Source organism: Miscanthus floridulus, chromosome 1 (assembly GCF_019320115.1).
Source record: "Miscanthus floridulus cultivar M001 chromosome 1, ASM1932011v1, whole genome shotgun sequence".
Classification (NCBI taxonomy): domain Eukaryota; kingdom Viridiplantae; phylum Streptophyta; class Magnoliopsida; order Poales; family Poaceae; genus Miscanthus; species Miscanthus floridulus.
In genome coordinates this window covers 146078010-146222188 of record NC_089580.1, presented here as the reverse complement: position 1 = coordinate 146222188, position 144179 = coordinate 146078010, and the positions used below count along the sequence as shown (strand labels likewise).

General features: G+C 44.9%; 4 protein-coding genes and 1 long non-coding RNA gene across 5 annotated transcripts; 2 read left to right on the top strand and 3 right to left on the bottom strand.

Moving 5' to 3' along the window:
- The first annotated feature begins 83585 nt into the window (after positions 1-83585).
- Positions 83586-89470, top strand: LOC136543259 (tubby-like F-box protein 6). Its single transcript, XM_066535756.1, has 7 exons — positions 83586-84084; positions 84246-84636; positions 86813-86900; positions 86979-87102; positions 87490-87669; positions 88030-88504; positions 89083-89470. The coding sequence occupies exons 2-6, from the start codon at positions 84298-84300 to the stop codon at positions 88496-88498; spliced, it is 1200 nt and encodes a 399-aa protein (XP_066391853.1). The 5' UTR covers positions 83586-84084; positions 84246-84297; the 3' UTR covers positions 88499-88504; positions 89083-89470.
- A 492-nt stretch (positions 89471-89962) lies between these two features.
- Positions 89963-92072, bottom strand: LOC136497082 (inactive beta-amylase 9-like). The gene is made up of 2 exons (XM_066492870.1): positions 91208-92072; positions 89963-91059 (listed from the first exon to the last, which is right to left on the bottom strand). The coding sequence occupies exons 1-2, from the start codon at positions 91943-91945 to the stop codon at positions 90187-90189; spliced, it is 1611 nt and encodes a 536-aa protein (XP_066348967.1). The 5' UTR covers positions 91946-92072; the 3' UTR covers positions 89963-90186.
- A 5685-nt stretch (positions 92073-97757) lies between these two features.
- On the bottom strand, positions 97758-111663 carry LOC136464828 (uncharacterized). Its single transcript, XM_066463776.1, has 4 exons — positions 111521-111663; positions 107672-107804; positions 101353-103465; positions 97758-97892 (listed from the first exon to the last, which is right to left on the bottom strand). The coding sequence occupies exons 1-3, from the start codon at positions 111661-111663 to the stop codon at positions 101402-101404; spliced, it is 2340 nt and encodes a 779-aa protein (XP_066319873.1). The 3' UTR covers positions 97758-97892; positions 101353-101401.
- A 6606-nt stretch (positions 111664-118269) lies between these two features.
- Positions 118270-118918, bottom strand: LOC136497078 (uncharacterized). The gene is made up of 3 exons (XR_010769198.1): positions 118663-118918; positions 118459-118541; positions 118270-118362 (listed from the first exon to the last, which is right to left on the bottom strand). It is a non-coding gene; the product is annotated as an uncharacterized lncRNA (long non-coding RNA).
- Positions 118919-135974: 17056 nt separating this feature from the next.
- LOC136464817 (uncharacterized) lies at positions 135975-138173 on the top strand. Its single transcript, XM_066463768.1, has 2 exons — positions 135975-136297; positions 138101-138173. The coding sequence occupies exons 1-2, from the start codon at positions 135975-135977 to the stop codon at positions 138171-138173; spliced, it is 396 nt and encodes a 131-aa protein (XP_066319865.1).
- Positions 138174-144179: the final 6006 nt, after the last annotated feature.

The following is a 144179-nucleotide window of genomic DNA, read 5'->3' as shown; positions in this document are numbered from 1 at the left end:
GGTCCTCCACCTCCGCGCTCTGTGCCGACAGAAGCTCGTTGGAGTCAGCGAGCAAGCCCTTCTGTCGCTGGAGCTGGTCCTAGACATCACTCTCCCATCGAAGGAATAATGACTTCCTGAGGGACCAGGTCTCGAGCTCCTAGATAGAGAATAGGGGTCATGCACTGCGAGAAAACTCAGAAAAAGACAACACCGCACGAGAAAAGAAGGCACGTACCTGGGCGACCCCGGGCAGATCGTTGACCACGATGGATAGCGCTGTCTGTAGCGACTGCTCTGCCAGCTAGCGGTATTGCTTGAAGGTGTCCCAATGCCCCCCTTGGCTGCATCCTCAAGGGTGAACAGAGGCTGCCCCTTAGGGTCGTCCTGGCTCCGCCACAAGACACGCGGGTGATCCCACCCGCTGGACTCAGGTTGCACCCACATGAGGGCCGAGCTTCCCTCACCAGAGGTTGGAGCAGGCTACTCCATGGTGCTGGCCACCTCAGCATCCGCCACCTCCTTCTCCTAGGAAGTATCATCGGAGGAGACCGAATGGATCTCCACTTCCTGGGCGCTCTCCTACGGCGGCGACGGGCCTTGGATCGGGGGCAGCATTGACGCTTGCCCCGCCCCCGCCTCCATTTCCTAGGCCGCTAGCTTTGCCATGCTCATGCCAGCCTCCACCGCCCCAGCCTCGGTGGTCCCGGGGGCTTCGACCTCTGCCACCGCGGCCTCGGTGGCCCTGGGCACCCTGGCCTCTGTCGCCTCAGCCTCAGAGGTCTAGGGGGCCTCGACCTCGGTGGCCTGGGTGACTGAAGGCGCCTCAGCTCTGGCCAACTCATGGGCCTTGGCCTCACGAGGCGTAGGCTCCTCCTCCTCCGCTTGCTCCATGGCTGCCTCGGCCGCCTCTCCTTGGGCACCCAGCTCCTTTAGGTCGGCCCTGGCCAAGGCCACGCCACGCTGCATGGCGGTTTGTGCCTCCGTCACCCATTGGGCGGTGGAGCCAGCGCTCACCTTGAGCGCCTTATGTGGCGCCAGGGCAGCAACTTCCACGTGATGCTTCCGGTTGGAGGTGCAGATTCACAAGGTTAGCATGTGGCCAAGGGATGAGCGGGAGGTACTGCAACTCCACCAATGAAACACTCACCTCGAGCGGGGATGCAACCACTTAGGCACGGCGACCCTCCTCTACAACGGTGGCGGTGGCGGTGGTGGCACGACCTCTATATCCGCTAGTGCCGGTCGGTCCTCGCCGGACTTCGGCGCCCCCTCGACCCTCTGCGGGGGTAGTTGCGTTGCCCCACTGCCGCCTGCTCCACCTCTGCCGTCAATACCATCGGGCTGACAGCGCGCTTCCCTAACACCCTTGCCTCGGGCGTGTCGGCCTCAGCCTCAGGGCGGGTGGTTGCTGGCCCTAAGGCATCCTCTCCTTCTCCTCCTGGAAGCACTGGGCTGCTCACCGATGCCTCGAGCGCTGTCTCCCCGATGTCAGGGAGATGGTCTAGGGGACCCCGCCCCATCTCGCTCTCATCATCTTCGCCCGTAGAGTCTGTCGACAGCGACGGCGATGGAGACACCTCCACCGAGAGACCCTCCTACCTCTGCTGCCGGTGGTGTTTCTCTAGCTCTTCGCGCTCGAGGATCTTCCTCTTACACTTTGCCCCCTCGGCATCCTTCTGCTTCTTCTACGTCTTGGTGTGTGCCCGGTTCACCGCTCGCCGCTTTGCGTCCTTGGGAACAGGTGGTGGGGAGGCTTGCACGTCCCTCATCCCCTGCGGAGATGGCGAACATGAATAAGGGATCAGAAAGCAGTGAGGAACAAGGAGGCCTCGGGGGCCACAGCAGCATGTGACTTACCCGATAAAGAATCTCCTAGTCAGAGAGAGCAGAGGCAGACATCTAGATGCCCTCGATGGGCGCATCACGAACGGGGTCAGACGACCGATCTTCAGCTGCCCCTCCACCGTCTCTCTCACCCGACAAAGAATCTCCTGGTCAGAGAGAGCAGAGGCAGACATCTAGATGCCCTCGATCAGCTCATCTGGTCTCATCTTGAATAGGCGCCGCCACCGAGCCATCAGTGGCAGCACCCGCTGGTGGTGGAAGGTAGCCACAACCACAGCCGCTGTAAGGCTATGGTTCCATAGCCTCTCTAGCCCATCTAGGAGCGGTTGCAGCTTGGGTTGGTCCTCCTTCGGGACATCATACCTCTACTTCTCTAGATAGCTCTCCACAATCCACCTGGTGTAGGGGGGAGTCCGCCATCGTCATTGCGGAGGTAGAACCAGCTGGTGTACCAGCGGCGATTGGTTGACGTGAGCTGGGCTAGGATGTAAAGGTGCTACCGGTCCTAGCGCACTTAGAGAGTGTAGCCGCCAGCCCTCACCGCCTTCCTTGTTCTCATCGTGCCTGTCGGCTTGGTGGTATGCCCCGCCCAGAAGAGGTGGAGCCATAGCTCCCAATGGGGGGCAATCCCTAGGTACCCTTCGTAGACGGCGATGAAGATGGCCGCCTATACGATGGAGTTGGGGTTAAAGTTGTGGAGCTCCACGCCATAGTAGTGCGGGAGCGCCCGCATGAACCGGTCTACCGGTAGGCCGAGACCGCGCTCATGAAAGGACACGAAGCTCACAACGTAGCCATCGCGTGGCCTCGGCTCCGGCTCACCCGACGGAGGAATCCACTCCGGCCTGTTGGGGTCGGTAACTGGATGGAGAAGGCCGTCGTCGATGAGCGACTAAAGCGTCTCCACGAATATGTCGGACTGACCCTAAGGATCTACCTCAATGACGACAGTGCCGGCTATGAGTGCGATGGAGAATGCGACTACGACGGTAAGACTCTCTCGCTCTCTTTCTTTCTCGCCCTTCTCCCTTCTTCTCCCCGGCGCTCTCTGTTCCTAGCAATGGCTTGAGGGCAGCAAAAGCAAAGGTAGGCAAGGTAAGGAGGAGAGGGTCGAGGCTCGTCACGTATTTATGCAGGAAGGGGGCAAAACGGGTGGGTGACGTAATCGGGGAAGTTTCCCTTAGATTTGGCACAGTTAATCCAGATCCGATTTTACCTCCCACGCGCCCACCTTTTCCTTATTAATTGTGGGAACAGTTATGTCCCATCTGCTGACAGAGCATCGTGTTCGACTGCAGCAGCGGCAGGCGCCATTCTGCCTCCCCAAGAAAATCGCCTCAAAAGGCGCACCTGCCGTTGTCAAGCCGATGGGGGGGGGGATATCCCCCACCCGATTCCTTTTAGATGAAGGAACTGGGCACCGAGCCCGTTATGGTCTAGGGGTTCAAAGGCTGGGCCCCCGAGGGTTTCGACAGCCGCCCTAGGGCAACAGAGTTAGGGACGACTATGGGCGAGCCCATACAGGGCCGAGGCCCAAGCAAGCAAAACGCTTGGGATGCCCTAAGTCGTGTCCGAGATCGGCAGAAAGGTCTCCGAATGGGATCCCACCGTAGAGAGGCACCGAGCCACCGGGGCCCATCGAATGGCCCCGGCACCCACTAGAGAAGCCCTTTGGTACTCTTGGAGTGCGTCTCTGAACCGCTAGCCGACCCCTATCGAATGGGGCACGGACCTCCACTCGGACTTACCTGATAACAGCTCACCGGAAGTGTCACCGCTCGCGCCCACCGAGGGTAGCCTGGCATATTCCACCCCTCCTTCCAAACAAAAAGTATGCCCGAGTGTCGCACAAAAAGCCAGGGGAACCCCTGACGGCACTTTCACTCCATGTAGAGGCTAGGGGGCTCTTCCTACAAACTTGTTGAGACCCAGCGACCCAGGCTCGCACGCGAGGGCTTGGCAAACAACCCCTCCTTCCAAACGAAAAGGATGCATGAGGGTCACACAAAAAGCCAGGGGAACCCCTGACGGCACTCTCGCTCCATGCAGAGGCTAGGGGGCTCTTCCTACAAACTTGCCAAGACCCAACGACCCAGGCTCACATGCGAGGGCTCGACAAACAACCCCTCTGTCCGAACGAAAAGGATGTGCGAGGGTCGCACAAAAAGCCAGGGGAACCCCTGATCGCCCTCTTGCTCCGTGCAGAGGCTCGGGGGCTCTTCCTGCAACCAGGTCAAAGACAAGCAACCCAAACTCGTAGGGAAAAATGCGATAAAGGGCACCGAGCCCGTTACGGTCCAGGGGTTCGAAGGCTGGGCCCCCGAGGGTTTCGATAGCCGCCCCAGGGCAACAGGGTCAGGGATGACTATGGGTGAGCCAGTACATGGCCGAGGCCTAAGCAAGCGACTGCTCGGGATGCCCTAAGTCGTGTCTGAGACTGGCAGGGAGGTCTCCGAATGGGATCCCACTATAGGGAGGCATCGAGCCACCGGGGCCCATCGAACGGCCCTAGCACCCACTAGAGACCCCACTGGTACTTTTGGAGTGCGTCTCTGGATCGCTAGCCGACCCCTATCGAACGGGGCATGGGCCTCCACTCGGACTTACCCGATAACAGCTCACCGGAGGTGTCACTGCTCACGCCCACCGAGGTAGCATGGCATCCTCCACCCCTCCTTCTGAACGAAAAGGATGCGTGAGGGCCGCACAAAAAAGACAGGGAAACTCCTGATCGACCTCTTGCTCCGCACAGAGGCTCGGGGGCTCTTCCTGCGACCAAGCCAAAGCTCAGCGACCCGAACTCGCACTCATGGGCTCGGCAAACACAATGTAACCCCTCGCACGACGTAAGAAAAGCCCATGGAGGAATAAATCCACTCCTCTAGGGCCTCGGGGGCTACACCCGATGGGTGCGCTCGCGCGCACCCACCAAGGCCTCTAGTATGAAACACCATCCCACCAGGAGCTGCCACGAGCCGAGTCCCATTAAAACCTCAAGGAGAGCACCCACGCTCTCCCTGAGGCTCAGGGGCTACTGTCGGGTACCATAAAACGGGGTCCCCTAAGCAAAAACCAAAAAAAACCGCTTAGACCCCGTTAAAATCAAAGCCAAGAGACAAACTATTGGCTAAACCCTGGCTTTGTCCGAGGCCACCGACTCTCTGCCTCGCTCAAGGCCTCGCACGAAAGGCCTCGGACGGCCTACCGAACCTCCACCTCACTCGAGGCCTCGCACAGAAGGCCTCGGACGCGGTATCAATTCTCCGTCTCGCTCGAGGCCGGCTCGGCAAACAACCCCGTCACCTCTGCCTCGACCAATCTCTCCGACAGAGCATCACGTCCAATTAATGCGACCAACCGCTCCCATAATATCAGCCGAACGATGGCTCGACACAGCAGAGTGGCCAACGCGACGTAGGTCACATCGATGCCATGTCGTCTGGCACAGGACGGGGCAGGGGTTATCGGCCGCTGTGCTCGGCACTGTACCCACGACTGGCACCCATACCGCACTATGCTGCCTAACCCCAACTGCTCCGAGGACAGCGCGACATGGGGAGTCAAGTCTGGGTCACTATAGCCTCAGAATCAGCGTGTAGGACCAACTACTCCCTCCACGCCTCAGCAATCTACTTCAGGGTCTCGGCAACTTCAGGATTCGCGCCCGCCGAGCCCCCCACGATGGCCCGGCCTCAGCACCAACTGAGCCTCGGCTCTTCACGCGGTCAACACACAGCGATCGGCACGTCGCCCGCCAGGCCCTACGTCAAGCTATCACTGGAACTCCCACGTCGCACGAGATCGGATGTGACTGGCGCGTTGCTTCAGCACTTCAAGGGCAGGACCACTCCATCGACCATGTCACCACAGTAATAGGCTACAGGGCTCGGACATGCCGCCTCTGTTCGCACGACGCCATGTAGCTAACACATGTATCACCCCTACCCCCTTCAACTATAAAAGGGAGGGACCGGGACCGTTTCTAGTGGGACACGAGCTGACGAGATAGGCGAACACGCATAGGACAGGGAGGAGAGACTGACTCTCTCGCACACACTCAGGCATAGACAAGTTCAAAAGATAGACGAACGTACGCTCGATGCTCTGTAATATGCACGCTTTCCCACTGCCTGAGATCAACATCTCAAGCAATTCACCCCGTTCCACGTAGAGACCTGGGACTAGCTCCCTCTCTCACCCTGCTTGTAACCCCCTACTACAAGCACTCGGTGCAAGGAATACAAGATCGATCTCTCAGACTGGACGTAGGGCACCCATTGCCCGAACCAGTATAAACCTTATGTCTCTTTGTATCACCATCCGGGATTAGGAACACGTAGTACAAATTTACTAGTTGGTTGAGGGCTTGCCGGTCCAAAACACCGACACTATTATATTGCTAGCAGTTTCTGGTATGAAAAATTGTTTAGGAAAGCGAAAACCAAAGAAAATAGAGATAGTGGATCATTGTTTACCTTTTGTGTAGAGTAATGAAAATGTTTTGAGCCAACCTAGAAAAAATGTTAATTGCTTGCTCTACACCATCTTTTCTAGACTGTAATCCTAGGTTGATTTAGATAAATCATAGTTATTAATAACTATGATACTGCTGCCTTTCCTAGGCTCTATCCCTTCTTGTTGTAGAAAATGTTCCTTACTAAGCTGTTGTTAAATCAATCCCTACCATTAATCGCTATATGTCTTTCTAAGGTGAATTTATAGACTACTATCTGTATTTTTTATATAATGACATGCCCATGTTTCCTACTATATTAGTTGCTCTAAAGTTTGGTCCTGTACCTATATTAGACCATTCAGATTGCACCTCAATAGGTGATACTTTGTAGTTACAGACATTTTTTTTATAAGCCTAAAGCAGTAATGAATGTCCTTATTCAGTGTTCTATCTGATTTCCTAAGGGTTGGAATTCTTAATTACCTGATCTAGACAGAGATCCATCTTGCAACATCAATCTACATGCCTGCAGGACTAGATGATCCAAACGAACCGCGACATTTGGTATATATTTTGCTAACTTGCTTTAGAGTTAGGTATTGGAAACTAAACAACAACCAGAAAATATTTTCCTTTTATTGCTTTCTGTATCAGGCAAATTTGTCCTTAGTTCCCTATTGAAGACTATTTTTAAATGACACATTTTTGTTTATTGTGTGTATATTCAGTCTGTTCCTTTCTCCATCCTAGGCACTGTGTCATATTTGCTTGCCCTTCTTGGCTTCTTAGCATGTTTGCCTCAACTAATGTGCATACCAATCTTTCCTGAAAGTCAACTTGGTTATTTCTTTGATGCCCTGAGGTCGATACCTATAGAACTGGTGATTCTTTTGTAGTTAGTAGTGTCAATTTGCTCTATTTTAGTGCTTCCATCATATTTGGATGTGATTATTTATAGGCTTACATAAATCTTATGGTACTGGGTTCGAGTCTTACCGCCTGTGACCGGAAGGTCCTGGGTTTGAGTCGCGGTCTCCTCGCATTGCACAGGCAAGGGTAAGGCTTGCCACTAACACCCTTCCCCAGACCCCGCACAGCGCGGGAGCTCTCTGCACTAGGTACGCCCTTTAAGTCTTATGGTACTAAAAAACAATATGGTGCTAATAACAGGTGCAGATTTTTCTATGCCTTCTGAATGGTTCCCTATGCTATTGCATTGCTCAATAAGATGTTGTAACTTCGCTGGAATTAACAGGTTGACAAATAAAAAAACAGGGACAAGAGTCTAACGGTACATTCATAAGTTTGTCTAAGGTATTTTGCTATTTTCTTGGTTGTAAGCTGTTCTTGATTAGTGCTATGTGCTATGGACAGTACGATCACAGGTTGTGAGCTCAAATTTGTTCAGGTCGATTTGTGCTATGGGTAGTACAATCATAGGTTTTGAGTTCGAGTTTGTTCATGCCGAATTATTCAGATATTTAGTTAAGATGATATATGTCATGATACATGGCATCTGTATGTTACTTTGCCAAATTCAGATATTTAGCAATGTAAGGTGACATGCTTAACCATATTACATGTGTACATATGGATAATTACCTTGTTATCTATGTATTCCTTCACAGCCAAAGGATATACTTTAGTCCTTGCTACAAAGAATGCTCCTTTCCCCATATGATTTGCTTGGAAAAAATCCCAATTCAGTTAGTTGCACACATTGTACACATTCGCTACATTCGGTTTCAGTCGACTTCCTTTGCTTTTCATACATTTTTTCTCAAATTTTATGGAAGATCAATGCTCTGTGCATGAGTAATGCTTGGCTACAGTTTTTCATCTTTGCTGTATGTGCTCCCAATTTGGATTGTTACAAAGGATGGTATTTCTCAGCGCATTCCATTGTGCCTAGCTACAAGAGATCAGATGATGCCATTTTGTTTCTTTCTGAAACCACTCTTATTCACTAAATTCCTGCTATTTTTTCATTGTAATGATTTATAGGTTCAGTTGGTCATTTTGTTCTTCTTTCAGTACCGCATCTGTAACTTTGATAGTTTGCTCTGTGTTGCATTCCAGCGGCTTTCTTCCTCTCAGTGCATTCATGCACTCATTTCCACAGGTTACCAAACAGGCTACTACGAAAATTCAGGTCAGTCATCGTTTCCACAAAACATTAGGACTGCTACATTATATCCACAGAAGTCTAACATGCTTCGACAATTACACATGAACATCCATTCATATACAAATTACAGAGGTAAGGCAACATCTTCAAAGGACCCTCCGACACAAACCTGAGACCCTAAAATAGGTAAATACATGGTGCCTCCTTAGTTTTCAGCTTAGTCGAGTTACCAAAGACAAACCTACTTTTCATGTAGAGGTCTTGTAATTATTAGTCTACAAGCTACTCATCCAAAGCTACCCAAAGAAAAACATTTACTAATTCTGAAATCAGTTAACGACAGCCACATTTTAATGACTTTGTTGGTCCAATTTATTCCATGAACATATTAAAAAATTTTCTACAGGTCTAATATATACCGTCCCCATGCATGTGCCAGGTTTTAGGAACTTCTTCATTTGCTATTGACATGCTGCTGTATATCTATCATCTATTGATTCAACCAAATTTTTTCCTCACACCAGGTGCTGCAACCGAACAAGACGTCCACGACATCATTTTGTGACCTCTGCGTGGACAGTTTTCACAAATTTTATCATGCTAAATGGTTCCCGTCAGTGTCTACTTTATTAGTCGGTGAAAAGTTTATTAACTTTGCCAGACCTTTCGCATGTAATATATACATGCTTCCAACTTATTAGGTTCCCGAAGGCAGCCAATCATATACGGCGTGAGAATTGTACATTAAAAAACCTGAGACATCGAGCTCCATATCGTCTCCTCCTAACTCCTCGACTCGCTCGAGGGCTTGAGGCACCGCGCTCGGTGGCGGCTGGCCGATCCAACGCCGCCTCCCCTCCCGACTCCTCCACTCGGTCGAGGGCTCGAGACACCGTGCTCGGCGGGGGCCGGCCGATCCAACACCGCCTCCCCTCGGTCGAGGAGTCGAGGCACCGCGCTCGGCGGCGGCCGACCAATCCAACGCCGATTCCTCGGAGGGGCGGGCGCATCAACAGCGGCTACGAACGGCAGCACCGACGACACGCGCGGCCACATCAACGCGGATCCACGGCGAGAGCTGATCCGAGGCGATGGTGAACAGATCCACTGCAAGTACATCGGTCCCTACTAACAATTATGGGCCCTAGTGTTATTTTAATTGGAAACATTATGTAATTTTTAGCAATAAGTCAAGGTCAAGAATTTTCAATGACAAGATGTTATGTTGAAGGAGATGGTTGATCTGTCAGACGATGTAAAGATCTTTGTTTCTGAAGTTTTTAAGGATGCCATGAACAGAGACATATTTCTAGGCTATGAAACAAGACTTCGTGGTTTATGGCTAACTAAAGAAGTGAATAAGCTTGGAACTTTATCAAATGCAAGTAAGTTTGCTTATTTTCAAATTCACATCATTGTTTGGTTGTAGTGCAATATATCTGAAAGTACTTATTTGATTCTATGCGAATTTAACAATGTATAGCTCTATGTTGCAGGTTAGCAGATACAAGAATGTGAAGACCTTGCAAAATTGAAGCATCTTTTGGTCATAGGAGAAGTATTATTGATGCACTACTATTCTCTGGTGTGTTAATTTGCTAGGACCATATTATAATCCGGACCTTCATTTTGATTTGAGGCAGCCATGTTTACTGTTCTATTTGTACTGCAAATGTAGTTTCTTGGATGATCTTGTTATGAGTTCAAGTGGTTATGGCATATTAGGTTACTAAAGGGCATATATTCATGCCTTTTGTTCTTGCGTTATAGTGGATTCTTGCATTGATCATCACTTGCCAAGTTGTGTTTATCGTTGGCAAGGTCTGAACTTGGCGGGATGCTATTTGGTCTGGAAGCAACATGTGCATGATGACTGATAATACCATTTCTGAACTTGAGGTTTTGTAAAGTTTGCTTGGTGTAACGCCAATATTTGGAATGGTATGCAGCGTTGACATGTTAACAGGCTGGCAAACGTGACTAGCCATGGTGCTTGTTGCCCGAAATGAAAACCGTGCACCCAAACACCATTTTACAAGTGTATAATTATCGCATGGGTTTCTTGTGCACAATAATTTACAGGTGTAATCATCTTACAAGTGTATACTTTTTCCAAACATCCAAACAGCAGCTAATTTTTGAAATACTGAGCACTTGACCTGATACGTATCCACCTTTGGGATACGGCCCAGCCCAACAAGGGCTCCTTATCTTCACGTCGCAACGCCTCGCTCGTACAGATAGGAATGAAAACAGTGGGGGATGGTTGGGAAAATGTCTTAACCATTCTTGCTTCTGTATTTTTTTTTGCCGGGAATGGAAACGGGAACGGGAAGGTCGGACGGGAAAACGAAACCGGTATTACGGGATATCGGGAACGGAATATTTCGAACGGAAACGTCTCGATTACGATCGGGAAGCGGTAACACAAAACGGGAACATCAATATATGTAACCACTTAAAACAATGAGCTCGATGCAACAATAGCAACCATATGCAACAGCAAGCTAACAGGCAAAAAAAAAGTTCACAGTTCACAGTAAGCCAACAGGCAACAGTTCAAATTAAAAAAAATAGTGCATGTAAACAGGCAAGCCAACAGGCAACAGCAAGCGGCCACAAGCCCACAACCAGTCAACCACAAGTCTCTAGCCAGCAGCCACAAGCCCACAACAGTAACACAAGTAGTTTTCAATTCACAAGTCCAAATTAAAAAAAAAACATGCCACAGCCACAAGTCTCCCACCGAGAGTCCACCCGCGTGTTCGGCTGGCCGTTTCTGGCTGGCGGGCTCCTCTTTTTTTCCAGCCGAAACAGTGTTTTTGCCCCACTATTTTTCTACGACATCGTCGTTCTACAACAAATAGGAGGCATCAATCTTAAGAGTTACAGTAGCAAACAATGTTCAAAATGACTTAAACTATACAGTAAAATGACCTCAATTTTTAACTTTGAAGCAAGGGCCTCAGTAACTTCAAGATCACCAATAATTGAACCAATCTTCTTATCTGAAAATCATAGTTAGCCAAGACACATATATCAGAAAACATGACGATGATAAAATTTTGTACAATAACTAAAACTGAGATGTTTTTTCTAACCTCTTCTTCCTGCAGCAACCCAATCTTTCATGCATATCAAAGCTTCAACCATTTCAGGATCAAGACGGCTACGGAAAGGATCAACAACACGTCCACCAGCGCTAAAAGCAGATTCAGAAGCGACGATTGAGACTTGTACAGCTAGCAAATCATGAGCTATCCAACATTTCCACCAAGGCTGATCATCTTCAACAGGCACAGGCTCATCACCCTCAATAGTGATGGCATTTGCTGTATCTGTTCCTTGCAGACCTTGCTGTCCAACATTTCCACCACCAGCAGCACCATTTCCACCACCATCAGCAGCACCATTTCCACCACTGCCTCTACCACTGCCGCCTACATCAGCTGCACCAGCACCGCTGCCACTACCACTGCTGCCTCCACTTGGCAAAGAAACCCCATCATCAGTTGTTGTTGCTGGACTAGATGCAAGAGTTGCACTAGACAGACACAGACCACTTGTTGACCTTGACATCTTAGATCCTGCCAAGACAAACACATGAATTAGTGTAATAACAAGGATGTATTAAATCTGTTCTATAATTGACTCAGCCACATTATATATCACAGTTCAGTTAGATACACCCACTCTTTCTATTTTATATAGGAATGAGCAACACCCATTGTATCTCAATTTTGAAGTCAAAACTCTGCTACTAACAAAGGAAATGCAAACAAGCAGACAAGCTCAAAGAAAATAATGTTGAAATCACCAGTTCAGCAGTAGCCACAAGCAAATGCATCCCAAGCAGAAGCAGGGGAACCTGACAGCGAGGCCAAAACTCGGAGCAGACTAACCTAATAGGCTAATACAACTCACTACACCAAGATATAAGAATCAAATATCCTCATAACAATCCAAGGAATAATCCTACTCCTACACACGCATTACGCATCGCAAACACATAATGAAACAGGATAATTTAGCAATACAAATAATAAGCAGCCACTTTCATGAATAATCTACCCTACCCTATAATACACCAGTTAGAATAAATCTACAACCACACAACAAATACCTGCTCCACAGTCATGACCTATGCTACATCCACATCTATGAATGCACCCAGAAAATATAACACCATCAAAACATATGCATCAGATTATCTCTTAACCATTCTCTCTCATTACTTATCCAAATCCGACGGCTCATATTTAGTGTGTCTGCCCTTCATCGCCCTCCCGCGGACCTCCCAGCGGTCGCGCGCCCCCCTCCGCCCCCGAAACCCCGCACCCGCGCCCAGGAGGCCACGACCACGATTCGATTCCTCTGCAAGTAGGTTGTATTTTTTTTTCCCAAAAAAAACAAATGAAACATCATTGGCTCCTCCCACAGCCAAATGTGATTCCAGTACTCGCACAGCCAAATGCGATTTTCAGTCGAGCGTGGGAGCTCAAAGACCATATTTGTTGTTGCGTTAGCTGAACTTAAATCCTACTGCGGATGGGAGGAGCCAATGATGTTTCATTTGTTTTTTCGGAGAAAAAATACAACCTACTTGTAGAGGAATCGAACCGTGGTCGTGGCCTCCTGGGCACGGGCGCGGGGTTTCGGGGGCGGAGGGGGGCGCGCGACCGCGTGGGAGGGCGATGGAGGGCAGACACACTAAATATGAGTTGTCGGATTTGGATGAGTAATGAGAGAGAATGGTTAAGAGATAATCTGGTGCATCCATTTTGATGGTGTTATATTTTCTGGTGCATTTATAGGTGTGGATGTAGCATAGGTCATGACTGTGGAGCAGGTATTTATTGTGTGGCTGTAGATTTATTCTAACTGGTGTATTATATGGTAGGGTAGACTAATATTTGATATCTCTTAAAATTTCAGCGCTCTGCAGTAAGTAAACGGAAAGAGAATGAGTAGATGAGTTGGTAGAATCACTGAAAGTTGTGCTAAAAAAAGAACCACAACAAGGATACATTTTTTTAAAGTAATACAAGCCATCTAGGAAATGAACCAAGTACTTGATATATTGTGTAATTGTAGCAAATAAGTATGTTGACACTTCTCTTTTCAGTTGTATTTTGAGCTTGAAGACAATGGTGGATTTAGCCTTGCTTTATAGGTATGCATGTGTGTAGCCAGCTTATCATTTTTGTTAATCCAAAAGAAAAAAAGAAGAAAATATGATGCCAAACATGTGAAAAGAAATATTTCTTACCAAGTTTAGATCTTGTCAATTGGCAAAAGAATTTCTTGTTGATTAGCAAACATATTTTCTTACAAATATTTTAGTTATTTGATTTGTCCGTAGCGTTAGCATGGGCATTTCTTTATATATCCACGTACGAGTGGCGTTGTGCGTGTCCACTACGATTGTTTAATGTGTTACCTAAATATCGTCGTAGCGTTAGCACGGGCAATATACTAGTACAGGATAATTTAGCAGTACAACTACCTGAGGTTGGAGTTGGAGTAGGAAGCGTGGTGCTATGCACCACCACGGGTAGCGGCGGCTCCAGGATGAGTCGTCACTTGGATCCTGACGAGCCAGCAGTAGAGGCGGCAGGACCCCCAATCGGCGGTGTCATTGGTCCGCCGAAGGTCAGGCCGGCGGCCGACAAGGGCCGGAGGAGGCTGCCTGGCGCGCACTTGGCGCCTGCAGAACTCTGGATGACGTTGGCTCCAGGGATCTACAGCGGTGCAGGCGTGCAGCCTATGGGAGAACCTGGGACTCTAGAGTCTGCAGCCTGCGCCCTACGGGAGTCCGGCCGGCAGGGGGCGACGACGGCTGGGCTCGCCTGGGGGCGACGACGCGGAGTCGCAGAAAGGCGGAGGCGGGCAGGCGGCGCCGCACGTGACGGGTGACAGGCGGATAGGGTTCAAGGGTTGGCCGCCGTTTCTGCCTTTTGGAACGGACGGGGGGGGGGGGGGGGGGGAGTAGCGCCAGGCCGCCAACGGACGGGAGTGGGCTAGGCTGCATCAATCAGTGATTCAGACATTCAGTGGGCCGGCGCGGGAATACAGGAATATCGTCAGGAATTTTCTTGCCCAAATACGGGAACCGTGAATACGGTCGGGAAAATCCCTTAACTGATTCCGTTCCCGTTCCTGCCTAAAATATGGTGTCGGTTTCCCGTTTCCTGTTTTTCCTGCAAAAACGGTATGCGATCGGTTAATGCGGTATACGGCGTCGGTCGGTACCGGAATTTCCCATCCTATTTTCATCCATACGTACAGACATAATATCGTAGCTCGCGCCGTTGCGCACACGCGCTGCCTCCTGCGCATGGGTTGCGCCCCACTCGCCGCCCGCCGGCGACGAGCCTCCACCCCCTCTGTGCCATCAATCAACTTCTCCTTCTCCTCTAAACTGTCGCGCCGGTGAGCACCCACCAGTTCGCCATAGCCACGACCAGCATCGCCGCCTCCTACGCAGGGCATGCGCCACCGCTCGCGGCTCATCGGACGCTGGCGACGAGCCTCCGCCCCCTCCATGCCATCATTCGACTTCTCCCCTTCTCCAAACTGCCGCACCGGGAGCACCCACCGGTTTGCCATGGCCGCAGCCAACTCCCTCGATGCAGGGGAGAGGGCGATTCAACGAATGATCAGTGACTACTCAAGTTATAGACTTTCAGAATTTTAATTTGCATTGTTATTTATTTATTAAAAAATAGTAAAACGTATCCATGTATCATGTTTTCTGGAAAATTGTCATATCAGCGTATCCGTATCTTCAAATACTGATACACGTATCCATATCCTTCTAGGAAATTGTTGTATTCGTATCCGTCCAATACTGATACGCATATCCGTATCCTTCCTGGAAATTATTGTATCAGTGATTTCATCATATTCTGTTAAAATTATGCATGGGCTAGCTGACATTCTAATAAACATCAAAGGTCTATTTAATTGTGTTACCTAATAAATAAACTTTAATACTTATAAGCCCACGAGTATAGGTAAAAGATACAACATCAATTAGTACGTAATATGTATATTGCTAAGTTGATGTTGAGGCAGAGGAGAACCCCTATTGAAAATGCGCACTATAATATAAGTAATGCATTGGGAGCCCTTATGTTTGAAAATCTCTACGATAGTCAACTATATGTTTTTCTTTCTCTCTCCATTGCGCCGTTGTCACGGATTTAAATATAAATTACAAATTAATTCGACATTTTCCTTATATTATAGTTTTAAATTTGTCCAGCGCTGGTGGCTCTCATGAATACTTGGTGCAGTAAAGATTTTTCTAAACTAAAAAAATCAGTCATGGATGATATATATTTGATGCATTCATGCAGCTCATTTATTTTCTACATGTTCGTCGAAAATGATATATCTAAATTTATTTAGAGTTCTGCAGTCCTGAAAGGAAAGAGAGAAAAGTATAATAATATGTCTTTTCTTTTCTTTGCCTGGCCACTGGGTGTTTTCGGCCTGTGTTTCTCTTTGAATCCGGCCGAGTCCATGTCCCGGTCGTCCTCAATTCCTCCTCCCTCCCCTTTTGCTCTGTGGGCCATTGCCCATTAGCACTGGCCGCAGCCGCGTGGGAACCCAGCGGCCCAGCCCAGCAGCAGGACGCCAGCGCTCTCCCTTTTCACTTGGTCCACTGTCGGCACGGGCCCAGTGGTCTGATCCCGCCACCCGTCTGGCCTATCATCATGACTTCATGAGCACACGCTTGCATGTCTGCAAGTAGCTCATGTCCTAACCAATGTGCCCCTTCTAAATTCTGATCCACAAGTGTCGAAAATGCAGCGGCAAAGGTGCATTATTATTTATGCTCATGATGCTCATGAAGTCATGAATCTTCTCCCTTTCTGCCCCGGTCAAATTGGTCATGATCTCCACCCTTTAAAAAAGACTGATTTAAGTTAAAAAAAACAAGGACCAATGGTTGTAGATAGGGATACAAAACCCGATAAAATTAAACCTATTAGCGGGTTCATGGATAAATCCGCTTATAACCTTAGTTATAGAAATAACCAAAGAACAGTGGAAGCCGAAATCTCCTACTACCTTTGTGATGATGCTCGAGCTCTTAAAGACCCTGCAGTTGGGTAACAGGATAACTTCTTAGTGCCATGATGCCACACCTTTCAAAGAGAGCAGAATTGACTTGAGCTAGGTGCCTGTTTAGTTTTCAAAATTTTGCAAAATTTTTTAAGATTTCCCGTCACATCGAATCTTTGGACGCATGCATGAAGCATTAAATATAAATAAAAAATAAAACTAATTACACAGTTTAGACGAAATTCACGAGACGAATCTTTTAAGCCTAATTAGACTATAATTGAACACTAATTGTCAAATAACAACGAAAGTGCTACAGTACCATTTTCCAAAAAAATTCGCCAACTAAACAAGGCCTAGATTCCTTGTGCCAGTATCTGTCTATGTAGGTTTAAGAGAGAGGATAAATTAGGTAACTTAAAATTCTACGTCTAACTATGACCTCTAATTCTACGTAGTCAAAACATATGCAAGAAAATAATCTATCTAAATGTGTAACTAAAGTTTTGCTAAGTGTGTTGCTATCTCTACCGTAAAAGAGTTATGCACCATATGTTCTAATCCTATCAACTAGCCTATCAACTAAGCTAGGAAAGTAAATCACATAACCAAGGTAGCAATATAAATGCGGAAGGTAAAGATGATGTAGAGATGCAAACTCCCATCGACGACTCCGATATTTTTACCGAGGTATTAGAAACACGTAAACTTCTCCCTAGTCCTCATTGGAGCCCCTCACAAGAAATCTCCCGCAAGGGCTAAGCTCTTGGTCGGGTAACTCCGTGGATAGCTCCGGGCCTTTATGCTAGAACCACATAATCCAATGTCTCCTAGGAGTACTTGTCTTCCATTAGACACTAAGTACTCAAGAAAGGACACTAAACTACGCAGTTCCATCGAGCACACCTCAATGGAGAACTCGAAAATCCACATTTTTCTATCAGGATCATAAATGAGAGAATAAAACTTACAACATTCTTAAGTTATTTCTTACATCACTTTATTACAGTACCAGAATATTACATCAATTGATTATAACAGCGGAATATAACAATGTTATCAGAGTTACAGAGGAAGCATGCTTAATTTAATGACATGGTGGCGCATTAACATAGTGGACATTTTTATACAAGAGATGCTAGCAGATTTTACATATTTTCTTATAAAAACATTTAGTGAGGATTATAAATAAACACTACGGTAGTAGCGTAAAAGGAATCCTCTCTGAGTCCACCAGGAGGTTTCTACACACAAGAGTCAGCTCTAAGTATTCTCTGATCACCTGCAACAGGGGAATAAAACCCTGAGTACTCGATTGTACTCAACAAGACTGACCCGACAGGAGGAAAATAAAAGACTTCAATGATATGCAAGGCTATCTGGCTTATGTGTTATTGCATCTACGGAAGCATTACTAAATGTGCGTCCTTATATTCAATTTTATTAGCAGTCATCGTTAGTTCATTAACTATCTATTCTATGTGAGCACCTATGCTACTTTCAAGCAGGTGGTAAGCAATCAGAACCATTTTATCATCTTTCGTATTCTAGTTCTTACTACGGTGCTAGACCATAGCTAAGTCAGTACCATCTCACAGAAACGACGATTCGTGAACCAATGTATCCCAGCTGGGTACCTCAAAACACATGACCCGTTTGTATCCTAGGCACAATCAAGACCAACCTATTCCACTCCTGTCACGGGGTCCAGGTCCCTGTCTAAACTTGGACTCCAAGCCCCCACACTTGGGACTCGGTCTCAGTATGGTGCATAGACCTCCACCTTTCCCCGTCTCCAATCAGTCGGTCCGGAAAGAGCCAGAACCCACGACAAGAGTGTAACGAGTCTTCCCACTTCCATAAGTAAGTATGTGCTCAGGGTAATAAGTCTATGACCTGACTACCATCCACAGCAACGGACGGTCCTCAATCGACACAGGCGGAACAAGTGCAATACGAGCCTCGCTCGAATGACTAACCAAGTCCAGATCCAAAGTACCATTCCGCCCGGTCTCCAATTATCATTCAACTCGCGAGTGACAGTAATATAATAACAACAATAATATCTTTTCTATCTCCCGCTAGTGACAGGTATTCACTCGACTTCTATCGGATCCTATAGCATAGCAATCTACACGATCCTAACATACTAGTAGGACTCATAGGATAAAGATATATATATATATATATATATATATATATATATATATATATATATATATATATATATATATATATGCAAGTGGTTTTCATTCAACTCCTTAAAACTTAATACACAAGCATAAGATAAAGTATAGAATAATAGGGGTTATGCACCGGGACTTGCCTAGGCAAGATATAACCAAAAGTTCGTATTCCATCATAGTGACACGATCATCAAGGCATCACCTTTTCTGCTACTTCAATCGACTCCATGATCCATCGTTGTTCCTATTATGATATACGTGGATACAACGCAGAGGCGCAATTAATCAATGGTAACCGCAACTCTTAAATATAGATTACGCTTCGCAAGCTAACGAGCCAGATTTAATGAGTAACGTACCGGTCTATGTTTCCACACCGTCGGGTAAGGCTTTGTCTCCGAAAAAATGTTCTAGTTTTAAAATCCCAAGGTGCTTTGGTATTTTATTGGTTAAAAATATATTTTCGAACTAGAGCTCAATTAGTTACCTTAGCAAACTAATTATTATAGAGCTACAAAAATTACAGTGAGCACATAATAATGTTAGGGATTTACTATAAAAGTTTTAGAGCCAACACTATCACCAATTCATCACAAAAATTCCTACAAGTGTATGTCTTACAATATTAAGCATCTTAAATTAATTAGATATCTCCTAGAAATATTACAAAATTATGTGAACAAAATATACTAGCAGATAGATCACAATTTTAGGAACCTAACAAAATTTGTTTCATAATTTTTGGACACCTACATGATTTTAGATTAATTACACAAAACTAGTTCTTAAATAAAAATACAAAACCATTTCCAATTCTTTACTAAAAAGATGAACCAAACTAGCCCAACGTGGCCCACACAGTGCGCGGCCCATGCGTGGAGGCGGCCCATGGCGGGGAGCCCGCGCGCGCTGGCGTTTTAGCGAAAATGCCCCCAAGCTTCCTATTATTCTCACAGACACTATTCCACCTATTTACTTAGTCAGCACTTATGCACGAAAGACCTCGAGAAAAGCTATCTTCGCATCGAGGAGGTCCCCGCGACCCCTGTGCTCGCCGGCGCGGCATGGACTGGTACGGCCCCGCTACATGGTGTCGACGAAATATGGTCGGTAGTCCACCGAGGGGGTGCCCATGGTGGTAGATTATCGGTAGACGGTGCATGTAATTAGGAACCAGATGGTGACACAAGGCGCAGAGACAGCGATTTAGATAGGTTCGGGCCGTTTGATCGACGTAATACCCTATGTCCTGTGTCTTTGGTGTATTGTATTGAGATGTATATAGATTAACCTGTCCTCTAGAGGACCCTTGTCTCTCCTTATATACTCCGAAGAGACAAGGTTATAAGTAAAGTATCCAATTTGGTACTATTACAATATCTAGTACAACTTGTAATCTTGATGTGCACGCCTTGATCTTACGGGCTGGGCCACCTCGGATGGTGCGGCCCATGTACCATCTTGTGGTACCCGGGGGTATATCCCCCACAGCTAGTCCTCGAGCGCCATGTATTCTGATGCGATACGCCATTTTAACCTTCTCCGAATAGTGAGGCTTGAGTTCTTGACATCTCCGACCACCGTTCTCGCCGGAGAAATAGGTTGTTCGAAGAATGTATGGTGCTCTTAAGAAGAAAGAAAAAGATTTCCATCCTGGGAAGTGTGCCCACTTGTATTTCTGAAAAGAAATATAAGTGCATCTTGAAGCGTAGCATCTTTGATCATCAGAGGAGTAGTGGTCAAAAAACAAGCACATTCACCGCAAGGTGAAGTGTGCCCACTTAGTCCCCGAGCCTGGTAGTAGGTGACGTAAGCACGTGGTGCCAGGGTCTAAAAAGAATTCCCAGTTAAGTTGAGAACCCAATCATCGTACAGGCGATACGAGATGCACCGGCAGGTGCATTGTACCGATGTAGTCCCCGAGCTTGCTGGAAGCGAGGTATGAGCCTTGTAGCAAGGTCTAAACGAGAAAGAATATCCCAACTGTATTCGAGTCGCCAGTCACCTATAGTTGAGACGCAAAGTCCCCGAGCTGTGGTCGGAGAGTGATCGAGGCAGTCCCCGAGCACAGGTCGAGGAGCGAGCGATGAAGTCCCCGAGCTATGGTCGGAGAGTGATCGAGGCAGTCCCCGAGCATAGGTCAAGAAGCGAGCGACAAAGTCCCCGAGCATAACTCGAAATTCCTACGATAGAAATATGTAGAATGGTAGTACATGATGTACAAAATAAATTATGGAAAAAAATCAGCGGTGAAGAAATAACACTCAACAGTCATTTGCAAATGAGCATGATGTGATAAAGCAGTTGGTGCTTTGTAAACATCAGTGTTAATATGAAGTTTGTATTTATACTTAATATAAACTGCCCGACCAGTTAGTATGTAGCTAAGTCTCCAGCCCTAGCTAGCCCGTTAACCATAACGCGGGGCGCGGAGCCCGTGCACGTGTAGGAAGAACAAAGCATCGCTAAGGAGCTACTGCCGACCACCCATAACGCAGAGGGCAGATGCTCGTGCACGTGTAGGGAGGAGCCGGAGATAGGGCCGTCTCTGGAGGCATCGAGCGTCAACATGACTGGTCGAGGATTTGCATTAAGTATAGCTGTATGTTATATTTAAGATGGTATACATGGACAAACGCTATTTGAAGAATAATCATGACCAGGACGTTGTGGAGAAACATTGTAATGAAAATTATATTAAATATAAATATTAGAAGTGTACTTATCTTTGGATAGAAATATGGTCGATGGCGATAAAGTTGTCCGATCCTCATACTTTTTGGCCTCTTGTGACGGTGGTCGCGGTTGTCATAGCGTCGTTCTTCGTGGCGATCATCATTGCGACATGGTCTGGTGGTCAGGGTGGTCGGAGCTCGGCGGAGCCGCTTAGGACGTGGTCTGGTGGTCGGAGCTCGACGGAGCCGCTCTAGACGTGGTCTGGTGGTCGAGGTGGTCAGAGCTCGGCGGAGCCGCTCGGGATGTGGTCGACGTGGTCTGGTGGTCGGAGCTCGGTGAAGCCACTTGAGACGTGGTCTGGTGGTCGAGGTGGTCGGAGCTCGGTGGAGCCGCTCGGGACGTGGTCGACGTGGTCTGGTGGTCGGAGCTCGTCGAAGCCGCTCGAGATGTGGTCGACGTGGTCCGTGGTCGACATGGTCGGAACTCAGCGGAGCCACTCAAGACGTGGTCGACGTGGTCCGTGGTCGATGTGGTCGGAGCTCGGTGGAGCCGCTCGAGACGTGGTCGACATGGTCTGTGGTCGACGTGAGCTCGGCGGAGCCGCTCGGGATGTGGTCGACGTGGTCCGTGGTCGGCTCGACATGGCTCGGCTCTGGCTGAGACCGCTCGCTGTTGGAGTCATCGTATTTGGCTCCATGATGATGGATACGTGCAAGTAGACCTCACATGTAGTTGCTTTGCTTCCTTCCGTGCAGATGTATATACATATATACATGCTACGTATCTTGTTAGCTTTGCATGGCTTGGGTAGATCACGTGTCCTTGCTACATGCAAAGCCAGAATTAACTAGAGCTTTTTAGATCTTGCATGCTATCGATGGTTGACTCTGATCCGGTGCATGGCTGCGATGCTTGGGCCCGTCGCGCGGCTAGAGCATGACTCTATAGATTGAACCCACGTCGGGCCTCCTTGATTGGTCAATGATAAGTGTCGTCGGTGCAGATCCATGATCGATCGTGCCTATTTGCTAGCCGCTCCTGCATGCAGCCGTGCGTTGTGATGCATGTCCATGCATGTTGATCTCATCTAGAGTTGGCTTCTTTTTTCTCACTTGTTCCTCCTTGGTCCCACTGATCTGGCTGATCCGTACAAGGTGACTACGAGACCTGGAGCTATGCCGCCGATGTATAGCAGCTTGTAGGATTACTGATCACTCTCGATGAGATCCGTACTGCCAATATGGGGCAACACCGAACGATGATGAACGCAATTAGATTCTTGAAATAATTGCACGTATATGTAGGTATCTAGATATGTATTATATCATAGGATATTATAGATTGAAGATTGACTTAGCTTTCGAGATGAAACTGCATGTGACAACATCGAGCAGCCTACATCCCACCGCTCCGTAGATCTAGATGCATACATGCTCGAATATTTCTTCGATTGCTCCAGTTTGCTCGTACGGCCGATTAGCATCTTTGATGGAAACATAGCTCCATGTTGCTTTATTGCTGGCTGCCGCTTTATCGTTGGAGTGTAGTAGATGCGAAATCAGATCCGTCTGTCGAGGGATGCCGCCGCTGGTCACCAGGTTGCCACGGATGAAGTTGGTGAAGAAAAATTCCATCTGGTTCGCCGGAGGATTAGCACGCACACCCCTAAAGGGGACCCCTACCTAGCGCGCCACTATCGACGAAATATGGTCGGTAGTCCACCGAGGGGGGTGCCCGTGGTGGTAGATTATCGGTAGACGGTGCATGTAATCAGGAACCAGATGGTGACACAAGGCGCAGAGACAGCAATTTAGACAGGTTTAGGCCGTCTGATTGACGTAATACCCTACGTCCTGTGTCTTTGGTGTATTGTATTGAGATGTATATAGATTAACCTGTCCTCTAGGGGACCCTTGTCTCTCCTTATATACTCCGAAGAGACAAGGTTACAAGTAAAGTATCCAATTTGGTACTATTACAATATCTAGTACAACTTATAATCTTGATGTGCACGCCTTGATCTTACGGGTCGGGCCACCTCAGATGGTGCGGCCCATGTACCATCTTGTAGTACCTGGGGGTATATCCCCCACACGCGGCGGTGAAGTACAAACTTTGTAGATGACAATGCAACTTTTGCTATAGAAAAATAATATGACTAGCTAGTATTTCTAATGGCTTAGAAATGGAACTTGAAATCAAATTCAGCTCAATACTTGGAAGAATTTCAAGTTTGAAAACAGTGTGACAATGCCATGTTGGTGAATTAATTTTGAAAAATTTAGCTAAAGGTCAGTGCTATGTTTTTGTTCCTTATGGTAGTTTGATGTACCCTCTTTTAGCATAGTGAATGCGGTTTAGCTCCAACTTCATTAGTTTAGTTTGTATCAATGCTTTAAAATTCGTGCACGACATAGCTCAGAATGTTTGGTGCCGTGCGCGCGGTCACTACGCAGTCACCTCGCACCGCGCACATGGCTGTGTCCCGCACGGCCACTCCATGCCGCCATGCTGGGTCGGTCAAGCCCGCCTAGGCTTGGCCAAGTGAAAGCTCTAGTTTGGTTTTGGTTAATTGATGAAACCCTAAGTGCTAACCTAGTTTATCAAAGTGAATATGAGATAGGTAGCACTACTCTAAGTGATGAAGCAATGGCGAAGATCATGACAATGGCGATGGCATGGTGATGATCAAATGCTTGAACTTGGAAAAGAAGAAAGAGAAAAACAAAAGGCTCAAGGCAAAGGTATAAATAGTAGGAGCCATTTTGTTTCGGTGATCAAGACACTTAGCGAGTGTGATCACATTTAGGTTAGATAGCCGTACTATTAAGAGGGGTGAAACTCGTATTGAAATGCGGTTATCAAAGTGCCACTAGATGCTTTAACTCATTGCATATGCATTTAGGATCTAGTGGAGTGCTAACACCCTTGAAAGTATTTGTGAAAATATGCTAACACATGTACACAAGTTGGTACACTTGGTGGTTGGCACATTTGAGCAAGGGTTAGAAACTTCACTGGCGGAGTGTTTGCTCGTAGAGTGCATACAGTCTAACGGTGCCACCGGTGCCCTATATAGAAAAGATAGGAGTTCGTAGAGTGACCGGATGCTAGTGGCGCAGTGACTGGACGCTGGGGTCCTGCATCCGGTCAGTAGCAGCAGTGAGCACGCGTCTCGGTCTTGTGACCGGACGCTGGTACGAAGAGTGACCGAACGCTGGCATGGTGCGTCCGGTCAGTGCTGACGTACGCTGACATGAGGCGCATAGAGGAAACGTTGAGTGACCGAACACCGGGTGAGTCCGGTCGAGCATGACCGGACTCGTCCGGTCGTAAAATTTCGCGTTTGGAACCTTACTAGAAACGACCGGACACTGGGGTCCTGCGTCCGGTCACTTTCTAACTGACGCGTCTGGTCATCACTTAACCGTTGGGATCGGGCGCTCAGTATTTGAAGAAATGGGACACGTGGCGTGCATCGCGCGACCGGACGCTGAGGTCCAGCGTCCGGTCAATCTGACTGGAGCGTCCGGTCGGCTCATGTTCAGTGCAGTGAGGAGCCCAACGGCTCTATTTCATGGGGGCTTCTATTTAAGTTCCATGGCCAGCTCAAGCTCACTCTCTTGGCCATTTGCATTGACATAGCAACCTTGTGAGCTTAGCCAAAGCCCTCCCACTCATCTCCATCATTGTTTCATCATCATTGTGAGATTGGGAGAGAATCCAAGCGCATTGCTTGAGTGATTGCATCTAGTGGCGCTTGGCATTCGTGTTTTGCTATGGGATTCACTTGTTACTCTTGGTGGTTGCCGCCACCTAGATGGCTTGGAGCAGTGAGGATCATTGAGCGGAGGTTGGTGATTGTCTCCGGCTTCGATCGTGGTGATTGTGAGGGGTCTTGTGCCTTGCCCGACAGAGAGCCGAAAGGTGTCATTGAGTACCTCACTTGTGGGTAGGTTCTTGCGGTGTCCAATTGTGTGGACGAGGTTCGTGCAACACCTCTTAGCCGCCGAACCACCAAGTGTTGGTCGACACAACGGGGACTAGCGTGCCGGCAAGCACATGAACCTCGGAAGAAAAATTGGTTGTCTCTTGCCCTTTGGTATTCTCCCGGTGATTGATTTAGTATTCATCTTGTGATTGGTTCACTCCTCTACACGGCGGTATAATCACCCTACTCACTCATTTATATTCTTGCAAACTAGGTGTGGCAAGCTCTTTAGTGTAATTAGAATTGAGAGCTTGCTTTGTTATTTTAAGTTCATCTAGTAGAGTCCTTTAGTGTAGCAAGATTGAAGGCTTAACAACCTTGGTGTCAAATTATGGCTCAAGTTGTGTTCAACCATGTGGGGGGCAAACCACCGTTCTTTGATGGCACATGCTATGATTATTGGAAGAGAAAGATGATGATGTATCTTGGTTCAATCAATGATCAAGTATGGGAGGTGACCGAGAATAACTATGCTATCATTGATCCTGATGACCCCACCAACCAAGACAAGACCAACAAGCAATGCAATACAATGGCTCTCAACACCATATACAATGCCATTGATTCCAAGGTGTTTGAGCAAATCAAGGATTGTGAAAGAGCAAATGAGGTATGGAGGAGATTGGAGGAAATATATGAGGGCACGCCAGTAGTGAAGTGTGCTAAGTTGTATATTCTCAAGGATAAGTTGACAAGCTTCAAGATGAAGGAAGATGGGAGCATTCTAGAAATGTTCCATCGGTTGCAAGTGATTGTAAATGACTTGAAGGCCTTAGGAGAGAAGATCAAGGATGGTGATGTCTCTCATCGGTTCTTGATGTGCTTACCTCTAAGATTTGAGATGTTGAGATTGCTTATCATAAGAGGAGGATTGAAGGAGATTACCCCTAACCAAGTACTAGGTGATGTCATGACCCAAGAGACATACCGTGTGGAAAGGGAGGGGGATGACAAAAAGGAAGAAGAAGAAAAGAAGAAGAGTATAGCATTCAAGGCTAGCTCATCATCATCCAAGAACAAGGGCAAGTCCAAGAAAGAATCAAGTGATGATGATGATCTTAGTGATATTGATGATGAAGCCATGGCCCTCTTTGTACGCAAGATGGGAAAATTCATGAAGAAGAAGGGCTATGGTGCAAGAAAGAGAAGAGATCACACCAAAAGCAAAGAATATGTGAGAAGATACTACAATTGCAAGAGTCCTGATCATGTTGTAGCAAATTGTCCCTACAATAGTGACAATGATGAGGATGAGAAGAAGAAGCATAAGAAGGATAAGAAAGAAAAGAAGGAGAAGAAGAAGAGAATGACCTTCCAAAAGAAGAAGAAGGGTGGAGGCTATGTGGTCACTTGGGATAGTGATGGCTCTTCGGATAGTGATGACTCTAGTGATGATGGCAAGAAATCTATCAAGAAAGCACTAGCAAGCATCGCCATCAACAATAAGCCCTCCATCTTCGACACTCCTTCGATATGCCTCATGGCAAAACCTACCAAGGTAAAATATGATGTGAGCGATGATGATGAATATGAAAGTGATGCTTGTAGGAGTGATGATGATGATGAGGAGTACTCCAAGGAGGAGCTCATGGACATGTGTGAGCAAGTGCATACTTGCTTTGAGATGAAGAGAAATGAGTGCAAGGAATTGAACAAGAAAGTCAAATTTCTTGAGCAATCCCTTGATGAGCTCAATGCCACTCATGAGAGGCTAATGGAAGCCCATGAGAAGCTTGGCAAAGCTCACTCTAAGCTTGAGAAAGCTCACTCTTCTCTCATCGAGCAAGTCAAAGAGGAAGCCAAAAAGGAGCAAGTGATTGTATCATGTGATGTGGGACTAACATGTGATCTTATTGATGAATCTTTTTATAAGCCCATTATAGTTGCTCCCACTAACACTTCTTGTAGCACTACTACTTCTACTTCACCTTTGAGTGATGGTCTCACTTGTGATGCCTCATTAATGGTGGAAAATGAGACCCTCGAGAAGGAGGTGAATGAGCTCACTCGTGCCTTAGGCAATGCCTATGGTGGAGATGTCTGCTTGCTAAAGTGCTTGGGTAGCCAAAGGTTTTCTCTCAACAAAGAGGGATTAGGCTATACTCCCAAGAAAGGCAAGGCTACCTTTGTCACTCACAAAGTTAACTTTGTGAAGGGCAATGGTCGGTTTTGCAATAGATGCAAGCAAGTTGGGCATGTAGAGCAATATTGCAAGATTAACAAGAACAAGCTACCTATTGTATCCTCAATTAAATTTAATTCTTGTTACATGCTTGTTAAGGGTGCCAATGCTGTGAAGGCTAAGTTCATTGGTACACCAATTGTGGGCTCAAAGAAGAAGGCTATTTGGGTACCAAAGACCTTGGTAACTAACCTTCAAGGACCCAAGCAAGTTTGGGTACCTAAAAAGAATTGATCTTCTTTTATAGGTCAATTATAAGGCCGGAGGAAGGCATTGGGTGCTTGATAGTGGGTGCACACAACACATGACCGGTGATTCAAGAATATTCAATTCAATCAATGAAAATAAGAGCTATGGGATTGCTAGTATTACATTTGGTGATAATGGCAAAGGCAAGGTCAAAGGGCTTGGTAAGATTGCAATATCCAATGACTTGAGCATCTCCAATGTGTTACTAATAGAGAGCTTGAACTTCAATCTATTATCGGTAGCTCAATTGTGGGATCTTGGTTTCAAGTGCATATTTGGTGTGGATGATGTAGAGATCATAAGTGTAGATGACTCTAACTTGATATTCAAAGGATTTAGATATGAGAATCTATACTTGGTTGATTTCAATGCTAGAGAAGCTCAATTGACAACATGTTTGATCACTAAGTCTAGCATAGGTTGGTTATTGCATAGAAGGCTTGGTCATATTGGAATGAAACAATTGAACAAGTTGATCAAGCATGACTTAGTTAGAGGCTTGAAAGATGTCACATTTGAGAAGGATAAGCTATGTAGTGCATGTCAAGCCAGAAAGCAAGTTGGTAACACACATCCTAAGAAGAGCATGATGAGCATATCTAAGGCATTTGAGTTGATGCACATGGACTTGTTTGGACCAACCACATACACTAGCATTGGTGGAAACAAATATGGATTTGTAATTGTGGATGATTTCACTAGATACACATGTGTGTTCTTTCTTGTTGACAAGAGTAATATGTTTGCAACATTCAAATCTTTTGTCAAGGGCATTTACAATGAGTTTGAAACTACTATCAAGAAAGTGAGAAGTGACAATGGAAGTGAGTTCAAAAACACAAGAATTGATGAGTTGTGTGATGAATTTGGAATTAGACATTAATTCTCAGCCAAGTACACTCCCCAATCAAATGGCTTAGTTGAAAGAAAGAATAGAACTTTGATTGACATGGCAAGATCAATGTTGAGTGAGTACAATATGAGTCATTCATTTTGGGCCAAAGCAATCAACACGGCTTGCTATTATAGCAACCAACTCTATTGTCACCCCATGATGGAGAAGACACCTTATGAGCTATTGAATGGAAGAAAGCCCAACATAGCATACTTTCGAGTTTTTAGTTGTAAATGCTACATATTGAAGAAATACACTAGATTGAGCAAGTTTGAAAAGAAATGTGATGAAGGCTTCTTGCTTGGTTACTCCACTACTAGCAAGGCATATAGAGTTTGGAATTTGGCTAGTGGTACTCTTGAGGAGGTTTATGATGTGGAGTTTGATGAAACAAATGGTTCCCAAGAGGAAGATGAGAATCTAGATGATGTAAGAGGCACTCAATTGGTCAATGCAATAAAGAACATGGACATTGGTGATATAAGGCCTAGAGAGGCGATTAATGTTGAAGATGACAAGAATCAAGTGCTCTCTAACTCAAATGTGCAAGCTAGTGGTTCTCATGATCAAGTTCAAGCAAGAACTAGTGATGACAAAGTGCAAGATCAATAACAAGTGGCTAGTTCATCATCTCAACCAAGTGAACAATCAAATGCTAGCAATCAAGTGCAAGTGCTTCAACCAACCAATGTTGCAAGAGATCATCCATTGGATACTATAATTGGTGATATTTCAAGAGGTGTGCAAACTAGATCAAGATTGGCCTCATTTTGTGAGCATTTCTCATTTGTGTCATCTATTGAACCTAAGAAGATAGACGGAGCTTTGAAGGATGTTGATTGGGTCAATGCTATGCATGAAGAACTAAACAACTTCACAAGAAACCAAGTATGAGAGTTAGTTGAGAGGCCTAAGGATCATAATGTGATAGGAACCAAGTGGGTCTTTCAGAACAAACAAGATCAAGATGGGATAGTAATAAGGAACAAAGCAAGATTAGTGGCTCAAGGATACACTCAAATTGAAGGTCTTGACTTTGGAGAAACATATGCCCTGGTTGCAAGATTGGAAGCAATTAGGATCTTGTTAGCCTATGCTTGTGCCCACAACATCAAGTTGTACCAAATAGATGTGAAGAGTGCATTTCTCAATGGGTACATCAATAAGCTTGTGTATGTTGAGCAACCTCTTGGTTTTGAAGATGAAAAGAAACCCAACCATGTTTACAAGTTGAGAAAGGCTTTGTGTGGATTAAAACAAGCACCTAGAGCATGGTATGAGAGATTGGGGGATTTCCTACTCTCTAAGGGATTCAAGATGGGAAAGGTTGACACCACTCTCTTCACCAAGAAGCTTGGAAATGACTTGTTTGTAATGCAAATCTATGTTGATGATATCATATTTGGATCAACAAATCTAGATTTTTGTGAGGAGTTTGGCAAGATGATGGCAAGTGAGTTTGAGATGTCCATGATTGGAGAGCTTAGTTACTTCCTTGGTCTTCAAATCAAGCAAATGAAGTATGGCACATTTGTGAGTCAAGGCAAGTATATCAAGAACATGCTAAAGAAGTTTGGAATAGATGATGCTAAAGCTATTAGTACATCAATGGGAACAAGTGGAAGCTTGGATAGTGATGCTAGTGGCAACATGGTAGATCAAAAGATGTATCGGTCTATGATTGGAAGCCTACTCTATGTGACCGCATCAAGGCTGGATGTGATGTTTAGTGTATGTATGTGTGCTATATTTCAAGCCTCACCAAGAGAAAGTCATTTGAAGGCAACAAAGAGAATATTGAGGTACTTGAAGCATACACAAAATGTTGGATTGTGGTATCACAAAGGAGCAAGATTTGAGTTGATTGGATATTTAGACTCTAATTATGCAGGATGCAAAGTTGAGAGAAAGAGCACATCAGGCACATGCCAACTTTTGGGAAGATCACTTGTGTCTTGGTCATCAAAGAAGCAAAATAGTGTAGCACTTTCAACCGCCGAAGCGGAGTACATTTCGGCCGATAGTTGTCGTGCTCAATTACTTTGGATGAAGGCTACTTTGAGTGATTTTGGAATCAAGTTCAAGCAAGTGCCATTGCTATGTGACAATGAAAGTGCCGTAAAACTCACCAACAACCCGGTTCAACATTCAAGAACAAAGCATATTGATGTCCGCCATCATTTCATAAGAGATCACCAACAAAAAGGGGACATTTGCATTGAGAGTGTGGGCACCGAAGATCAACTTGCCAATATCTTCACCAAGCCACTTGATGAAAAGAGGTTTTGCAAGTTAAGGAATGAATTGAACATACTTGACTTCTCAAATATGTGTTGATGCACCCCCACTTATATGGCATGCCTCTCCTTCGAGCAATCCAAGGTAAAAGTTGATTGGCATGGCATACATCCTTGCTAAGGACATGTTTAGTGCATCTAGACATATTTCACATTTGAATAGGCTCATTCATGAAAATCAAATGAATTTGATGCTTGTATGGTACCACTATTGCTTGTATGCTTGAAATGATCTAGTGGTAGCATATGACATGTTTGTAGACTTGTAAACCTAGTGTTTGATCTAGAAAATAAGCTATAAGTGTTTAACTCAACATGGTATAAGATAACCCTTATTTGGAGGTGTGAAGAAGCTTGTTCTTGGATCAAACCGAGTTAAATATCTTTTGCAAGTAATCTAGATTGAACTAAATTGGGAAAATTATCCTCATTTCACATGGTTTCACCCCAACCTATCTATAATTTGAGCTCACCTTTTGTGATAATTATTGACAAAGGGGGAGAGAAATTCACAAAGATAGTAAGATAGGAGAAGCAAACAAATAAAATGACATTGTAAGGGGAAAAATAAAAAATGCACACAAGTAGGGGGAGCAAGCTCATAAACTTATATGTTGCATTTTGATGTGCATTTCATATATTTGCTTGCATAGCACAAGTTCTAAATTTCAATATTCATGCTTGTGTGGTATATGCTAGTTATATGCTTGAATGGTGAAATGAAAAACTAGCATGCATAGGCTAAAGTAACTAGACTTATGTTCATTTTATGGAAACTAGACCCTTGCTTGTAATGTTGATCTCATGGGGTATTCGAGTTTTTGTGTATATATAGTTACTAATGGTGCTAAGGATGGTATGTTGGTGCACTCCGATTGGTATCACACTTCAAAGGTCTATCTCTTATACCTTAGCATCACACGGTAGAAATTGTCTCCTATATTTCCTATCTAAGCATATGTGCAAGCTACAATCCAAACTCTTAGCACATATATAGGGGGAGCAATTGCTACCATTTGGGATTCATGAAACTTGTCTATATCCTTTACACATGGTAAATATGCTTGGGAAAGCAACATGGATTCAATTAAATTTCAACTCATATCTTTGTGAAAGGGTTGTCATCAATTACCAAAAAGGGGGAGATTGAAAGCTCTAGTTTGGTTTTGGTTAATTGATGAAACCCTAAGTGCTAACCTAGTTTATCAAAGTGAATATGAGATAGGTAGCACTACTCCAAGTGATGAAGCAATGGCGAAGATCATGACGATGGTGATGGCATGGTGATGATCAAATGCTTGAACATGGAAAAGAAGAAAGAGAAAAATAAAAGGCTCAAGGCAAAGGTATAAATAGTAGGAGCCATTTTGTTTCGGTGATCAAGACACTTAGCGAGTGTGATCACATTTAGGTTAGATAGCCATACTATTAAGAGGGGTGAAACTAGTATTGAAATGCGGTTATCAAAGTGCCACTAGATGCTCTAACTCATTGCATATGCATTTAGGATCTAGTGGAGTGCTAACACCCGTGAAAGTATTTGTGAAAATATGCTAACACATGTGCACAAGGTGGTACACTTGGTGATTGGCACATTTGAGCAAGGGTTAGAAACTTCACCGGCGGAGTGTTCGCCCGTAGAGTGCAGATAGTCCAATGGTGCCACCGGCGCCCTATACAGAAAAGATAGGAGTTCATAGAGTGACCGGACACTGGTGGTGCAGTGACCAGATGCTAGGGTCCTATGTCCAGTCAGTAGCAGCAGTGAGCACGTGTCTCGGTCTTGTGACAGGACGCTGACGTGAAGAGTGACCGAACGCTGGCATGGTGCGTCCGGTCAGTGCTGACGTACGCTGACATGAGGCACATAGAGGAAACATTGAGAGACCAAACGCCGGGTGAGTCCTATCGAGCATGATTGGACTCGTCCGATCGTGAAATTTCATGTTTGGAACCTTACTAGAAATGACCGGACGCTGGGGTCCTGCGTTCGGTCACTTTCTAACTGACGCGTCCGGTCATCACATAACCGTTGGGATCAGATGCTCAGTATTTGAAGAAAGGGGACATGTGGCATGCATCGCACGACCAGACACTGAGGTCTAGCGTCCGGTCAATCTGACCGGAGCGTCTGGTCGGCCCATGTTCAGTGCAGCGAGGAGCCCAACGGCTCTATTTTGTGGGGGCTTCTATTTAAGTCCCATGGCCGGCTCAAGCTCACTCTCTTGGCCATTTGCATTGACATAGCAACCTTGTGAGCTTAGCCAAAGCCCTCCCACTCATCTCCATCATTGTTTCATCATCATTGTGAGATTGGGAGAGAATCTAAGCGCATTGCTTGAGTGATTGCATCTAGTGGCGCTTGGTATTCGTGTTTCGCTGTGGGATTCACTTGTTACTCTTGGTGGTTTGTAGATTTTTAAATAGGCTATTCACCCCCCTCTAGCCATATTAGGACCTTTCACCAAGGCCGACCGTAGCGAGCCGCTGGCCCCACACCCTGCTGCCTTTCCTCGTGCAATTTAGCTAAAGGTCAGTGCTATGTTTTTGTTCCTTATGGTAGTTTGATGTGCCCTATTTAGCATAGTGAAGGCGGTTTAGCTCCAACTTCATTAGTTTAGTTTGTATCAATGCTTTAAAATTCGTGCACGACACAACCTCAGAATGTTTGGCGCCGTGCGCGCCATCACCGCGTGGCCACCCCACGCCGCGCACATGGCCGTGTCCCATGCGGCCACCCCATGCCACCACGCTTGGTCGGTTGAGCTCGCCTAGGCTTGGCTGAGACCAACCGCAGTGAGCCGCTAGCCCCATGCCCTACTGCCCTGCCGCTGGTGCCGCCACAGCTACGCTGCGCTACCATTGCCTCATCGTTGCATCCACACCTCCCCTATGGCTCTGCACCACTATCCTCCCCACCAGTGGCCCTGCCACTACTACGTGCGCTTGGCGTATCCATGACATCGGCACATGGCCGTACCCATTGTCGTCTCGCCCATAAAGGCGCGGCAGCCGCTCATGCCATGTCGATCATGGACATGTGCACGCCTTTTCCGTAGCGTCTATGCGTGTGCATCCTAATCACGCCGCTCGCATCTCGCCAAGGCAAGGATGAGCCAAGAGCTGACTGCCTCTCTCTTTGCCACCACGACCGACCGACCCCACTCGCCCAATTCGACATGGTTAGATCACCTCAACTCAATTCAACTCGTCCCTGGCTTCTCCATTAAGCCACCTAACCCCTGACCCCCTGAGCCTTGAAGCGAGCACGACCAAGCTCTTATTTGGAGTTTTCCCTGCCGTCATGTTGATAAGGCCGAGCTCGGCCATTGCCATGGGCAGTCCTCCATCTGTCCACCCTGACCCAATCCAAGTGCATCGCTACCTTCACTTCCACCTCTACATCGCCATGCGCTCCATAGCCATACCTCTACTGCTACCTCGGCGCTGCTGACACTGTCGTGTTCACCGTGGTGTGCCACTGTGATGCTCGGTCACATGTGGTCGGCCTCGCTCGGGTAGTTCCCAGCCATACTGTCACCTCAGCTAGGTCCATGATGAGCCCCTGCTGCTCGCACACTAGCTGGTTAAGCTGGTAGTTGTCCTAGTTCACCAGAACAGTTGTGCCGCTACAGCCTTCGCTACTGAGCCCCGACACCCCTCACCGCCATGTAGTGTTGTTATCTAGGTCGGAGATGGCAATCGACCCATTAGATAGGCACGCGCAGTTCTTAGGTGGCCGGCGTAGTCACCCGGTGTCGCCGCTCATCGCACCGCTGTGCGCAGAGTTGTCGAGGGTGTGCGCGGGTGAATTAGGAAAAACTCAGGGGGTTAAATGAATTTGTCAGAGAGACATAGGAATAGTGTTATGGGTTTAGGTGTAATTTAGGATAAGCTTGAGGTCTCTTTTGTAAAAGTGGGTGGGCCATGCGGTTGAATCTGCCTTTTCTTTTTCTTAGGAATTAGTAATAGTTTTTCCATTTCAATTTCTGAGCTAGTTTTGTATAATTGATATAAATTAGTGTAGGTGTCAAAAAATTGCGAAATAAATTTTGTTAGGTTCCTAAAATTGTGATCTATCTAGTAGTATAGATAGATTATGCATATCTGTGTTGATACTAAGGGCTATTAAATCATTTGAAAGTGCTTAATATTATTAGGGTAATTATTGTAGAAATTTTTGTGGTAAATTGGTGATAGCTTTGATCCTAAAATTTTTATAGTAGCTTCATTGTATTATTATGTGCTTACTGTAATTTTTGTAGCCCTAATATAGCTTGTTTATTAGGGTAGCTACATATCCATTAATCCTTTAATATGAATAAGAGCATAACATTGATTTAGGAAGTTAAGCACTTGTTAGGGTGAGCTTGACACTTGATTTGATAGAGCTGATAGTTAGCTTAGTATCTTAGTCATTAGAGCTAGCTAAGTAGCTTAACATGTGTATTCTTATTTTAAGAGTTGTTGCCTAAATACTGAATTGTTGCATCATCATTATCGCATGCATATAGAGAACGAGTCGGTGGAGATCGTGACCACCGGCGATCATGAGTTCGAGGAGATCATCGAGGAGTATGAGTAGGAGATTCTTGTGCAGGAGGATATCCTAGAGTCACCACTGGCCGACGCAGTTGACACCGTGCCTGCCCAAGGCAAGCTCCGATGCATAACCTTTATTTTTGATCATCACTATATATATATGTGATGTGCATTTATGTTACAAGAATTTTATGGAAACCACATGCATAGATATATCTATCGTATGAGTCTTACTAGTGCAGGTTTGAGCAGCTGCTATGCTTAGGTTTTCGGTAGCGTGAATAACCTGCCGTTACTCACAATAGGTGATTATTACAATTACTCTCATGGTAAAAATGATGAAAGGAAAATGGAGACCGGGCAGGGATATGTTATGGGTATTGGTGAGTGTAATGAGTTGTGTCCCATGGCCATAGGGCTTAGCTTGGTTACACTATTTTCCCTGTTTGTGTCGATTGAGGACCGTCCGTTGCTGTGGATGGTGGTCAGATCACAGACTTATTATCCTGAGCACATACTTGCTTATGGGAGCGGGAAGGCTCATTATGCTCTTGTCATGGGTTCTAGCTCTTTTTGGACCGACTGATTGGAGATGGGGAAAGGTGGAGGTCCAAGTGTGGCAGAACTGGCTAATCTAATGCCTCCTAGGAGTGCTCGTCTTCTATTAGACACTAAGCACCCAAGGGAGAGCACCAAATTACGTGGTTCATCGAGCCCACCTCAGGGGAGAACCCAAAAATCCACATTTTTCCATCAGGATCACAAATGAGAGAATAAAGCTTACGTCATTCTTAACCATTTCTTACATCACTTTTAATACAATATCAGAGTATAATATTTATTATTATAACAGTGGAATGTAATCATATTATCAGCGATTATCAGAGTTATAAATAGTTTAATTGAACAACAGAATATAAACATGTGATCAGAATTACAGCAGAAATAAATATCTAATCATGACATGATGAAGTATTGATATATAAACTATGACAACAGATTATAAAACTTTCATTTATAAAAACATTTTGTGAGAGTTATAAATAACAACTATGATCGTAGCATAAAGGAATCCTCGATGAGCCCACCAGGAGGTATCCACACACAAGGGTTAGCTCTAGCATCCACCTGTCACCTGCAATAGGGGGAATAAAACCCTGAGTACTCAATTGTACTCAGCAAGACTTACCTGATAGGAGGAAAGAAAAGACTCCAAGGATATGCAAGGTTATCTGGCTTATGGGTTTATTGCATTTGCAGGAAGCATTACTAAGTGTGCGTCCTTATATTCGATATTTATTAATAGCCGCATTGGTTCATTAACTAACCATTCTATGTAAGCACCTATGCTACTTTCAAGCAGGTGGTAAGCAATCAAATTTCCTTTTTTCCATTCGATCTTTCATCTTTTAGTTCTTACTATGGTGCTAGGCACGAAACAAGCCGTACCGACTCAGCGGCGATTCGTGAATCAATGTCCCCAGCTGGGTACCCAAAAAACACACGCCCCGCTTGTACCCAAGGCACAAGCAGGACCAACCCATCACCCTCCCATCCTGGGGTCCTAGGTCCCCATCCAAACTAGGACTCCAAGCCCCTGTCCTTGAGTCCTGGACTCAGTGCGGTGCAAGGACCTCCTCCACCAAAATAAAACCCTGACAGTCGGTTCAGAAAAAGCCAGAACCTATGACAAGAGAGCAACAAGTCTTCCAAGCACCCATACACAAGTATGTGCTCAGGATAATAAATCTGTGACTTGCCTCGATGGCTTATGCAACGACCGGTCCTTAACCAACATAGATAGGGAAAGCAGTGTAACCAAGCCATGCCCCGCATCCACGGCGACACAACCTCTTACACCCACCAATACCCAAACCATATCCCTGCCCGGTCACCATTTTCCTTTCCACCATTTTTATATTTTCCAAGTGATAATAATCCAATAATATATTTCCTATCTCTCGCGAGTGACAGGCAATCACTCGACTTCTACCGATTCCTGTAGCATAGCAATCTACCTGATCTTGTCATACTAGTAAGACTCATAGGATATATATATATATGCAAGTGGGTTTCATTCAACTCCTTAAAACTTAATGCACAAATATAATTTAAACTGTAGAAAAGTAGGGGTTATGCACCGGGGCTTGCCTGGGTAAGTATATATTAAAAGTTAGTATCTGCATCTTCAGATCATCCACCATCAACTGGATAGAACACCCATTGCATCATCTCCTAGAGAGAATACCATTACACCATCTTTGGATTCCCAATCATCCTTCAATTGATCCATTGATCCATCATCGTACCTATATGATATGCATTGATGCAAATGCATAGATGTAAATAATCAACGACAGCCGAAATGCTTAGAAACCCGATCACACCTCACAAGCTAACGAGCTCGTTCTAACAACGTCCATACTTAGGCTACCTATCCATGTTGTCAAATCAGGCGTTACTTCCCAACCAAAGTTTTAGTTATATAACCCAAGTTGTTTCTTTATTCCATTTTATCAATTTAATCTTTATTCAAAATAGAACATCATTATCTATCTAGCAAACTAATTATCTTGGAGCTACAATAATTACAATGAGTACCTAATATTGCTAGGAACCTACTATAGAAATTTTAGATCCAACACTATTACCAATTTACTATGGAAATTCCTACAAGTTCTCCTTTTAATAATATTAACCATTTTAAAATAATTAGAGCAACCCTAAAGACATACCGAACCTATGCGAACAAAATACACTATTAGGTAGATCACGATTTTTGAAAATCAACAAACTGGTTTCATCATTTTTGGACACCTACAAAATTTTATATTGATTTTGCAAGTTTCAGCCATTTTAAACAAAAACTAGAAAAAGATAGGCACTTGGGCCGGCCTCGGCCAGCACATCCCACGTGGGTAGCCAAGAGGTCTAGACACCTGTAGCCTAGCCGGATAGGCAAGCGGCACACCAGCGCGCATGCGGGCAGCGGCCCACGGCCGGCTGCAGCCCACGCGGCCAAGGCCCAGAAGGGCGGGGAGCGCACGGCGGCCAATCCTGCCCAGTAATGCGGCAGCATGTCGGCCTAGACAGCGAGGAAGCCCAACACAGCGCAGCAGAGATACTTTTGCATTGCGGTCCCTGCATGTTTCTCAAATCAATCCGTAGTACATATGCACTATTCACCTAGGTCACGTATTTTGTAGTAAGGACCTTGTACAAAGTTTCTACTTGGATTCATACCCTTCTCACCTAATCTTCTTCATACCGAGGAGCAGAGGAGGTCCGACCGGTGGTCAATCCCGGCCAGGCAGGACACGACGACGGTGGAAAGCCCGTCAGCGAGCGGCATGGGAGACTGCGCGACCATGGCAGCAGGCGACGGCGGCACGCCAGCATGGTGCTCGCACGAGACCGCAGGAAGCAGTGGGGTTGGATTGGGGAAGGGGATGGCTTCCCTAGCCTCATGATGGCCACAGGAGGAGCAGTGCCAAAGCAGTGGGGGGCCCATGCGTGCTCGCTTGCACACGCGATGGACGAGCCATAGCAGCGCACCACGACTGCAGCGGGCACAGGAAGGGAAGCGGCTGGGGTGCCGGTGCATGAGGTGCTGTGGCTCAAGCATCAAGGAGCAGCAGGTTAGCACAAGGTTGGGGCATGCACGAGGTAGCAGGGAATCAGGAGGCGGGCACGGCCATGGCGCTGCGGTCCAGAGCATGGAGCAACTGGAGGCAAGGATGAGCAGGGCTGGGATCCAGCATGGCTAGAACCGAGGAGGGAGCGCAGACGACTATGGTGGAGGCACGGTACATGGCAGCTCCCAGCATAGACAGGAGCAGCAGCATGGCACGAAGGATGCTCCCGGCCTCCAGCGCCACAAGGAGGTAGTAGGGGAATGCACTCCGGAAGATGAGCAGCGTGCCATCTAGGACGGCCGCTACCGCCTGCTCCAACTGCCCCTCCAAGGAGCACTCCACGATGGGCTTGAACCTGCGAGACGCCACCATCTTGACTTGCTAGTAGTGCTCGATCTTGCTCACCACCAGACCTAGCCCCAGAGAAGGAGTGGGAGCAGAGGAGAGACTGCTGCTGTGAGCTAGCAGGGGAGAGTGGGGTGGGCAAGTAGAGCAGCGGCTTGGCGTCCTCAAGAACTAGAAGAAGCAGAGGGTAGGAGGTAGTAGCAGTAGCTTGGAGGTGTATCAGCCTGCACGACACTGTCATATCGGCGTACACGACAAGGATGAGCTGCGTTGCTTGCATGCGTGCTTTGCTCTGGTGGTAATGATTCTAAGCTGCTTGTCTGGTAGAGTAAAGAAAGGAGAGTAAAGACAAGCAGAGGTAGGCGGAGACAAGACCGAGGTCGTAGAAAAATAGAGGAAGGGGAGCAGCGCGAGGCTCGGTAGTAAGTCAAGCAAAGCAGGCAGAGATGATGCGACAAAGCGGGCAAAAGGATGGTGGCGCTTAGCGGGGACGTGGGCACGACAGAACCCATGCTCCAATTAAAAATTTTAGACATGACACAAACGATGGAGAGAAAGACAGGGACATAGGTAAACGAACGTGCTAGGGTGCAGAGCCACGACGAGAACGAGACAGTGAATAATTGCCATGCAACGAGTACGCTATACGCCAGGAAAAATAAATGAAGCTGCTATGCTCTCTCTCTCGTTAGTTCATGCTTATCAAAATAAACCCATGATTATATATATATATATATATATATATATATATATCATTCTATTTATTAATAGATTTTATTTTATTTATAAAAGTTGCTTTTCATGCTTAATCTAACAGAACAAACCATTCGCTAGCATCGCCGTTCGACATTCCTAAATATCTTTACACACTGAGTAATTTAACTTGGGCGTTTATTAGAGTCCACCAAACTAAGTCACACGGGATTCGCTTATCGCATCAAGTACATTTTAAATCAAAAATTCGAAGAAACTTGTTTCAAAAAATTTTACTTGACCTAAATCATGGTGCTAAACGAGCTCGTAACACCGGGGTGTTACACTAAGCACCATATTAAGACTGGGTCTCAAGTGTGGGGGCTTGGAGTCCAAGTTTGGACAGAGACCTAGACCCCGTGATAGGAGTGGAATGGGTTGGTCTTATTTGTGCCTAGGGTACAAATGGGGTGTGTGTTTTGGAGTACTTAGCTAGGATACATTGGTTCAATAATCGCCATTTCCTTGAGATGGTATGACTTGGCTATGGTCTAGCACTGTAGTAAGAACTAGAATATGAAAGATGGTAAATTGGTTCTAATTGCTCAACCCTTGCTTGAAAGTAGAACATGTGCTTACCTAGAATGGTTAGCTAATGAAGTAATCATGACTGCTAATTAAACTTGATCTTAAGGACATACTTCTAGTAATGCTTTTCACAAACAAAAAGAAAAATAGAAAACCCATATTGCCTATCATACCCCTTGGAGTCGGTAAACTATTCTCACTAGTCGGATAAGTCTTGCGAGTATATTATGTATTCTGGGTTTATTTTACCCTATTGTAGGTGCATCTTGCAGAGTAGCTCTTGTGTGGAGGATTCTTCTGGTGGGCATAGATGGATCCTTATATCATTTTCGCTAGATGTTTATTTTCATTACGCTGTTTATTTATCGCACTCTAAACACTAGTATTGTAATAAATAATTTCCAAGAACTCTTGTTGTATGAAATGGACTAAGTATTGTAAGCTTGTACTCATTATTGGATTCTAGAGGTAAAACGTGGATTGATTCGAGTTCTCCTGTGGGTGTGCTCGACAAAACTGTCCGATTAGCTAACTTTCAGGGTGCTTAGTGTCTAGTGGAAGACGAGTGCCTCTGAAAGTGTATTATTTCAGATGGTTTTGCCAAAGGTGGTATCAGAGCCAATAATGAGTATATGGGTTTAAGAACTCTTTTCAAAACCTAATATTTGACCAACAAAAGCTTTGCGAAAAGTAGGATGCGATAAATTACGTAAATAAGTATAAGCCCTAGTAATATGGTATATCTAGGATAGTGGCACTGGAACTTACGCTGCGTAAGAATCATTTAGCGTACAGGAAATGAGTGTGCGTTGTGCCAAAAATTATATGCGAATGCCGCTATATTCTAGCTTGAGCGAACGAATAGGTCGATCCATGCATCATGAAAAGAGAATCTTGCTTAAACTAGACTCCCCCACATGTATAATTTTGGGTAGTAAATTGATAGGATAATAAATAAAGAGAAATGTTTTAATTTTTAAGGAAAAGTTCTCACTTGTAACCATTTATTAGGCCTTGTCATCTCTCTAGCCGTTTGTTTCTAAGTATGGAGGCCTGGACCCTAACGGTGGGTTCCTATCTATTTATAAATGAACCTAAGGTCTGGTCATGGGAGCACCAATGCTGGGGCGAGCTGTGGTCTTGGTGAAGACCAGGGTGAAAATGGTCGTGGCGACGATCATGGCAATGCCAACGGGGAGAGCCATGAGGCCCCACTACTTGGTCCTCCTCTGCCACCACCACCGCCTCTGATGACCCATGCCGAGATGATGGCTGAGATGTTGGTTGCTCATCGTGAGTCAGCCCGTGCCCTAGAGATGTTGGCATAGGCTATTGGTGGCTTCACCAATGGAGGCCCCGGTGGCAATGGCGGGAACGGGGGTGGTGCCCACAGTCCCGAGAGGCCCTGTTCCTATCAAGACTTCTTGGGGACACACCTACCCATATTCACACCGACCGTGGAGCCTTTGGACGTAGAGCATTGGCTTCATATTCTAGAGCAGAAGTTTCAGCTACTCAATGTGATGGATGAGAAGAAGGTGCACTTTGCCACACAATAGCTTCTGGGGTCTGCTAGTGCTTGGTGGGACACTTTCAACGCCATGCAGCCTATGGACCACCATGTGACTTGGTGGTAGTTTACCACTGCTTTCTATCAGTACTATATTCTTGCTGGTTTGCTGAACAAGAAGTTGTCCGAGTTTCTAGAGCTGAAATAAGGAAACATGACTATGATGGAATATGTGAACAAGTTCAACCACCTTGCATAGTATGCTGGGACTCATGTGGATACTGATGAGAAGAAGATGGATCGTTTCAATCGCGGTCTCTCTTGCATCTTGCAAGAGAAGCTATATACAAAGGGCTATCAGACCTTTGGTGCTTTGATGAATGCTACCATTGCTATGGAGGGACTTTAGTGTGACTCTTAGGTTGAGTGGAAGTGTAAGAGGGTGATCACTGGGTCTTCTAGTCACTCACAGTTGCAGGAGGTACAGGTTGTGAGGAGGGTGTCCTATCACTCTTCGGGTGGATAGTCGTCTCGTCAGACTTAGCAGACTTACCAAGCACCTCCCACTCAGTGTCATGCACCTACACAACAGGTGCAGTAACCTCAGGGATAGTTGGTTCCACCTCGTTAGGGATAGGGGAACAAGTCAGGTGCTTGTTTCAAGTGTGGCAAGGAAGGCCACTATGCTTGTGAGTGCCTAAAAGCTCTAGTTTGGTTTTGGTTAATTGATGAAACCCTAAGTGCTAACCTAGTTTATCAAGATGATTATGAGATATGTAGCACGACTCCAAGTGATGAAGCAATGGTGAAGATCATGACAATGGTGATGGCATGGTGATGGTCAAATGCTTAAACTTGAAAAGAAGAAAGAGAACAATAAAAGGCTCAAGGCAAAGGTATAAAATGTAGGAGCCATTTTGTTTTAGTGATCAAGACACTTAGTGAGTGTGATCACATTTAGGATAGATAACCGTACTATTAAGAGGAGTGAAACTCGTATCGAAATGTGGTTATCAAAGTGCCACTAGATGCTCAAATCCATTGCATATGCATTTAGGATCTAGTGGAGTGCTAACACCCTTGAAAATGTTTGTGAAAATATGCTAACACATGTGCACAAGGTGATACACGTGGTGGTTGGCACATTTGAGCAAGGGTGAAGGAGATAGAGTCGAAAAGGAGTTAGTCACGCTGGTTACAGAGTGACCAGACGCGTCTGGTATGTGACCGGACACGTCCGGTATTTTGGCGGCAGACTCAGCGACCGGACACGTCTGGTTGCCACACCGAACACGTCCAGTGTGAATCAGAAAAGGCAGTAGACGGTAGACGAGCCGATCGGACGCTGGCAGCATCTAGTCCGGTACCACCGGACGCGTCCAGTCGGGCGTGGTTGCTTACTGTACTCCACCGAACGCTGCGGCTCAGTGTCCGGTCATTTGTGACTCTACGTCTGGTGTGAGCGTCCGGTTGTCAGCAGAAGGGGTAGCAATGGCTAAGTTTGATTTGAACTGGACACGTGGCAGTTTGGGGCTACCGGACACGTCCGGTATGCCGACCGGACGCGTCCAGTATTCATGACCGGAGCGTCCGGTGCAGTTTGACCAGAGCGTCCGATCGACGCGCAGTCAGCCCGTTTTTTGAGCCAACAGCTCTATTTGATGGGGGCTTTTATTTAAAGCCCCTTGGTCAGCTCAAGCCACATCTCTTGCACATTTTCATTGACATAGCAACCTTGTGAGCTTAGCCAAAGTCCTCCCACTCATCTCCATCATTGATTCATCATCTTTGTGAGATTGGGAGAGAATCCAAGTGCATTGCTTGAGTGATTGCATCTAGAGGCACTTGGTATTCGTGTTGCACTACGGATTTCGCTTGTTACTCTTGGTGGTGGCCACCACCTAGATGGCTTGGTGCAGCGGTGGAGGATCGACACGAGTTGGTGATTGTTCGTGGCCGTCTCCGGTGATTGTGAGGGGAGTTGTACCTTCCCCGGCGGAGTGCCAAAAGGTAACTCTAGTAAATTGCTCGTGTCTTTGAGTTACCTCACTTGTGGGTCGGTTCTTGCGGTGTCCTGTCATGTGGATGAGGTTTGTGAAACACCTCTTAGCCGCCGAACCACCAAGTGTTGGTCGACACAATGGGGACGTAGCGTGTTGGCAAGCACGTGAACCTCAGGAGAAAATCAATTGTCTCTTGTCTTTGGCATTCTCCCGGTGATTGACTATATATTCATCTTGTGATTGGTTCATCCCCTACACGGCGGTATAATCACTCTACTCACTTATTTACATTCTTGCAAACTAGTTGATACAAGCTCTTTAGTGTAATTAGAATTGAGAGCTTGCTTTATTATTTACATTCTTCTAGTTGAACTCTTTAGAGTAGCAAGTTTGTGTGCCTAAGTAATCATTGCAACTAGAATTATTGGATAGGTGGCTTGCAACCCTTGTAGAGCTAGAGCAAGTTTGCATTACGCTATTTGTCATACTAATCAAATTGCTCTAGTTGGTTTTTAGATTTTTAAATAGGCTATTCACCCCCCCCTCTAGCCATATTAGGACCTTTCAAGTGGTATCGGAGCCATGGTCACCATTTGATTGGAGGCTTAACAACCTCGGTGTCAAATTATGGCTCAAGTTGTGTTCAACCATGTGGGGGGCAAACCACCGTTCTTTGGTGGCACATGCTATGATTATTGGAAGAGAAAGATGAGGATGTATCTTGGTTCAATCAATGATCAAGTATGGAAAGTGACCGAGAATGACTATGCTATCATTGATCCCGATGATCCAACTAACCAAGATAAGATCAACAAGCAATGCAATACAATGGCTCTCAACACCATATACAATGCCATTGATTCTAAGGTGTTTGAGCAAATCAAGGATTGTGAAAGAGCAAATGAGGTGTGGAAAAGATTGGAGGAAACATATGAGGGCACACCGGCGGTGAAGAGTGCCAAGTTGTACATCCTCAAGGACAAGTTGACAAGTTTCAAGATGAAGGATGATGAGAGCATTCTAGAGATGTTCCATCGGCTACAAGTAATTATCAATGACTTGAAGGCTTTGGGAGAAAAGATCAAGGATGATGATGTATCCCATCGATTCTTGATGTGCTTACCTCCAAGATTTGAGATGTTGAGATTGCTCATCATAAGAGGAGGATTGAAGGATATTACCCCTAACCAAGTACTAGGTGATGTCATGACACAAGAGACATACCATGTGGAAAGGGAGGGGGATGACAAGGATGACAAGAAGGAAGAAGAAGACAAGAAGAAGAAAAGCATAGCATTCAAGGCTAGCTCATCACCATCAAAGAACAAGGGCAAGTCCAAGAAAGAATCAAGTGATGATGATGATCTTAGTGATATTGATGATGAAGCTATGGCTCTCTTTGTGCGCAAGATGGGAAAATTCATGAAGAAGGGCTATGGTGCAAGAAAGAGAAGAGATCACACCAAGAAGAAAGAGTATGTGAGAAGATGCTACAATTGCAAAAGCTCTGATCATGTAGTAGCAAATTGTCCATACAATAGTGATAATTATGAGGATGAGAAGAAGAAGCACAAGGAGGATAAGAAAGAAAAGAAGGAGAAGAAGGAGAAGAGAATGACCTTCCAAAAGAAGAAGAAGGGTGGAGGCTATGTGGTCACATGGGATAGTGATGGCTCTTCGGATTATGATAGCTCTAGTGATGATGACAAGAAATCTATCAAGAGAGCACTAGCAAGCATCGCCATCAACAACAAGCCCTCCATCTTCGACACTCCATCGACGTGCCTCATGGCAAAACCTACCAAGGTAAAATATGATATGAGTGATGATGATGAATGTGAAAGTGATGCTTGTAGGAGCGATGATGATGATGAGGAGTACTCCAAGGAGGAGCTCATGGACATGTGTGAGCAAGTGCATACTTGCTTTGAGATGAAGAGAAAGGAGTGCAAGGAATTGAACAAGAAAGTTAAATTTCTTGAGCAATCCCTTGATGAGCTCAATGCAACACATGAGAGGCTAATGGAAGCCCATGAGAAGCTTGGCAAAGCTCACTCTAAGCTTGAGAAGGCTCACTCCTCTCTCATTGAGCAAGTCAAAGTGGAGGAAGCCAAGAAGGAGTAAGTGATCATAACATGTGATGTGGGACTAACATGTGATCTTATTGATGAATCTTTTCATGAACCCATTATTGTTGCTCCTACTAACACTTCTTGTAGCACTACTACTTTCACTTCACCCTTGAGTGATGGTCTCACTTGTGAAACCTCACTAATGGTGGAAAATAAGACCCTCAAGAAGGAGGTGAATGAGCTCACTCGTGCCTTAGGCAATGCCTATGGTGGAGATGCCCGCTTGCTAAAGTGCTTGGGTAGCCAAAGATTTTCTCTCAACAAAGAGGGATTAGGCTATACCCCCAAGAAAGGCAAGGCGGCCTTTGTCACTCCCAAAGCTAGCTTTGTGAAGGGCAATGGTCGGTTTTGCAATAGATGCAAGCAAGTTGGGCATATAGAACAAAATTGCAAGACTAACAAGAACAAGCTACCTAATGTATCCTCAATCAAATTTGATTCTTGTTACATGCTTTATAAGGGTGCCAATGGTGTGAAGGCTAGGTTCATTGGTACACCAATTGTGGGCCCAAAGAAGAAGGCCATTTGGGTACCAAAGACCTTGGTGACTAACCTACAAGGACCCAAGCAAGTTTGGGTACCTAAAAAGAATTGATCTTCTTTTGTAGGTAAATTATAAAGCCAGGGGAAGGCATTGGGTGCTTGATAGTGGGTGCACACAACACATGACCGGTGATCCAAGAATGTTCAATTCAATCAATGAAAGCAAGAGCAATGGGATTGATAGTATCACATTTGGTGACAATGGCAAAGGCATGGTCAAAGGGCTTGGTAAGATTGCAATATCCAATGATTTGAGCATTTCCAATATGCTACTAGTAGAGAGCTTGAACTTCAACCTATTGTCGGTAGCTCAATTGTGTGATCTTGGTTTCAAGTGCATATTTGGTGTGGATGATGTAGAGATCATAAGTGTAGGTGGCTCTAACTTGATATTCAAAGGATTTAGATATGAGAATCTATATTTAGTTGATTTCAATGCTAGAGAAGCTCAATTGTCAACATGTTTGATCACTAAGTCTAGCATGGGTTGGTTATGGCATAGAAGGCTTGGTCATGTTGGAATGAAACAATTGAATAAGTTGATTAAGCATGACTTAGTTAGAGGCTTGAAAGATGTCACATTTGAAAATGATAAGCTATGTAGTGCATGTCAAGCCGGAAAACAAGTTGATAACACACATCCTAAGAAGAGCATGATGAGCACATCCAAGGCATTTTAGTTGATGCACATGGACTTGTTTGGACCAACCACATACACTAGCATTGGTGGAAACAAATATGGATTTGTGATTGTGGATGATTTCACTAGATACACATGGGTGTTCTTTCTTGGTGACAAGAGTGATGTGTTTGCAATATTCAAATCATTTGTCAAAGGCATTCACAATGAGTTTGAAACAACAATCAAGAAAGTTAGAAGTGACAATGGAAGTGAGTTCAAGAACACTAGAATTGATGAGTTATGTGATGATTTTGGAATTAGACATCAATTCTCGGCCAAGTATACTCCTCAATCAAATGGGCTAGTTGAAAGAAAGAATAGAACCTTGATTGATATGGCAAGATCAATGTTGAGTGAGTACAATGTGAGTCATTCATTTTGGGCCGAAGCAATCAACATGGCTTGCTATTATAGCAACCGACTCTATTGTCACCCCATGATGGAGAAGACACCCTATGAGCTTTTGAATGGAAGAAAGCCCAACATAGCATACTTTGAGGTTTTTGGTTGTAAATGCTATATATTGAAGAAAGGCACTAGATTGAGCAAGTTTGAAAAGAAATGTGATGAATGTTTCTTGCTTGGTTACTCCACTACTAGCAAGGCTTATAGAGTTTGGAATTTGGCTAGTGGTACTCTTGAGGAGGTTCATGATGTGGAGTTTGATGAAACAAATAGTTCTCAAGAGGAAGATGAGAATATAGATGATGTAAGAGGCACTCAATTGGTCAATGCAATGAAGAACATAGACATTGGTGAGTTAAGGCCTAGAGAGGTAATTGATATTGAAGATGACAAGAATCAAGTGCCCTCTAACTCAAATGTGCAAGCTAGTAGTTCTCATGATCAAATCCAAGCAAGCACTAGTAATGACAATATACAAGATCAACAAATGGCTAGTTCATCATCTCAACCAAGTGATCAATCAAATGCTAGCAATCAAGTGCAAGTGCTTCAACTAACCAATGTTGCAAGAGATCATCCATTGGATACTATCATTGGTGATATTTCAAGGGGAGTACAAACTAGATCAAGATTGGCATCATTTTGTGAGCACTTCTCATTTATGTCATCCATTGAGCCTAAGAAGATAGATGAAGCTTTGAATGATGTTGATTGGGTCAATGCTATGCATGAAGAGCTAAACAACTTCACAAGAAACCAAGTATGGGAGTTAGTTGAGAGGCCTAAGGGTCATAATGTGATTGGAACCAAGTGGGTCTTTCAGAACAAGCAAGATCAAGATGGGATAGTGATAAGGAACAAAGCAAGATTAGTAGCTCAAGGTTACACTCAAGTTGAAGGTTTTGACTTTGGAGAAATATATGCCCCAGTTGCAAGATTGGAAGCAATTAGGATCTTGCTAGCTTATGCTTGTGTCCACAATATCAAGTTGTATCAAATGGATGTGAAAAGTGCTTTTTTAATGGGTACATCAATGAGCTTGTGTATGTTGAGCAACCTCCTAGTTTTGAAGATGAGAAGAAACCCAACCATGTCTACAAGTTGAGAAAGGCTTTGTATGGATTGAAGCAAGCACCTAGAGCATGGTATGAGAGATTGAGGGATTTCCTACTCTCTAAGGGATTCAAGATGGGAAAGGTTGACACCACTCTCTTCACCAAGAAGCTTGGCAATGACTTGTTTGTAATGCAAATCTATGTTGATGATATCATCTTTGGATCAACAAATCAAGAATTTTGTAAGGAGTTTGGCAAGATGATGGCAAGTGAGTTTGAGATGTCTATGATTAGAGAGCTTAGTTACTTCCTTGGTCTTCAAATCAAGCAAATAAAGAATGGTACATTTGTGAGTCAAGGCAAGTATATCAAGGACATGCTCAAGAAGTTTGAAATGAATGAGAGTAAAGCTATTAGTACACCAATGGGGACAAGTGGAAGCTTGGATAGTGATGCTAGTGGCAACATGGTGGATCAAAAGATGTATCGGTCTATGATTGGAAGTCTACTCTATGTGACCGCATCAAGACCGGGTGTGATGTTTAGTGTATGCATGTGTGCTAGATGTCAAGTCTCACCAAGAGAAAGTCATTTGAAGGCAACTAAGAGAATATTGAGGTACTTGAAGTATACACAACATGTTGGATTATGGAATCCCAAAGGAGCAAGATTTGAGTTGATTGGATATTCGGACTCCGATTATGCAGGATGCAAAGTTGAGAGAAAGAGCACATCGGACACATGTCAACTATCGCATCAAACACTCCTTGAAGATGGAAGCGCAGACTGCCCTCCTCGCCGCCCACGACATCACCAAGTCTCCATCTGCGCCATCACCACCCGCGCCCAGCAATGCCTCTGCTGGCGGCGAACGCGGTAGTGGTGATCGCGGCGACCGACGCAAGAAGCGCAAGGCGGCGGACAACCGTCCATGCAATCCCTTGTTGGGCGGCCCATCCGCGACGCCACCACAGTGGGCCTCAAGCCCCTGGCAAGGTGTTGTCCAGGCCTGGCCTCTCAACTCCTGGCGCCCTGGCATCCTCGCTCCACGTCCCGGCATTCACCCTCCGCCGGCCATGGCTGCACTGGCCGCACCGCCTCCACAGCAAAGTGCCGATGCCATTCCGCCCAGCCTCTACACCACCCTCCATGGCATGTCTCTGAACAATCAGAATGGCGGCGGCAGCGACTGGTTCATGGACACGGGTGCCTCCTCCCACATGGCATCCCATCCTGGTATGCTCCATACCCATTCTGCTTCTCCGGTTCCTCGTCAGATCATTGTTGGCAACGGTGATCTCATGTCTTCCGTTCTTTACATGACCCCTCTTAACTAAGATTTTTTATTTATACCTGTTCTAGTTTTTTTCTGTTCTGGCTCGGTTATTCCATCTAGCCGAGCCTCTTGGTCATCAAAGAAGCAAAACAGTGTAGCACTTTCAACCGCCGAAGTGGAGTACATTTCGGCCGGTAGTTGTTGTGCTCAATTACTTTGGATGAAGGCTACCTTAAGTGACTTTGGAATCAAGTTCAAGCAAGTGCCATTGTTATGTGACAATGAAAGTGCCGTAAAGCTCACCAACAACCCAGTTCAACACTCAAGAACAAAGCATATTGATGTCCATCATCACTTCATAAGAGATCACCAACAAAAAGGGGACATTTGCATAGAGAGTGTGGGCACTGAAGATCAACTTGCCGACATATTCACCAAGCCACTTGATGAGAAGAGATTTTGCAAGCTAAGGAATGAATTGAACATACTTGACTTCTCAAATATGTGTTGATGCACCCTCATTATATGATATGCCTCTCCTTCGAGCAATCCAAGGTAAAAGTTGATTGGCATGGCATACATCCTTGCTAAGGACATGATTAGTGCATCTAGACATATTTCACATCTGAATAGGCTCATTCATGAAAATCAAATGAATTGGATGCTTGTATGGTACCACTATTGCTTGTATGTTTGAAATGATCTAGTGGTAGCATATGACACGATTGTGGGCTTGTAAACCTAGTGTTTGATTTAGAAAATGAGCTATAAGTGTTTAACTCAACATGGTACAAGATAACCCTTATTTGGAGGTGTGAAGAAGCTTGTCCTTGGATCAAACCGTGTCGACAGAATATCGTCGGCAGTCCATCGAGGGGTATCCCGCGATGGTAGATTGATCGGTAGAGGAGCGTGTAATCAAGAACAAAAAGGCAACAGAGACACACGAGTTATACAGGTTCAGGCCGTTAGTATGATGTAATACCTTACTCCTGTGGTCTATTGGTTTGTATTAGCTATCGTATGATTTGCCATGATTTTGTAGGGGTCCCTGCCCGCCTTATATAGTCCAGGGGGCAAGGTTACAAGTCGGTTAGATCTAAGAGATAACCAGAAAGTAATAACAGATTACAAGAAACACGGGATCGTACATATCCTATCAGATCACATAGCATCTTCCGGATATCCTCCCCATGCCTTGCGGGAGGCGCCGAGCAGAATCGTGCCCCGCAAGGCTCCTTCTCGTGGGCTAGACCGCCCCTGGAGGCATAGCCCATGTGGCCTGCCGTGGGTATCCGAGGTCATACCCCCTACAAACCGAGTTAAATATCTTTTGCAAGTAATCTAGATTAAACCAAATTGGGAAAATGATCCTCATTTCACATGGTTTCACCCCAACATATCTATAATTTGAGGCCACTTTTTGGGAAAATTGTTGACATTAATAATCCTACCCTATCGATACTTTAAGCCTTTGTGGTCATTGATGACAAACGGGGAGAAATAGTGTACAAAGATAGTGAAACAAAGGGGGAGAGATAATATATGGCAAAGGAAGGGGATCAATTAAAATTTTGAGCATACAAATAGGGGGAGCAAGCTCATAAACTTGTATAGTGCATTTGAATGTGCATTACATATGTTTGCTTGCATGGCATAAGGTTTAATTTCAAAATATCCATGCTTGTGTGGTGTACGTTAGTTGTAGGTTTGAATGTTGAAATGAAAAACTAGCATGCATAGGCTAAGTAACTAGACTTATGTTCATTCTATGGAAACTAGACCCTTGCATGTTCTAGTTCTTGTATATGTCTAGTTACTAATGGTGCTAAGGATGGTATATTGGTGCACTCCAATTGGTATCACGCTTCAAAGGTCCATCTCTTATACCTTAGCATCATTTGATAGAAATTGACACCTATATTTCCTATCTAATCATATGTGCAAAGCTTCAATCCAAACTCTTAGCACATATATAGGGGGAGCAATTGCTATCATATGGAGTTCATGAAACTTGCCCATATCCTTTACACATGGTAAATATGCTTGGGAAAGCAACATGGATTCAAATGTACTTTAATTTATATCTTTGTATAAGGGTTGTCATCAATTACCAAAAAGGGGGAGATTGAAAGCTCTAATTTAGTTTTGGTTAATTGATGAAACCCTAAGTGCTAACCTAGTTTATCAAGATGATTATGAGATAGGTAGCACTACTCCAAGTGATGAAGTAATGGCGAAGATCATGACAATGGTGATGGCATGGTGATGGTCAAATGCTTAAACTTGAAAAGAAGAAAGAGAAAAACAAAAGGCTCAAGGCAAAGGTATAAAATGTAGGAGCCATTTTGTTTTAGTGATCAAGACACTTAGTGAGTGTGATCACATTTAGGATAGATAACTGTACTATTAAGAGGAGTGAAACTCATATCGAAATGCGGTTATCAAAGTGCCACTAGATGCACAAATCCATTCCATATGCATTTAGGATCTAGTGGAGTGCTAACACCCTTGAAAATGTTTGTGAAAATATGCTAACACATGTGCACAAGGTGATACACTTGGTGGTTGGCACATTTGAGCAAGGGTGAAGGAGATAGAGTCGAAAAGGAGTTAGTCACGCTGGTTACAGAGTGACTGGACGCGTCCGGTATGTGACCGGACACGTCCGGTATTTTGGTGGCAGACTCAGCGACCGGACGCGTCCGGTCACCACACCGGACGCGTCCGGTGTGAATCAGAAAAGGCAGCAGACGGCAGAGCAGCCGATTGGATGCTGGCAGCATCCGGTCTGGTACCACCGGACATGTCCGGTCGGGCGCGGTTGCTTACTGTACTCCACCGGACGCTGCGGCTCAGTGTCCGGTCATTTGTGACTCTGCGTCCGGTGTGAGTGTCCGGTTGTCAGCCGAAGGGGCAGCAATGGCTAAGTTTGATTTGAACTGGACACGTGGCAGTCTAGGGCTACTGGACACATCCGGTATGCCGACCGAACGCGTCCGGTATTCACGACCGGAGCGTCTGGTGCGACATCCGGTGTAGTGTGACCGGAGCGTCCGATCGACGCGTAGTCAGCCCATTTTTTGAGCCAATGTCTCTATTTGATGGGGGCTTCTATTTAAAGCCCCTTGGCCGGCTCAAGCCACATCTCTTGCACATTTTCATTGACATAGCAACCTTGTGAGCTTAGCCAAAGTCCTCCCACTCATCTCCATCATTGATTCATCATCTTTGTGAGATTGGGAGAGAATCCAATTGCATTGCTTGAGTGATTGCATCTAGAGGCACTTGGTATTCGTGTTGCGCTGTGGATTTCGCTTGTTACTCTTGGTGGTTGCCACCACCTAGACGGCTTGGTGTAGCGGTGGAGGATCAGCACAAGTTGGTGATTGTTCGTGGCCGTCTCCGGTGATTGTGAGGGGAGTTGTACCTTCCTCGGTGGAGCGCTGAAAGGTAACTCTAGTAAATTGCTCGTGTCTTTGAGTTACCTCACTTGTGGGTCGGTTCTTGCGGTGTCCTATCGTGTGGATGAGGTTTGTGAAACACCTCTTAGCCGCCAAACCACCAAGTGTTGGTCGACACAACGGGGATGTAGTGTGTTGGCAAGCACGTGAACCTTGGGAGAAAATCAATTGTCTCTTGTCTTTGGCATTCTCCCGGTGATTGGCTATATTTTCATCTTTGATTGGTTCATCCCCTACACGGCGGTATAATCACTCTACTCACTTATTTACATTCTTGCAAACTAGTTGATACAAGCTCTTTAGTGTAATTAGAATTGAGAGCTTGCTTTATTATTTACATTCTTCTAGTTGAACTCTTTAGAGTAGCAAGTTTGTGTGCCTAAGTAATCATTGCAACTAGAATTGTTATATAGGTGGCTTGCAACCCTTGTAGAGCTAGAGCAAGTTTGCATTACGCTATTTGTCATACTAATCAAATTGCTCTAGTTGGTTTGTAGATTTTTAAATAGGCTATTCACCCCCCTCTAGCCATATTAGGACCTTTCAGTGCCCCCAGAACTAGCTTACTCAGTCTTCTTAGCCTTCAGCCAACTCTCGTTTGGTCAAGAGGACTATCATCAGGAAGAAGGTGCCCGTGAGCCACTCGGGACAGGTTAACTTCACTGAGGCTAAGGAGATCCCGCAGGGAGAGCGTGTGATGGCTGGTATGTTCACCATTAATTCCCACACAGCATATATATTATTTGATTCTGGTGCATCGCATTCATTCATGAGTATGGGGTTTGCACAAAGGCACAATATCTCTACTATGGCTATTCCTATTGCCTATAGAATTAGAACCCTGGGTGCATGGTTGTGCGTTAAAACTCAGACAGACATAGTGAGACTAGTGCTAGCCACTCACTCTTATCGTCTCTAGTTCATAGTGTTGCCTAGGCAAGGCATAGATGCAATTCTAGAAATGAACTGGTTGAGAAACTATGGGGTAGTCTTGAACCTTAGGCAAAGAATTGTTGAGTTGAAGCTTCCTTCTTCTGAAGATAGAATGTCTCTTCTTATGTCTTTAGTCCCCACCCTGCCAGATGTTGCTCATGCTGAAGCTTCTCTGGACCTTTCTTCTTTTCCTGTGGTCTGTGAGTTTCTAGATATCTTACCTGAGGACCTACCGGGGTTACCACCGGACCAGGATGTGGAGTTTGCCATTGAGTTAGAACCTAGTACTGCTCCTATTTCACGGCGTCCTTACCGCATGGCTCCAAAAAAATTGGCTGAGATAAAGAAATAATTAGAGGAATTATTGGAGAAGGGATCCATGCGTTCAAGTTCTTCACCATGGGGTTGTCCAGCTATTTTTGTGAAGAAGAAGGATGGCACTCTTCGGATGTGTGTGGATTATCACCCTCTCAACACGGTAACCATTAAGAACAAGTATCCTTTACCTCGTACTAATACTTTGTTTGATCAGTTGCCTGGTGCCAAAGTGTTTTCAAAGATTGATCTTCATTCTAGGTATGACCAAATTAAGATCCAGCCACAAGATATACCAAAGATAGCTTTCTCTACTAGGTATGGGCTCTATGAATACCTAGTCATGTATTTTGGTCTCACCAATGCTCCTGCATTCTTCATGTATCTTATGAATTCAGTCTTCATGCTGGAGTTAGACAAGTTTGTAGTGGTGTTCATTGATGACATATTGATATATTCTAAGAACAATGAAGAGCATGCACAACATCTTCGCATAGTCCTGACTCGATTGTGGGAACATAAGCTATATGCCAAATTTAGCAAGTGTGAGTTTTGGTTGGATCGAGTATAGTTCTTGGGACGTGTCCTAACACCTAAAGGCATCTCTGTGGATCCTGCCAAGGTGTAGGATGTGTTAAATTGGAAATCTCCAAAGTTAGTGCATCAGATTCGTTAGTTCCTTAGTCTTGCTAGTTATTATCGGCGCTTCATCCCTAAGTTTTCTAAAGTAGCCCAACCAATGACTAAGTTGCTCTAGAAGGATGTCAAGTTTGTATGGAGTCTGGCTTGTGAAGAAGCTTTCCAAGCCCTGAAGAAGTTTCTTACCTCTGCTCCTATTCTTGCCCAACTAGATATTGATAGGCCATTTGATGTGTATTGTGATGCCTCTAGGACTGAATTGGGATGTGTGCTTATGCAAGATGGACATGTGATCGCATCCATGATTTAGAGGTGGCTGCAGTGGTGCATGCTCTAAAAATTTAGAGACTTTACCTATTGGGAAATAAAGTGCATATCTACAGGGATCATAAGAGCCTCAAATACATTTTCACTCAATCCGAGTTGAATATGAGGCAACAGAGGTGGCTCGAGTTAATCAAGGATTATAATTTAGAAGTTCATTATCATCTAGGAAAAGCTAATGTGGTAGCTGATGCCTTAAGTCGGAAGTCGCATTAGGTTGATGAAGAATCTTTGTCCCTCGTCCATTCTAAAGTGTTAGCCCATATTATTCTAGTCTCGGATTTACTTGAGCAAATTATTATAGAGCAAAGGCAAGATGCTTCGGAAATCCCTCATATCAAGAAGCTAATCACCAAAGGGCGTGGCCCTCATTTCAGTATTGATGATCAAGGTGTGGTGAAGTTCAAGAACCGATTGGTGGTTCCCTCAAGTGATGAGCTTAGGAGAAAAATTTTGGATGAAGCTCACAACTCCAAATTATCCATTCATCCAGGAAGTAACAAGATGTATTATGATTTGTGTCACTTGTATTGGTGGCCAAATATGAAACATGATATTACCAAATATATCTCAGAATGTGACATTTGTGGAAGGATTAAGGCAGACCATATGCGTACGCCTAGATTTCTACAACCCTTGCCTATCCCTGTTTGGAAATGGGAGAATATTTCCATAGACTTTGTAGTGGGTTTGCCCGCATGGCAAAGGGGTATGACTCTATTTGGGTCATTGTGGATTGCCTTACCAAGTCCACTCATTTCCTCCTGGTGGATACAAGGTATTCAACTAAGAAATATGCCAAGTTGTATTTTGATTGGGTTGTGACCGTACATGGAGTTCCTCTTACCATTATTTCCAATAGAGGGTCAGTCTTTGTCTCTCATTTCTAGGAGCAACTCCAGAAATGTCTTGGTACTCGTCTCCTTAGAAGTTTGGCTTATCACCCACAAACTGATGGTCAGATAGAAAGGGTCAATCAAGTACTTGAAGACATGTTGAGAGCTTGTGCCATTTCTTATCTAGAAAAGTGGGACAAATGCTTGACTTTAGCTGAGTTTTCTTATAACAATAACTACCAAGAGAGCATTCAAATTGCACATTTCGAGGCTTTGTATGGCAAGAAATGTAGGACACCTCTTAACTGGGTGGAAGTGGGTGACGGTGGTTACTTTGGACCTGATTTTATCAAAGAAGCAAGAGAACAGGTCAGTGTTATTCAGAGTCATTTGAAAGCGGCTTAGAACCGTTAGAAAGCTTATACTGACAAAAGGAGAAGACCTTTGTAGTTCGAAGTTGGTGACCATGTGTACCAAAAGGTTTCCTCGATGAGAGGTGTGCATTGATTTGGAGTCCATGGAAAGTTAGCTCCTCGTTATGTTGGACCTTATAAAATTTTAGAGCGGTGTGGTTCTGTTGCTTATCGTCTCCAACTCCCGGATATTTTATTAGCAGTTCATAATGTTTTCCATGTCTCCCAGCTAAAAAGTGTTTGCGAGTTCCCAATGAAGTGGTGGAAATTGAAGGACTTCCTCTCCAACTTGATCTTTCTTACATTGAGCATCTCGTCAAAATCTTGGATGAAAAAGAAAGAGTGACTAGGAACAAAGTGGTGAAATTTTATAAAGTCTAGTGACAAAATCATTCGGAGGACGAAGCAACTTGGGAACAAGAGAGCTATATCCTAAAACATTATCCCCATCTCCTTTCTAGTTCACCAAGGTAATTATGTAAGTTGAAATTTATTTCTTATCTCTTTCCCACACTAGGCACACACATGAAATCTCGGGATGAGGTTTTGTTTTAGGGGGTAGAGTTATAACACCCTCGGTGTTACACCCTAAACAAACTACTAAACCCTGTCAAGAGCATCATGTTTATGTGATAATGAATGTGATAGAATGTGTAGATAAATTTCTTGTAACTTAAAATGACCAATAAAAATGTTAAATGAAAGTTGATTCAATAGCTCATGTATATCAAGTAGGGTTGAAAACCAATTTTTATTAAGCAAAAATACTATAGAACAAGTGTGTGATACTTAAATAAAGTTTAAAGTACAAACTTTGTAGATGACAATGCAACTTTTGCTATAGAAAAATAATATGACTAGCTAGTATTTCTAATGGATTGGAAATGGAACTTGAAATCAAATTCAGCTCAAGACTTGGAAGAATTTTAAGTTTGAAAACAGTGTGACAATGCCATGTTGGTGAATTAATTTCAAAAAATTTAGCTAAAGGTCAGTGCTATGTTTTTGTTCCTTATGGTAGTTTGATGTACCCTCTTTAGCATAGTGAAGGCGGTTTAGCTCCAACTTCATTAGTTTAGTTTGTATCAATGCTTTAAAATTCATGCACAACACAACCTCGGGATGTTTGGCGCTGTGCGCGTGGTCACCGTGCGGCCACCCCACGCTGTGCACATGGCCCCGTCCCGTGCGGCCACCCTGTGCCGCCACGCTAGGTCGTACGAGCCTGCCTAGGCTTGGGCGAGGCCGGCCTCAGCGAGCCGCTGGCCCCGTGCCTAGCTGCCCTACATTGCGCTGCCGCCATTGGTGCCGCCGTAGCCGCGCTATGCTACCGTCGCCTCACTGTTGCATCCGCACCTCCCTTATGGTTCTACACCATTGTTCGCCCTATCGGTGGCCCTACCACTGCCGCACGCTTGGCGTATCTGAGGCATCGGCACATGGCCGTACCCGCTGTCGTCTCACCCATAAAGGCACGACAACCACTCGTGCCGTGTTGATCATGGACGCACGCATGCATTGTCCGTAGCGCCTGTGCGTGTGCATCCTAATCGCTCTACTCGCGTACCACCAAGGCGAGGATGAGCCGAGCACTGATTGCCTCTCTCTCTGCCACCGCGATCGGCCTACCCCGCTCGCCCAATTCAGCATGGTTAGATCACCTCAACTCAATTTGACTCGTCCCTGGCTTTTCCATTAAGCCACCTAACCCTTGACCCAATTCGACTCATCCCTGGCTTTTCCAATTCGGCATGCCTTGAAGCGAGCACGACCAAGCTCCAATTTGGATTTTTCCCCGCCGCCGTGCCAATAAGGCCGAGCTCAGCCATTGCCGTGCGTAGTCCTCCATCTGTCCACCCTGACCCAATCCAAGTGCACCACTAGCTTCGCTTCCACCTCTACGTCACTCTGCGCTCCTTAGCTGTACTTCTACCTCTACCCCAGTGCTGCAGACACAGTCGTGTCCGCCATGGTGCATCGGCGTGCCACTCGGTCGCATGTGGCCAGCCTCGCTCGGGCAGTCCCCGGCCGTACCATCACCTCGTTTAGGTCCATGGTGAGCCCCTGCTGCTCACACGCTAGCTGGTTAAGCCGATAGCTGTCTTAGTTCACTGGAACCGTTGCGCCGCTGTCGTGAACGGTCGCGCTGAAGGGTCGAGATGGCGGACTAGAGGGGGGTGAATAGTCCTTTCTAAAAATTTAATTGTGCTTGCTAACCGACACAAATGCAGAATTAAAATAATCGGTCTAGCCAAGACTACACCCCTCTATCGAAGTTCACAAGTACCTTATAAAGATCCTAATTAGGCAACAAAGGTGCCAAGCTAGCTAGAGCTCACCTATCTAATTCTAGGAGCAAGGTCATACAAACCTATGCCACTAGTATTTTGCACACCGGGAGCTTCTACACAATTGTAGTAAGCAAAAGCACAAAGCTTCTAAGCTCACTAGCAATGCTCAATAACAAGGCAACCAACACCAAATTAGAGGGCGCAAATACTTAGCTACACAAACTAAGCAATGTGACTAACAAGGTTACACAAACCAAATTAGCCATGCAAGGGAGATACTTCTATGCTACATAAGCATGAAGGTAACTAGTGAGCTACACAAGCTAACTAATTACAAGAGCAACTACACAAGCACAATGTATATGAAAGTAATTATAAGCTTGTGTAAGGGGATTGCAAACCAACGGGAGGAACAATGTTGACATGGTGATTTTTCTCCTGAGGTTCACGTGCTTGCCAACATGCAACATCCCCGTTGAGACAAGCTCCAAGGTTGTCGCCAGTCCTCTTGCTAGTGGTGACCCTCAAGTCACACTCTCCCACATGGAGTGCTTACCACAAGCTCTAGCACTTGACCCGGCAAGACCACTTGTCCCCCTTCGCGACTTGCTTTACTAGAGTTGCTCTTCGCAGCTCCCGTGGGGCGAGCACAATGGCCCTCACAAAGCTCTTCTCTGGAGCACCGCACAAGCTTCTTGCGGGCTTCAATGGAGACCACCACCAAGCCATCTAGGAGGTGGCAACCTCCAAGAGTAACAAGCACCATCGGCTTGCAAAACGACCACCTAGTGCTACTCGATGCAACCTTATGATGCAATCACACTAGAATCGCTCACTCACTCGATCGGATGATCACTATCAAACTCAAGTGAGTTAGAGGGCTCCCAAGCACCACCATATAAGCCACCAAGGCTCTAGTGTGCTCAGCTCTGCTCCCCTCATGGCCAAAGGCCTACCAACACTTCTATTTATAGCCCCACAGGCTAAAATAGCCGTTACCCCTTCACTGGGTGTTTTTCGGGCTGACCGGACATGCCGATCGTATCAACCAGATGCACCCCGCCAGTGTTCGGTCACGCTATGCCATCCTCGTGTTGCTCTGCGTTCAATCGGAGCTGCCCGATCTCAATGATAACTTTGCGCGCCAACAGTTAAGTTGCGACCAGACGCAGCACGGCGAGGATGACCGGACGCTGCTATGCCTGAGTCCGGTCATTTCTAGAGAGCTCCCCAAGCCTTAGTTTTGTGACCGAACGCGTCCGCTCTAGCATGACTGGACGTAGACCAGCGTCCGATCAGCTCTGCACTCGTGTGCCAACTTCAGCGCCGCCTATGTCACCATACGTCACCCTGACCGGACACGGCCACTATGCGTCAGGTCACCTCTTCACCCAGCATCTGATCACTTGACCAAGACCACGCCTTCTTAGGAACACATGACCGGACTCGCCAGCCAGCGTTCGATCGCTGCGCTGTGTAGAGTCCGGTCACTTCCAGTGACCTATTTCACCTCCTTTTCTTCACCGAGTTGATCCACATCAACTCCAACTTCTTCTCCTTTGTAAATGTGCCAACACCACCAAGTGTACACCATCATGTGTATGTGTGTTAGCTTTTCACAAACATTTTTCAAAGGATTAGCCACTCAACTTGCCACGCCACTCGATCCTAGCAACGATGCAAAGTTAGATCACTCGAGTGGCACTAGATGACCGATATGCAAACAAATTTGCCCCTCTTAATAGTATGGCCATCTATCCTAAACCCAGTCATCAACTTCTCTACACACCTATGACCGGTGAAATGAAGTGCCCTAGGTTATACCTTTGCCTTGCGCATGCCATTCCATCTTCTCCAATGTCGATGCAACACATGCACCAATACGATCAACAATGATATGATCCACTTCATATCATCACATGATTATATTGGTTCATCGATCTTGACTTCACTTGCTTTTCATTGTTGCCTTCGTCCATCGACGCCAAGTCTTGCTCAAGCTTCACCGCCACGCGGTCCATCACTCGAAAGCCTCCAACTTGCCCTTCACGCTTGCAACCGGTCCATCAAACCAAGTCATGTCTTGATCTTCTCCACCTTGATCACATGAGTTAATGTCATGTCTCATGTGCAATGATCTCCTTCATCATCACATGTGTGAGCTTTGCAACATCTCCAAGCCATTTCCACCTCCATGGCATATGTTACTCACACACATGTACCTATGGACTAATCACCTGTGTATCTCACATAAACATAATTAGTCCACCTAGGGTTGTCACTCAATTACCAAAACCAAACAAGGACCTTTCACGCGCGCCGCTATAGCCTTCCCCAGTGAGCCCCACCACCCCTCACAGCCACTTAGCGTAGTCATCTAGGTCGGAGATGGCAATCGACTCGTTAGATAGGCTCATGTAGGTCCCAGGTGGCCGGCGTAGTCACCTGGTGCCGCCGCTCGCTGCACCGCCGTGCATAGAGTTGCCGAGGGTGTGCACGGGTGAATTAGGGAAAACTCAGGGGGTTAAATGAATTCGTCAGAGAGACATAGGAATAGTGTTATGGGTTTAGGTGTAATTTAGGATAAGCTCGTGGTCTCTTTTGCAAAAGCACCATCGCGCGTGGGCTTCCCCCATCGCGGGCCGTCTTGCGCGCGGGCGATGTCCATGTAGGCCACGCGGTTGAATCCGCTTTTTCTTTTTCTTAGGAATTAGTAATAGTTTTTCCATTTCAATTTCTGAGCTAGATTTGTATAATTGATAGAAATTCATGTAGGTGTCCAAAAATTACGAAACAAATTTTGTTAGGTTCCTAAAATTGTGATCTATCTAGTAGTATAGATAGATCATGCATATATGTGTTGATACTAAGGGCTATTAAATGATTTGAAAGTGCTTAATATTATTAGGGTAATTATTGTAGGAATTTTTGTGGTAAATTGGTGATAGCTTTGATCCTAAAATTTTATAGTAGCTTCATTGTATTGTTTTATGCTTACTGTAATTTTTGTTGCCCTAATATAGCTTGTTTATTAGGGTAGCTACATATCCATTAAACCTTTAATATGAATAAGAGCATAACATTGATTTAGGAAGTTAAACTCTTGTTAGGGTGAGCTTGACACTTGATTTGATAGAGCTGATAGTTAGCTTAGTGTCTTAGTCATTAGAGCTAGCTTAGTAGCTTAACATGTGTATTCTTATTTTAAGAGTTGTTGCCTAAATACTAAATTGTTGCATCATCATCATCGCATGCATATAGAGAGCAAGTCGGCGGAGATCATGACCACCGACGATCACAAGTTCGAGGAGATCATTGAGGACTATGAGGAGGAGATTCTCGTGTAGGAGGAGGTCCCAGAGATGCGATTGATTGACACGGTTGACACCGTGCCCGCCCAAGGCAAGCCCCGGTGCATAACCTTTATTTTTTATAATCACTATATGTATATATGTGATGTGCATTTATGTTACAGGAATTGTATAGAAACCACATGCATAGATATATCTGTCCTATGAGTCGTACTAGTGCAGGTTCGAGTAGCTGCTATGCTTAGGTTTTCGATAGCATGAGTAACCTGTCGTTACTCACAATAGGTGATTATTACAATTACTCATGATAAAAATGATGAAAGGAAAATGGAGACCGGGCAGGGATATGATATGGGTATTAGTGGGTGTAACGAGTTGTGTCCCATGGCCATGAGGCTTAGCTTGGTTACACTATTTTCCCTATTCATGTCAATTGAGGACCGTCCATTGTTGTGGATGGTAGTCAGGTCACAGACTTATTATCCTGAGCACATACTTGCTTATGGGAGCGGGAAGGCTCATTATGCTCTTGTCGTGGGTTTCGGCTCTTTCTAGACTAACTGATTGGAGACGGGGAAAGGTGGAGGTCTAAGCACCATATTGAGACTAGGTCTCAAGTGTGGGGGCTTAGAGTCCAAGTTTGGATGAGGACCTAGATCCCATGATAGGAGTGGAATGGGTTGGTCTTGTTTGTGCCTAGGGTACAAACAGGATGTGTGTTTCGGAGTACCTAGCTAGGATACATTGGTTCGTGAATCGTTGTTTCCATGACCCGGTATGACTTGGCTATGGTCTAGCATCGTAGTAAGAACTAGAATATGAAAGATGGTAAATTGGTTTTGATTGCTCAACCCTTGCTTGAAAGTAGAACATGTGCTTACCTAGAATGGTTAGCTAATGAAGTAATCATGACTATTAATTAAACTTGATCTTAAGGACGTACTTCTAGTAATGCTTTTCGCAAACAAAAAGAAAACAACAAACCCATATTGCCTATCATACCCCTTGGAGTCGATAAACTATTTCTACTAGTTGGGTAAGTCTTGCGAGTATATTGTGTACTTAGGGTTTATTTTACCCTGTTGCAGGTGCAGCTTGAGGAGTAGCTCTTGTGTGGAGGATTCTTCTGGTGGGCACAGATAGATCCTTGTATCGTTTCTGCTAGATGTTTATTTTCATTCCGCTGTTTAGTTATCGCACCCTGTTGTAATAAATAATTTCTAAGAACTCTTGTTATATGAAATAGACTAAGTATTGTAAGCTCGTACTTATTATTGGATTCTAGAGGTAAAACATGGATTGATTCGAGTTCTCCCGTGGGGTGTGCTCGATGGAAATGTCCGATTAGCTAACTTTCGGGGTGCTTAGTGTCTAGTGGAAGATGAGCGCCTCTGAAAGCTTGTTATTTCGGGCGGTTCTACCACACCGACGCTCCTCCATGGACTTGGTCCGACATCAAAATCCCTCTTGGGATGCTTCTAGAACCTGTCAGACTCTCCTCTTGTTGGTCTGATGCCTAGACAGGGCTAGGGTCCAACGCTCCTGTGGTGTTCTTTTCCTCGCACGTGAACAGTGTCGGCATCTAGTCTGATGCTTCCTCCTGCCACGATCCGAAGCCCCTTTGATGCCTTGGTAGGCTGAGGTTTTGCACCATCAGACTTACGTCCAATGGTCCAACGCTTGCTCTAGGCAGGGTCTGACGCCCCTGCACCTCTCTTCTTCGCTTCATTCCTTCGCCATCTTACATTTAGGCTCGGTTCCATCTTACGTCTTAGATCTTCTAGGTTGTCAACACCTCTCCTAATGTATTATTTTCAGTGTTGATCAAAGTCTTTCTGCTCTAGATAAATCCAAGTCAGCTATGCAACCTATTAGACTACAAAATAAACACTTGCAAAATATATTAGTCCAATTTGGTTGTGTTGATCATCAAACACCAAAATCCAAACTAAATGGGCCTAGGGGACATTTTCCATGTAATCTTCCCCTTTTTAGTGATTGATGACAACACAACCAAAGCAAGCAAATAATAATAGATGCAAAATTTAAAACTATCTAACTGCTAGGATGCAATGCAAAGGGCAAGGTTGTATGATGCTAAAAATACCACATGTGTTGACACCAAAATTTGGTTTGTTGCATAGGAACCCCATGATTCAGAAACTTACCAAAGAAAGTCGTGATGAGTGCAGAATTGACTGGACAAGACATTGATTAGAATTGGTTGTATTTCGATGACATCGTCATCTCAAGAAGGCTCCAGCAACAAAATGGCATTGACGGGAAATAGGAAGACACGTCGGACTCCGCAGAAGGGGAAGACTAGGGTCCAAGTTATCTTAATTTAGGAAATTCTATTTTCTTTTCCAAGTTTTATAATTAGTCTTGTTCGACCAGGACTCGTAGTGAAGCCTCGGGTATAGATATTGAACCCCGGATATTGTAATAGACATCTCTCATCGATCAACCAAACAAGTACCTTCACTATTCGGCTCATGCCACCCCTTAGGAGTAGGAGTAGGAGTAGAGTAAATTTCGATGAGTTCTTTGGGGAAGTAGGGCTACATCAGATGACCTGACCTCTGGCTTGTTTGTGAGTATCCGTCATGACTTATATTGTTACTTGTGAGGCTACAACAGATGACTGATCTCTTGCAAGTTGCGGTATAAGTTAGTTATCGATCTATATTGTTATTTGTAAGGCTGCAACAGACGATTGATCTCTTATAAATCATGGTATAAATTAGTTATCGATTCATATCAACCTTTACAAGGCTGCAATAGATGACTGATCTCTTGTAAACATTGGTATTGATCAAAGTTATTGATATTCTGTTAAATAGTTTACTGTTTAATATAATATTACCAATTGCCCGATCTAGATTGAGATTTATTGATATTATTATTTTGATATATCGTCTGCTGATTATTATCATAGTTGAATTCAATTCTTGATATTAGATCTTGTTTGATGACTAATCTATCTCGATCTTGATCATACATGGTGGGTGTTTGAAGTTGTGTTATATTAATCGATAGATTCATTGATCGCCAGTATCCGGTATGACTCCATTATCAATGCTGCATCAGCCAACTCGACCTGTTGATAACATGTCAAATTGGACATTGTCGGTTAATAGATCTATCTATTAAGAAGAGCATGGCGCCAAGCCACCCGTTATGTCTCCATCAGCTATTTAGCCAGTGGCCTAAGCTTCCACACGTATAACATGCCTTCATGATTTCTTTGTGATGTAAATAGATCTATCGATTGCTAGTCTTTGATCTAGGGTCCTACTATCAATGCTGCATCAGATGACTTGATCTATTGACGGTACAATAGATTGAGTCTAGTTGTTTGTAGGTTTATTTATACTCAACGGATGAGTGATCGTATGTTATACGACAAGATCACCGGAATCGACTATTTTTTAGCCGATAGCCCTATTTGTTGAGGATGTACTGGCTATTTACATGCTTTTATTTGTTTATATCTTAGTTAAAGCTAGTATGTTTTCTTACATGTATGCTTACACGCCTATCTTTACACATCTTTCACATGTTTTCATGATCATCAGCTAAGTTAAGATCCACGTAACCGAGTAAATAATAATTGATGATATGCTTGTTTTGTTTACATTACATCATGAACATGTTGGATATCAACTCTCTAGTCGATAGCCTTATCTTGCTGGCCATTTGGCCGTATATTTGGAACTGTCTAGACAAACACTGGCATATTCCACCTTAAATTGCTAATCAACTTTCTCCCCTTGTCAATTGTAGGGTGAAATTGACTGGCACACCCTCTGTCACAACCATCTGGTCCAGTGTTCACTCCTAAGCCTAGAGAGAGCTCGAGATCTGCTCCACGTGGTTTCTCTCAGCTTGCTTCATGTGTGCTCTCCCTTGACGATGAAGAACGACCCATCGCTTTTTCGCCGTCCACATGATCTTGGCACGTCTGGTGGGACCACAATCATCGACATGGATAATTAGACAATCCTTAAGGTCAACCTTGAAGACCTGCCTGATGAACAAAAGGCAGTCATTGAGTAGGCAGCAGAAGAATTCAGAGAGAAGTGCTTGCTGTCTTATAGTAGGACACGCGATTCAGTCATTCAGAAGACTCCCCTACCAAGCGTCCTCCTGCATGGACAAGTGAAGATGTTGAAATAAGGACTACTGCTCATTTGGTCCATAAGACTGTTCATGAAGCCTTCACAAACCACAATAAGGTGTTGGCCAACACAATTGGTAATGTTTTGAAAGAAATCTTCTTTGGACCGCCAGTTGATCAAGTTGGACCACCATACTCTAATGGCTTTAATCCTTTGGCTGTGGGAAGCAACATACCTAGTTCTAGTCAGCAGCCAAATGGTGGGCAGTTCCAATAGCCACCAATACAACAGCTTTTAGGAGGACAGACTCAAGATCAGACCCTGCAAACAGCAGGGGGCAAAATCAAGCTCTGCCAGCCATAGTGGGGCAAGGTCAAGCCCAACCGACAGTAGGGGGCATGCTCAGATGATAGGGGGCAACCACCAGCACAACAATCACCAAGTGCCCCTGTCACGCAGGTAGTTTAGTAGCCTACTAGACAAAATCAAGCTTATTTAGTCCAGCCGCCAACCTCTCCAGCCACTCAGCAGGTTGTGCAATGGCCGGCTCAGGGAAGATTCAATACTTCCTATCAAACGCCTCAGTCGACCTATAAAATTGCTCCATTAGTCCTGAAGATCATAAAAATGTTGATCCTAATGATTTCAATAGTCGATTACAAGGATACGCGACTCACAATGCTCAGATCGACTATCCGGAAGGGTATCACCTGGTTTCTGATGCTAGCACATATGAGCTCATGCCACATCCAGGGTATCAGATCCTTATAGCTATAATGCATAGCAACTTCATGCCCAAGAGCAAATGTCTCTGGCTCAGAATCAATAATTTCAAGTACAAGGATCTCATGCTTAGGCTCAAGGGTAGCCGAGACAAGAAGTTGCTGGCATGGACACTAATGAGTTTGTTAACCGGATAACTGCTATGATGCAAAGCCAGTTTGGTCTAAAACCAAAAGGATAGGTTGGCTCTTACCAGCGCCCATACCTAAACTATTATGATATTGTGCAACTCCCACCACGCTATAGAGTCCTAGATTTCTCCAAATTCACCAGGGTAGATGAGATGACAACCATAGAACATATCAGCTGCTATCTCATCTAGCTTGGAGAAGCATCTATTGAGGAGGCACATAAAGTTAGATTCTTCCCCTTGTCCCTGTCTAGACCGACCTTTAGTTGGTTTTCATCGCTAGAACCAAACTCAATCACTAGGTGGGCCAATCTAGAGAACAAGTTCCATGCATATTTCTATAGTGGGACAGGAGAAAAGAAGATTACAAACTTGACAAGCATGAGGTAGAGGAACAATGAGTCAGGCCCTGAGTTCATTCAAAGATTCAGAGAAGTAAGGAGCCATTGCTACTCGTTGAATCTGTCTGATGGTCAATTGGTTGAATTGGCCCTTCAAAGGATGTCTTAATTAATAAGAGAAAAGTTTGATGGCTAGGAGTTTGAAAGCTTGGCCCATTTAGTTCAAAAAGTGTCTGCCTTTGAGAATCAGCATTGAGCCCTACGCAAAGAGAAGTATTTGAAGGGTACTGCTGCTATGACTGACCCCTATGATGCAGACTTTGATGGAGATGATCCAAAAGTTGTGATTGTCGAATGGACATGGGGCAAGGCTCCTGTATCTTGTCCATGGGTGAAGGAAAAAGAGAACACCTACGACTTCAATGTCAAGAAAGCCGACATGATCTTCGACTTATTGTTGGAAAAGAAGCAGTTGAGATTACCTACAAACCATATGATTCCTTTGGCTGAAGAACTTAAAGGGAAGAAATACTACAAGTTCTACAATGTCACTAACCATAGTACCAATGAGTGCATAATCTTTCGCTTTCACATTCTAAAAGCCATCGAGCAAGGGAAGATCAAGTTTGAACCATCTAAGAAACCAACAATGGACATGGATAAGCATCATTTCCCAGGGGTACATATGGTGGAGTTCTAGTTGGCCAAAGGGAAGACAAAGTTCTTGACATCGACTAAGGCCAAAGAAGATGGGTCGGTTGACCCCAAGGTTCAAATATCGGCTAATGAGTATAAAGAAGCTAAGAAGCAACGCGATCAGCAAAAGAGTCGATATGAGCAAGGTGAAACATCTAGAGCTAGTGCTATGTGTCCTCGTGTGACTTCCAGAATTTTATTGAACAAGTGACAACGACAAAAGGAGAAGAACTACCAGCGCCGGCTTAAGGAAGAAGAATATGAGCGTCGGTGTGAAGAAGGAAGGTATGAGAGAGAGCAAGCTGAGCTATATTGGAGCTGTTCTTTTTTCAGACACTGCTGGAATGAAGGTTTGAAATTACCTATAAGACGTAACTGCCCGGAGTGCAGTAATCAATATGCAGAGTTCAGGCAATCTCAATCCAACCACCGGTCCATCCATGAATGTTTAAGTTACCAATCCAACGACATGGATCGATGCATAAAAAAAATAAAGGAGTTCATGATTGGCTAGGTAAGCGTGCATATGATCAGAATTGGGTCGGTCGGGATGAAGAGAAAGAATATATTTGGCAAGAAGGCCATTGGTATCCAGTAGGTCTAACAAGGAGCCAAAAGAGAAGAATTCAACGCCTGAGGAACAGAGAATTAGAAGCTTAGAAGTACAACAGACCTCGGACATGGCGCGTCAAGCAAATAGCCGATAAGGGTGAGTCATCGACTAATATTGATATGGTCTTCATCCTACCTGTAGAATTCAAAGCTCCCTCCAAGTATGAGCAAGAAGAATCCAATGAAGAAGTGTGTGATGAAGAAGAATTGGGAAAAACAGTGTCTCAACTAACCCTCCAATCCCAACAAGCTATATTTGACAAGTCATCTCAGCATCGGCACTTAAAGGCTTTACACATGAAGAGATTTATTGATGGAAAGCCGATGACTAAGATGTTAGTCGATGGTCATGCTGCTGTCAATTTGATGCCCTATACTACATTTCGTAAGCTTGGGAAAGGCCCTGGAGATTTGCTTGAAATTGACATGATGTTAAAGGACTTTGAAGGCAATGCATCCAAGACTAGGGGTAGTTAACGTCAAATTGACGATTGGAAGTAACACTCCGCTAGCCACCTTCTTCGTCATTGATGGTAAAGGAACATACAGCATGCTCCTCGGTCGTGACTAGATCCATGCTAATTGTTGCATCCCTTCGACGATGCACCAATGCCTTATTTAGTGGTAGGGAGATAATGTTGAAGTTGTTCAAGCCGACACCTCTATAAATGTGGCAATTGTTGATTCAGCCTACTGGAAGTTTGAAGATTGTGAGTGCTTCTCTGGTAGAATCTGGGAAGGAAGCATTATCAGGGTCAATGATGAACGTCAACAACCGGTCCAAGCAATCGGCTCCGAGAGTTTATTTTGATGACTTCTCTAGTTGGTTATTGTGGAACGGCTAAACATTTGTCTTATAGATCAAGTTTGTCAGAATATAGCCGTTCTATTTCAAGCAGTTGGAATTGGATTTAAATTTACAACATTTCAAGAAAGGTTGGTAGCCGATGGTTCTGGAATTCTCGTGTCATCGGCTACGTTTTTTAGAACTATTTTTAGGGAGGAGTGTCCCAACGCTTGATTGCGTCATCATCAGATTTGATAGCTGGTTCTAGCAGAGTATCGCCTTTAGAACAAAAAACAACAATCCTAATTTGCCCTAAAAAGGGCAAAAGCCGGTGCGGCAAGCGTCGCCTATAGTGCCAAAATAAAAGAAGTCACAAGGTTACTCATCAGCTCAGAGTGAGAATATTAGGACATTAAGCCAATGAGGCCCGTTATGTGGTGATCACGCATCAAGCCAATGTGCTTATTGAAGTCAGATTAAGTTCTCCTTGATTGGCTATTATGATCAGCTATTGAGAAACAGTAGCGCGTCTGAGTAAAGTTACAACCGGTCAAGACCCCATCTGCTGCAAGTCGCTGCAGATAGATACTTTCCCTGTTGTGTAATTGTACAATTACGTGGAAAGCAAAATCTGCTACATAATGCTCCTGCCCTAGGAAAGATCAGATTAATTCGAAGGAAGGAGTATACGAGTATATGAAGATAGCCGACATCGCTGGTGGAAAGTATATCGGCTATTTAAGAATATTATTTTCAGTTCTCTATATGGCAGCACTGCAGAAGCATACAAGGATTCTAGATGCAGCCGTCGATAAGCGCACTGGTGAAAGCATCATTATAAAAAATGGGTCCCAAGCAAAGGCACTTACCGGCTCAGAGTGGAGGAGCGTACGTGCAGATATGAGGTATATGCGCCCTATGCTTGGCTCGTATATTCTTTATTTCTCGCTTTTTCCTATCACTTGTGAACAATCTATCGTAGGAAAAGCATATTATCTAAGTAGTTGATGAATGAGATATGGTGTGATAAAAGAAACATTTCTTCTTTTTGCAAAGTGCTTGGGAAATTTTCTTTAAAAAATCAAAATCAATAGCTTGTCTCCTCAGTGATATTGAATTCCCTACTAAGGCCATATATTAGTCTCATTAAAAACCTTCCACATTAGCTGCTTACTTTGTGTTGAGTTTTGTCAAATCTTGTTGACCCTTGTTGAGAGATTTATCATGCTCCCAAAATTAAGATCACGTACACGCCACATATATGTGCTGCTTCTATACTGGAAGTACGCAAAAACATGCTTTTTATCTACCTCAAAATGTTCTGCTCCTACACTAGGAGAAGATGAAAAATTTGTTTGTTAGGTTTTATCAAAATAAATGCTCTAAGTTTCTGATAATATTTCTCTCAAAAGTTTATTGTAAAAAGAGACATGGGTTATGCAAAAATATAAAATATGGACACAAAAGAGGTCCAAAGTAAAGAAAAAAAAGAGGGAGAAAAAAGAAAAAAATAAGAGCAAAGATAGCCCATGTTCTCGCAAAAATAATCCACAAGAGAGAAATATGTTTTAAATAGCATAGTAGAATTAGGTTAGCCATCAAATATTTCACACACATGCACATCTTGATCTAAGAGTATGACACTTCTCTCCTTGGATCAGGGATTTGACTTTACAATATATGCGAGGTAAGTATGCTAAATATTTTATCCCTACATGAACTCCACATAAGCTTTTTAGAAGTAGGGTGAAAAGAGGCAAAACAATGCTTTGGTGAGGAACTATATACATTGAGCGATCTGAGAGAATCATTTGAGGAGCAAAGCTATGTTTTCTTTTGAAAATCTTTCAGAAACCCAAGTTTTCTGAGCAAAAGAAGTAAGGATGACTGGATTCTAATTCGTTTTATTCCTTAACCATCCAAAGTGGTGTGATAGACGTTTCAAAGTTCACATGTATAAATGAGACTTAGGATAAGGTAATATTGCTGTCAGGAAATTCATCGGCTCCTTACCAGAAAATTGTTCGAAGCATGGTCAATGCTCAACATGTGAAGAGTATCCTTTTGTCGTCGGCTAGTCTTGTGCAATTAATGGCCAACGACAAAATGAAGGTGATGAAGTCCAGCGATGTGTCCCTATAACACAGCTCGAGCGAAGATGGAGATAAGATCAGAAAAGAGAGACGCGTCAAGAAGTGCAGATTCGGCGGCTTCATCACCACGATCAGCGACCAATGAGCGAAGCGGCATTGACGGGGTGGCTTGGCTTCATCGTCCAGTGACCAGCATAGCAGCAGCAAGATTGTTCAACTCGCTCAAGTACACATCGGCTATCGGCTCTATGAATATATAGACAGCCGATGACCGAAAGGATCGAAGCTTTTAGGCATGAGTGCAACCAAGAAGGCTCACGAGGCTACAATTGTGCCTATACCAATGCATCTGTACTAGTGCCGCTCTGCAAGATGGCCAGGCCAATCAGGCAACGTGTAACAAAAGGCGATGTCCAAGCTCATCAGTTGACCCAGCTTACACATGACGGTTAGTACTCAGTAAATTTATTCAGCCGAGACACGGCACCGTGATGGCCGATTCACAGCATAAGGAAAGTAAATGGGAGTACTTGCGGCAGAAAATAAAATATAGTCGATGCAGTCTTCACTGTTGCAATCAGATGTCATCGGATGGAGAAAGAAGACCATCGGACCGAAATAGTTTGAAGCATAAAAATTCATACTCTAAACTAGGGGCATACGTTGACATCAAAATTTGGTTCATTGCATAGAAACCTCATGATTTAAAAACTTATCAAAGAAAGCCGTGATGAGTGCAGAATTAGCTGGACAAGACGCTGATTAGAATCGACTGTATTTCGATGACATCGTCATCTCAAGAAGGCTCCGGCAACAAAATGGTATCGACCGAAAATAGGAAGACACATCGGACTCCACAGAAGGGGAAATTGGGGTCCAAGTTATTTTAATTTAGGAAATTTTGTTTTTTTTTCGAGTTTTGTAATCAGTCTTGTTCGACCAGGACTCGTAGTCAAGCCTTGGGTATAAATATTGAACTTCGGATATTATAATAGACATCTCTCATCGATCAACGAAACAAGTACCTTTACTTTTCGGCTCACGTCACCCCTTAGGAGTAGGTGTAGAGTATATTTCGATGAGTTCTTTGGGCAAGCAGGACTGCATCGGATGACCTGACCTCTGGCTTGTTTGTGAGTATCCATCACGACTTATATTGTTACTTGTGAGGCTGCAACAGATGACTGATCTCTTGTAAGTCGCGGTATAAGTTAATTATCAATCTATATTGTTATTTGTAAGGCTACAACAGACGACTGATCTCTTACAAATCGCGGTATAGATTAGTTATCGATTCGTATCAACCTTTACAAGGCTGCAATAGAAGACTGATCTCTTTTAAACATTGGTATTAATCAAAGTTATCGATATTGTGTTAAATAGTTTATTGTTTAATATAATATTACCAATTGCCCGATCTATTGAGATTTATTGGTCTTATTATTTTGATATATCGTCTGCTGATTATTATCATAGTTGAATTTAATTTTTGACATTAGATCCTGTTTGATGACTAATCTATCTCGATCTTGATCGCACATGGCGGGTGTTTGAAGTCGTGTTCTATTAAGAGATAGATTTATTGATCGCCAGTATCCGGTATGACTCCATTATCAATGCTGCATCAGAAGACTCGACCTGTTGATAACGTGTCAGATTGGACGTTGTCGGTTAATAGATCTATCCATTAAGAAGAGCATGACGTCAAGCCACCCGTTATGTCTCCATCGGCTATTTAGCTGGTGGCCTGAGCTTCCACGCGTATAACATGCCTTCATGATTTCTTTGTGATGAAAATAGATCTATCGATTGCTGGTATCTGATCTAGGGTTCTACTGTTAATGCTGCATCAAATGACTTGATCTGTTGATGGTGCAATAGATTGAGTCTAGTTGTTTGTAGGTTTATTTATACTCAACGGATGAGTGATCGCATGTGAGATCACTAAAATTAGCTATTTTAGCCAATAGCCCTATTTATCGAGGATCTATTGGCTATTTACATGCTTTTATTTGTTTATATCTTAGTTAAAGCTAGTATGTTTTCTTACATGTACGCTTACATGCCTATCTTTACACCTCTTTCGCATGTTTTCATGATCATCGGCTAAGTTAAAATCCACGTAACCGAGTAAATAATAATTGTCGATTTGCTTGGTTTGTTTACATTACATCATGAACATGCTAGATATCAACTCTCTAGTCGATAGCCTTTTCGTACTGGCCATTTGGTCGTATATTTGGAACTATCTGGACAAACACCGGCATGTTCTACCTTAAATTACTGATCAACTTTCTCTCTTTGTTAATTGCAGGGTCAAATTGACTGGCACGCCCTCGGTCACGACCATCCGGTCCAGTGTTCACTCCTAAGTCTGGAGAGAGCTTGGGATCTGCTCCACGTGGTTTCTCTCGGCTTGCTTCGTGTGTGCTCTCCCTTGACGGCAGAGAACAACCCATCGCTTTTTCGCCGTCCACAACATGTAAATATGAGGAATGCTTATCTTGCCCTTACAAATGTCCCCAAGTGGTATTATGGACTCAAGCCTCCCCTTACTCCATAATCCAGTATCCTTCCTTTCTCGGAGATTACCACTTGTACTTTGTTATGATCGAGCTTGCTTGCAATTCCCCCCCCCCCCTTGGAATCAAACACCGAAAAGAAAGACATTAGTAGCACAAGGGAGGATCAAATTTTGTGATCCTTTGTATGTGGAGTGGAATTGATCACAAAACTAGACTCTCACATTACATAGACTAAGATCCCCCTAAATATATGCATACATATGGTGGAGGGTGAAGTATATGCGTAACTAGCGAAAAATGCATAAGGGAGTTTAGTCTATATAATGTATGGAGAAATCATATAAATAACAAAGTGAAATCAACATGATGATATCGATTAGGAATACCACATGTAGAAACCAATTTGATTTACAGCACTAGAAATGGACGGTGGTTATTTGAAGCATGATGCTTGTCTCCGAGGACTCTATTTTCCTTGCAATGAGACTACTACACACATGATGAGCTTGAAATAGTGTTAGTCTCTAAGCATCCAAGTTGTAGAGTAACCTCCCCTTAAATTTATGCACACAAGCATGAAATACTTGTAGGAGACATGCACATTGATTTTGAAGTAAAAAATACCACTTGAAGTATGTCATCACATGAATGTGAGGAACATTTTCAAAAATGATATTCGGGGGAAATTATCTATAATTTGGACTTTGGCACATATTAGATACACACTTGTAGAAAAAGCTATGTGATGTGCTCCTAAATAATTTAAACCATGTAGGTTTGCTCCAAGGGTTAAGAGTGAAACCGAGCAACTCTACCATATGATTTACCTAGTGTATACATGACAAAATTTTAAACATACAAATGCAAACCTAGGCATAAAAGAAACTAGATGCTAAATAAAATTGCATGAAATAAAATCTAGTTACCTAACATGGGAAGGGGAATTTGGATCAATAATTTACACTAACCCACTTGGTAATTACCTTGTCCATCATGATTCACCCCATGAAATACACCCAAACTATGCCAAGTCTTCAAATTCTCCGAAGTCCATTGGACTTCTTAGTTCCCTTTCGGGATCCAAACCTTCTTGGTGCCCTTCATGATTCAAATAATTTCCTTTGGTACCCAAATGAGTTTGGCCCCTTTGTTGGCTTGTTTGTTCACTTTGATGGCCATCACCTTGTCATTCTTGCTCTTCTTCAAAAGATAAGGTGTGGAGGTCTTCTTGTCCACCTTGTTGGTGTAGGTATCGAAGAGCTTTGCCTTTGCTTGATGAAGAGGCTTCTTCTTGACCCATCTTGCGTGACATCTCAAATGCCACTATCTTGCCAATCACTATGGCCGGGGTCATGTTGCTCAAGTCCTCCATGTTGTGGAGAATGGTGATGATGCTTGCATACTTCTTTTGTGGTAGCACAGAGATGATCTTCCTCACGATGTCTACATCACCTAGCTTTGTTAATCCTATAGAATTGAGCTCATTGATAATTAAATTCAAACGAGAATACATATCATGAACAAGCTCATTTTTATTCATTTTAAAAGAATCATAACTTTGTTTTGCTAGGCAATGTTTTTGCTTAGGGATATTACTTGTGCTGTCATGGAGCTCTTAGAGTTTTAACTAAATTTTATATGCCATATTTAAAGTGAATACTTGGTTAAACACATCCATGGTAAAAGATTCAAACAAGCAATTTTTAGCTCTAGCATTGAAATGCATTTCTTTTTCTTCACTCTTAGTGGGTTTATCGGGATTCTTAATGTGTTTCATCCCATCACGAGTGACTCTCCAAACACCTAAATCAACCACCTCAAGGTGGCAAGCCATTCTAGCTTTATAGTAGGAGAAGTTAGTTCTGTCAAAGTACGGAGGTCTAGAGGTATCCATCCTAACCGCTCTAAATAGCATCGGCTCAACGACGATTAAGCCAAAGGTTCAAATGGAACCAACCGGCTCTGATACCACTTGTAAGGGACCATGACGTATAAGAGGGGGGTGAATTAGGCAACTTAAAATTCTACTTCTAACTATGGCCTCTAATTCCACCTAGTCAAAAGCTATGCAAGAAAGTAATCTATCTAAATGTGCAACTAAGATTTTGCTTGGTATGTTGCTATCTCTATCACAAAAGAGTTATGCACCCTAGGTTCCAATCCTATCAACTAAGCTAGGAAAGTAAAGCGCACAACCAAGGTAGCAATATAAATACAGAAGGTAAAGATGACGTAGAGATGCAAACTCCCGTCGACGACTCCAGTATTTTTACCGAGGTATCGAGAAGCACGCAACCTTAGCCCTAGTTCTCGTTGGAGCCCCTCGCAAGGAATCCCTCGCAAGGGCCAAGCTCCAGGTCGGGTAACTCCGTGGATAACTCCGGGCCTTCCCCACACGTAAGTGGGTCTCTGGTGTGCCTTACGACAAACCTCTCCTGGACCGCTCCCCGCCGTCTTCACTATCAAGCTTCTGGTTGAACTGCCGCGGGCCTTGTTCCCTTCGATACACGGTGGCGGCCACACCACAAACACGGTTGGTGTGGTCTCGCAAGACTACAAGCCCCTCCGATGTACAACAATGGTGCACGCAAGCACCGAGTGATAAGAGGTGTGCAAACCTCACTAAACACTAGGCCTAAACCTAGAGCAAGCGCATAAGCGGTGGTCTAATCAACCTAAGCACTTCGCAAAGCACCTATGCTAATTACCTAATATTTTGCTAAGCACTATACAAGTGGAGATCACTAAAATGGTATATCAACACCCTTGGTATGTTTTCTCAACTCTCCACACACCAAATGGATGACCATGGGGCTATAAAATAGGCCCCAAGCAAATAGAACCGTTGGGCACCTTGCTGGGCAAAAACAGCGCACTATCGAACCCTGGCGCTGGGACCGTCGGACCATTGTTGGTCTCGGTCTGATGCTCCTAACGGCTACTGGCATAGCCAACCGTTGATGCGGCTAAGTCACTGACATGGTGGGCCAGGCGTCGGACTGTTGCTCAATGGTCCGACGCTCCTCCACGGACTCGGTCCGACGTCAAAATCCCTCTCGGGATGGTTCTGGAACCCGTTGGACTCTCCTCTTGTTGGTCCGATGCTCCTGCGGTGTTCTTTTCTTCGTGCGTGAACAGTGTCGGCATCCGGTCCGACGCTTCCTCCTGCCACGGTCTGACGCCCCTTCGACGCTTTGGCAGGCTGCGGTTTCGCACCATCGGACTTACGTCCAATGGTCCGACGCTTGCCCTAGGCAGGGTCCGACGCCCATGCACCTCTCTTCTTCGCTTCATCCCTTCACCATCTTACGTCTGGGCTTGGTTCCATCTTACGTCTTGGATCTTCTAGGTTGTCAACACCTCTCCTAATGTATTATTTTCGGTGTTGATCAAAGTCTTCCTGCTCCGAATAAATCCAAGTCTGCTATGCAACCTATTGGACTACAAAATAAACACTTGCAAAATACATTAGTCCAATTTGGTTGTGTTGATCATCAAACACCAAAATCGAAACTAAATAGGCCTAGGATCCATTTTTCTTACAAGTTCTTAACTTAGACTCCCTTTAGAACATACGAATTTCACATAAATCACGCTCGAATTTCATAGGAATCAAATCATTTTTCATAGAGAAAACATAAAAAAAAAAAGGAAAAAACCCCGCATTAATGTGGGTGCCCTCATTTTCCTAAACTTATTTTAGCATTTAACAATTGTTGTTTTTCCGGTAGTAAGCCGCATGCTCATCAATAGCAGGGTGTCAATGATGAATTCATCCATCTCGAGATCTATCTGTTAGTTTTTTTTTAAGAAGCTCATAAAGATGGGTGCGTGCCCGTGCATTGACAGGGGTGACTATGCATACATGGATGCAAGCGCTGCTCACCTATACTATAATTCATTAAAAAAAAGGAAAGAGCAACGACTTTTTGTGTTGCCTAATCATAGGGCCTATTTGAATCTCATTCTCATAGTCAGATTTTGTATTCTAAATAGCGAATGTAGAAGCTGGATTCTAGATAAAAGAGAGAGAGAGGGGTGTTTGATCTCGTTCTTATAGTGATTATTGCCTTTGCATAGTAAAAATCTCGTAAATTGAGCCCTCGTTTAGTTCGTGAAATTTGAAATTTGGGGCTACTGTAGCACCTTCGTTTTTATTTGACAAATAGTGTCCAAACATTGACTAATTAGGCTTAAAATATTCGTCTCGCAATTTCCCACCAAACTGTGCAATTAGTTTTTCTTTTCGTCTACATTTAATGCTCCATGCACGGGCCGCAAACATTCGATGTGACAGGTACTATAGTAACTTTTTGGACTTTGGGGTCCAACTAAACAAGCGCTGAAGGTTTGTGGTAGATAGTTGGATTCTAAAATCTCATTCTGTTTTTTTCTCGATCACGCAAAAGGTTTGCGCGTTAAGATATAGAAATTATTCAATACAACACGTTTTAATGGCGCTCTAGGGGTCAATAAAGTTTTACATGGACGCTCAGACCCTCCATAGTGTACTATAAGCTAATCTATTACATTGGACAGAGATCAACCCCAATTTACGGTGTTGGCAATGAGGCCTATGTCCGTGCTGCCGAGCAGCGGCGCTGCTTGCGCGCGCCTACCTCGCTATCTGCTAGGAACAACTCATGCAACGCCTGCATATGTGTGGGGTCACCGTTGAATATTTCTTCGTACGCCTTCTTAGCCGACATCGACAGAGACGGCCTCCCGCTGGATAGTCCCAGACGTTTCATGACATTCTATAATCCAAATGTTTCGATTTCATTCTCAAATTTTTACCCATTTTTGTTTTTTAAGATCCAAACTGGACCATAGCTCAAGTGGAGTGATAACAAAGGTTCCGAATAGCATCATCATCTTGACTCTACATGTAAAAAAGGAGAGGCATTTATATTAGAAAGGTCTTCTCCTATACAAGTAGTTTTCTCCTTTTGCCCTTTATTTTGTACAAGGTTTTATAATGATTTCATAATACTCTATGTGAAAAAAAACTCGATCCGTGGTGGCTAGACAACCTCGGGTATTCCGGCTTAAAAAAAAGATTTTCTTATGCAGATCAAGAAAATTCCCGAACCCCTTCCCCACTCATATACAGTGACACCGTAGCTCCGTGAGATAAGCTGGCATAGACCTATGTTTTAGATGTGGGACAGACGAGAGAGTTTTTTCTTCCCTGGGTCACTGCGGCCGAAGCCACAAATAAAGAATGAGTCACTTAGGACTCGACCATCCTAAGGGGGTGTGTTCTAAACATAATGCAATTTTGGGTATGAATCTGGCTAGACAAATAGATTCGTACCTAGAGTTGTGATATTTTTAGGACAATGAGTAGATTTGAGCATTTGAGTCTTCGTAAAACAAGCTCCCTTTCTCGAAGCTCTTTGTACACAAAGCCTCTAGTACGAAGCCAAAGATTTTTGTCATAAGGATTGTTAGCTCTGTTGATCTTAATCTGTTGCATATGTCGTTGTACGGTCCGGACGTCAGGAACATGCTTACTCATTTTCTTCCAGACGACTCCAGTGGCTTGCCTGGCTAGCTAGACGTCTCTCCGGCAGCACGTCACCGCCGCACCGGCTGGAAGATCCGTGCTGGCAGATATGATCTGCCAATCTGGTATTCTGGTAGTAGTATGATGCACGTCCATTCGACCCCAAAAACTGCAACATATGGAATACTACACGTACTCCATCCGTCTCATAATAAATACACTTCTAAAGTTTAAAATTTATCCCAAAATAAATACATTTTTAGATATAAGACAAAATAGCTGTTTTTTTTTACTTTAACTCTATCTGAGATATAATGATTACACCTTTATAAGGGTATATATATAATTTTTCACCTCATCTCTTTATCTTGGGACGGAGGGTACAAACATCAATAGGATCCAGATCAGATTAGGACCATTCGCAGACACGGAGAGAGTGTCATCGCCGCTCGCCTGCTCTGTGTCTGGTTTGTGCTGATCCCAGCTGAGTTGGCGGCAGCCACTGGATTGTTCAATGGGACAGTCTTGCCTGTTGCCTGCGCATGGTCCTCACTGGCGGCGCCCGCAATCGCTGGCCGGACAAGAGAGCGTTGGCCGCCTGTCTCTTATCTCTTGCCTGCACCCTGCAGCCGTGCGGTCCGCCCTTCTCCCTCCTCTTGTCCTGCAACACTCACATGTTCTTTCTTCGTCCTACGTGCGGCGTACCATTGCCAACAAGGAAAACTTGAAGATACCAGTACGTGCATGCATGTGGCCATTTCCGTGGAGCAGCTAGCTTTACCTGAAAGGCGCAAACTTGAAGCGTCATGTGCGGATTAATTTGGGCGAGCAGTTTACCTGAAAGGCGCCCGCCGCCATATTGCTTGCTGAATTTTAGAAACCGTGCAAAAAGATTCTCATCTTGCAGCGGATCGGCTTCTGTTAGCCATGATTATAAGCAAAGGACCCGTTTCCTTGTTCCTTTTTACTTGTTAGTTAACTACCACGAGTAATTAATAATAATCTTTAATTTCTCAAGGAATCCCATCTTAACCTGTGTTTGCCAATGATTGATTGCCTTGTTCCGTTCATTTGTTTTGAACCTGGTTGTTGCAACATGAGCAATTAAAAAAAAGCTTGAGAAAATACATCTTCCCTCCCTGATGGCGTTTTTAGCCGCCACTACAAGTCTAGGCAATCATTTCACTAGCGCCCTTTCAGAGGAACAGAAACGGAGAGAACGACAGGCACTGCATGTTTCTTGGAGTGGAGGAGTGGTGTGAGCCAACAAAGCGCCCAACAACACCTGTGAGGACGCATGATGTTCCACTCCCGGTTGTTTAGAGTGGCCCGCTAATTAAAGCACCACCAACAGTGAAATTAAACCATCTGGGAAAGATAACGCAGCGCGTTGTGGTTATCACCTGATGACCAGTATTATCATCATTTGATCAGGTGTGTGTGATGCAGGGTGACTGACAGCAACCTCTCACCTGACCAGGCAAGACTCTGTACGAGTACGTACTCGTATTTTCTTTTCCCATCAAGTACACGGGTGATGCAGCAAGTCAGCAACAGTTTCCTCACGCTGCCTATTCTGGCAAAGGAGAACACACAAAGATCAAAATCTTTCCAAGTTTCTTTTCTTGTGCTTCAATCCCACTCTATTCACATTAGGGGAAAGGTTGGGGGCAATGGCAATACTCCTACAGTATGATGGAGATGATTTTCCCTGGCCTTGCTGACAAAGGTCTCTGATGAATGTGAGTGTGACAGTGACATGGGACAGAGTGTCATGCATGCCAAACATCCAAAGTATTAATCCGTCTGTCCTTGCCTCCTACTAATTCCCTCCTTTACTTTAAGGCAAGGGCAATCAGCTGCAACCATGCGCACACATTTATTAGTGTGTTAGCCAGGGCTATAGGTAAATGGTTCAATATTTATTTTTGTCTTCTCCAACAATAAGATCTAAAAGACAATCTTTTTTATAAATGGGTCTTCAAGAGAGAGGATACTCAAATTTAGGTTATGCTTTTCCTGGCATCCAAAATGAGTCTTCAATATATGTACTCTATTGGAGGCTATATGTATTGTGTTGAAGATCTATTTTAGGTTTGGGTTCCGCAATGAATCTTCTGTTGGAGACAGCTTAAGGCTAGTCTTGATGAAGAGTTTCATGACATTGTTTCCAATGGCTGCTATATCATACGAAATAAAATGAAACTTGAATGAAACACTCATTCTCAATAAAAAGTTTCATTCTATGGTTTTATAGACATTTAAGATTCATAGAGAGTTGATAATCGTGTCAAGAGCTCATTTTTTCTCTCTTTTTAAATACAGTGTCGGGCCATAAAAATATCTACATGACACCTACTTAGGCCCCGTTTAGTTCCGAAAATTTTTGGCTTTTGGCTACTGTAGCACTTTCGTTTTTATTTGGCAAAAATTGTCTAATTATAGACTATTTAGGCTTAAAAGATTCGTCTCACGATTTCTCGGCTAACTGTGTAATTAGTTTTTTTTCGTCTACATTTAATACTCCGTGCATGTGCCACAAGATTTGATGTGACGGAAAATCTTGAAAATTTTTTGTTTTTGGCTTGGAACTAAACGGGGCCTTAATGCAAATAAAACTTATATAAAACTTCCACCTAGACCTGTCTAACGATCATTGGATGTGATCATGTGAATGAAACGTGGGACCGGCCTAGAATGGATGGGTCGGTGGGTAGTACATGGATGCCCACCCATCATTTTCAGCCGCCGAACGCCCCAGACAAAGGCAGCCAGCGAGGGAATTTCCTGTGTGCCGTTAAATCAAATTATATTTTTTTACAAAATTAAATAAAAATAATTTTTATATGAAAATTATAGATCTCAACGAAATCTACAACTTTTTAGTTTTGAATTTTTTCATTTAAAGTCGTTAAGATGCTAAAAAAAATTAATGACATATTTAGACTTAAGGTATTTTTGATTTTTTACGGCTGCCACTGACGATAGTTATATGAAGTGTGTAAAAAAAAGTTAGAGGCGTGACGCTGAAAATCATACACGTGCCATTGCGATTTTTATTTTTAATGGTATTCCCCCGCAGAAAAGAGGGGAGGCCCTCTCGTGCTCATCCCATCAGCTACCCCAATTCCATTTCTCCATCCATGGCAGCTTGCCATTTCCCCACCTGTTCCTATGCTACCACCACCTAAAAAAATTCAAGGTACCTACTCCCCCATTCCAATCTGCGAAAGGTGACTCCTTTCTGTTCCTTTTTTATTGAAATTCTTTCTTGCTTCCTCCTCTCTTCTCCACAGACCAAGAATCTCTTCACCGGTTATTCGCGGGTCATTTCATTTCGGTCGGTGCCTTTTTTAGGCCAATTGGAGAGGAGGGAAGGGTGGTCTGTGTTTTCTTGCTGCAAGCGCTTTCTTGGGCGAGTTGAATTTGGGTGCCTCTTGCTCCAGGCAGTATTTTATCGAGCTGGATTCTGGTGCCCCGTGATTCTTGCTTGTTGCAGGCGCCAAGGCGAGGAATTGGGCCTAGCTCCAGGTCAATTCCGTGCCTTGTTGCGTTAAATAGAAGGATTCCTGGATGGGCGACCATAACTAAGGTTGGTTCCTCCTCTGTACATGGTTCACCCCCACTTTCTTTTCTAGTGATTTATTCTGAATGTTGACGACATGTATGTGACTATATTTGCCATTATTGTTGCTCATAGATTTGAGATTTGGTGGCGTGAGCTGACGCTGGAGATTCTTGGTGTGTCCACAGACATCCCTGGAGGCTGGAGCTGATTTGGTGAGGAGGACAGTGCTGGAGAAACATGTCGTTCAGGAGCCTGATTCAGGACATGAGGGACGAGTTCGGGAGCATCTCGCGGCACAGCCTGCGGTCCCGGTCTCACCGCTCCGCCGGGAACGCGTCGCGGGCGGCGGCCGCGGGGCCGTCGGAGGCGATGGACCAGAGCTGCTGGTCGCAGCTGCCCCCCGAGCTCCTGCGGGAGGTGCTGGTGAGGATCGAGGCGTCGGAGAGCTGGTGGCCAGCGCGCAAGGACGTGGTGTCATGCGCCGGCGTCTGCCGGACCTGGAGGGGCATCATGAAGGAGGCCGTGCGCGTCCCGGAGGTGTCAGGGAAGCTCACGTTCCCCATCTCGCTTAAGCAGGTCTGTGCTCTTCGGCCATCCTCGTTGTACAAATTGTTCTATTACCATCTTGATTCTTGATGATGCTTACTCCCTCCCGTCCCGCTTTCCGAGAAACAACTTTGACTAAATATATATAAAAATATTAATATTAATGATACAGAATTAATATCATTAGATAGATATTTGAATCTACTTTTTTTTAATAAATTTATTTGGAGATACAAATGTTCCATGTATTTTCTACAAATCGAGTCAAACTTTCGGCATGAAAACCAACGGCGACAGTTAATTGGTGACAGAGGGAGTACTGCTTAGGAAGTTAGGGCGGTCCATTCAGCAATTGTATGATTATTAGTTTGGTGAAACGGTTAAGGAAACATCATGCCTTTGTTGAATCATCGCTTGAGTTCATGAATGATCCATCCTGCCTTCGTGGAATCATCACTTGTTCTTCATGAGTGCTCCATCATGCCTTTGTTCAATCATTGCTTACGTTTTTGGATGCCTGTATACTGTACTCTTAAGGAAAGGGCAATCTGTTTCACAGGAAGCCTCAGTGATCATATTATGGGTGGTTTTGAAACATCTGACACTGAGAAGCTCCTAATGTTGGATGCAGAGGCGGCGCTAGAAATGCTAATTTTTTTTGTGGGGTGGGGTTGGGGGGGGGCGGGGGGCACAGTACTCCCCAAAACAAGGGCCTGTTTGTGTTATGAATGACGTATAGGAATATGAAGTAAAGAATCAAGCCACAGAGGAGACACACGATTTAACGTGGAAAACCCCTCCGATGTGAAGGGGAAAAACCACGGGCACCAGCCAGCAACAATCTCACTATCTCAAGAGTTTTGGGTTACACGCCTATGGCGGCTTACAAGAGAATCAAGTCTCCACGAAACCCTAGCAAGGGTGTATATACCGTACCGTACCGCGGGGGCTCCGCCCCCCGCACCCCCCGAGCACGGGGGCGAGACCTGATGGGGCCGGCTTCAGACTCCGCTACGCTCCGGCCCAAGCCTCCGGCGACGGGCCTCCGCTTCGCTCCGTCAGAAGCCCGGCCTATATCCTGGAGTGAATTTGGAACAACTCCAACAGTTTGGAACAAAGGAATGGAGAAAAACGCAGGAAAGGATAGGAATGCAGTAGCAAAATAGAGGAATCGAAAACTCAGGAAAGGAACTAGAGAAGGCGTTTGGAATGTAGGAACCTATAAAACAAAAATTTAGGAATAAGGTGAATAAAAGAAGATGTTGGTACTAATATAATACATTACATGATCTGATTATACCTGTTTTATCCTAATGCTGTCTTGCATGTGGGATCCCGGTCCATGGACGTATTTCATCCACCTTATCCTATATGAACTGATTGGTGCTTCAGCATGCAACCACGGACGCGAGCGCTGCAGGGAAAATTTCCATTAGCTGAGAGTGCATTTTTTGTTTCCTCCAAAAGTACAGGTTTCCTTGCCGTTTCGGAGGAAAGTCTCATGCTGGTTCCTTTGTTCCAAACACTGATACAGTGACAAAAACTATAGGAACTTCATTCCTCCATTTTTCCTACGTTCTACCCGTGATCAAAACTGGGCCGAAAAATGTAGACTTTTTAGGGGAGTGTTGTGGGCCGTCAGTTAGGGGATTAGGTTTGGACCGACTAAAGATAGGATTGGATGAGATTAGATTGTGACTCCCTTAGGAGTTAAGGAATACTCTTCTTTCTATATAACGGTTATCTTCCTGGCAACGGTTATCCACAAATGAACTAGGGTCACTTTTGGGTGTCAACAGGTTCATACCATCTAGTCAGGAGGATTGGTTTAGGGCCTGTTTAGATTCCAAAAAATTTTGCGCAGTACCCGTCACATCGAATCTTGCGGCACATGCATGGAGTACTAAATATAGACGAAAAAAAAAACTAATTGCACAGTTGGGTGAGAAATCGCGAGACGAAACTTTTGAACCTAATTAGACACTAATTGCCAAATACAAACGAAAGTGCTACAGTAGCCAAAATCCAAATTTTTTTTGATCTAAACAGGGCCTTAGATTTGGGTTCCTAACTGACGCCCCATAACAGGGGGCCCCTGGTTGGATGGCTACACAAATGACAGTCTTACACTTTGCTTATAATTAAAGTTTGAAGAAACATTATTGTGACTTAATAGTACTTGTACTGTTATCTACATGACTTTCAGCCTGGCCCAAGGGATGGCACTCTTAAATGTTTCATCAGGAGGAATCGAACTACTCAGACATATTATCTGTATATTGGATTGACAGAAGGTATGCTTTTTTATCTACTAGAACTACACCCACATAGTATGGATTATATTTACTAAGTTTGGAATAATTCTCTTGCAGCATATGATGTGAAGTTCCTACTTGCTGCACGCAAGTGTCGTAAGCCCACGTGCACAGACTACCTAATTTCTCTTGATAAGGTTGATATGTCGAAGGGAAGCAGCACCTATATTGGCAAGCTAAGGTCAGCTTTTGAGATATGATGTCAGAATACGTTTAAGCTATTATTTTTGCTAGCATTTAATATAATACACATAGCCTACAGGTTGTTTCAGTTAAAGTGTCAACTGTCAACAGCATTATTTTTTTTTTCTTTTGTCACATTTCAGTCTGTAGAATATATGAAAACTATTTTTTTTTTCTTTTGCCTTGCGCAAATCCCTATCTTCAACTGTTCTTAAACATTATGCCAAATAATGCACACTTTGCTGTCAATGATTTTGTGCTTGCGAAAAATATTAAAGACGTCCATCTTTCTTGCTACTACACGTCCTCTATATTAGTTGCTTGAATTGTTTTCATGGAGCAAGGTATAGCTAAAAGGTCTACTAACAAACTCCCTTTTGAACAGATCAAACTTCCTTGGAACAAAGTTCACTGTCTATGATGCTCATCCACCATATGATGGAGCTGTGGTCTCAAAGAGTCGCTCTGCACGTGTGGTTGGTTTGAACCAAGTCTCCTCTAGAGTTCCAGCTGGGAATTATCCGGTTTCACATATTTCTTACGAGCTGAATGTACTGGGCTCCAGGTATGGTCATTGACTGTCTTGCTATGACAAATTAAATCTGGACTTTTGTTTTGGTAAACATATTTCCCTACCCTTTACTAGGAATAAGCTCTTTATATGTGAATCTTGGGTGCAAAGAATTTGGTGGTGATAATTGCAAATGCAGTAGGTCAATGGCCTCACCTGTTAAACTGTTCATGTGTAACAGTTGAAGAAGCTGTTTAGATTTTAGTATGCATTTTCATGGTTAGAGAACTAATTAATACCCATATTGCCTCCTTTGATAAGCGAAATTTTTAGATGATTAGGGCTACATGGAAAATCTAGATATGGACATGAGTTGACAACATGACTAACTGTCCTGTTGCTTGCTTGTTGCAGAGGTCCAAGAAGGATGAACTGTGTTATGGATTCCATCCCTGCATCGGCTGTTGAGGAAGGAGGGAAAGCTCCTACACAAACTGAATTTCTACTTAGCAGCCTTGACTCTTTCCCATCAATTCCATTCTTCAGATCTAAATCAGCTCGGATAGAAAGTTCAACAGCGCAATCATCCAGTCAGAAGAAAGATAGGTTGGTGCTGAAGAACAAGTCTCCTAGGTGGCATGAACAACTGCAGTGTTGGTGCCTGAATTTCCGTGGGCGGGTCACTGTTGCGTCGGTTAAAAACTTTCAGTTGGTGGCTTCTGATGACAATGGACCAGGGAACCAAGAGAATGTCAAGGTCATTCTCCAATTTGGAAAGATTGGAAAAGACTTGTTCACCATGGACTACCGTTATCCAATATCGGCATTTCAAGCTTTTGCAATTTGTCTGAGCAGTTTTGATACAAAAATAGCCTGCGAATGAGGCAAGGTGCTTTTTCTCCTTCTCTATACCCCTTGCTTATATTATTAAGGCTCATCATCGTCCTTTTCTTAATTCATATGGAATGTCTAGTTTTCTTTCTCAGTGTTCTTACTCACTAGCCATTGGTATGTGCTATGGAAGCTGTTAGCAGCTGCCACTCTTCAAAGTGGTCTCAGCTGCAGAACTCTCTGGCCATTACGATGGTGATAGTAAACCTTGACCAAACGCTAGTGATTGGGTCTGCGCATATCTTATATTACTATTGATGTTTTCTGTAGATGCTTTTAGATTCAAAAGTAGATACATACCATTGCATTTGTCCCTCTAATGATCTCCATTATACATCTGTTGAGTCATCAATAAAATTCTATTGAACATGCAATTTCCAATGTTAAGGATGATGCTCTCCACAGTTACCATTTCTGAGCATCCTATTAGGCTAAACACATTCACAGCTAATAATTCCCTTCTTTTCCTGTTTGAACTTTGAGACAGAAAAATAGTTGCAGATTTGCTTGGGCAAGCAAACATTTGCCCTCTCCACCTTTAGTTCTAACGATGCTTTTGGCCTCGTATATCTGCAGAAGCTGGACAACATGATAGCCTGATGCTGGAGCAGGAGGGCTGGAAACTACCATACCACCAGAAGAAGTCATACAAAATGATTATGAGCTGCGGTGTGAATAGCTACAGCTAGTTGGTCCCTGCTTGTTCCGCCGCCAAGTTTATTTTTTCCTCTGAATTTCAAAGTCTGTTGTGTGGAAAAATGGCTTTTGCTTGTGTGGCCACTGGCCATCGGTGAACTGATGAGTTTGTGAGAATAGAGGCTTCCAGTGATAGTGTGATACAGACGTAATTACGCTGTACGAATTTTTGAGTTTGAATGTTTAGTCTGTGTTTGGGTTCATGGTGAAAAGGGCACAGGGCTATCTTTGTCTACAAGTTCATCATGCAGATTCGTAATCTTAACGGCTTGAAAACGTCCACGGTTTGAACTGTTGAAGCGGCATTGTGATAAAACGTCTCGTTCGGTCGACGGGTTTTTTTTTTTCTCCAAAACTTTTTGGAGTAATATTTAAACATGAACTAGTAGTAAAATATTTAATTTAGATAGGTTATATAGCCACAAGGAAATCATGACTTCCTTTGTTCAACGTAGGCGTTTAGAGGACAATTTCCACCTTTCAATACGCAACGCACGTCAACCATGTTCTTCGTGCGGACGCCACCACCAGTCCACCACGCACCCGCACCAGATGGTATAAGCCATGATACATTATTTTCTCTAATAACAAAACAGCATCGTGCGGCTTATAAGCCATAGAAACGATCATCGAACAGGGTAGGTTGCGCCACCAACATGACAAAATGATATGCCATAACCATGATCATTGGAGCAAAAATATCTCATCTTGTGATCCTTCAGGGAACACCACGATACACTATTTTCTCAACGCAACAACAAGAACAATAAATACATCATTATCACGAAGAAAATATATACCCATGGATCAGTACGTAGTAATCCTAGTACAATTTAGCATAGTGATACACTCCCGCTCTTGGTTCCCACTACCCAGTACCCACTGATAAAACTAAAAGTATCAGCTTATCATCTCAGCAGCTCAAATTTATTTACTGCCCAGCCTACTCTTTACATCAAGAATACGCGAGAAATGCCTTGCCATTCACACGGTCTGCACCTCCTTCGTGGCTTCGCCCTGCGGGGCGGCCGCGGCTGCGGACGGCACGGTGAGCCGCTCGCCGCCGTTAGCGCTGGCCGGCAGGTCGTCCTCATGGGCCTCCTCGGGGCACTCCAGCGCGCGCACGAACCGCACGAACAGCGGCCAGTGCGCCGGCGAGAAGAACTCCGCGCCCATCCGCTGGTACGTGAACTGGCACGGCCGGGTGCGCCCGCCGGACAGCCACACGCCGCCCGCCGCGGAGCCGGCGCCGTCGCGCGCCGCGGCGAGAGGCGCGCTCTCCGCCGCGAGACGCGCGCCGTGCTCCGCGCAGGCGGCCTTGATCCGGGCCAGGCGCTCCACCGCCGCGGCGTCGGGCTGTGCCTCCACGCCGGACGCGATCACCGCGCACCCGTGCCGCGCGAACATCTCGGCGACCGGGCCGTACCCGCCGTGGAGCCCCGCGGTGGCGTCGACGGGGATCGGCCCGCGCAGGAGCGGCACCTTGGCGGACAGCACCACGGGCTTGCCGCCCAACGCCCTGGACGCCGCGGCCAGGACGCGGTCGCCGTGCCCCAGGAGCTCCCCGGCGTACCAGGACAGGAAGAACTCCCCGTACGCGGACTTCCACGAGCCCCCCGGCTCCCTGAAGAAGCCGGACGACTCCGGCGACTCGTCGTACCGCGGCCCGTCGTGTGGGCCTGACAGGCCCCACAGCGGCTGCCCCGACGACTCGGCGTGGCGCTTCAGCCGGGCCAGCATGTACTTGTCGTAGCACTGGAACTCGCCGATGCCGGCGTAGCCATGGGAGCCCTGGTTCCCCGGCGGGTATGACGGGTACTGGAGCTCGCCGTTAGGACCCAGGCTCACAGTCACATCCTATACCATGAATGAACCAAGAAAAGCAGTCAAGGAAGAGCCTCTCTTTTACAATTGATGAGCTTAAGAAAGAAGATTCACTTTCTCAAATTAAAAGAAAACAAAGAAGATAATATTTAAGTGTGTTCTTCTCTTGGATTTGTCTTACCGTAATGGTTGACCCCAAGAAGTCCTCGAACTCGTCAGCGAAGCTGCGGAAGAAGGCCTCGTAGGCCTGGAGCGGCGACTTGCCGACGAGCACAGGGAGCTCGTCGACGGCGAAGGACAGGCACCCGACGCGGCGGTGCCCTGACCGGTCGGTGAAGAGGACGTCGGGGTCGGCGTCCGCCGCGTCGGCCACCCACTCGGGGAGCGCGTCGCCGTCGGTGCGGAGCGAGACGCGGAGATCGAGCCCGGCGTCGCGGACCATGGCGGCGACGGTGCGGTACCCGGCCCACTCGAACCATCCTCCGGACCCGGGCTGCACGACGGCCCATGACACCGGCAGCTCCACGCCGTCGACGCCGAGCAGCTTGAGCGCACGCAGCGCCGCCGAGACGGCCCTGGGGCGGCTCACCCCGCTGCCGTCGGAGACCACCGCGTCCGCGGGGAGGCCCACGAACAGCCTCACCGCGCCCTCCTCCTCTTCCTCGCCTCCCGCCGCCGCCCGCTCCCCGGCGGTGGCATCCTCGCCCCGCTCCTCGGAGACGAGCGCCCGCACGGGGCCCAGCAGCCTGCTGCTGCTACTGCTGGCCCGGACAGCCCCGCTGGCCGCACGCCGCGCCACGCCGAGCCGGACGACGCCGGCTAGGCGCTGCTGGCCGTGGCCTGCCAGCGACGCGTCCCCCACGCACCGCCACCTCGCCGGTGTCGCCGCCGCCGCCGGCTGCATCAGCGCGGCCTCCATTGGCTGATGTCCTAGTGTCCTGTGTCTACCACGTCAGCTGGTCGGGACGCGCCGGTCGTGCGCTTTGCACTTTTCTGGTTGGTTCGCTTGGTGGTCGTCGTAGTGTAGTAGTACTGATTTTTCATCCTAATCTTTCGCTTGCGCGTATTTATGGGTGAGGTCTGGGAACCGAGGGGACAGTAGGCAGGTGCCACGTGGCAGTGGCAGGAGGCCGGCGCGCCGCAAATAATTGCGGGAGGTCAGGTGCTCAAGTTTATCGCCGGGTTTTTTCTGCGCCGCTAGCTTTTATCTATTCACTGACGGGTGGGGCCTGTCTCTTCTATCTCGTCAGATCTTGCGGCGCCGCCCAGGTTGAATCGTCCGACGACGAGGTGGGTGGGAGTGGGCTTGAAAAAGACGTGTGGGCCCAGGTGGATACGACACTCTCACACTCGTCCTCGGCGAGTGGGGGGACGGTGTGAGGGCGTTTCCGTCATCTGGGGCCAGCGGGTACACACTTGTGGATAAGGGTGGCACGTAGGAACGCGGTGGCGCCACGCAGACGCCGGCGAGGCCCGGTAGCGGATTGGGGTACGGAGTGGAACTGGAACGTGGTGTGGGTGTGGCTGGGCGGCGCCGAATCCGCCCTCGGTTTCTTGTGGCCAACGGTTCACCGCGCCTCGCCGCCGATTTGGGGCGGGATGCGTTTTCCGGGCTTCCTGCGGTTCGCATGCAACGGTGATGGCTTTCCGCGCCATGCCTCCGAGCCATGCGAGGCTGGTTTTGCGTCCTGCTCGTAGCCAACAGTAAGCGAACGGGGCATTGGATATCGATCCGGCACCAACCGATCTGGGGAATCCATGCTGGAAGATGTGGTCGACGAATCCATGTTCGAAGATGTGGTCGACGCGTTTCTTTTATAAATGAACAAGAAACCGTCTCCAACCTGTAAAGTGTGACATTTTAGTTTTGTCATCTCATATACTCTTCTCAAATGAACTTAAAATGAGTATTTGTCGACTGCTTGCTGAAAAAAGTGATGTAAAGAGAGGGGGCTCCACTGACCACGAGGAAGCGACGAGCCGACGACCTGTTAATCTGTGATCCAATTCAAACAAGCCATCGGCTGCCTCATCAGCTGGCGTCAGACAGCGCCTAGTAGCTTGAGGCCTTGAGCACGACGCACGGTGACGGTGCAGTTCGCTGGCTACGTCCAAGGACCAATGATACATGGACTGGGGATTACCAATTTACAGCTAGGAGTTGAGAATCGTGGCCGGCCGGGCCGGAAGCCTACGACGCCGAGACCACGCCGGACGGTGCCGGTGCCATCGTCCTGGACATCAACGACACCTGTGACCTGTTGTCCAACCAGCATTACTTGTGGATGGCTGGACGACCACCCGGCACAAGAATGGCCAGGTCAGGCACATAACCGGGATAGGTAGTTTGACGTCCAGCCGAGGAGCAGACGGGAGCCAGGAGCCGATCGGCTTCTTGGTTTTGCCTTAAATTTTACCCTAAATTTAGGGCAAAACCAAGCAGCCGAACATACGTATTAGACTTCTAATTTTCAGATATAAATATGTGTGGATATGAGATGCTTGTCTCGGAGAGTAGAAAGATTTATCATGAGATATGTGTGGATATGAGATGCTTGTCTTGGGGAGTACTCTCTCCGTCTCAAAATAACTGTAGCCAAGAAACAACTTTGACTAAATATATATTAAAAAACATTAATATTTATGGCACATAAGTAATATCTTTGGAAAGATTTTTGAATCTAGTTATTTAACAAATTTATTTGAAGATATAAATATTACACACATTGTCTATAAATCGAGTTAAATTTGTGGCACGGAAACAAAAGACTGACAGCTATTTTGGTACTGACGGAGTACTATAAATATGTGTGGATATTAGATGCTTGTCTTAGAAAAATTAAGCCCTTGTTTAGTTCGCGAAATTTGGATTTTGGGGCTACTGTAGCACCATCGTTTTTATTTAGCAAATAGTGTCCCAACATTGACTAATTAGGCTTAAAACGTTCATCTCGCAATTTCTCACCAAACTGTGCAATTAGTTTTTCTTTTCGTCTACATTTAATGCTCCATGCACGGGCCGCAAACATTCGATGTGACAGGTACTGTAGCAACTTTTTGGATTTTAGGGTCCAACTAAACAAGGGCTAAATAAGACAAATGGTTGAAGTGAGAGTGTTTAACAAGTGCAGATTGATTTGATGGAGCCGTGCCGTCATACGGAATCAGGTCTATGGGGTTGCGTGTCTAGCAGGTGATGGACATGAGTATGCATGCAGCTGGGGTTGCGTGTTGCTCGGTTGCTCCCCAAATCCTTGTCTACAGCGGCGTACAACATGCATTTTCTCCGTCTTAGCCTTGTTTAGTTCGCGAAATTTGGATTTTAAGGCTACTGTAGCATCTTCGTTTTTATTTGGCAAATAGTGTCCAAATATTGACTAATTAGGCTTAAAACGTTCGTCTCGCAATTTCCCACCAAACTGTGTAATTAATTTTTCTTTTCGTCTACATTTAATGCTTCATACACGGGCCGCAAACATTCAATGTAACAGGTACTGTAGCAACTTTTTAGAAGTTGGGCACCAAAACACGCGCTCTCTCTGTCCAAAAGACATGGTTGCTTGCATGCGAGGCAAAGCAATACAGTAGGCATAGGTCAGCAGCGCGCGACAGACAGCTACAGCACAGCCGAGGTCGGCGCCCTGCTTCACGGCGCCCTGCTATGCCATATGGAGCCACATCAGCGTCATGTTTTATCGGGTCTTCAATCTCGACGTCAAGATCTACAGCGCTGAGACGTTTTATCTCGGCGCCATGAGTTCTGATATCAACCCTAGGATCAAAGATAAGTTTGAGTCTGTCAGAGGCCAAACGTAAATTTTCTTTTTAAAAAATTAAATTGTAAAATATTCCGTCCTCTGTTGTGTGCAGAGCAAAAGGACTATGCATGCAGCAGCCTTTCTACATTTCTCTGCCCCTAAGCAGCCACTTTATCTGCACGTCGCGTTCTCCACTGTTGGCTTCTGATTTGTGTCAGGCGAGGCCGTCGGCTCTTATGCAGGAGACTGACGGTCTCCAACGAGCAATGCAAACCACTACCCAAATCCATTTTACGGCCTGCACTGCACAGTAAAAAAACGTCCTCCAACCGAGTATGTAAAGGAAGTACCTATTTTAGGTAAAAAGAGAGAGGAAAACCAGATATGCGTCCTCTTTCGGTCGTCTCTGTCCTCGACCCAATCGCAACCCGCATCGGGTTAGAGCTCTCACCCACTTCCGCCGACAGGGCCACATCCGCATCGGGGTTGGGGCTGCGGCCGCCGCTAGATCCCGCGTCGAGGTAGGGGAGGTCGCATCCACGGCCAGCCATGGAGAATCGGGGCGCAGAGAGAGGAGCTCACGCCACCGAAGCAAGGCCACACGCCCGCGGCGGAGCCCCCGCCGGATCCCGTGCCGGGGCAGGGGAGGTCGCATCCACGGCCGGCCATGGAGAATCGGAGAGAGGAGAGAGGAGCTCGCGTCGCCGGAGCCCTCGTCAGGGCAGGGGAGGTCACGTCCGCAGCCGGCCATGGAGAAGCAAGCGGCAGGGGAAGGGAACGCCGGTTGGAGATCCATCGGCAGGGGAGGTCACATGCAGGGAGGCGCAGGCGGCGCTCGGCGGGGTTTGGTGAGTGGGTTTCTTTTTTGCATCCTCTGTTGAAGAGAGAAGTTTTAGGTGCCAGACCCTTTCTTCTGTGCGCAACCCAAACCGTCGAATGCATCTCGCATTTAGGTTCCGACGATTTGAGACAGTCTAACGCCTACGAGACCACCAGTCTAGCTGACATGGAGTCTGGACGCCTATGTGGATGAGGGAGCAGTACGCCACCTGCAGCGATGGAGAAGCCCTCACTATTGCGCCACCCCGCGGCTAGCCGGAGGCGCCAGGCACCCTATCCCCTGTGTTGCTGTGCCGGAGTTTCCCCCATCACTGGTGCAGGCACCCGAGGACCCTCCTTGCTAAAGTGACGACGGCTGAGGGCCACGTACAGCAAAGGCGCCGCCATTGAGCAGCTTGTTACCTTTCATTCTCTTCCTCCTTGCAATTTTCCCCAAATCGATAACCCTAATTTCCCTCCGATCTAATTTATGTAGCTGGCTGCTGTTTAATTTCCCCTCAAATTAGTTCAATTGATGTAGTTACATAGTTGTACTGTAGTACACAGTGGGAATTAGGGATGAATTAGTTGAACTATAGTGTAGGCCCAAAAAGTAGTGTTAGTAATCCTATTTGGTCTTCAAGTTTCTATCATGCATATTCCAAACTATTCGTGTATTATTTGAACTATTTCTATGGTAATTTGAGACTTATTATGCTATTTAGTAGTTGTGTCCCGAATTGTGAGACAATTTTAATGATACTTTACCAAATTGCTAAATAGATTTACTGGTTTGCATATAAAGATTTTGGTTCGGCATACCCTATACAAAAATCCTAGCTCCGTCACTAGATGAGAGGTGATAGAGCTAAAAATCACCCCCAAAGAGGTGACAATATCAAAACAATCCAGCCAACCAACAAGATCTCAGAGCAACTCTAGCATGTACTAGTAATAACTTTAGATCAAATTTATACATTATACATTCCTGTGCCAAAAAAATGTGCACAAAATGTGTAAAATACCTTCTCAAACTATGAATTACAGAATTGGCTCGAATCTGTCGCGCCCTCAAAGCAAAATAAAACTATTCTTACCATAATTAATTATCATAACGGGCAAAAACGATCTCTGATTGATACGACACTGTAAGTCTGTAACCTCGTGAATCTCTCCGCAATTAGCTCTCTATTTCTGAAACTGCCACCAGATTTAGATCATGGGAACTTGGAAGGTATTCCTAAAGTTCAGGCCACCAGATTCATCAGAATCTGATACTCTGAAACAGCCGAACTTGGCTGTTCCGGGTGAAACTTACATAGTAACGACTAACGATGTTACAAATTATTCAAAAACTCTCCATAAATCATATCACTCACTCCCTTGCTCCCGCACATTCTCAATCTGAAAAGAAATTAGAGCTGCTACATCTGATATGTTTCTTGTTCAACTAAAGAAACAAACAGATGAGCATTTTTATTAAAAGATTTCGAATCTTATACATTTATGAAGTTTCATGGATCGTTTCATTCAGGGAATAACCTTCTTTTGGAGCAGTAGAAGATTCCTCAAGCATAGGCAAACCCCACCCACTTAGATTCATTTACTTTTTAATAAAATGAAATTACAACTATCTAAAAGAAGTCAAACTGCAAGCAGAACATCCATCTTCAATGTTCAATATCAATGCAGCTATTCCAAGATCCAACAGCAAATCCTGACTGACCAGGTAACATATTCGTTTATGCAGCGCCACACCACGTTTGTATGCAATCTGAACTGATGGGCTACACTATATCATTGCACTAAGAACTGTATCTGTTGGTTTAGACTGTTTTCCTACCTATTGATTAGCATTTAGGGTGTTGCTTTAGATAATGTATTTATCAATGAAACATCATATATAAAAAAAATTGCATTGTCATGCTAGTTTAGATTAGTCTTTGCACCTATCAATGAACTGTTCTAGAGCTTCTGTCCAGAGTTTTTCAACCTATTAATGAACTAGAGATTATTTTTTTTTAGATAATGGATAAACATCCGGCCTCTACATCCGTAGATGTACACAGCCCAAAATTACAGAAAATGATAAAACCAAAAAGAAAGCCAAGGTCTTATAACATGACCAAGACGCTAACTTAAACAATAAAATTGTTTCCATCCGTTATTGGATATCTCTAGAGCAATAACTTCTAATTTCTTGCTTATTGTCGAGAGCGCGTCCTTAGCTTGCTCTTCACGCTGCAGCTGGGCCCAGAAGCGTAACCAGTACGCTCCCCTGAAAATGACCTGCATAATAGAGTTAGATTTTATTTTATTAAAAACAACATCATTACGGCATCTCCAAATAGCCCAACACATAGCAGCCACTCCCACCCAAATCAAATTTCTAATCCTTTTATTTTGATTAGACAGCCAGTTACCAAACATGTGGCTGATTGATCTAGGTTGAGTTAAACTAGTAGCAAAGAAGATAATCCTCCAAATCATTATGGCAATAGGGCAGTCCAGGAATAAGTGTTGAATAGTTTCATTCCCATTGCAACAAACGCAATTCTGACTCCCTTTCCAATTTTTCCTAGACAGGTTATCTTTGGTAAGAATGACACCTCTTTGTAGGAACCAGAGGAAAATTTTTATTTTTAGAGGAACTTTTATCTTCCAAATCTTCCTATGCCGAAAAGATGTATTTGTATCTATAAGGTTGAGATACATGGATCTGACTGAGAATGAACCTGAGCTGGTTAAACTCCATCTAAAATGATCAGATCCATTTATTAGTTCGACATGAGAAATACTTGCTACTAGACTAAGCCATTCTGTAAGTTTATTACCCACCAGAGCCCTCCTAAAAGAAATATTCAGAGGGCTAGTGCTCATTATCTTTGAGACTGTAGCGTGAGGATCTCTCACAATATTATATAAAGATGGATAACGAACTTTCAGAGGCCTAGCACCTACCCATACATCATCCCAAAATCTAGCCGTGGTTCCATCCTTAATATCGAAAGAACCTTTTGCCAGCACCTCATCCTTGATATGCATGAGGCCTCTCCAAAAATGTGAATCATTTGGCTTTGCCGTGACCTGGGATAAACTTTTTGAATTTAGGTATTTATTCTGTAATAGCGTTTGCCATATGCCTTCTGTGTTCATGAGATTCACTAGCCATTTTGCTAGTAGGCATTTATTTTGCAGTTGTAAATTCAGAATACCTAGTCCACCTTGATCCTTGGGACGACAAATGATATCCCATTTGGCAAGGCGGTATTTATGTTTCTCTGAGGATCCTTGCCAGAAGAACCTCGACCTAAAATGATTGAGTTTTTTGATAACTCCTTTTGGGATCTCAAAGAAAGACATCATAAACATGGGTAGGCTGCTTAATACAGAATTAAGCAGTACTAGACGTCCCCCATAGGATAAGTATTTCGCTTTCCAGCATGAGAGCTTTTGTTCGAATCGCTCTTCAACTTTTCTCCATTCAGAATTAAGGAGTTGCCGGTGGTGCATAGGGATGCCTAGATATCTGAAGGGGTATTCCCCTGCTTTACAGCCAAAGAGATCAGTGTAGAAGGATTCCATTTCTTTGGCTGCCCCAAAGCAAAAAATCTCACTCTTGTGGAAATTAATTTTGAGCCCAGATAATTGTTCAAAGGCGCATAGTAAAAGTTTGAGATTTTTCGCTTGTTCTTGATCGTGGTCTAGAAACATGATGGTGTCATCTGCATATTGTAGGATTGATAAACCATCATCAACCAGGTGGGGGATAATTCCACTTATCTGCCCATCCGCTTTTGCTCTATTAATAAGAATAGCTAGCATATCAGCGACGATGTTAAATAAGATAGGTGACATAGGATCACCCTGCCGGAGTCCCCTTCTGGTTTGGAAGTATGGGCCAATGTCATCATTAACTTTAATCCCCACACTTCCTCCAGAGACCATATTCTGAACCCACCTACACCATTTAGGTGAGAAACCTTTCATACGCAAAGTCTGTTGTAAGAACGACCACTTGACCTTGTCATATGCTTTTTCAAAGTCAATTTTGAAAATGACTCCGTTTCTTTTCTTAGAGTGTAATTCATGGATGGTTTCGTGGAGAATTACCACACCTTCCATAATATTCCTACCTGGCATAAAGGCCGACTGTGTTGGTTTCACCACTGTTTTGGCAACCGTATTCAGTCTATTTGTGCCCACTTTTGTGAATATCTTGAAACTCACATTGAGGACGCAAATTGGTCGATATTGCTGAATTTTTGTGGCATTTTGAATCTTTGGAATTAGAGTAATGACTCCAAAATTCAAACTGTAGAGATCGAGTGTCTCCAAATGTAGGTCTGCAAAGAGACAAAGAAGGTCCTCCTTGATAATTTCCCAAAAAACCTGATAGAATTCCGCAGGAAAACCATCTGGTCCTGGAGCTTTATTATGTTCCATCTGGAAGATTGCATCCCTCACCTCAGATTCGGTGAATGGACTAATTAAGATATCATTTTCTTCCGGGGACACTTGAGGAATATCTACAATATGATCCTCCTCAAGAGTGATAGCAGATTGTTCGGGGGACCCAAAGAGATTCTTATAATAGTTTGTAATATGGCTTTTGAGGCAATCATCACCAATTACAGCACCTTGATCATTTTCAAGTTTGTAGATATGCTGCTTTCGGTGTTTCCCATTAGCCACTAGATGGAAGAAACGAGTGTTAGCATCACCTTCCAATAGTGTTTTCACCTTGGCACGCTCATACCACTTGAGTTCCTCCTCTCTCAGCAGATTAACTAGACGTTCTTTTAAATAATGTTTTAAATTAATTTCTTGATCAGATAACTGAGAAGTCTCAGTTTTCTTGTCAAGAATTTCTAAGCGTCCTAGTATAGTCTTCTTCTCTTTTTTATAAGACCCGGCAGTATGTTTAGCCCATCCCCTCAGATACTGTCTGAGTCTGCGGATTTTGGATTGCCACCGCTCCAGAGAATTTGATCCTGAACAAGGAGATTGCCAGATATTTGCAACCATACCATAAAACCCTTCCCTTAATAGCCACCCTCTCTCAAATTTGAAAGGGTGATTATTTAACTGGTGGGTCGAGTGGCCAGTGCTAAGAACGAGAGGGGTATGGTCAGAGATATTTCTATCTCTAGCCTCAACTGTAGTGAGTGGGAATTGATTCTCCCATTCAGTGGTCACAAGGACTCTGTCTAACTTTTCAAAAGTCGGGTCATCTCCAGGTCCTGCCCAAGTATATTGGCGGCCTGACATGACAATCTCTTTAAGATCCAGAGAATCAATGACAGCATTGAAAAGATTAGGCCACTTATAGTCAAAATCCCCTGAGCTCTTATCTTCTCGCTCTCGCATTATATTAAAATCCCCTCCTATTATATAAGGAAGAGATTCTTTAGAGCAAGTGTTAGCTAGTTCTACCAGGAAAGCATTCTTGTTTTGAATTTGGGCAGGTCCATATACTGTATATAGTACGAACTTGAAGTCATTAGATTTGCACCGTAGGGTGAATTTTACATAAAAATCTCCCTCATCTATTGCTCCAATATCAAAAAAATTCAGATCAACCCCTAAAAGAATGCCCCCTGATCTACCATGGGGGGCCATGGTGTGCCAAAGAAACTCATGTCCCGCACAAAGATCTTTGAGGACATGATCTGGAAAGGATTCACGTCCAGTCTCGGAAATTGCAATAAAATTGATTTGCTCTTCCTTAACTAGTTCCCTCAAGTACCTATGTTTAGCCAAGTCTGCAAGACCTCTGCTATTCCAGAAAACTCCCTTCATTTTATAATGATTTTAGAAGGGGTTTTGGCCTTTTTAAGAAGTTTGACTTTGCCACGAATTTTGGCATTGTTATAAATCTTCTTTGTACTGAGAGGTGGTGCATCAATGATGGAATCCAACTCAGCAACCGGCATATTCTCATTTAGATCTCCACAAGCGTGGCTGAGAATACCCTCAAGGTGGTCCTCTTTCTCAACATCACTCTCTATATCAGAGCACCTAGAGGAAGAACAACCTTTTTTTGTATTTTGACAAAAGGCTGACCTAGCTACCTCAATATTTTTTAAAACTGCAACAGTAGAGGATTCTAGGTTGATGCCTACCCTACCAAGGTTTGAAATAATTTTCGAATCTGGAAAGGTATTAAAAGAGTTACCTGAGAATTCGAGGTTCTTTTTCGCCGTCAAACGTTCCGCCTTATGGAGTGTATGAACATCCGCTAAAGTTGCGTTTCTGGTGCTCCGTCGTAGTTCTTTGATGGGAACCACCACAGGTGTGGGATTGGAGGCTCCCTCAAGAGATGGTGAGGTAGCACCCGCTCCTTCCAACAATGCTGCCTCCAAGACGGCCTGAGATGCACCGGCTGGTGCCACCGCTGCCTCTCCCAAGGTCGTAGCAGGGGGAGAGGGTGCAGCAGGCAGTGGCGTCTCCACAGCCTCTCCAGGCTGGGTGGAGAGAGTAGCAGTGGCGGTAGTCCCCGCTACCTCTCCCCAGGTAGCAGAGGCCGGCACCACCACTGTCTCTCCCCCGGTCGGCGTGGACAGGGGGGCGAGTGGCGAAGTAGGGCCCCCCTCCTGAACCTCCGCAGCGGTGGACTCCATCACCTGAGCCACCTCAACATTGGGTGACGACGAGTCAAGCCGGAGCGTCTCCTCCGTCGATGTGGCCGAGCCACCTCCCTGTGCAGCCATCAGGGCGGTGACCTCCAGTGGTGGGGGTGCCGGGCCACGTCCCTGTGCAGCGGGGGCGTACTCTGGTTCCTCCACCGCTGCAGGGACCGACGTCATGATACCGGTCTCCACCGCTGTAGAAGTAGAAGAGAGGGCCGCCTCCGATGAGCCCCCAACGAGGCCGCACCCTATATCAATAGGGGCAGCAAGAGACACCAGCTCCAGCGGTGGCGAGGGGGAGGGCAATGGCGGAGTAAAGCCCTCTCCTCCCTCACCCGAAGCGTCGACAAATGTACTAGCAATCTTTGTCGAAGGTAGTGGCACAACAGCAGAAGAAAAAAGAGTATTATTAGAGTTAAAAAACGCTAATTCTTCTTGTGTTGGTGGAGAGTAACTCTTCCTGGTAGTCCCCAGGTCAGACTCCAAAGCAACTTTAAGACTGATCTCATCCAAGAGTTGCTCACAGGCCAAGTCCAAAGCTTCATCTACTAGATTTGCCTGTTGCATAGGTGGGACATTTTGAGTATGCTGCGGTGCTTGTTGGGAAGACTTCCTATTATCCTGAGGGTTCTGCGGGTTAGGATCTTCCGCATCTTCCATTTCACGGTCTCCCTCCTCCAGATCTTTATCACTCAACAAGTCCTCATCAGACGGATCAGCACCGGTGTCGGCTTGTAAATCTTCCTCCGCCTTGAAAAATAGGCGGTAGATACTAGTGCCAACACAAACGTCCGCCATACCTGGTATCTTCTTGGGGTCAAAAACAGCCACTAGAATGCGGGCTTGACCTGTTGCCCTGAGATGAACCATGTCCACCTTCTGCGTAGCTCCAACAATAGTCCCCACTGCCCACAGCGATAGGAACGAACGCAGGCGCCTAGGGACACCGGTGACATTTAGCCATACCTGCTCCAACACCTTAATAGGCTGCACATCATCCACAAACTCAGCAAAAGATATAGTGCCTTCCTTGTTCTTTGTGTTGATGGTGTCTATTGCTATCATGCGATCCAGTTCTTCTTTGCTGGGGAAGGGGACAACATAAGAGTTAGCCCCCAGCTGTTGTACCTCCCAATCCCAACGGACCGGGATAATCCTAGCCAGCTCCGCCTGAAGTAACTGTGCCGATACTTTGCCGACTTTGACAGTGACGAGTGCTGCAATTGAAGACTGTGATGTCTATGTCCAGACAATGTTTAAAATTCTGTTATTCCTCCGATACATCCAATCATAACAGAATGGACAAGGAGCAAACTATTCAAAAACCCATAAATCACATCATCCCCTGACCCTGCTCCTATGTTCACACTGAACACATATATTACAACAACATATTAGATAATAGATATGGTTCTGATTGTTTTTAGCTAGCTAGATAACACATCTCATGGAGGCAAAACTCAGCAGCTCAGATCAATTAGCAAACCAGGAGAGCAACTATCTGGGATGATTACCTGCCTAAGAAGGATGCAAGGCAACAACTTCATGATAGCTCGTGTGGTTCAATCAGTGGGAGGAGCAACAAGCAGCAGCAATCAGAGGGCGAGGTTCTGATAAGTTCACCTTGTGCTGTTTCACAGGTTAATGATTATATACCGAATAAAGTATAGTATTGACTCCTAACTAATCTTAGCCTTTGCAGCCAAACTTATGAACCATGACCTAAACATGCAGGCTATGTTGCACATGATAAGAAATAGCCTGTTCCCATGTGAACTGCACACACATTGAGAAGTTTTCGCACACGACCAAAAAAGTACAGCCACGCTCGTGATAGTAATTTAGTATGTCTATCCATTTGTTCTATCAACCAAGATTCATCAAGGTCATGGCACACAACTAGGATTTAGGACCATTAACACCAAGGCTGGCTGCCCAAAGTATTGTTTGAAGAATGGACGTAGTTAAATATGAGTTTGTGGGAAAAGAAAACATTCTTTAGAACAAAATGACTAAATGAGCAATTCATCCAAGCTTCGGCATCCCAACCAAAAAAACAAGGAATCTATGCATCGATATCTACCCAGGTCAGAAATCTTAGACGCATCAAATCCAAGTTGATAGGTTGGTCCAATTAGTAACATAAACCTGGTTCCAAGTTGAAATCACTAAAAAAGGCAGGATCATTAAGGAAAGAGAATCGTAACCAAAGTTCAGCTAGGCGCTAGGCGGAATCTAGGCGCTGACCCATTGCCTAGCGCCTAGTCAGGAGTACTCGGTCCTAGGCGCTCCTAGGCGTTTGCCTAGGCGTTTTGGCAACGGAGCTCTCCTCTGCTCCAAGAGAAAGCAGAGCAGAGCAGCTACTCTGCTCCAAGAGAAAGCAGAGCAGAGCAGAGGGCCACGCCTGGTTCCCCGAGCGAAGCAGAGCAGGGGGTGGCGAGCAGAGCAGAGGGCCGCGCCTGGTTCCCCGAGCGAAGCTGAGCAAGGGCGGCGAGCAGAGCAGAGGGCCGCGAGCAGGGGCGGCGAGGCAGAGCAGAGGGCCACGCCTGGTTCCCCAAGTGAAGCAGAGCAGGGGCGGCTTCAACCAGAGGGCCGCGCCCGGCGTGGGGAGGGGCAGCAGGCGACAGCCAGGGGAGGTGCGGCGTCCACCGGAGGCAGCCGGAGCGGGCACACGCGCACGCGCGGCCGCCCGACGGCTGAGGCTGGCGCACGTGCGGCTGCGCCCGACAGCTGCGGCTGGGCAGTGGTCGCGACGGCGTGAGGACAGCTCCGCCTAGCGCCGCGATGCGCGACTATGCCCCTAGTCGCGGCGACGGGCTTCGTCCAGCGACTAGGCGCGCGTAGTCGCCGAGTAGTCGCCGCCTAGCCGAACTTTGATCGTAACCATAAGTATGAGAATCATAACCAAAAGTATGACATAACAGAATACTTATCAAAGCACCATGTCACTCTGAATGGCTCAGATTTGCCCCAGTAAAGGGCGTACCCAGTGCATAGAGCTCCCGCTCTGTGCGGGGTCTGGGGAAGGGTGTCAGTGGCAAGCCTTAACCTCGCCTGTGCAATGCGAGGAGACCGCGACTCGAACCCGGGACCTTCCGATCACAGGCGGTAAGACTCTACCGCTTGCACCAGGCCCGCCCTTCAGAGTGACATGGTGCTTTGTAGAAGCACCATGTACTCCCTCCCTCTCTAAATGAAGTACTCCCTCACTCTCTAAATGAACTAAGTAGGAGCATTCATTCGAATATATACAGCGTACTACACCATCACCACAGCGGCACAGCAGGAATGACAACAATTAGTTGCAAACTGGTTACTTGTTATGGTCAAACCCATCCTAGTTTGGCAGCAATTTGAGCAAAATAACAAAGCTAACAATTCAGGATGTTGCGAATTAATAGCTCTATAGGGTTGGGGTTTCTGATCATCAGACACTGAAAAACAGTTCCAAACAAGAAAGGAACGTCAACAGACAAGCGACAGAAAAAAAAAATCAGAAAAAACAAAGAAGTATATAGGAACTACCAAAATGGATCAATGCTGCACCATGCACAGCTATAATAGTTGTGATGACCCAAAGGTAGTAATTGCGAAAACACAATGCCCTGCTAAGTTCAAACATCTCATGAAACTACTGCAATAAATTCTGGGATGAACAAAGTTAACTGAAAGTATCTATCATGCAAACCAAGGCCAATGCAAACACTCATAGCAGAATCAACGGCAGAAATTACGAAACATTTCAACCTACAAATCAACAAAATTCAAATGTGAATACATAGGGTTAAGGCAAATGCAACAAAAGGAAAAAAAATATTGTTGAATACATATCTTAGACAAGAAGGGGAGCCTTGGCGCAGTGGTAAAGCTGCTGCCTTGTGACCATGAGGTCACGGGTTCAAGTCCCGGAAACAGCCTCTTGCAGAAATGCAAGGAAAGGCTGCGTACAAAAGACCCAAGTGGTAGGACCCTTCCCCAGACCCTGCGCAAGCGGGAGCTTCGTGCACTGGGTACATATCTTAGACAACAAAACATGAAACAACAACATATAGGACTTCTTTTTTTCCTTTCCTTTTCTTTGGGGGGCGTTCAGCTTCGCCTTTGCTCATTCATTCAACCGTATCCTCATCATCTCTGATCACCAGATCAACTTGTTCTGATAGATGAACCTCCCTGGTTATCACCCATGAAGAATGACATGACCATCCAAGGACAAAGCCACTACCATTAGAACATAATTGAAAAGGTTTCCAAGAGAAGAAGAAGATTCCAGTTTGGTTCCCATAGCAGCCTTGATTGCTCAAAGGCGCTTATGTCAGCCATGGTTGTTGATCATTGCCCAAGATGAGAATAAATTTTATTTTCTTCATTCTTGAGGGGCACTTTGGTAGGAACTTATGAGATGGAACTAACTTGGCATATTATTAGTCCCACTAACAATGACCCAGGCCCCAGGTTCAAATCCAGCAGGAAGGCAAGGCAAGAACAACCCCTAGAACAAACAGAATTGAAGATCCCAGGGACCAGCTCAGAAGATGCAGTGCAGAAGTTCTCTAATGGAAGTTCAATCATCATAGCCACTCAAGAGTAGTACAAAACAAAAAAGGAAGTCATAACTCATAAGGCATCATGATATAAACCATAAAAATCTTTTGTATATGTAAACACCAGAAAAAAGTGAAACATGTCCCACATGTTTGCAGAAAGAATGGTGGGAGAGGAAACAAGAGGATGTAGTTTCGGGCCTGTTTGGAATGCAGATTTCCCCATATGTTATTATCCACACCATCACGCTGGCAGCCCAATCCACCAACCATAGCCTAAATGAACCCCAACTCAATTCCCACCCATTGCTGCTGCCATTGACCCACTTGCGGCTGCTCAAGAGTCTCCATGCCAATGTGTCATGACACAGAAAGGGAGGCCCTAGAGAAGTGGAGGTCCCAGGTGGCTGTTGGCTAGGTGGATGGACCAGTGCTAACAGCGCAGCTGTCACACCACCATCAGCACCAGACTAGAACCCATTCCTAAGGTATCGGCTAAGATTGATGTTTAAGCTGAAAAAGAGCTATAGTAGTATAGTAGGGAAGACATAGCAACCAAATTTGCAACTGACATGAGAGCAAATAGGTCTCGGGAAATTGTGATAGATTGATATGGGTACAGGGAGTACATTATATAGGCAAGGATCAGGAAGGGTTTATAGAAACACCCAATCAACGGTGATCCTTGCCTAATCAATAATCATCTACCATAATCCCTAGAGGCAGCCCAGCCGATAGGCTTGGGCGCCAGGCCCATGACCAGCCCATAGGCGCCTATTCTAACACGCCCCCGCAGTCGAATCGTCAGCCACTCTGCATGTTTAGACTGGACCTGAACTTCGTGAACAATGAAGAAGGCAGGTGGCTGTTGGCTAGGTGGATGGACCAATACCAACAGTGCAGCTGTCATCACCACCATCAGCACCAGACTAGAACTCATTCCTAGTGGCCTGTTTGGCAGAGTTCCACCACTGAAAAAGAGAATCTTGATCTCAGATTCACCATGGAACAGCTCCACCGTGGATCTAAATGGTAAACAGTCGGTCACTTGTCATTTAGCCATTATTCGGGCTAAACAGCCACTTAAACAGACAAAACAGCCGTCTAAATGGGATAAACGGTCGATTAAACGGAAACGGCATACTACCGTGTAGCATTTAAACTGTATGTAAACAGGCTAAACAACCATTAAACGAATAGTGGAAAATTCGCACATGCATGCATACACACAAGGGAGGGAGCGAGGTACGGGCACGGGGACAAAGGAGGAGATAAAATTACAATCAAATAATTAAAAAAACCATCGACCGCAGGCTAATCAAACCCCAACCAGAAGCCACAGCAAACCCACTCCATGGTTCCCAAGCCATCTGCTCAGCTTCATAAAAGCCAACATGATGGAGCAGGAAGGATGGCACCAGGAGGTCCAAGAGGTGCCAGTAATCCTAGCTTGCTTGCATTAGGGCCTCTTTGGAATGTAGAAATTTCACAGGAATCTAACAGGAATTTCAGGCCCACTTTGGAATGCAGGAGTTTTTGCTGAATCCTACATTTCTCCTGTGAAAAAGAACTGATTTCTATGATATTCCTTATTCCCCTGTCAAATTCCTATGTTCCAAAAGGACCCACAAATGAATCAGTTCAAATTCACATGAAAAAACAAAGGATTCAGGGGGGGAATGTATCCCAAAGGGGCCCATAGCAGGGCTCCACACAATACTCCAATAGACAACCAAATTAAATCTTAGAACAAGGAAATCAGTATTCTTCTTTGATGCTGCGGCTGGCTGCTGCCACGTGGTAAGACAACTTCAATTTCAACATCAACACGCTCCTAATGCCAAGTTCTGAACATCAGCAACAACAACAACAACAAAGCCTTTAAGTCCCAAACAAGTTGGGGTAGGCAAGTTCTGAACATCAGCATGTAAGCAAATTTTCTTGATTGCAAAACTTTGAAGTAGAGAATAGTTGCGAAGACGGAAAGAGAAAAAAAAAGAGGGATCAGCATCACCTTTGCTCAATCATAGAAACCAAGCCCTACCTTCTCTTGCTGCACAATTTACCATCCTAATGAAAGTCGCACTGCGTTGGTTGTCACACATATCCAAATGACCTTCCTAGGCAGAACCAAAAACAAAAAGGGATGATTAAATGTGCTTCAAGAGGGGAGAGGGTCAGCTCTAATTAGATACTCGCAGCAGATTCGATTGCTCAATGGCATGCAATCAGAAAAGGTAGGCATCATCGCCCTTCATCAGCACTCGATTCACAGGTTCGGGCCCATTTCCATGTCTAACATGGTCACTTGCAATGGCCACTGGGTGCTTACACCCAAGCCAGAAAACCACCTCTTTATATCTCATCATCACATATCCTGATCCCATTCACACTGCCGATCCAAATGCCACCAAGATTGGCCGATCAATACGCGCGCGTATATTTCCGTGCGATTGGATCGATTTACCCAAGTGCATAAAGATTGGGAGTTGAGATAGGGTGTTGCTGGAGAGCAGTTTTTTTCAATCTTGCCAAAAATCAAGATTGGGCGTGGGTTTTGGGAACTCTTGGAGATGCTTTTAGTAAGCATAATAATACATGTATACACTTGTAATTAGACCAGATCCGAATACAAATAGCCAAATAGCTTAAGTTAGGGAGGGAGGGAGGGAGAGAGAGAGAGAGAGAGAGAGAGACCTGGATGCTCGTCGCCGGCAAAGTGCCCGGTTAAGACCTGGCGAAGGGTCCAACGAAGACCCGAGCAGAGACAGACAGACACACCGAGCACACACACACACACACACACACACACACACACACACACACACACACACACACAGAGAGAGAGAGAGAGAGAGAGAGAGAGAGAGAGAGAGAGACACAGAGAGAGCACGCGGGGGTGAACTGCAGAAGAAAAGGCAAGGATGAACGAAACATCCAGAGTACAGCACAGGCAACAGCAAGGGAAGGAGATCACCACTTGCGCCGCCGCCACCGTTTCTATGCATGGCCTATCCATCCATCTATCCATCCATCAGGAGTAGGGGAAGGGCTGCTGCTGCTGGCTGCTCAACATGCCCCTAATGCCAAGTTCTGATATCAGCATGTAAGCAAATTTTCTTGATTGGAAAACTTTGAGGCGAAGAATAGTAGAGGGCTCAGCATCACCTTTGCTCAATCATAGAAACCAAGCTCTACCTTCTCTTGCTGCAAAATTTACCATCCTAAACCCTAAACCCTTTACCCTAATGTAAGTGGCACTGCGCTGGTTGTCACATATCCAAATGACCTTCCTAGGCAGAACCACAAACAAAAAGGGATGATTAATTGTGCTTCAAGAGGGGAGAGGGTCAGCTCTAATTAGATACTCGTAGCAGCTTTGATTGCTCAACGGCATGCAATCAGAAAAGGTAGGCATCATCGCCCTTCATCAGCACTCGATTCACAGGTTCAGGCCCATTTCCATGTCTAACACGGCAATTTCACTTGCAAAGGCCACTGGGTGCTTACATCCAAAAGCCAGAAAACCACCTCTTTATATATCATCATCACATATCCTGATCACATTGACACTGCCTATCCAAATGCCAGTATGCCACCAAGATTTGCCGATCGGTACGCACACGTATATTTCCATGCGATTAGATCGATTTACCCAAGTGCAGAAAGATTGGGAGTTGAGATAGGGAGTCGTTGGAGAGCAGTTTTTTCAATCCTGCCAAAAAATCAAGATTGGGAGTGGGTTTTGGAAACTCTTGGAGATGCTCTTAGTAGGCATAATACATGTATACACTTGTAATTAGATCAGATCTGAATACAAATAGCCAAATAGCTTAAGTTAAGGTTTGGGTGCTCAGCTTCACATAGCAGGAAGGGAAGAGAAGGGATTAGCACACCTGGTGGGTGCTCGTCGCTAGGGATGGAAACGGATCGGATCCGCATGGAATCGGATCAAGATGTCACCTTTTCCCACATTTTAATTCAGATTCACCACTGGCCCACTGCGAATGTCGCGAGAGAGAGAGAGAGAGAGAGCGCGCGCGCGAGGTGAACTGAGAAGAAAAGGCAGGCATGAACGGGGACATCCAGAGCACAGCACAGCACAGCACAGGCAACAGCAGGTGAAGGAGATCACCACTGCGGCCCCGCCGCTGTTTCTATGCACGATTCATCTCCATCCATCCATCTATCCATCCATCAGGAGTAGCGAATGAGGGCAGCCCCAGCAGACCAAACCCGACTCGTAAGCCGCGTCAGGCACCACCGCACGGTTCCCAGCCCCGCCGGGGAATGGAACGGCGGCGAGGCGGCACCGTAGTGACGGCAGTGTGAAGCGACTGCCGAAACGGAGAATGGTCCGTGCACAGCCTTGATTCGATCTAGGGTTTAGGGTTTAGGGGATGTGCAAACTTTTTAGTCGCTCATATGGAATTTCGAGCTTTTATAATGGCACACAAGGAAAAGAATCAATAATTACTCGCTCCGTTCCAATGTTTATAGAGGTGAGTGTGCGTGCGTGTTGTGCGAGTCGTTCTGCCTTTTGGCACGAGACGAGGACGAGGCGAAGAGGAGAAGGACGAGCAAGAGGAGGTAGAGAGCGTACCAAAACGAAACATTCGCAACCAATGCTCAAAAGAAAACCCATCAATGGCGGCTCAGATCCCGCGTCGCCCGACCATGCCCGCGACCAGAACCCACCGCGGACCCCGCCCCAACGGTCCCCGACCCTAGTCCCCGCTACCGCAGCACCGTCACCCGCACAAGCGTCCGCAATCCGACGCGGCGCGGCGGGGCGGAGAGAGGGGTGGCCCCGGGGAGGCGCGGATCCGAGGACGGCCGCCGCTCGGGAGCCGGTCCGGCGCCAACCGCGGCGCCCTTCCTCATCGCCGCCGTCTTTGTTCCCAAGGGCTGTGGGTTTCAGTGGTGCTGTCACGGGCCGCCGTGAGTGGGAACAAGCGGCAGGAATGGCGGATTTGGAGGGAGTAGCAAGAGGGCTCGCCTCGCATGCGCCGCCGCCGCCGCTGTCCACACGCGGTGGCCTCACACTTAAACTAACGAGCCCAAAGTCTAAAAAGTTGCTACAGTATCTGTCACATCGAATATTTGCGACTCGTGCATGGAGTATTAAATGTAGACAAAAAGAAAAACTAATTGCACAGTTTGGTGAGAAATTGCAAGACGAACGTTTTAAGCCTAATTAGTCAATATTTGGACACTATTTACCAAATAAAAACGAAGATGCTACAATAGTCCCAAATTCCAAATTTTGTGAACTAAACAAGGCTAATCTGGTCGGAGCCGGCGAGGTTTTATGCGGGGTTGGGGACTTGGTGGGAGGATGGAGATGGAGGAGGAGGTGACGAACTGCGGAGGCGGGCCCCACTCGGCGCGTCCTCTGCGAGCTCCCGCGATGTTAGGCGTGCTCCGCGAGGCCCAGCGCCGCTCATGGCCTAGCAGCAGTGAACCTAATCTCGGCCCAAATGTACCAGCTTCCTGGTTCGATGGGCCCATACGATAGATGCAACAAAACATGTGCATTTTTTCTTAAAAAAACATGTGCATTTGTTTCTACATATTTGAAAAAAAAAATGACACTTCACTTATTTCTGCAACAGTTTCTCAAAAAAAAAAACTTATGTCTGTAACAACACGGCAGAATAGCTATTTTGGTCCCTGAACTATTACTCGAGGCTCACTTTCATCCCTGAAGTTTCAAAATGGCTATTTTAGTCGTCAAACTCTACTTTTGGGCTCACTTTCATCCTAGAACTACGAAGATGGTCATTTCAGTCCTCAAACTTTACATTTTGGACTCAATTTCATCCATAAACTATCAAAGTGCATTTCGGTCTTTAAACTTTATCTTCAACTCAACTTTATCTATAAATAAAACTTTATATTTTAGGCACAATTTCATCCATGAATTACAAAATGCATTTTGGCTCAACTATAATAATATAGGGTTATAGGTCCAGCACCACCCACGTTTTGAGATGGACGATTATTGTTAGGTACTATTGTCCCAAGTGTCGTCCCAGCTAGCGAATCGGATAGCAGACTTTCAACATTTATATTCATATTCTAAGATGTATATAGATATAAATATTCTTAAATATGAACTATTTTTAGCCTATGGATAAAAAATATTATTTTATACACTAATAATTTTTAGTTGAACCTAACTCTAGAAGTAGCTAAGGAAAAAATTATAGATTTGCTATTATTTCAGTATATATCCGTGTATTCTTAGGGAATAAATAGCATTTCAAGCAACTATAATTGTTCCCACAAAAATCATTTAATCGGATATATATATATATATATATATATATATATATATATATATATATATATATATATATATATATATATATATAAATGGTACCATTATAAGGTAACATAACAGCTTGGGATTATTAATGGCCACTAAATAGTTTTTTATGAATATTATATGTTCTATCTCCAATCGCTGGTGGTGTTAGAGATGAACAGGTGCAACAGTGCAACGTTCCACGTAGGACGATAGACAAAGTTCAGTTGAAAAATAAAAGTTTAAAGTCTGGAAAACATTTTGATAATTTACGGATCAAGTTGAGCCCAAAATACAAAGTTTGAGGACTGAAACGATCATCTTTATAGTTCTGGGATGAAATTGAGTCTAAAAGTATAGTTTGAAAACTAATACGATCTTTTTAAAAATTTAGGATGAAAATGAGACTTGAAGAATAGTTCAGACTATTCTGCCCAGCAACACCGTCTAATAGGTGAGCATGCCATTCCGAGATGAGAGCAAGAGCTGATGCCTCCAAGGCTTTGTTTAGATTAAGGTTAGGATTCAGTATTTGATGTTATAGTATTTTCATTTATATTTGACAATTATTATCCAATCATGGTCTAACTAGGCTTAAAAAATTAGTCTCGTAATTTACAATTAAACTATGTAATTAGTTATTTTTTTATCTATATTTAATACTCTATGCATGTGTCCAAAGATTTAATGTGATGAAAAGAGAGTGAAAAAACTTACGCCCAAAGTTGATGGACCAGAGCTGCAAAGTCAAATGATGGCACATCATCCCTACTCCCTAGGCCATGATGGCACATCATCCCTCGCTGTTACAGACAGGCAGAGGCAGCGTTAACTTGTCCCTCCAACTTGTCCCTCCCTGCGCGTTTAGATGGTGAAATTTTTTGATTTTAGTTACTGCACCATTTTCGTTTGTATTTAGTAATTATGAATTAATTAGGTTCGAAAGTTTCGTCTCGCGATTTCTTATCTAACTGTGCAATTAGTTTTTTTCGTCTACATTTAGTAGTCTATGCATGTACCGTAAGATTCGATGTGACACTTTGAGGTAAAAATTTTTGAGAACTAAACAGGACCTAATACAGTCCAGGATTTACCATGCGCGCGGGGCTAGGAACAGTGACATTTTCAATCGGTGATACAATCGGAACAAAAAGAAATGAGTGCGGACAATAATTCTAATGGCTGATAAACTGGCGCTGAGACATAGACCTTGCAATCCAGTATGTTCGCTTTGTGATCAGGAAGCGGTGACAGTTGTCAATCTTTGCCTTCACTATCCCTTTGCAAAAAAAAGTCTGGATGCTCGTTAAAAGTTGGGTTGGAGAAGATATTTGCGCCGTTCGTTTTAACTTATCAGCAGTACCGTTTCAGTGAAATAATAGTGTTTTTCTCTCACAATAAATCAGTAGCAGCATCAGTATTAGCCGTTTTTCCAGCCAACCGAACAGGGCCATTATGGACATCGATGACATGGTGCAGACTATCACGTGAACTTATCAGACGGCTTATCAACTAGAATCTATAGTATTTTTCTCTTACAACAAAACAGTTTTAGCCGGTTTATCAGCCGACTTTAATACTAGTCGAACAGGCTCTATGCAAGTTTGGTGCGAGATGTCTATGCAGGGGAGATCAATCAACATGTTCGCTTGTTGGTTTCAGTCAGGGCTTATCAATCATGATACAATATTTTTCTCTCATAACAAACCAGCACAAATCGAACTTATCGAAGAACGTAATCTTGATGTACTCGGCATGGAATATCCGGAAAGAACGTAATCAAAGAACTTTTGAGGGGTCAACGCGAACGCCGGCCAGGTGTGGGGCTGATCAAGGAAGAGCTGGGAATTTTAAGTAGAGCAATAGGGAAACTAGATCGAGACACTTTTATTTTCTTATTATAGCTTTTTGTGTTCGAGTGAACATCGGAACGTAAGCCTTGTATGCCCTAAACTGACTTTGCTTCCTTCTTGTATGATATAGCAGTGCTCCTGCTAATCTTTCAAAAAAAATGCAAGCGAAGAATCAGCCAGTGTTTTAGGACTAAAATCCAAAGTCCATTGGCAAGGTATTAGTGGAGGAAATTTTGGCGAATTAGCGTGCACAGAGCAATTCTACTGGTAAACTTAAATTAAACTAGGAGAGCAGGTACGAGTAAGGCTGGACGAAAAACTCGAAGCTCGTTAACCCGCTCGGCTCATGGCTGGCTCGACTTGGCTCGTTAGGATAACGAGCCGAGCCGAGCTAAGATTTTAGCTCGTTAGTTATAACGAGCCAACTCGAGCCAGCTCACGAGCCACTCGTGAACTAAATGAGCCAAGCTTCAAAAAAAAAGTATCAAAACTTATATTAGTTTTTGTATTACTTCATATCTTGCACTTTACAATTGACTGGTACCGATCTAGACCCTATAAATTTGGAAATATTATTACTATATTATTTTATTTTTAATGGATATATGGATACTCATGGACCGTATTATTTATGGTATGGAGTATGGACCATGAATACTATAGTATTTTATTATACTTGTATATATATTAGCGCATATTATTTTTTTTATTCGATTTAAGGTTGTGAGATGCATTTCTTTTGTATTATTATTATTCTCAAACTTTAGATAAATGCAAATGTTATATTTTGTGTATTTTTTTATACCGTGCTCGTGAGCTTAACGAGCCGAGCCAAGCTGACTTTCTGGCTTATTAGGATAACGAGCCGATCCGAGCTAACTCATTATCTTAACAAGCAAGAACGAGCCGAGCCGGCTTGTTATCCAGCGCTAGGTACAAGTACAAGTGCAGCCACCAAAATCAAGAAACAAAGAAAGAAAAAGAAAAAAATAAGAGAATTTTTTTTTTCACAAGAGACTGAAGCCATAACTCAAACAAAGGGAGATGAGCAAAATTCACCGCCGGTCCCTGAACTTCGCCGGAGGTGTTATTTAGGTCCCTGAACTTCTAAAGTGATATCTGTGGATCCCTAAACATGGCAGACAATGTCATCTAGGTCCCTAAACTTTCAAGGTGATCACCGCAGGTCCCTAAACTTGGCTGACGGTGTCATCCCGGTCCCTGAACTTTCAAGGTATTCATCGTAGGTCCCTAAACTTGACGAGCAATGTCATCAATTTCCAAATGTAATAATATTAAAAGTTACATATAGTATTAAAAGTTTTCTGTATTAAAAGTAACTTTTAATTTTATTTTTATTTTAAAAGTCTTAATAGTATTATTATAGAAGTAACTTTTCTTTGTTATTAATACTATAACATTATTATTAAACCTTTTAATACTATAATACTATTATTAAAAGTTATAATACTATAATACTTCTATTAAAAGTAGTATAGCATTATAGTATTATAATATTATAGTATTAATAATAGGGAAAAGTTACTTCTATAATACTACTATTAAACTTTTAAAATAATACTAAAATTAGAAGTAACTTTTAATAGAGAAAACATTTAATACTATAGGAATTTAATATTATTTTAATACTATTAATGATACATAGATATTAAATTAATTTTAGTATTTTTATACTTTAGTTTAAACCTAATATATTTGTTGTTGTAAAATATTTTGATACTTTAATTTATTTTTTGCTGATGTAATTATTTTATATAATTTATATTTTCATGATAAATATTATATAAATAATTATTGTTGATCCACGCTAGCTTATAGAGTAGGTTAGACCACATTTGGACAGAGGTGATACCGCTTGCCAAGTTTAGGAACCTACGGTGATCACCTTGAAAGTTTAGCGACCGGGATGACACCACCGACCAAGTTTAGGGACCTGCGGTGATCACCTTGAAAGTTCAGGGACCTGGAGTTCAGGGACCGGGATGACACCACCGGCCAAGTTTAGGGACCTGCGATGATCACCTTAAAAGTTCCGAGACCTGAATGACACCGTCTGTCAAGTTTAGAGACCCACAAATATCATTTTAGAAGTTTAGAAACCTAGATAACACCACCGGCAAAGTTTAGAAACCGTCGGTGAATTTTGCTCAAGGGAGATCGACTAAACTTCTGTTGACCCTGCACGGACAATTCTTTGAAAGAAGGTGATTGGATGCAAGCAATTCTTTGAAAGGAGTTGCTTGGATTCAAGCAAGTTGGCAAGCTTCCTTCTGAAGATGAGTTATTTCTAGCTGACCAAACTGTCCAGCAGATAAGAACTATCACATTCATGACGAAGCGAGAGCCTAGCCGATCTGTGGCTGTATCAACTGCCTGCTGTGCATCACAACCGTATTTAAGGCTTATCGCCAGGAGATACCAACAGTTTTTGGCAAACCTGCACCCTGAGTTGAGCAATCATGCAGAATAAGAGCGATCATGCAAAGAATGAGCGCACGACAGCATCAGTAGGTCTCATCAACCAATCCAAGCCAAGTATCGTATCATATTATCAGAGAGTCAGTGTATGCATGTATATATATCTATATATATAATTAGGTAGTATGGAGTTTATTCCATTTCTAGCAACCAACCATGGAGTAATATCAGACTGGCCTAATAATCGCACAGTAATGTTTTTTTTTAAAAAAAACAAATGGATGCTGAGATGTAACCCCCAACTCCTCCCTCTATATACATGAAGAAACGAGGCCCATCGCAGCATCACATAATAATTAGATGACTGACATGATGAGTTATTAATTATGGTAGTATAGTCTGCCACTGCTCAGGCCCTGTTTAGTTCCACTTCATTTTGCCAAATTTTTCAAGATTCCCCGTCACATCGAATCTTTAGACGTATGCATGAAGCATTAAATATAAATAAAAAATAAAACTAATTACACAGTTTAGACGAAATCCACGAGACGAATCTTTTAAGCCTAATTAGATTATGATTGGACACTAATTGTCAAATAACAACGAAAAGCGCTACAGTTGCATTTTGCAAAAAATTTTGCATCTAAACTGGGCCTCAGTTTGCTGCTTGCTACTACTGCAAGATGGATGGATGGGTGATTCATTTGCTGTTGTGGCGTGATCCAGCATAGCCGTATGGGTTCTTGCTTGCCCAGTTCCACAGATCTCTGCACATCTCCTCGATCCCATACTTTGCCCTGCAAGTTTTCATATTGTTTTCGTTAAGGATTGGGAGATGACATCGACCAGCACCAGCAGCATATAAACCACAACTAGCAAGCATACTTACTTCCATTTGAGCTCTTTCTCTACCTTGGCAGTTGCGGCATAGACGATCTCTGCGTCTCCAGGTCTTTGCCCAGTAAGCACCAAAGGGATTTTCTGTACAGAATCAGCCAATCAGACAATCAGTTGGATGAACAAAACATCCATATGTTGGCGAACATATATGCATGCACTATGGTTCAAGTAAGCTACCTTGCCAGAAACCTTCTCGAATGCTGCCACCATTTCCAACACCGATGTCCCCTTTCCTGTCCCCAGGTTGTATACTTCACACCCTACATGCATTACAACCAACCAATAGATGAGCATCGCATCATTAGCCAGCTTTAGCTGATTGCTTGAATATACAACAGCTGAGTTGTCCATGAAGTTTAGAATCAACAATTGGTAATCAACCTAGTTTGTCGGATTCTTCATAGAGCTTCATCAGGGCTGCTATGTGGCCATCAGCCAGGTCAACAACATGGATGTAATAACACACCTGGCAGTTTTTTTTAACAGGAAAATATATATCAGTAATGAGCTGAGTTTCTAGACTACATAACAGAATGAACATGGACCAAACTATTCAAAAACCCTCCATAAATCACATCATCCCCTGACCCTGCTCCTAATGTTCGCACTGAACACATATATTAGAACAACATATTATTAGATAATAGATAGATATGGTTCTGGATTGTTTCAGAAATATATCTTCTAGAACTTTTAGCTAGCTAGATAGCACATCTCATGGAGGCAAAACTCAGCAGCTCAGATCAATTAGCAAACCAAGAGAGGAGCAACTATCTGGGATGGTTACCTGAGAAGGATAGTGATGGTCACCTAAGGATGCAAGACGACAACTTCATGAGAGCTCGTGTGGTTCAATCAGTGGGAGGAGCAACAAGCAGCAGCGGTCAGAGGGCGAGGTTCTGATAAGTCGACCTTGTGCTGTTTCACAGGTTGAATGATTATATCCCCAATAAAGTATAGTATTGACTCCTTTTGCGGCCAAACTTATGAGCCATGACCTAAACATGCAGGCTATGTTGCACATGATAACAAATAGCTTGTTCCCATGTGAACTGCACACACATCGAGAAGTTTTCACACACATGACCAAAAAGTACAGCCACACTCATGATAGTAATTTAGTATCTATCCATTTGTTTGATCAACCAAGATTCATCAAGGTCATTGCACGCAATTAGGATTTAGGACCATTAACGCCAAGGTTGGAAGAATGGAAGTAGTTAAATAATAGAGTTTGTAGGAAAAGAAAACATTCTTTAGAACAAAATGACTAAATGAGCAATTAATCCAAGTAAGCTTGTGCGTCCCAACTGAAAAAAAACAAGGAATCTATGCATCGATATCTACCCAGGTCAGGAATCTTAGATGTCATCAAATCCAAGTTGACATGTTGGCCCCATTAGTAATATAATCCTGGTCCCAAGTTGAAATCACTAGAAAAGGCAGGATACCATGAAGGAAAGAGAGTCATAAACATATGTATGAGAATCATAACCAAAAGTATGACAGAACGGAATACTTGTCAAAGTACCATGTCACTTTGAATGCTCAGATTTGCCCCAGTATCAACACAATATTTGTAGAAGCACCATGTACTCCCTCCCTCTCTATATGACCTAAGTAGGAACGTTCATTCGAATATATACAACATACTACACCACCACCACAGCTGCAATGGCAACAATTAGTTGCAAACTGGATACTTGTTATGGTCAAACCCATCCTAGTTTGGCAGCATTTCGAGCAAAATAATAAAGCAAACAATTCACGATGTTGCAAAGTAATAGCTCTATAGGGTTGGGGCGTCTGATCATCAGACACTGAAGAACAGTACCAAACAAGAAAGGAAGGTAAATAGACAGGCGACAAAAAAAAACATCAGAAAAAACAAAGAAATGTATAGGAACTACCAAAATGGATCAATGCTGCACCCTGCACGGCTATAATAGTTGCGATGGTCTCCTAAGTTCAAACTCATCCAGCTTCAACTGGAGGAGTACATGATCATCCATTTCAACATCTCATGAAATTACTGCAATAAATTCTGGGATGAACAAACTTAACTGAAACTATCCGTCATGCAAACCAAAGACAATGCAAACACTGATAGCAGAATCAATGGCAAAAATTAGGAAACATTTCAACCAACAAATCAACAAAATTCAAATGTGAATACATAGCGTTAAGACAAACGCAACAAAAGGAAAAAAAAGGATCTTTTTGAATACACATGTTAGATAACAAAACATGAAAGGGGGGGGGGGGGGGGGCTGGGCTCAGCTTCGCCTTTGCTCATTCATTCAACCATATCCTCATCATCTCTGATCACCAGATCAACTTGTTCTGACAAGTGAACCTGCCCTGGTTATCACCCATGAAGAATGGCATGACCATCCAAGGACAAAGCCACTATCGTTAGAGCATAATTGAAAAGGCTTCCAAGAGAAGAAGATTCCAGTTTGGTTCCCATAGCAGCCTTGATTGCTCAAAGGCGCTTATGTCAGCCATGGTTGTTGATCATTGCCCAAGATGAGAATAAATTTTATTTTCTTCGTTCTTGAGGGGCACTTTGGTAGGAACTTATGAGATGGAACTAACTTGGCATATTATTAGTCCCACTAACAATGACCCAGGTCCAAAGTTCAAATCCAGCAGGAAGGCAAGTGAAGAACAACCCCAAGAACAAACAGAATAGAAGGGACCAGCTCAGAAGATGCTAGAGTGCAGAAGTTCTCTAATGGAAAGTTTCATCATAGCCACTGAAGAGTGAAGAGTAGTACAAAACAAAAAAGGAAGTCATAACTCACAAGGCATCATGATATAAACCATAAAAATCTTTTGTAAACTTGCTTGAGACTGAAAGGCTATGTTGTTGTTGTTGAAACACTAGAAAAAAGTGAAACATGTCCCACATGTTTGCAAAAAGAATGGTGGGAGAGGAGACAAGAGGATGTAGTTTCATGCCTGTTTGGAACGCAGATTTCCCCATATGTTCTCCAAACCACCACGCTGGCAGCCCAATCCACCAACCATAGCCTAAATGAACCCCCAACTCAATTCCCACCCCCTTGCTGCTGCCATTGACCCACTGGCGGCTGCTCAAGAGTCTTTGTGCCAATGTGTCATGACACAGAAAAGGAGGCCCTAGAGAAGTGGAGGTCCCAGGTGGCTGTTGGCTAGGTGGATGGACCAGTACTAACAGACAACAGTGCAGCTGGCATCGCTACCATCAGCACCAGACTAAACCCATTCCTAGTGGCCTGTTTGACAGAGCTCCACCATTGAAAAAGTGAATCTAGATCTCAGATTCACCATGGAGCAGCTCCACCGTGGATCTAAATGGTAAACAGTCGGTCACTTATTTAGCCATTATTCGGGCTAAACAGCCACTTAAACAGACAAAACTGCCGTCTAAATGGGATAAACTATCGATTAAACGGAAACAGCATACTACCGTGTAGCATTTAAACTGTATGTAAACAGGCTAAACATCCACTTAGATGAACAGTGGAAAATTCGCACATGCGTGCATACACACAAGGGAGGGAGCGAGGTAGAGCTAGGGGGGGCAAAGGAGGATATAAAATTACAAATCAAACAAATTTTAAAACCATCGATCGCAGGCCAGATCCCAGATTGCCTAATCAAACTCCAACCAGAAGCCACAGCAAACCCACTCCATGGTTCCCAAGCATCCCCATCTGCTCAGCTTCATAAAAGCCAACATGATGGAGCAGGAAGGATGGCACCAGGAAGCACAGGTAATCCTAGCTTCCTACCAACAGGGACCAGTAATCCTAGCTTGCTTGCATTAGGGCCTCTTCGGAATGTAGGAATTTCACAGGAATCGAACAGTAATTTTAGGCCCGTTTTGGAATGCAGGACTTTTTTGCTGAATCCTACATTTCTCCTATGAAAAAGAACAGATTTCTGCAATATTCCTGTATCCCCCTATCAAATTCCTATGTTCGAAAGGGAACCACAAATGAATCAGTCAAATTCACATGAAAAAACAAAGGATTCAGGGGAAAAACGGCATCCCAAAGGGGCTCATAGAAGGGCACCACACGACACTCTAATAGACAACCGGATTAAATCTTAGAACAAGGAAATCATTATTCTTTTTTGATGCTGCTGCTGGCTGCTGCCACATGATAAGACAACTTCAATTTCAACATCAACATGCTCCTAATGCCAAATTCTGACATCAGCATGTAAGCAAGTTTTCTTGATTGGAAAACTTTGAAGCGGAGAATAGTTGCAAAGACGGAAAGAGAAAAAAAAGAGGGCTCAGCATCACCTTTGCTCAATCATAGAAACCAAGCCCTACCTTCTCTTGCTGCACAATTTACCATCCTAATGTAAGTGGCACTGCGCTGGTTGTCACACATATCCAAATGACCTTCCTAGGCAGAACCACAAACAAAAAGGGATGATTAAATGTGCTTCAAGAGTGGAGAGGGTCAGCTCTAATTAGATACTCGCAGCAGCTTTGATTGCTCAACGGCATGCAATCAGAAAAGGTAGGCATCATCGCCCTTCATCAGCACTCGATTCACAGGTTCAGGCCCATTTCCATGTCTACCACCGTCACCCAAAGTAAATTTCACTTTCAATGGCCACAGGGTGCTTACACCCAAAGTAAATTAATCCATGATTTGACAACGTGCTGCTACAGTAAACATGTGCTAATGACATATTAATTAGGTTTAAAAAATTCGTCTCGGAAATTAGCCTCCATCTATATAATTGGTTTTGTAATTAATCTATATTTAATACTCCTTATTAATATCTAAACATTCGATGTGGCATGAATTTTAGGAACGACTAAAGAACCAAACATCGCCTCGCATGCTCCGCCGCCGCTTTCCACACGCGGTGGCCTCACACTTAAACTAACAAGTGAGTAATCTGGTCGGAAAGCGTGTGTTCGGCTGGTCCATAGACCGTCGGTGTTGACTTGTACGACTGATTTGTTTGAAGAAAAAAAACATTATATCATGACTGATAAGCCGGCTCATAAGCCAGGTTATAAGACGGTGAGGTTTACACGGGGTTGGGACTTGGGAGGATGGAGGAGGCTGTTGTAAAACATATAGACTCTATCCGAGAAGGTATGGAGAAAGAGAAATTCTAATCTTAGTCTGTTTGTACGTGGGCTCTTACCAAATTCTTATGTCTTGGTAGGACTATATATGCGTAGAAGCTCTATGTTGTAATCACCAATATTCAGAGAAATAAAGAATAGTCTCCCTATCTTGCGTCTATTTGTTCTTCATGAGAGACGGAGAGGGGAAGGTTCTAACCTCTGGCGATATGTTTTATAACACGTTATCAGCACGACGAGCTCTTCGTCGACATTGTCGTTGAAGCCGTCGCCGACCTCCGACGCCGACGCTCATGTCGTCGACGTCCCTACCGCGACTACTTCGACGACGTCGATATCCCGACGTTGTTAGGGGAACGGATCTGCTATCTCTACCTGCAACTAATCTGCACTAGATCGACATACACCGTCGTCGTTAAGTAGGCAGATTTACGACAATGCCAAACGCCCTACACAATATGTATCTACTGATCACTGCTCTACGCGACACGTGACGTAGATCAAATTGGCATCCACCGTGAGTAGAAAAAATATCTTGAAGATTGCTTACGCCGGCCATCGAACCAATCTACATACTTAAATTATGCATGTTGAATTGTACTGGAAGTACATATGCTCGGAACACATACATGCATACGTACTTGAACAGTGCATACATATAGAATTCAAGATTCATCCACTGATGCGCCACCAACAACGGTGACAAATTTGCATAGAAGCAAATAAACTAATAACAATCTCGACGAGTGTCAAGCTCAAGCATGAGCACGTGACCATGCAGCCTGCAAGCAAGCAGCCAGCCAGCAGCACGCTCCGATGCATCCGCGGTCTCCGCCTGTACTCGGAGCACCTAACGCCGCACCTTACCCATGACATTGGCACACGGTGCGACACAGAACAAGGAGTAGCCTCTGTAGCTCACATGCGGCACATGCAAGGGATCAGCTCGCCGCCGCCAGCCGCATGCGACCCGTATGTCGCAATCAATCTACTACTGGCATCCGGCCTCGAGCGCTCGGTTGTGATTCACACGACGTACGCGCACCGTGACTCACCACCATGGCCGCCGCTCAAGCGGCCTGCATGCCGCTGTCACCGTAACCTGCAGCTATCCACCAGCCCTTCCGACCTAAACGTCGGTCGCTTACTCGTCCACCCACACGCGGCTTGCAGCCAGCTAGCTCTTTTCCTCGCATTGGTCAGCAACAACCCTGAAGGACGTTGCAATATAGCCCTTGTTTAGTTGGACCCTAAAATCCAAAAAGTTGCTACAGTACCTGTCACATCGAATGTTTGCGGCCCGTGCATGGAGCATTAAATGTAGACGAAAAGAAAAACTAATTACACAGTTTGGTGGGAAATTGCGAGACGAACGTTTTAAACCCAATTAATCAATATTTGGACACTATTTACCAAATAAAAACGAAGGTGCTACAGTAGCCCCAAAATCCAAATTTCGCGAACTAAACAAGGGCATACATAAAATGGCATGAAGACCGTGGCTAACTTGCAAGCTCGCAGCTACACGTACGTAGCCTCGAAGCTGTTATATTGAAGCACCGCCTCGCATGTGTAATGTGTTCGCGGACTCTATGCCTCGCATAGATCCTAGCTAGTCCCTACTAGTACTACAACAGCCACCGCATGGCTAGCATCCTTAATGCCACAACAAACTACTCCGCCAGCCTGCAGCAAAGCCGTAGTTCATGGCCCATAGGTGTGCCACATCCTAGGCTAGCCCAGCAGCCAGGCCGAGCAGGCATATCGACTAGAGGGAACGAAGAGCAGTTCAGCTAAATTAAGAATTTTTGCTGAACCAGAAAGAACAATACGAGTTTTGAAAGAATAGTACGTGTGGTTCACCGAATAAGCAAATAAGCTTTTAGAAAAGAATACGTCTACTACGTAACTACGTGTTTTATGCATTTTCAACACATAAATTTTTTAGCACCATAGGATTAAGATCCAACAGCCTCCAGTCTTCTTCTACCTCCAGATAATCATAGATCACAAGATCACAGATCACAAGTCTGTCTACTACACAACTATATGTTTTATACAGTTTCAACACATGAATTTTTTAACACCATAGGATTAAGATCCAACAGTCTCCACCCTTCTTCTACCTCCAGCCTCCAACCTTCTTCTACCTCTAGACAATCACAAATCACAAGATCACAGATCATAAGAAATAATTTTTTCTATAGAACGACAAATCATAGAGCGCAGAGGTGCTTATGTGTTCGTTATGACATGTGGGCCCAGACATCATAGATACAAAAAAAAACCATGTGTTTTTTTTTGTGCTAAAACACATGTGTGTTGTATAGCATTTCTGTTAGAAAAAAATATGTTTTTCAGAAGAAAATTGTGTGTATGCCGTTCGAATATATTTACATCATTATTATTTTTTGTTTATATATATATATATATATATATATATATATATATATATATATATATATGCCTTGTGTTGATACTTTTATGTTCTTTTGAATGCATTTATTTATCACACATTATGAATTTCATACCATGTTGCAAGAGTAAAATTTTGAATGATTACACTAGAAACATGGTATAAGGTATATGAGCTCTCTAAATCTTGCAGACCTTAGACTTATCGCCTTTGAGAGGCTCATATTTATTTTTCCTAGCATAATAAATTTTTGGGATGAATGTGTGCTTATATTAATTCTAAAAATTTGCATATACCATAATCCTAAAAAATGCTAGGATGCTTCTAAGAATATATTGAATAACCATCCACTACTTTTTGCACCTTGCTACTTGTTTACATGCAGTAAACCTATATACGCATATGATGATTCTAGTTATAATGATATATATGCATACCTTCATGAAGAAGGAATATCCTGGACTTGCCTAAATGGTAGAAGTATATAGCATGGTCATTGTTAAATCCTAGTAGAATATTCTACTTCCATTGAAGTGGAGTAGACTCAGGCACTATAGTTTCTGGTATTAGTCTCAAGAATGAGTATGTGGCCATAATAAATCTCAAAGGTCTTGTGGGACTCACTGCATGAGAAATTTTAGAAGATATCCTATATTATTGAAAAATGAATTTTCAAGCTTACATGATCATATGAGATATATACGCTTCTCTATAAACAAATACAATGGCCTCAAGCTTTATATTAAATGTCATAGAAGACATGATGATAAATGAGATTTTATCGGTGAATATTCTCGAAGAAATATCTCTTATATATAAAATATCAAATAGCAATGTAATACATGAAGTATTTAAATTTATCATCAGAAATTACTCAAACTGAAGTTGAGTTAGAATTTTTAGACAACTCTATGAATCAAGATATATGACTTGCATATGTTGCGCTCGTAGAAGGATCATGATTACATATCACCACTATGAATAAAGCATGCATGAAGCTGCTAAATGTCAAGCATAGAAGCTAAGATATGTAAGAATGGGTAATGAATTTTTAAGGTTTCTCTAGAAGAACTTAAATCATGTGCTTACAGACTTGTTTTGTCTTTATAGTTACTATATCCTGAAGTATTGATAGTAGTGGTGGTGGTGCTTTAAGTTTTAATTCCCGTTGAATTAAGTGGATTATGTAAACTCGTAGAAGAGTTAATGGTTACTTTATTAGCTTGAAGACTAATATGAAGAATTTAATATTATTAGTTGTAATTTTTACTTGCAATAATTTATGTTAATCTTGCAGGGAATAAATTAGGTTTATATGTTTTACATATAAACAATTGCCTATTGGCTATCTAAATAAATTTTGCATTAATTTTATCCACAAAGAAGCCTCAATTAACCATGAAGGTTATAGTTCTTTGTGCACTACTACCATGTAGGAACAAGAAAAACTGAATTTCTAGAAGCACATGAACAATTGGACTATACTAGCATATTAACTGATCTTAGAAAGATCAATTTAGTCAAGAAATAGTATAATCCATAAACTAAGTATTTAATATTTTAGCCCAGAAACTAGAAGTTTAAGTCATATCTTGAATACGTTGTTGTACACTAAATAGTGCACTTGATATGTGGATTTTATGCCAGAAACAATGAATACCAGAAGTATAATTAGATTTTATGAAACATTAGAAATGATTATTCATAGATGATGCATGTAGCTTATTACTACTTGAAGTAACTATGGGAGAAATTTTGGATAAAGGCATAAAAAATGTGGGTAATATATATTTAGTAGGCATAGCCTTCCTAAATCTATCTTTAAGTGCATGTATCAGGACTTAAAGTCTAGCCATGTCCCTTCCGGCTGAGTTAACTTTCTCTACATTGCACTAATTGCAAGCAAGCTTATAGCTTTGTATTTTGTTGTTATCTATTACGTTGGATTGAATATCAACATTCCACATTACACATGAATGTGTATCACTATGTTGTGCTCTCGTCGAGCTGCAACTACCTCCCATCCTGCATGAATAATAGTATAGCAGATACATTTATAGCTAGTAGCTATCTTTGTATTTCCCTCATAATTACATTGGCTAGCTAGTATGCTATGTCTATATAGTTCTCATTGAACTAAGGAATATTTTGCTTTCATTACATCACATGCATAAGCAATAGATTGGTCTAGGGCCAAGTGGCCTAAGATCAGGGGGAGTTGGTTAATCTGAAATTGGCTAAATGGAGAAGTGGTGAAAATGGAGTTGGTAGATAACACACTTATGATGATTTGGGACTTATGAAGAAAAGGCATTTGGGGAATTTTGTATTAATGACAACTATAAATTCTGTAGAAGAAATTCCATGTGAATCTGAATGTTGCATATTTTATATATTGAGGTATATGGTCTATTTTTTTGTATGAGTAATTGGATCATTTTTGGCTAGACAATGAAATAGTTATCTAAACTATGATTTATGCAAATCAAGGGGAGAACGTCCCTGAGTTTGTAGGAATGCTAAATATTTTTAAGTATACTTTATGTATTCTAGCTCGCTGCATTAATGAATAATAACCCCTGTGATCAAATATGTGCGTTAATATTTCCCATAAATCTCTATCATAGCATACATGGATGGGCCTCCACTTATAGTTGGAGATACATGAATTTGATGTTTTTTAGCCCATGATAGGGGATATCTTTTGAAATATGCTATTAAAGATCTAATAATATTGGCATTAGAGGGGAGAGAAAGCCTATTTTGAATGCCAAATATTATTTCCACGGAAGGAAAATGATCTTAAGGGAAAAATATTCCTTGAAGCTTGAAGCAGAAATAGTATCACGCACTAAATCAAACAATAGTTTGACTATTGCTCTTGTGAAGCATGAAGCAGAGCATATGCCAGATATTTTTGAAAATGAGAGGAGTCACTTAAAGTTATAAACTAGAAGGTGTATTTACTAGTAGTAAACTAAATGTTGTATGCTATCAAGCTAAAATCCATGGGACGCCTGTGGGTTCTAGTTTAGTGTATACTTGTTGAATAGAAATAAAATAAGAACAAACTCCTCAATTCTCATGAAGAGAACACCTCATGAAGAAGGTCAAGCACCTCATGAAGAGGATCACCATGAAGATGAAATCCAACACACTAAGTGTCAGTGCGAAAAGTGACCAACAAGTAAATATTTGTTGTTTTGCCGTACGTTGTGATCGGATGTGGTCTAGCACTCAATGACATAGGGTTTATACTAGTTCAGGCAACGTGCCCTACATCCAGTTTGAGTTGATCAATGACTTTATTCCTGAGCCCAGGTGCTCGAAGTTTGCTGTGGGGTTACAAACGAGTGGGAGTAAGATGAGGGTGTTAGAAGTCTGGTCGGACTCTGGACCAAAGGGCCGAGAGTGACGGGAGCTCCTACGTGCGCTATGTATTGGAACATATGCTCTGTGTAGCTTTAGGATGTCTAAAGCTAGCAGAGAGTGAGTTAGAATGATCCGTCTGTTGTTCGTCTATCTTGTTCTCCTTTTGTTGGGAGAGGGTGCATCCCCTTTTATAGATGAAGGGGATGGCCTTACAAGTGAGAGAGAGAGAGTGAGAGAAAGAGAGTGTGTGTGTGCTGCCTAGTCTTGTTGCCCACGCCGTCGTTTATAAGACGGTTTGTTGGTGCCCACAATACTATTGACGCCTAGATACATATGGCAGGCTCCATCGTGTTCTTCTGGTATGGCAAATGTCGGCGCCCACCATACTGTAGAACAAATGTCGGCTCATACAATGCTGTTTGTGTTCTGACATGTCTGGAAGGTTGCAAAGCACCCTTCTGACATGGCCTGACAGTACTGTCCTGTAGGTGTGCAGGGTATGGTCCTCGGTATTGCAGTTGACTTGAGCGCCTTATCTTATCTGCTCTGCCTGATTCTTGGGTCCTCACCGAGCGGGCATCCCCGTTCGGTCGTTCCCAGTTGACTCTGACCGCGCCGGTCGTAGAAAGAGCTGTAAACAGAGGTTCAGTGTACTTCTGGTTGAAGAAGCGGGTCAGAGTCGAAAGCGGGTGTCATCCCTTCCTTGGCCAGGCCTTTCGCTTGGAGAAGCCGATCGGAGTCGGAGGCCTTTCGGTCGGAGACTGGATCACTCTTCTGGCCTATTTGTTAGGTATCTAAGCCAGCCTAGGAGTCGCGCATCATTTGTAATGTTGCCTCCTAGGGCGAGCTTTTGCTAGGAAGTGGGCCCATTAAGGACCCTAGGTTTATGAACCCGATAGGAGCCCCTGAGCCCCCGGGCGATTCGAGTAGAATCGTCTGGGGATTTTTTTTGTTTTATCAGCGGGTGCACGCGAGCACACCCGGTGGGTGTAGTTCCCGAGCCTGCATCTGACTGATGAGTCGGTTGGAGACTGAGTATCTTGGCACTCTTTCCTAAGGTGCAGACTCTTATGTTTCTACCATTCAGGGCGTTTGCCCATGTTTGTCCCACCCGCGACCTACACGGTCGGTTGATTTCCTAAGTCGGCGTCGGGCGACCTGAGCCCCTGAGCCCCGTTGGGTTTAGTAGGGGTTGGTCTAGTTCCATGCGTTACCTCGTCCATGGTTTCCACAATCGGAGGGGCTGAGCTAACATCGCTTGCCTTGATGGCTTGAGTGACGTGCTCGATGAGCTCACTAACGGGCGCGTTCGAGCGGAATCCGGGTCCATCGTTCGTAACGAGGTCAGCATAGCCCTCATATGGCATTCAACTGCTCCTAAACCTGCCTCCCGGTAGATGCCTAGGTCATTTAGGAGACTGACTCAGGTGGCCCGCTGGCCTCCCCTCGATGGGGATTCTATGGGCATGGCTCGAGGTTAGGATCGAACGAGAAAGTTGAGATGACCTTGTCTGCTTCTGAGCATATCGGGCGAGGGCCGTTGGGGCTCATCTGCATTTTCTCCCCTGGCTCTATTTGACACAAGGCAGCCTCAAGCCCTTCATGGGCTGGCCTTTGAACCCTGGTCGGTCGTAGCTCATGTTGAATGAGGCAACTATCATTTCGTGACGCAACACGAAGCGTTGTGATGCATTAATTGCATATGCGATGCTTTGGATGTATGGGATGAATGAATGATTGTATGAATGAATATGTGAATGCATGTATGAGCCTGGATGAATGAATGATCATGCATCAGAAAACAAAGTAAGAACATTTGGTAAAGTTACCTTGATGACTCGAGTGACGGGTTTGAGGAGCTCTTATCGGATATGTCCGAATGGGATCCGTGTTTGTCGTTCGTGGCAGAGTCAGCATAGCCTACATGGGGCATCCCACTGCCCCTTACCTATCTCTCAACAGTTGCTTGAGCTATCCAATCGACTCAGGTAGCCCGATGGTCTCTCCTCGATAGAGATCCTATTGGTGGGCCCTTCCAAGCCCTGCTCGGGAAGGCGGAGGGCCGTTTGCATGCGGTTGCACCTTGTTTCCTATGCCCAACGAGCGGTAGGGGTGGGCCATGCCTAGGCCATGTCCCGTCTAACCAGGCATCATTTTGTTGGGCAGGACACATCCCATCAGTTAGGACACGTCCCACCGCATGCCTATCCGCATTGAATAGGGGAAGGGAGAGGGTTTTTCGCCCCAATCCTTCACCTTTCTCCAACTGTTGTGTCTCCTCCTTAAATAGGGGAAGGGAGAGGGTTTTTGTCCCATTCCTTCACCTATTCTCCAACTGTTGTCTCTCCTCCTTCTTCCTTTTCGCCAAGCCCATTCGCACATCACAGTGGTTCCTAGGAAAAAGAGGGTAAAGCGAGGGAGAGGAGATCTCACAGATCCGTTCGTGAATCCAGAGCGCAATGTCGAACTAGAGGCCATCCAACATGGATGAGGCGGTGCTGGCCACCTTTGCCGAGAAGGGGCTACTTCCATCGAAGGAGGTGGCGCACTGGAGGGCCCCTATGCCGGGGGAGGCTATTCTGTGACCTCAGGCCGACGAGCTTGTCTCCTTCCTCGCCTTCCATGAGCACGGGCTAGGATATCCCGTGCACTGGTTCCTAAGCGGTCTCCTCAATGAGTGGGCCTAGAGCTGCAACACCTCAATCCGACTAGGGTGCTACAAATCGTTGGTTTTGTGATCGTCTGTGAGGCCATCCTCGGGATGGAGCCGCACGTGGACTTCTTCTAACGGATCTTCACCGGGGGAGCCTTGTCGGGGGGGGGGGGGGGAAGCCACCCAGGACCACACCGGTTGGGGGCTTCATGTTGTAGAAGAAGCCAAGGCTATCAGGCTCCTACCCTACGTACTCCCCCTATGACTCCGATCGGTGGTGGCATGGGGAGTGGTTCTATATCAGGAACCCAGCAGAGGCGCCATTCCCGCCGTTCACCGAAAGGAGATCGGAGAGGCGGGAGAGTTGGTCGTGGGGGCCCTTGAGTCAGTAGAACAAGCTGGGGGTCATCGAGGCGGAGCTCTGGAAGCTGGTGCAGCATGGCCTTGATGAGCTGTGGGTGTTCCACATCTTCTTCCACCGTCAGGTCACCCTACTAGCGTAGAGGAGGTGGCCAATGTGGAACAACTTGGGCCCAACAGATCTGTCACAGAACCGACCAATTTATAAGAGCACAAGTACAAAAACAATCGCCGAAACGATCAAATTCTCGAACTTGAGCCCATATAAACCCGGTAGTCAACTAAAATCTCGAAGGATTTCAAACCAACTTGCATACAACCAAGATCACAGTAATTCAACATAGCACATCGTATGTTACAACATTTCGCAGACGTTAATAACCATATCAGGTATTCATTTTATTAGGGTGCAAACGTTAATAACCATATCAGGTATTCATTGTGGCAACCTTATCATCATCATCCATTTAACCATATCATTAAATTGATTGAATCTATGTTGCCACTGCTCAGTCAAGTTCTCACTATCCGGGAGAGATGGTGATTCGAATCGATTCCTATCCAGCTGGAGGGGTATTCCTAAACACAAACCCTGCTTCCCCCGTCGGGGTCGCAAACAAGTCACCTTTGGTATGATTCAGGAGTCGTGAGTCCGAACAGATCGACATTCTCAGAGAACCACTCTGCCAAGGTTGTTCGGGACTCTAACTCGCCTTGGACTTATGCCAATGGCTCCTCGCACATCCTTACTACCTCCAGAATGCACGCCACTGCTCGCGTCCCCGGCCTGAGTCAAGCTACTAGGCTTCACGGTCGGAACGACTTATCCGACCAGCTAAGTGTTAGGCTGCGTTCCACATGACATGAGGACGTACAGCGTATCGGTCCTTAAACGACTCAGACGGAGTCACTATGTTCAAACCTACACAAGACCCCGTCCGGTCTTAATTCATTATTCACATGGTTCTTTTTCACGATAGCAAATATAGCCAACCGTGATCCACCTCATCCTAAAGCTCGTAGGTGACAAGAAATCACCTGACTTCTACCATACTAAGCATGGCTAAGCATTTAACCCGTCCTGAACTTACATAGGATTCCAGTGCGATATCTGGACAAGGAAGGATATATAATGCAGCAATTGGTTCCAACCAATTCCTATACTTAATGCATCATCAACAATAAAAGATACTCAATGTATTTGTGAAAACATGGGAGGCTTAATATGCTCCGGGGCTTGCCTTTCAGGAACGAGGAAGGCTGGTGGTCAGGGCACTCGCGCAATTCCTCCGCGGCGACTGCTTCGTCGGCTTCCTGCACCTCGGGCTCCTCCTCCTGGTTGGCTCCCTCGAACTCCAGCAACGTCACTCCCTCCGGCACACCTATTGCATGAATGCGCAAGATAAATACCATGGATGCACATGAACGAATGTCAGGGATGCTCGGGGAATGCGCATGTTCGCTGTAGTTTGCATATTCCAACTTAAGCCCTATTCAAATCACTTTCACTTACCAAGTTTATACAACCTAATGTATAATTGCTCATCTTCAGTTAATGACCTAGCACCTACACCTAAGCATATTCTCAAGTTAGGCTAACCCCTAACAATCAACGGAAACATTACATCAAGCATACACTCAAGCATTTGTATTTCAGCAAAATGAAGACTATGTAGCGGTACAGTAAACTAGCCATAACTGGAGACTTATAAATCCAATTGACACGCAACAAGCCAATCTGGAAAGCTTATGAAAGTGTATACAATTCATTTTCAGACCTCAAAGCATGATTCAAACCTTTACCAGGTCGAATTCATAAATCAACAGAACTCTATCCTCACAAGGCAGAGAGTAAGCAAAAACTGGAACCTAACTTTAAACAGCTATAGTTTCTAAACTACTAGGCCAAATGCCCTCAAATGCCCTCAGAACTCTGCGTTGGTGGCCATGACGTCTTCAAAACTCCGAGCGCCAAACTAGCGGTGGCCGCCAATGAACTTGCACACCTCCTATAGACACCCGAGCTCGCCAAGGTCGCCGCTATGCTTAAAGCGGCACACTGTCAAGTTAATGAGATCCGAGAGGTTCAGAGACCTTCATGCTCCACAAGCGCGATTCGTTGATCAGCCGATCCTAGATCCAATCGCTGCCCAAGTCAAAGCTGTTTCGCCGACCAGTCACTACCTCCCTAGGGGGGAGTTGGAGGCCACCACGCCGAGCATCATCGCTAGCACGACCAAGAGGTCGAACAGGACGCCTGAGTGCACCTCAGTAACCTTTGGGATGCACGACGGCATATCGATCAATGTTGCTTCGGGCGCCATGAAGATGAAGTACGACGCCGCCAGGAGTACGAGCAATAGTACGGTAATCCAGACGTAGCTCTAGAGCCGATCGTCGCCGGCAATAACGCCGGTATCAGCCTCGATAACCCGGAAGGGGCCCCAGCGTTCACTAGGGTGCTCCGAACACTCCAGTGGCCCCGTGGTTTCAAAATCACCAGAGTCGAGCCCTATGAAGGAAGGATGAACCCAACTCAGTGGCTGCAGGCTTACACCACCGCCGTCCGTGCCACCGGAGGAGACACCAACATCATGGTGAATTATCTCCCTGTCATGCTCACGCCAGCCACCATGAGCTGGTTCACAAGCCTTGCCCTGGACTCCATTGGATCCTGGGAAGAGCTGAAGAAAGTCTTCACCGACAACTACATGGCCACATGCAGGCGGCCGAGCACCAAGTACGATCTCAACCGCATCACCCAAAAGCCGTCTGAACTACTCTACAGCTACATCAGATGCTTCTCTGAGATGAGGAATTCTATTGCCAATATCACGGAAGCTGAAGTCATCACCGCCTTCGTCCGAGGACTTCATCACCGCGAACTCCATTCTAAGTTCAACAGAAAGCCACCTACCGGCATAGGCGAGATGATCACAACCGCCAACCAGTACGCCGACGCCGAGGAAGCAGAGGTGTGTTTTAACGAAGATACAGGCACTAATCGCCCACCTTGCCGCCACGACGACCGCACCGACGACCGACAGCACAACGATCGCCGGTATGACGACCGCAGTTTCCATCTGGACAATGGATGTGATCGGCCAGATGGATTCAAACCCGGTCAGAATCGCCGCCGCCGACTAGACCACTTTGTTGCCAACGTCAATGAGCCGCGCGGCAAGCGTAACTATGATGAGCAGTACAAGAAGATCCTCGATGGACCGTGCCCCCTGCACAAGAACGCCAAACACAAGATGAAGGACTGCCTTGGTTTGGCTAAGGAGTTCCAGGAGAAAAAATACAACGACGACAATGGTGGGAACGGAGGACGCCGACCACCTAGGGATAATAATAATGCCTTCCAAGACCATGACAAGGTGGTCGCCACCATCTTCGGGGGTTTTGCCTCCAACGAGAGCAGAAGGGAATGAAAGCTCGCCGCCCGACGAGTGCTCGCCATCGTTTCAGAGGAAACTACCACCAACCCCAGCTATCACCCGTGGTCCGAAGTCTCCATCACCTTCAGCAGGGCCGACCAGTGGGCGGACATACCCTACACAGGGCGTTTTCCCCTCGTCCTTGACGTGACTGTCCAAAAGGTGCTCTTCAGAAAAGTCCTTGTCGATGGTGGGAGCGCTTTGAATCTACTCTTCGCTGGGGCCCTAAGGGAGCTCGGCCTTGGGCCAACAGATCTCACGCCCTTAGACTCCTCCTTCTGGGGCGTGGTACCTGGCAGGGCATCTAGACCACTTGGGGAAATTACCCTACCAATATAGTTCGACATGGCAACCAACTACCGAGTGGAGCATATCAACTTCTACGTCGCCGACTTCGACACCGCCTACCATACCATACTGGGGCGTCCGGCTCTGGCCAAGTTCATGGACGTTCCGCACTATGCGTATTTGGTGTTGAAGATGCCTTCGCCCATAGGAGTACTATCTCTGCGGGCCAACCTCTCCGTCACCTATGCCTGTGAGACAGAAAGTCTCGCCCTCGCCGAAGCCACCGACCTCTCCATCCAGATGGCTAGCGTGGTCACTGAAGCCAAGATGGCGTCTGCTGACGACATGGAGATCCCAGAGCCTCCTCGTGCCTTCGCCAAGTCCAAGGAAGTCAAGGAGATCGGACTCGGCCTCGATGACCCTTCCAAGACGGTGAAAATTGGGGCTCACCTTGACCCCAAATAGGAAAGCACGCTCATCTCCTTCCTACATGCCAACGCCGATGTGTTTGCTTGGAAACCTACAGACATGCTAGGGGTACCGTGGGAGAAGATCGAGCACTCCTTGAATGTCTCGCCGACTGCTAAACCGATCAAGCAAAAACTTCGCCGATTCGCACCGGACAAAAAGGAGGCCATTTGGGTAGAAATAAAATGGCTCTTAGCTACCGGATTTATAAAAGAAGTGTATCATCCAGATTGGTTAGCTAATCTTGTTCTTGTTAAGAAAAAGAATAAAGAATGGAGAATGTACGTTGATTATACTGATCTTAACAAACACTGCCCTAAAGACCCCTTCGACCTGCCTCGGATAGACGAGGTTGTAGACTCCACCGTCGGCTGCGAGTTGCTCTCCTTTCTTGACTGTTACTCCAGCTACCATCAGATCTCCCTCAAGAAAGAAGACCAGGTCAAGACATCATTCATCACGCCTTTTGGTGCATACTGCTACACCACTATGTCCTTCAGACTAAAGAACGCTGGAGCGACCTACCAAAGGGCTATCCAAACGTGCCTCGACCAATAGATCGGCTACAACATCAAAGCCTACATCGACGACGTGGTCATCAAGACTAAAACTGTCGACAATCTTATCGCCGACCTTGAAGAAACTTTCTCCAACCTGAGCAAATACCGATGGAAGCTGAACCCTTCAAAGTGCATCTTTGGAGTTCCATCCGGTATCCTGCTGGGCTACATCGTTAGTGCTCGGGGCATCGAACCAAACCCTGACAAGGTCTCTGCCACCACCAACATGAAACGGCCGACGTGTGTCAAGGATATACAAAAGCTTACAGGCTGCATGGCTGCGTTAAGCCGTTTTATCTCACGCCTCGATGAAAAAGGGCTACCTTTCTTCAAGCTCCTCAAGGCCTTCGAGCTTTTTTCTTGGTCAGAGGAGGCAGACACAGCTTTCGAGCAGCTCAAGTTGTTTTTAACAAAACCTCCAATCATGATAGCGCCTCGACCAGATGAAACTCTACTGGTTTACATCGCCGCCACTTCTCGCATTGTCAGTACGGCTATTGTCATCGAACGTGAGGAAACTGGACATGCCTATAAGGTGCAACGTCTGGTCTATTTCATCAGCGAGGTACTTAATGAGCCCAAAACTCGTTATCCTGAGGTGCAAAAGCTGTTATATGCAATTTTGATTACCTCACTCAAGCTCCGACATTACTTCGAATACTACAAGATCGCCGTGGTCACCGAGTTCCCTCTGGGGGATATTCTCCGCAATAAAGAGGCCAATGGTCGTGTCATCAAGTGGGTTGTTGAGCTCGACACTTACTCCATTGACTTCAGAAGCAGACCAACCGTTAAGTCATAGGCGCTTGCTGATTTCATCGCTGAGTGGATCGAGATCCAAGAACCCATTGCCGCCACTTGCCCCGAGCACTGGGTGATGTACTTCGACGGCGCCCTTAACATCAATGGTGCTGGTGCGGGCATTCTGTTCATCACATCGACAAAGGATAAACTCCGATATGTTCTTCGCATACATTTTCCGGCCTCCAACAACGCCGTGGAATACGAAGCATGTCTCCATGGTCTCCGCATAATTGTCGAGCTCGGCGTCAAATGCCTCATGGTATATGGGGATTCCGCGCTGGTTATCAACCAGCTCAATAAAGATTGGTCCTGTTCCAGTGAGAAAATGGACGCATACTGCACTGAAATCAGGAAGCTTGAAGGGAAATTCTATGGTATCGAGTACCACCACGTGGTACGGGATCAAAACCAACTAGCCGACTAGCTATCAAAGATAGGATCTTCTCACGCCGTGGTTCTGCCGAGGGTTTTCGTTCATGACTTCCTGACACCATCCATTAAAGAAGAGAAGGAAGTTGTAGAAGTACCCCCTATCGAGCAGTTGGTACTCGCGGTACCTTCACCGGTCGCCGATTGGAGGGAACAGTTCATCAAATACCTCTCCAGCAGCGAAGTACCCGCCGACAAAATCGAAACCAAATGACTAATTCGCCGAAGTAAGCATTACATGCTGGTAGACGGAAGCTTGATGAGGAAAAGTGCCAAGGAAGGGATATTGCAGAAGTGCATCATCCAAGACGACGGTGTGAAGCTACTTTCCGAAATTCACTCTGGTTCCTGTGGCAATCACGCGGCTTCAAGAACACTGGTCGACAAAGCTTTCCGAGCATGTTTTTACTGGCCCACGGCCATCTCCGATGCAGAAGATCTCATTCGATGATGTGAGGGTTGTCCGTTTTTTGCCAAGCAAATACATATACCGGCACAAGAACTACAGACCATTCCAGCTTCCTGGCCATTCGCATGCTGGGGACTGGATATGATCGGGCCTTTCAAACCAGCGCCAGGAGGTTTCCGATATGTGTACGTCGCCATTGATAAGTTCTCCAAGTGGATTGAGTACAAACCACTCGTCTCAGCTACTGCAAAGAAAGCAGTCGAGCTCTTTGAAGACATCATACACAGATTTGATCTCCCGAACAGCATCATCACCGACCTCAGGATGACTTTTACCGGCCAACATTTTTGGGACTTCTGCGAAGACTGGTGCATCTCTGTTAAATACATTTCCGTTGCTCATCCTAGAGCTAACGGCCAGGTCGAGCGGGCTAATGGTATGATCCTCGACGCCCTCAAAAAAAGGCTCTATCAGAAAGAAGAAAAGCATCTGGGTAGATGGCTCAAAGAACTACTAGCTGTGGTCTGGGGACTGCGCACTCAAGCTAGTCGCAGTACCGGCGTATCTCCATATTTTATGGTCTACGGCTCAGAAGCCATACTCCCAGCGGATATTGCTTTCCGAGCACCTAGAGTAGAAAATTATGATGAAAAGCAAGCCTCAGCTGTTCAGACAGAAGACATTGATCGGGCTGAGAAAGAACGTCTGATTACTTGCGTTCGCACAGCCAAGTACCTCGAAGGTCTGCGGAGGTATTACAACTGCAACGTCAAAGGTCGTTCGTTCGTGATCGGCGACCTTGTCTTACGTAGGAAACAAAAAACCGAAGGGCTTCACAAGCTGTCTTCCCCCTGGGAGGGCCCTTACGTCGTCAAAAGTGTTACTCGACCAGGGTCTTACCGCTTATGTGACTTAGATGGACTCGATGTTCCTAACTCCTGGCAAATAGAGCACCTTATACGTTTCTATCCCTGAAACAACACAGATATGTATTCTTTACCTTCAGATTAATAAAGCTCTGGTCTCCATAATTTTCCTCCAATTTTTCCTCCATTATAAGTTTCACTTACCGTTATCGGGCTATACACCACTCCATGACGATCTTCAATACGCTCGCCAAGCACGTCGAAATCGCCGAAAACGATAACTCCAAATCGCCGAACACGATTTCTCCAAATCGCCGAACACGATTTCTCCAAATCGCCGGACACGTTAACTCCAAATCACCGAAAACGATAACTCCAAATCGCCGAACACGATTTCTCCAAATCGCAGAACACGATTTCTCCAAATTGCCGAACACGTTAACTCCAAATCGCCAAACACGATTTCTCCAAATCGCCGAACACGTTAACTCCAAATCGCCGAAAACGATAACTCCAAATCGCCGAACACGATTTCTCCAAATCGCCGAACACGATTTCTCCAAATCGTCGAACACGTTAACTCCAAATTGCCGAACACGATTTCTCCAAATCGCCGAACACATTAACTCCAAATCACCGAACATGATTTCTCCAAGTCACCGAACACGTTAACTCCACAAATCGACGAACACGATTTCTCCAAAAATCGCCTACTATGTTTTCTCCGGATCACATAGGTTTTTCCTCCTAAAAACGACGACGATTTTGCGCTCCAAAATTCGTAACATAGCTCGCCGATTGTCGAGCAGCACATGTTTTTCTTTTCTGTTTTCTATGGAAAAGACCCAGTCTCCGATTACTTCCTACACGTGCTTAGGGGCTTCGCGCTCTACGTTACGATTGGTCGGCTGTGGTTCCTTGGTCATGCCTGTTCATCCTACACGTGTTAGGGTCTCTGCGCTCGACGTTATGGACTATGGGCTAGTCAAGGCCTAGATTTCAGGCATAAACTAACTACTCGGACGCCACTTTAACTATTTTTCTCGCCAAGTTACTCAAATTGGTCGCTGGGCAGCATGTGTTTTGCTTTGATAATTATGGAGGACACCAAGGCTCTAATATCCCACCACACGTGCTATGGGCTCCGTGCTCTGCGTGTTGGGCGGTAGGCTACGGTCCTATGATAACGCTTGTTTTCCCAACATGCACACGGGCTACGTGCTCTGCGTTACGAATTACGGGCTAGCTAAACTATCAGGTTTCGTGCAAACTAACTGATCGGACACTGCTTATATTATGCATAATTGCATCGGGTTGTTAATACAACGATTCTTCAAATAAAAAAGTGGTACGGGTGATAATATCCGAGCAGTTTGTTAAGCTTCGCCAACACCTTTTGTTTTGCCAAACAGGTCTATATCACCGACAAACATTTTTGCTGCATCTTCAACATCAACCTCCAGCTGCTGGGTTTCCACGTCGCTCAGCCCGTCGGCGAACCCACCCCCTATCGACTGGATATCGACAGTCGGGTAGTGGGACCGAACCACCGCAAGGGCATGAGTAGCGGCGGTCATAACGGCACCGCGGTTGAAGTTTTTGAAATTCTCCCATGCTGCCTTGCATCTCTGGATGATGGTATCCGGCCCTTGCTGCCTGCCGTCAGGACGAGGCGCTGGTTCCATATCGACGCAGTTGAGCACCGGTTTTATCACGGCGGTTACAGTATTGAAGTTGTCTTTTTGGACTTTGGCTTCCTGCACTAGCACATCGAACTGTGCCTTGGTTTTATGGCTATAATCTACAAAATTACAATGGTTCATCAGACCAGAAAAGTACTACAACATTACTTCCGATCAGGGGGTATCTACCTTTCAGTTCTTCGGCCAGTTTATCTGCTCGCTCCGACTCTTTCGCTTTCTCTTGTCGAATTTGCTCAACGGTCTGGCGAAGCTGGCTGAGTTCTGCATCTTGCTCTACAAGCACAACAGTTATCGAAACAGTGGATTGGCCAACTATTGCAAAGTACATTATGTGATAAAGCATACCGGATTTCTGCTTGGATACATCCTCAAACTGCTGGCACTTCCAATCGAGCTGCTCGGATTTACTTTTGAGCTCTCCGGTTTTCTTGCCCAATTGCTCGGACATATTTTTTAGCTCCTCGGATGCAGCCGTTAGTTGCTCGGATTTCTTCTTCAGCTGCTCGGATGCAGTCGTTGGTTGCTCGGACAGAACCCCATTCTGATGTTCACGGTCCTGTGAGTTAGACTCCGCAAGGTCCCGCTCGCGCTGGGCCCTATTAATACTCTTTTCCGAAAGATTTAACGCCTCCTGGTGTTTTTTGTTTTCCTCGGTGAGGGGCTCCATCCTCTTCATCAGTTGGTGCCATTGCTCGGCTGTTCGAGCTATCCCCTGTGGATGAACAATGCTAGTGATAAACCTTGGTCTCCAACAACATATATCAGTATTTCAGGTGCGGTTCTCACCTCGATTTGAGTCATAACTCCAGCAATGGTGGATTTCAACCTCTTTATTTCCCTGGTGGTGTTTTCTTCCTGGACAACTACTACCTCTTCCCCGCATTTTCGGAGAATCTGGACGGACTGGGGCTTAGGTGCGACACGCTCGATCTCCATAATCTCATCCTCCTCCGTTGTTGCTAGAGGCACCACTGGGGGACTCTGTGGTCAGACAGCTACTCCGACCATTCCTGGCATCGCTGCGGGTGGTGAAGGTTGCTCCTCGGCCATCGACGGAGTTGCATCCTTAGCCTCCAGTGCATCAACAACAGCTACAGTTCTGCTTCCAAAGTATCGACTTTTTCGGTCGTAGCCTCGGTCGCGGTTGCCGACACGCCTGTCGTGTGCGCCAATGATTCATCGTCGCTAGGACCGCTGGCATCGGTGGCTGGCCCGTCCTCTGTTTGTCAAGCACTCGGGGACTCTAGGACGAGAGCAGTCGGCATTGTCCCTACTGAGGCTTCGGGCCTTGGTGTTGCCCTGTGTAATGTCGGCCTGTTAGTACCCAAAAGAAATCAAGGAACAATATTATTACTCCAAGACCAAGATACATACAGTTTGGTCTTTCAATTCAATTTCTTGAACTGGCGATGCCTACCTGATCCCCTAGGAGCTGCTGCTTGGTCTGCCTGATGGGAGTGTTCATGTTCTTCTACAGTAGGCCGCTGCTCTACTTGGTACCCCAGAGCCTCCTCTGTGCGCTGCTCTGCGGTTTTCCCCCTTTGTTGTTCGAGGACTCCGGTCGTCTACACCGCCGGGACTTCTGTCGTCGCTTGCGCATGACTCTCCCTTGCTTGCTGCTCGGGGACTTCAGCACTCTTCGACGGCTCCTTTGTGCTCGGTGGATGCGCTGTTTGGTTTTCATCATCGTCAGACCACTCCAGCACTGCGGTTCTTCACAGACGAGCGGTTCGGTCATCACCAAGCGAGATGCCGCACGATTTTTATGCAGTAGGGCCTACGATTTTTCTCCTTTTTTGGACCGGCTCATCTACCGCTGGTCTTTTCCCATGGATCTTCTCTGACACTAGGGATGGGTTATCCGACGAGGTGCTCGACTCCTCTTCGGGCTAAAGTGGCCATCAGATGTCTACACCTTTCGGCCAATCAGCTCTCGACACGCTCGAAAAGTATATTGCCCTATCCTGAGAATGGATCTTTATATAAGTAAGTCAGTCCTTTGCTCAGCAATCGATGCCTGATCAATGCAAAATGAAATAGTTACCTAAGGAGGCGGATTGGTGCAGTTAAAGGCCTTCGTTCCTTATGGCCAACTGAATGAGATGTTGGCAGTGAATAGGTCCATGGCCTGGTCTATTACTTCTTTCTTCGACAGCCAGTCTGTGCATTCCTGGGTACCATCGTTGTCACCTTTATAGTCGTACGTCGGGTGGGCCCTCTCTTTGCAGGGCTGGACGCGGCGCATAATGAAGCTAGCTGCAACCAGTTCACCTCTAAGCTCAACGCCCTTAATCAAGTCAAGAAGCTCCATTACTTGCTCCATGTCAGCACTGTTGGGTCTCTCTGACTAGCTACTCTGGTTGACCGAGATGTGGTGGACGTCACATCGAATCATTGGGTGACTTTGTTTGATATAGAACCATCTGGCGTTCCAACCTTTAAGGGAGGTATTTAGTGGCACGTTGATGTATTCGCTAGCCATCCCATCCCTGAGTTGTAGGTACACGCCGCCGACCACCTTGGAACCGCTGCCCCCCTTCTTCTTCAGATAGAACAGGTGCCTGAAGAGGTAAGTGTGGAAGAACATCGAGAAACGCCTCACAGAAATGGTTAAAGATCGACACGTGCAGTACGGTGTTGGGGTGTAGATTGCAGAGGCTAATCGCCCAAAACTCCATAAGATCCCTCAGAAAGGGGTGGACAGGAAACCCTAATTCTCGCCAGAAATAATCTTCAAATACTATAGCCTCATCAGTATGAGGTGTTGGAAAGGGCTCACCGCTAGCAGTGAGGTGGTCTGGGAGAACACCCACCGCCACCGTTCTGTTGAGATCTGCCACCCTCGTCTTCGACGGCACCCACTCCTCGTCGCGGCTAGCTCTAGTGGCCGCCTTCTTCGGCTTTGTAGCTCCTTTTTTCGGCACCATTCTCTCCGGATTGGTCCTGGATTGGAGGCGAGTGCTCGCGTTGGTGCGAAATGTGGAGCGTAGGGATTGCGAAGGAAGGAAGTAGGGCAGATTGAC

Coding starts and splice junctions, on each gene's coding strand:
- LOC136543259 (XM_066535756.1), top strand. CDS start 84,298: ATGTCGTTCAGGAGCCTGATTCAGGACATGAGGGACGAGTTCGGGAGC. Junction 84,637..86,812: donor TCCCCATCTCGCTTAAGCAG/GTCTGTGCTCTT, acceptor CATGACTTTCAG/CCTGGCCCAAGGGATGGCAC. Junction 86,901..86,978: donor GTATATTGGATTGACAGAAG/GTATGCTTTTTT, acceptor ATTCTCTTGCAG/CATATGATGTGAAGTTCCTA.
- LOC136497082 (XM_066492870.1), bottom strand. CDS start 91,945: ATGGAGGCCGCGCTGATGCAGCCGGCGGCGGCGGCGACACCGGCGAGG. Junction 91,060..91,207: donor TCTTGGGGTCAACCATTACG/GTAAGACAAATC, acceptor TTCATGGTATAG/GATGTGACTGTGAGCCTGGG.
- LOC136464817 (XM_066463768.1), top strand. CDS start 135,975: ATGGCAACCAACTACCGAGTGGAGCATATCAACTTCTACGTCGCCGAC. Junction 136,298..138,100: donor CCTCCTCGTGCCTTCGCCAA/GTCCAAGGAAGT, acceptor CACTGAAATCAG/GAAGCTTGAAGGGAAATTCT.
- LOC136464828 (XM_066463776.1), bottom strand. CDS start 111,663: ATGAGGAAGGGCGCCGCGGTTGGCGCCGGACCGGCTCCCGAGCGGCGG. Junction 107,805..111,520: donor GTGCGGGTGACGGTGCTGCG/GTAGCGGGGACT, acceptor TTTACCATTTAG/ATCCACGGTGGAGCTGTTCC. Junction 103,466..107,671: donor TGATGACAGCTGCACTGTTG/GTATTGGTCCAT, acceptor TAGACATCACAG/TCTTCAATTGCAGCACTCGT.